At 38.9% G+C, this 144,179-nt stretch overlaps 2 protein-coding genes and 1 long non-coding RNA gene across 4 annotated transcripts; 2 read left to right on the forward strand and 1 right to left on the reverse strand.

Annotated features, from left to right (window-relative positions):
* The first annotated feature begins 4,466 nt into the window (after positions 1 to 4,466).
* Positions 4,467 to 111,410, forward strand: LOC5568106. Of its 2 annotated transcripts, none has more exons than XM_021840949.1 (4): positions 4,467 to 5,297; positions 88,658 to 89,239; positions 98,988 to 100,305; positions 110,383 to 111,410. In XM_021840949.1, the coding sequence occupies exons 3-4, from the start codon at positions 99,293 to 99,295 to the stop codon at positions 111,224 to 111,226; spliced, it is 1,857 nt and encodes a 618-aa protein (XP_021696641.1). In that variant the 5' UTR covers positions 4,467 to 5,297; positions 88,658 to 89,239; positions 98,988 to 99,292; the 3' UTR covers positions 111,227 to 111,410. The 2 variants fall into 2 exon arrangements, with proteins under 2 accessions (XP_021696641.1, XP_021696642.1); XM_021840950.1 differs by having other exon boundaries at positions 88,661 to 89,239.
* LOC110676892 (proline-rich receptor-like protein kinase PERK10) lies at positions 87,900 to 89,289 on the forward strand. The gene is made up of 2 exons (XM_021846478.1): positions 87,900 to 87,930; positions 88,658 to 89,289. The coding sequence occupies exons 1-2, from the start codon at positions 87,900 to 87,902 to the stop codon at positions 89,287 to 89,289; spliced, it is 663 nt and encodes a 220-aa protein (XP_021702170.1).
* On the reverse strand, positions 108,393 to 108,839 carry LOC110675583. Its single transcript, XR_002499627.1, has 2 exons — positions 108,568 to 108,839; positions 108,393 to 108,492 (listed from the first exon to the last, which is right to left on the reverse strand). It is a non-coding gene; the product is annotated as an uncharacterized LOC110675583 (long non-coding RNA).
* Positions 111,411 to 144,179: the final 32,769 nt, after the last annotated feature.

The raw sequence follows: 144,179 nt of genomic DNA on the forward strand, positions 1-144,179 counted from the left end.
CAGAAGATAACCGCTAAAGTTGGCTGATATAATTTGTAACTTTTTGGACCGATTCATTTCACAGATGCACTTGTGAACCGGTAAAATCATTTATTTTCAGTTAGACGATAATGATAAAATATATTTATAATGAAGAAAATCAAAGTATAATGTTAAATCTTGTTATTAGAAGAACCGTTTCAGGAGGTGAAATTTTTCGTTTTGAATCGGTTTACTTTTAAAGCGGAGCTGGTAGGTTAAGTGGATTAGCCAACTCATCCATGATGTTTTACGTTTTGGCTTTTGAGTTGCGTGAGCTACAATCCATTCGTGACAAATTTGGAGTAAAAGGTATGGGCATTTGAGCTGTTTAGACGATAATCGCTGTAAGTTGCTGATAAAATTTAGTATACGTTTTATCGTACAACTTAAATAAAATGTGTACTTTTAAAACCGGTATTTTTTTTCTCAGAAAAAACAAAACAGTAAAATTTACTGTTATGATTGGATATCAAATTAATCATACAACTGTAATGTTGTACTCTTTGTGTTAGTACATCACTTTTGATCCTGTACATTTTTCATTTTCAGTTTTTAAGATACTCAGTAAAGTTTGCTGCTTTATTGTGATGGAAGTTTGTAATTTATTTCAGAATAAAAGCGGTAAAGTTTACTGGCATTATTTGATGGATATTTAGTCGTACAACTGAACGTGCTACCTTTTTTATCGGTTCATCTTACCGATTTCCTTTAGATCCAGTAAAATCATTTTTATTTCAGAAGAAGACAGCTAAAGTTTGCTGTTATAATTTGAAAGCAGTTTAGTCGTACAACTGTAATATGTAACTTTTTGAACCGGTTCATTTTACCAATTCACTTTTGAACCAGTAAAATAACAATATTGCCATTTAAGGGAAGTTGTGCAGTTTGTGATTCTATATCGTTTAAATGTATTTTCATGATAGTAAACATCGTAGTGTAATAACATCTTATGCCGATTTAGTCTTGAATTGCTATTTTTTCTGTTTGTCAATAGAAATTTGATTGTACGACTGTAATACGTACTGAAATGCGTTACTGATTTTTTTATGGAATGGTTTGAACAAATACGCCATTATAAAATAAAACAAAACATGTTTATGATTCTACAGTCAAATCATAATATTGAACGGATCATCGAGCTAGGGAGATATAGTTATAGTTCAGAGCAATTGCGATTGAAGTGACCAGCGAGGTAGCCATGTAAACTTACTTCTACTGTTGTTCTTTACTTCGATATCAAGCTTAGAGTTAGGGAAAGTTGATTGTATTTCGATTGGAGGCATAATTATAAGATTCAAAACATTTTTTTTAGTAGGAGTGTAATGTTGATATTGTTACATATTTGTTTAACAGATCTATGGGCCTAGTACACTTTTGAACCTTCAATCAATATTGAACCATAACGAAACCATTCATAATATACAACAAATATATGTAAATTATTGAACCGGTTCATTTAATCGCTTTCACAAGCGTCATATATGAAATATATGTCCCTATATATGGCATATATGACTTGTAATAAAAAAAGATTGTATTATTTACTCTTTGTTTGTTTTTTTTTTGTATATTGATAATAATAAGAATTTAATAACATACATTGTTCTACGAAGAAATTGTAGTGAACTGTTTGGCCTACAAGAAAAAATACACACTGAAAAAGCCGTGAAAATCTCCCTAATACTGATAATAATAATACAAATTGAAAAAATATTTCATGTTTTTTCATGAAAAATTCCAAAATAAAACTTAAATTTCAAATTACACATAAACCCCATTTTTAATATATTTCAAATTTTCACCATAGAACTTTGATAGTAAACAGATGTTTGGTACAACGTTTCATGATTGAGAAGTTTTTCGTAAAAAAGTTTTTCCAAGAACAACTTTTGGTCGATTTTCAAAATCAAAATGTTTTGTCAAAATAAATACAATCTGATGATACAATAAGAATCTTGAAATGATTCAAAACCATAATGATTATGACGATAATTTCTCTAGAATTAGCCATTTTATGATATGAATTATATCAAGTTTAGTGCAAAAAATAATTATTAAAATATTAAAATAGATAATTTTCATTAGTCATTTGCGATTCTCCATAATTGATAATACGTTTTCGAGAGTAAAAATCATATTTCTTTCCATTTACCTATTTTGCTTGATGGAGAATCGCGAATAACTAATAAAAATGGCCTATTTTAATATTTAAACAATATTTTTTGCAAATTTCTCCATCATGAAACTTTGTCCCAAACATCTGTTTACTATCAACATTCTATGGTTAAAATTTAAAAAATATTTATAATGGAGTTTAGTGTAATATAAAATTAAGTTTTAGTTTTGGTTTTTTACGAAAATAAATGAATTATTTTCTCAGTGTATATTTTTTTCTTATAGTCCCAACGGTTCACTACAACTTCTTCATAGAACATTTTTCTCTAAAACCAACAGTTTCGGAGTTAGAGCTTTTCAAATAATTTGCTTGCAAAAATTTGTAGGCCATTTTCAAAAGTTATTCTTGAGTCAAAATGATCAATTTTTCTTTGGAAAACACTTATTCTACCAGAGCAAAAAAACGTGCAAAATCTAATTCGAATGGAAGGCTATCCAGTACGATTCTTATTTTTTTTTTCGACTCATTATGAATGGAAGTCGTCTTTTAGGACTCTGAGGTGCTTCCCAAAACAGGTTCTGGGTACCATAATAAAGACCGTGGTGGCCATTTCTGATTTTTCTCGGTATCTTACAACTATTATTCATCGCTTCTTACAGCTACTTTCTGAATATTATTGCAATCCATTGCCATGTTGAATGCATAGACGAAAATTTGTCAGAGATGAAAAATCGGAATAAAAAGAACATACTGTGTTCAAAAATGTATTACCTCTAATATATTTGAATCACAGTTGAAAACAATGCAAACCACGTTTGTTTTGAAATAAAATGTCGTTTTGATTTCCTGTAATAATAGAAAACAAAAAATGGACTTTTTCTTCTTGGAGTCGATTCCCGGTGGCCACTCCGGATTGATGTGGACCACTTTAAGCAAAAATCAAACTAGATAAGTATAGTTTTCATTTACAACTGATTTCACGGAAATCAAAGAAGAATTAGATTTTTGACAAGCAAAACAAAAAAGGTGTCACCTAGAGGTGACACTGGGCGTTGGGGGGTTGATTTGGTGCAAATTTTGTTAAAATTTTTGTTATTTTAACTACTAACGGTACATGTTTTATAACAACTGGTGATATAAAACAATCATATCAGTGGAACACATTCTGTTATAATCTTGTTTTTTCAGTCTGGTCGGGTTCGTCTAACGAAAAATTCATCACTGGTGTTTCGTGTTGTCTGTAGCCTAATGTTGGTGATAGTTAAGTCTGTACAGTGACTAAAGAAACAGTGTAAAAAGTTTTAAAAAATGCTCGAAAGCTCGCAGGTAGTACAACAAAATAATAAGCACGAACCTACTAACTGGCACAACTAATCAAGAAAAACATGAGATATTAACAAAGTTATATAAAAAAGTTATCCTTTTAAAAAGGCATATATGAGTTACATTAACATTAGATCCATCTCTAGAAAACAATTTTAGTTTTAGTGTGGTTTTTAAAGAAATATTTACGGTCATAAGTTATAAGACCATAACCGAACATATAATGTTAATAGTAACCATCAGAAAGCTGGCTGCCAATGCTCGCAAATTCCAATCTACTCACAGTATACCCATCATCGTCATCGTCACCAACCATCATCAACCTCCCGCGAGAAACTTCTCTCCAAACCTCGCTCACCAGTCCAAATGCTTCGCATCAAACCAAAACAAATCTCACCGAAGGAGAAGACCAACCATCTAAACCATGCTCACCTTCGGCTAATCTCTTTCCCCTGAGTAGCACCGGCGTGGATGCTGTGCACGTCGTCGATCCGATATACCTGGTCTAGAGAGAGCTGCTAATGTTTTGGTTCGGCTCAGTCATACGCATACGGTTAACCTTTGCGTACCCAATGTCTTATTTTTGGGATTTACAAATCTGCTTAACCCAATGCACAAACCCAAATTGATACACGTCTTAATCTTACTGAAGTTAGCTGAGATTTAGACCAGAGACTTCTTTTAGGACGCCAGTCAAGATAAGGCTGTGGACTTTAAAATCAAGCGCAATGATTTGACACAACGTATTTCAGAAGGTTTGACTTCAACAAAGTCCGGAATAACTTCGATACGAAATTGGTTCAAAATTAGTCTTCAACAACTGCTTGAAGATTTGAAAATCCTCAAAATCAGACGTTGGGTACGCAAAGGTTAATCGCATCCAGCAGCAGGACGAGGACAGGTCTCTCCGTTCATCGCAGCATCCACACGACCAGGCAGAACGGAGCGACGAAAAACGCGCGCGCCACAGCCACAGACCGGAGGACGGCTTGAGACACAACAAATCCAATCCACCCGCCAAGTCTCAGCTTCAGTCTGTCTCCAGCCGTTGTAGCGGGTGGATTAAGAAAATCGAAACTCGGCCCTTTTATTCGCAGTTCGGTACACTTTGCGTCTGTAGTTCGGCCCTTCGTAGTAGGCGGTTTGGCGGGCTTCAGTTAGAACTTTCATCCAAAAGGGTCACGCTGCCAATATCGGGTTTCGGTGTTTTTCGCGGTGTCATATTTCCACACTGTCGTCTGCCGTTGTGGTCCGAAGAAGACAATCTTCGAGGTCGATTCTAGGGGTCCTACACACAAATGCTCAAGGGGGGGACCTTCGATCGCAGCATGCCGATAAGCAAATCGAGTTTGATTTGAAGCATGAAATAACCGAAACCGTAAAGGAAGAGCAGGAGGCCGTTTCACGGTACAGTGCGCTTCGACCAGGGAAGGCGGCGACCAAGAATGTTGTTGTGATTCGAATACTGGAGGAATGGCATGTGCTTGGCACCCAAATATTTCGAAAAGGAAAAGGATGAAACGAAGCAAGGGGAAGTAAATTAAAACCGATCGCAGTAGACACCGTCTTCGTCGTCTTGGTTATTGTTGAAGAAGAATTCAAAATTGAGTGAAGTGATGCGCGACGAAAGTGTAACAAGTGTATCGAGTGTATGGAAAGATATCGAAACGCCCAACTCAGTGCCGGGTAAAATTTAGAAGAAACCTGTTGCGAAAGAACAAAATAAACAAATTTTCTGCGCTATTGATGGCGAAGTTGCTCGTGACGGAGTAATTCAAAGCGAGAATAGTGGACAGGTTACGAGCTGCCGGTGTTGAGTTTTGGAGTAGATTCAAAGGTAATTACGATTCTAGTTCAATATTTGCGAAAACTGTACGTAATGAAAAGGATAATTGCATTACATTTTTGAACAATTTAAATTCGAATGTTCGTTCTATGAATGGTGAAGTGGACGAACTGTTTAATTTTCCAATATATAATAGCATACATTTAGCAGTTATTACTTAAACTTATTCGAAACGTGCATCCAAACTTTTTTGTTTGTCGAAATAATCTCCTAGATGGAGTATGTTGGGGAGTAGCTATAATCATTCATAGAAGTATAAAACATCAACTTCTTTTCGTCATTCGAAACTAAAGTTTTTGAAACTTTGGTTGTGTCTGTTGAAACATAGCTTATTAAATATGGTAAATATACCTTCATTTTTGCCTATTTGTCTTTTCTATGCACTGGGCAGCAATTTAATTTGGTTCAAACTGATTTGCGAAAATTGACTCATATTAGTTTTTTTTTTGTCTTTGAAAACTCAAAGGAAAAGCATCGCTCGTGGAAAGCGATTCAAACGTTTGCTGGTGTTTGCTCTGCAGGATTTTTCTTAAGAGGAAAATATCCATAATCGTTTTTCAAATTTTCAAAACCAGTTTTTTCACTGAAAATTCAAGCAATGTTCATGACAATCTATTATTGCATTGCACTTACTATCTGTAATTCAATGATAGATTTGCATGAAGGTTTCTTTAAGTTTGAACTAAAAAACTGGTTTTTAGTTTTCGATGATTGCTGATGATTCAATGATGGATTCTTGAGCCTTAATACATTGATAGCCCTACATACATGTTTTTCGTCTTCTATAATCCATTCTACTATTGATTTATAGTCTTATCCAACTCTAGTCACCTTTGTACGCTGTCACGCTGATTTTGATTCTGATTATTCAAATACAGTCAACCCTCTGTAGTAAATTAATTAAGTACATTACTAAACTTCTCACAACATCACAGTAGTTCACTTAACATAGTAGTCATGGACATATTAGAAGAGTCAGACGTAGGAACCTGAGACGAGACTCGCGAAGACGGTCTTCTTTTTCTGTGATTGCTGAGTTTTTTTCTTATTCCACTTTGTGTTTATATCAATTATGCGCATGCTGTTCAAATCCTCACATGAACTCAGCAAAAAATGATTGAGTTTGCATCACATCGAATCATAGATAGCCGTTTGAGTGAAATTTCATGCCAGCAAACGTAGCAGACATTAGAAATAATTAATCTTCTGCTTAGATTTATCAGCAACTTTGTAAAAAACTGCTCCGCCGACTGAGGTTTTTAATAACAGTTTACTTTGAACACAATACTTTTCACTTTTTCAGCCATAAAAACGGTGGGCTGCATTTGACGTTTCGTGAGAGGGGAAACTGGGCTGCATATGACGTTGATATTTTTCCACTTCGCGAGTCTCTCTCAGGTAGAAACCAAACATCATTCTGTAATAAACCATGGAACTGATAATACGTGTTGTTACTAACGCACTATATATCGGAAGTGGGATACACGCTAAAAAAATCCTGCACGGTCGCAATCCTGAACAATATTGGACGTTCGTCAATGATCGGATCTCGAAATACCAGAGGATATCGGAAGAAGTCTTCCTTCTTTGGTTGGAGAAATTCAATTCGATTTGCTAAGTACGAAGTCAAGCAGTTTGAAGGAAATGTATTCAGGAGAAGCATCAGAAGCATCAATGTCGTTTGGTACTATCCACCATGCTGGGATACAGAACTCAAGTTGTTCCGTGAAATTGGACGAACTTCAAATTTTTCTTCCACACTTCGAGGGAAATGAAGGAGAAAATGTCGACGATTTTATGAGAAGTGTTGAACATACGCGAAAAACATTCCATGTTGGAGAAGAAATTATGAAATTACTAATTTTCAAGCAACTGAAAGGAAATGCCCAGAAATGGCTGAATTCTTATCAAAACCGTTTTTCAATGAGCTTATCTGAATTTTTCAACCTCCTCAAGACAACATTTTCGGTATCCGTTTGAATTGAGAAAAAAAACTTGAACTTAGAAGATGGAGAAGACATGAGTCGTTTCAAGATTATTACATTGAAAAAAGAATGCTGGCCTCACCACTGAACCTTGTAGAAATGGAGTTGATCGAGTATATCATTGAAGGGATTCCAGACAAAAATTTGAAGAACTTCGCACAAAACTCTGGATTCAAGTCGATGATTTCTTTATTGCGGTCATTTTCATCAATTCGCCTTCCATCATATGAAGCTTTCAAGCCAATCGTATGCTACAGATGTAACTTCCCTGGTCATGTCGCAGCTCAATGTCGTACAACAAAACCACATAACTTTAAGGACAGCATAGAGGGTAGTCGATCAACAACATCGTTCGGAGAAAACAATGAAGATTGTAGCTGTTAAAACGCAATTAGCTGATAAAGTTGTAGGATTCGAAAACAATGGACTGGTAGATATACACTTTCCACATTTTAACACTAAATTTGAAGCATTGTTCGACACAGGTAGCCCGGTTTGTCTGATACGCTTTGGTTTAGTAGAAAAGGGCAAAATACGCAAATATGATGAGAGAATTTCATATAAGGGTATCGGAGGAACCAGGCTTAATATTCTGGGATGTTTAGTAACTGATGTTTTAATTCAAAATTTATCTCTTAATATTGAGTTTTTAGTTGTTCCTGATTTGACGATGCAATCATACGATGTTATTATTGGTAGAAACGTTATAATGCAACCTGGGATGCGCACGGTTATAGAAAATGGCCAAATACAAATTTTCAAAACTCCGGTCTTCGAAAGTGAGCAAATTGAACCACCAAAAAAGGTAACAAAGACTGTAAGTTCTATTGATTTCCAAAAAAATTTTAGAGAATACTGGTGACATTGATAAAAATCATTTGGTAAATTTTGAGCATGTTCTTAAAAAATATTATTTTGAATTTTTACGACCTCTGAAACCAGAAATAGATTATGAGATGAAAATTATTCTAAAATCTGCAGCACTCTTTCATTTTAAACCAAGAAGACTTTCACAGACAGATAAAGTAAAAGTTGACCAGAAAGTTGATGAATTACTTAAATCTGGTGTCATAAAGGAAAGCGATTCTCCTTTCGCTAGTCCAATTGTAGTTATTCCTAAAAAAGATGGAGATATTAGACTCTGTGTAGATTATAGAAAGCTTAATAAAGATACTTTTAGAGATAATTATCCATTACCTTTATTAGAAGATATTTTTGATAAATTGAAAGGAAAAATAATATTTTCAATTTTAGATCTTAAATCAGGATTCCATCAGATTAAAATAGCTTCAGAATGTACGAAATTTACATCGTTTGTAACTCCGAGTGGTCGATATGAATATACTTGTGTTCCTTTTGGGCTTTGTAATGCCCCTGCTGTTTTTCAACGATTCGTTAACAAAATTTTTAAGAAATTAATTCAGGAAGGAAAAATTTGTGTTTACATTGATGATATTTTAATAGCTTCGGCAACTATGGAAGAACTCTGAGAAACTCTAAAAGAAGTATTAACAATTTTGAGTAACAATTTATTAGAGCTTAATTTTGACAAATGTAAATTTTGTTTTAATGAAATTGAATATTTAGGATATATAATCAATGAATTTGGGCGTAAACCTAGTAAATCACATATTGAATCCGTATTGGAGTTTCCAATACCAAAAAATGCCAAAGACGTTCAGAGATTTTTGGGTTTAACTAGTTATTTTCGGAAATTTGTTCAAAATTTTGCCCTGATAGCAAGACCACTTTATAATTTGCTTAAGAAAGACGCAGTTTTTGCATTTGGTGATGTAGAAATGAATTCGTTTTTGCAACTCAGAAATATGCTTGTATCTGCACCAATATTAGCTTTATACGACACAAAAGCTGAAACACAATTGCACTGCGATGCCAGCTCGTTTGGATTTGGAACTGTTTTGTTGCAAAAGCAAAGTGATGGAAAATTTCACCCAGTTAGTTTTTTCAGCAAGAAAACCGATGAATATGAATCGAAAATTACATAGTTTTGAATTGGAGACACTTGCAGTTGTACATGCAATAAAGAGATTTCATGTTTATTTATCAGGTACAAAAGTCAAAGTTTATACGGATTGCAATGCGTTGGCTCAAACTTTGACGAAAAAAGAAATTAATCCTTAAATTAGTCGTTGGGCTTTATTTTTAGAAAATTATAATTATATATTAGAATTTCGCGATGGAATAAAAATGCGTCATGTTGATGCTCTGAGCAGGTTAGCTATGAATGAAGGAAAAATATTTTCGAAAAACAATGAAGGCGAACAAGTGAGTTCCGTTGAAGCTGTTAGTGTGTTAAATACAGAAGATATAGAAAGAAATGTAATTCTTGCTCAAGAGCAAGACGAAAAGTTAAAAAATATCAAAACACACCTTGAATCACATACATTTCCAAACTTTGAATTGAAAAATGGAATTCTATTCAGAAATGATAACAATAAGTTATTGCTAGTTATTCCGAAAATTATGATAGACAATATAATAAAAAATTGTCATGATAATTTATTGGGATTGGGATAGAAAAGACTATTTTAGAAATCAAAAAATTTTACTGGTTTTCAATTGTAAAAAAATACATAAGTAACTGTTTAAGTTGTATATTTTACAGTCCAGCTGATACTAAAAAGGAAGGCTTCCTAAAGAATATTGATAAAGGTGAAAAACCATTCAACACCATACATATTGATCATTATGGTCCGATACAGTTACGATCATCGAAAGGATTGAAATTTATTTTGGTAGTAGTTGACGCCTTTACAAAATTTGTCAAATTCTATCCAACTAAAACCACTAATACTGAAGAAGTTATTAAAAACCTATCAATTTACATGAATCACTATAGTAGACCAAAGAGAATCATATCAGACAGAGGAAGTTGTTTTACCTCTGATATATTCGAAAAATTTTGTGTTGATCATTTAGTTGAGCACATAAAAACAGCTGCTTACACTCCAGAGGCCAATGGTCAAGTAGAGAGATTGAATAGGACACTCACACCAATGTTAGCAAAACTAATACACGATACTGAGAAAAGATGGGATATTTTGTTACCGAATGTAGAGTTTATTTATAATAACACTTTTAATAGATCCATAAAAACTATCCTAGTATATTATTATTTGGCCAACTTCAAAATACTTTCAATAAAGTTGAGTTTAATTTAGAGATACTTGTCAAAAAACCAGGAAAATATTGAATTTAGGAATCTTGTAGATAGGAAAGAAGCAAAGGACCAAATTGAAAAACTTCAAGCATATAATAAAACCAAAGTGGATAAAAAGCGAAAGGGTGTACAAGATTATAAAGAAGGAGATTTCGTTGTTATAAAAACAGTTGATACTCATAAATTATCTAATAAATTTAAAGGTCCTTACGTTATAAAACAAATTTTACCAAATGATCGTTATTTAGTTACTGACATAGATGGATTTCAAGTCTCTAGCCTTCCATATAGCTCAGTTTGCTCACCGGGAAATATGCGAAAATGGTTATCTTTTCCTCATATATTTACTGATGATGATAACGATGAGGATATCGTTGAATCAGGATGTCCGAATTGTAGTAAATTAATTAAGTACATTACTAAACTTCTCACAACATCACAGTAGTTCACTTAACATAGTAGTCATGGACATATTAGAAGAGTCAGACGTAGGAACCAAACATCATTCTGTAATAAACCATTGAACTGATAATACGTGTTGTTACTAACGCACTATACCCTCCATGAGTCGATATTGAAGGGACCATCGACTCATGGAAATATCGAGTCATGGAACAGCAATGCTATCGAAAGCCGTTTGAGGGGACCATCGTAGTAACCATGAAATTTGATTTGGTTCCATGAAATTTGATTTGAGTCGAAATCGAGTAATGGAGCATCGACTCTTGGAGGTTTAACTGTATACCATGAAGCGATACTAAATCCTACAAGTTCTACTTTCAATTATTTAAGAGGTAACTGCAATAAATATAAAACATACGATATTGAATATTTACTAAGCTCTCGAAACTTCACCAATTTCCATTGTTGAAGCATGGGGCATTCCAATTCAGAATATGTGAAGTAAAATTCAAATCTTTTATTAAAGACGACTATCATAAACTCTTGATCCGCTCTAAAAACCTGAGAAGGAGGAATCTAGAGACAAACATTTTGAAAACAAGATAACTCAATTGAATTTTTGATGTGTTCACTCGATATTTCTATTATTCGATGGCCCTTTGAAAATCGACTCATAGAAATTTCACTGTATGATTTATTTTGACTGTAAACTTACAAGGAATTATGGAATTTAACAAAAAAAATCAAAAGCTTTTTCGAGGTTTTCCTCAGAGTACTCCATTATTGATACCTTCACAAATTTCTAAAGATAAACTTCATGAAGATAGAATTAAATATATAAATCACAATCAAAATACCTTTAGAGATTATTCAGGAATTTAACTGAACGATTCTCTATGAACTGCAAAAATCAAATCGTCCATAGATTACATAGAATTCCTTCGAGAACCCTTCTAGTAATATCTTCAAAAAATTTTGCACCAGTATTTCTGGGGAAATTAGTGTGTGCATTCTTAAAAAAAAACTTTTGGACGAACTTAGGAAGGTAATTTTGGAGAAATCACTATAATAGTTCTAAAAATATTCGTTGTAGAATTGATTGTCTAAACTGTTGTAGCAGTATTCGAGTAATATTTGAAAAAAAAAAATCTCTGTACTTTGTTTTTGCAACTACAGTATGTATATGTTTCCATTGACAGCTAAGAATTTCTATAGAATTGTAAGAGGTTTTCTCCGACATCTTCAAAAACAATAGAATGGTTCTTCCGGGAATTCATATGCTCTGAAAGTTTTAAAATTTAGGTAAATTCTTAACCAATTGAAAGATATTTGATGCTTAAGATGCGACATAAATAAGCCGTTAAAAAGATCCCAATAGTGTTAAACACTACTTGGGAACTTCCGTGATTCATATTGGCAGAGAGGGTTATCTCATCCGAATTGTCTGAAACTTTTCAATAAGAAGCACTCAATACTTCTCAATTTACAAAAATCATGTTTTCACAGTTTTTGCGGCAAAAGTTTCCTATTGTATGGCCTTTCGAATGTCGCTTGGAGAAAAATTTTAATCATTCATTTGCATGAGTTATGGCTTCTAAAATTGTCAAAGGGTTTTCACTTAAGTTTACTTATAGCTTCAAAATTACAAGATTTACAAACTTGCGATGGTTAGCAAAATATGTATTTTTCATTACTACCTCTACGACTCTTATGAAGATCACATTTACATAAAACAGAAAATAAAAAAGTTAGACCAAAATGACTGATTTTTCGCGTCCACCCTAAGTTAAATCTTTCTAAATCAATTAACTTAGCTCAAATTAGATTTACATCAAAAGTGTCTTCGACAAAGTTGTTCAAAAAAATATTTTCCAAAAGTTTGCAGAAGAGCGCAGCCTCAAATTTCATCAAAGGAAAGAGTTTGAGTTAAAATTTAAAATTAAATAAGGGCCACCCTATATAACTTTTTTCTTAGAAGATGCAAAACTCAATTACGAATAACTTCTCTTAAGACATCGAACATCTCAAATCGACGAAAACAGAGAAAACACTTTTTTCCTGCTAAAATGTCGATTCGGACCATTGTGCAATCGATCAAATTTTCAACGCGAACGAATGTCAGGTTGCTTAGATTTGTGAACTTGAAAATTCTAAGTTTGGCTTCGTTTTATAATCACCTCAAAGCCTGATTCGCTGGTGAAAAGTAATTTCTTGGCCCTGATGCCTGGGAAATTCCTGCAAGGAATCGATCAAGAAAGCGCTTTTTCTGATCGCAGTACGCAGTTGAAAATGAAATGTCATTCCAAACGGGAGTCGCTGTAGAAAATTTCTGCTAGGAATCGGCGAGAAATTTCTTTAGCAATTTCTTTTTTACAGCAAATCGGGCTTAAACATATAATTCCAGACATATTGACAAAGCAATTTTGTATGTTTATAGGAAATGATTTTAAACGGGAGTGAGAGATGCAGGATAAATATCTGTACGCTGGGAATTATTCGATAAAATCCATCGAGTATATGTTAAAATACTGTCTATAGAAATTTTAGGAGAAGTGTTTGAAAGGATAATAAAGAAAATAAAAAAAGAAACATCTAGATTTATCACTCAATATTTTATGTGTATTTAAATAGTAGTTTTGCTTGCAAGAAATTGAGGAATTTTATAGAGATTTTTAGGCGTATTATTTGCGAAACCATTAGTTAATTTTCGATGCAATTTATACGGATATCTTTGACAGAAGCTTGGATTTTTAGGGACATCATGAATTATGGAAGAAGCTTCGCGTGATGCATTTTTCATAACCTAATTAACTAAATTGATAACTGATTAAAATTCCTCAACAAAGAAGTTTTTTCGTTGTCCAGGAAGGGCACTGCCCTCCATTCCTTTGCCCTCCGCTGATTACAAATATAGCAATTTCCTACTTTTTTTTCCTTTTAACCAGAAATCACCCAGAAGTTATTGAAAATTTTGAAAACATTTATATTTTTCAGTATACTATACCTACTAAACGTTTGTTCTATTTCCAAATGTTCCGCTAGAACTTCCAGCATCCCAAAATGGTTAATCCCTCCTCCTCGACAGTAAATCAATATCTTCGGATTCCCACGATTGATTTAAAAATGGCTTTTAAGTGGTTTGTTAACGTCACCGGCTTGAAAATTGGCAATCATTCCGACTAGCCCATGAAGATGAGGGATACATCATGAGTGGAAAGCAGTAAAATTGCAATAAACTAGGAGTTATGGCTGGATGATTTGACCATAACGATTGGATTCCAATCGAGCGGCATGATCTCTGAGAATCTTCGTAGGTTGGTGGTTAAGTTCGATTTATAGTTTGACTATATGTAATTTATGGCAGCGCTGGCCAAACTATGAGTCATGTGATATACGGAGATGTATCATGTTCTCGGCACTTTTGATTAACTTCAGCTGGGCTCAATTCTCGCACAACATATGATCTCGTCCTGATGGACTCCTGAATGCCATTTGTAACCAAGTATGTAGCCCGTTGGTTTTAGGCAAATGAATAAACCAAGATAAAAACTATCACCACTGGGAGATGATACTTACGCAACTGAGAGATGATATATTACCCAACTGTTTTGATTTGCGTAATTAGTCATTACACAATAACTTTTTGAAATTGCAAAATAATTGAACACATTTTATATGATATGATTTCTGACACTATCAAGTGACCTTTTAAAAAATTGTTAAAAATGCAACTCGTTGTTTACAGCACTCGTCGGCAAGCCTCGCTGGATAAATCTGCAATTCTGAATACTGCAACTTGTGCGTAAACTACTATTTCATTTGTCTTACATTTTCTGACAAATATTTGAGCAACTTTTTTCGGCATAACTCTGTACATTAGTCAACTGTGTTAACAGCTTATTCATTTGCATAGTTATGCATATCAAAAGACATACAAATTTATGCAACGGTAGATGAAGAAAGTTTTCAATCAACAACAACGAAGTTGCTCATAAGCGCACACTAAGTTGCCTCACGAAGAGACAAAAAGCCGCAGTTGCCGGTGGTTAAAGCCGCCAACAATACCAAAGATCATGTTCGCGTTGAGAAAGAATAGCTCGTTTGGATGTCGTGGCTCGTGACATGACCGCATGATAACCGTAACAACGCCACGGCCTACTGACTGCTCCATAAGTGCATTGATTTCACCCCCTATACACGGTCTACTAGATGGTGGTACGACATGATCGAGTTCAAATTAGACAACCAAAATGAAGAACAACACAATTCTCAATTGTATATAGCGTTGAGAGTCTGCTGAAGAGTCGTTTGCTTTGAGCACTCAATTTAGCGGTTGTTGTTGTTTTTAATTCTTTCCATTTTCGTGCGGCCATTGAGAGAGGGCTTACGACAACGCCGCCGCCCGGGCATGGCTTGCCGCGCAACACACTTGATATCGAGTTTGAGTTCAGCCGCGTAGTCGGCGCTGATCAGGTGAAAACAAAGGGTTTTGGTTTGGGGGATTAGGTTTAGGCCGCCGCCGGCGTGGCCGTTTCGGGTTGAGGTTTTCTTGCGAATCGCTTGTGGGCCATTTCATTAACTGGACGGAATTAAGCCGTGAAAAAGATCATTGAGTTCAGCGTGCCTGTGCCGTGCTCTGGCGGTCCGGTTGTGCGAAGCTTACGGTAGCGATGAACGTGCCCATGTCAAAATGTTTAGGTTAGTCCGGGGCTTGGCACTTGATTTGACGGATGACTGGGAAAGAGTAATCCGATCAAAGTGTGCTGGAACCGAATCAGGGTAGGGGAAATTAAACTTGAAGGTTACTTGATTTTTGAAGCGGTTAAAAAAATATCGTTGCTCAGTTGTGTACAGAATAATAGTAGTAAAAGCCGACAATCGTATCAGTTCCACTTTCAATTACTTAAGGTGAAAATGAATCGAAGCCAAACCTCAAATTTCCAAGAGCACGGATCTGGAGAACCAGACATCCGTTTAAGCTGAAAACTCAATCGATTGGTCACTCCCTGGTGGTGACCAATTGATTAAGCTTTCAGCTCAAACGGATGTTTGGTTCTCCAGAACCGTGCTCTTGAAAATTTGAGGTTTGGCTTCGATTCATCTTCACCTTAAGAGCTGACTGGAATACATTTGAAAAATACATCGATAATAACCTTGTTGGTAACTGACAGTAATCTTGAAACTTTAAATGTCATTGTTAAAACAAGGAGCATTCCAATACCCAATTGTAAACTGAAATTCAAATTATATTATACTGGACAAAAGTGCATTGAGTATGGGAAGAAATAAAAATTTCTAAAAATTACCGAGAACTCAAAAAATGAGGCCAATATTGTGCTAATATTTCATATTGGGTGAATAGTCAGAAAATACTTCTGATATAAACTCCATTGCAACTACATTGCATGGCACATGTTATCTCAATGTGACTATTATGCGGTTAAAATTTCCAATTTGACAAAACCGCTTGATATTTTTTTTTCGAATTTTCCAGAACAATCTCACAGGTTTCAGTAAGTTGATCGAAAGTGTTTATCATATGATGTCCCTCCACGGAATTAACTCAAAATTGTCATAAATGTCAAATGTGACAAACATGCAGTTATGGGCATTATATACAATTATCTTAAGGCTAAGTAGCCCGTCATTCGTTTTGGCAACAATGATGACTTTTCAGCTAGCACTTCAAAGTGATAAAACTCAGCCTTGATAGTTTATATTGACTTGAAAAAAGTATCACTGTACGTGCTAACATGCATAAAGTATGCTGATACATTTTCAGGTGTGTCAGTGCAATACCAACTGATTTTCTTTGATTCGAAATCGTGAGATGAATTAGCAACAATCATCAACGACGCGTACAAATTTCAATGACGGCCTACTTCGCCTTAAACTCTCGATCCGCCTTAAGTACTTGAGGAAAAGGTAATTTTAACGTACTTGCGATCCTGGTATGAAAATTATACGACAGGATCTGCTAAAATACATTAAAAACGTTTTTCTGATTCATGAGACTATACAGGTCGGACTCGATTATCCGGAGACTCGATTATCCGGGGACTCGATTATCCGGGATTCGATTATCCGGAATTTTAGACTCGATTATCCGGAATTTGTTTTTGATGTTCTTGTTTTTCAATTTTTATGCATAAATCTGAGATAATTTGATATTGCAATATACAATATGAATGGTTTTGCAGTTTAGAATGTATTTAAGAAAAGGGGGGGTTTGAAAAAGTGTTTTTTTTTTTGTATGCCGGTCATTTTTTTTCTCGTAAAGACTCCTATCATTCGTAGAGAAAATTTCTGGCTACGCCACCGCATAATATAAATAAAACAACGAAAAAAGATAATATTTAAGTTCTTTTGTCAAAGATTTTAATTTTTTTCTTAGTGATTCGATTATCCGGAGGATTCGATTATCCGGAGTGAAAAAAAAATTGATACTCCGGATAATCGAGTCCGACCTGTACTACACTATTTTCGAGTATACGGCTCATGTGCTACTAGTGCTAATTTCTGACAACTTAATATATTCCGTTGAATAGTGGTATTTGATGACACTCTAGCTCTTTTCAACATTTTGTTGAATGTTTTTCGCATCAGTGAGGTGTCATTGATGTCTCATATCCAAAAAATCATATGTTTTGTCAGTAAAAAAAAAGAATCTAAACAAAGAGTAGCTAATTTCACCCCCTGCTTTTCACAAGACGTTTCAAATCAGCTGATCGGCAAGCTCAGTTCTTCTATGACAGTCTCGTGTTATCACCGATCCACCACTGATATAAACAAGTACATAGACGGACCTGTCACATGAAAAGGCCTATTATGTGCCATAAATTTAGGCCAATGAGCCTGTGCATGCTATAAAACGTTTGACTTTTACTGTGCGCTCTGTTTTCAAGTTGCCCGTGAGAGAGAGCGAGACAGCACCAACATACGGCGCACAGTAAAAGTCATGAGAACAAAAGAATTAATGGCACGAACAGAGTCTCAATGCAAGGAACATGGAGGTCTTTATTTCATCTTTTCTTATGCCTTGTTCAGAATACGAAGTTGTATGATTCAAGCAATGTGATTGTAATTTTACACGATGTTACGTGTAAATTTGCGACAAATCCTTCGGGATGTTCCTTAAGTAGGTTCCTTCAGGAAGCGCCTTCGGGAAGTTCCCTCAAGAAGTTCCTTCGGGATGTTTCTGGAGGAAGTTCCTTCGTAATAGCATTATTAAGAATCCGTATCTCGATAACGAATTAGAGCATAGTAAAAGTTGGCTTTTACGGCTACCTCGATGGTCCCTTGGATCGCATTTGTACTGGTTGTGCTTGGAGTTCTGTTTGATCTTCCGACCTTGACGCTTGCTTCTGCGGGAGCGGGTGACGAGGGCAGGATCGAACATGTCGCGCGTCGGTCGAGTAAAGTGAAAAAGTGCCGCGATCGGTTAGTTCTGTTTGATCTTCGACCTTGACGATTGCTCCTTGGCAGTGCGTCAAGAAAGCCCGAGCAGTCGTCAGTTGTTTTCCCTCTCGGGTCGTGCGCCTATTTTCTCTGAGTGCTTTTATATAGCCGAGCAAACGAGTTAAGCTGAATGTGGATTGTTGCTGCTCAGTCAAGGATGACGGATCAATAGGGTCTTAAAGCCCTGTCCCAATTTTAGTGCCAAACGCTTAAGTTTAGGCCAAAAAAACATGTTTACTCAATTTTCTAATGTTTTCCGTTGGTTTAAACTTAAAAAACATTTTTTTAGATTTTGTCACAACCTTTAGCTTAAACTCAAATTTTGGGTGTATTTTGTTTTCCGTGTCCCTTACGAAATGTCAGATAGGAACAACCCCAGTGGTCGAACTAAAACCCCTGTGGTGTTTTTGTCGACTAAGCGAACGTCAAACATGATCAAAAGTGTCAAGGTTCATTTATGGACCAAATTTTGAAATTAAAGTTTAAACATGATATAGCCATTATTTGAGCGGGAAGAATTGCTTAAGTAGTTACAGTAACATGCTTTTTCGTGTTATTAAATAAAAACAAGATTTCATTAAAAATTTTAGGACCCAATTGGTGAGCTCGTTTCATGCTACTATTTCTAATCTATAAAATATGTATGACTGCACATTTAATCGATACAACGGTAGGACGTAAATATGATTTTTCAACAAACTATGAATGGTTCGTCACTGTGAGTGTCGACATAAACTCTAATTCATGAATTATTTATGTTTAACATTTTTTTGTTTTCAAAACATTCTTTTCTTTTTAACTTTATTTTTGTAATTATAAAAAAAGCTTTGAATGGTTCGACACTACAAGTGTAGACTTGCGAAAGGTTCACTTTATTCAACAAACTTTGGATGGTTCGCCACTGCAAGTGTCGGCATAAGAATAAGAGTGTTCTATGATGTTCCAGCCAATCGAGTTTTTGTTTCTTTTCAAATAAGTAAAATATAATAACACATGCTTTCGTCCTGACAGCTGTAGGAATGTTACATTTAGATATCTGTTCAACAAACTTTGAATGGTTCGTCACCTCAAGTGTCGGCATAATTTTCCTTTACATAGAAATTGTTCATATCAAATGAAAATATTATATTTTCATAAAAGCATATTTGGGCCTATTCACAAATTTCATAACGCTGAAGGGGGTGGGTGGGTGTCCTCGGCGTGTTACAGCTCATACAAAATTTGTAGAACACTCATATAAAAAGCGTTATGAGGGGGTGGGTGGGTGTCCAAAATGGTCATTTTTGGCGTTATGAAATTTGTGAATGAACCCTTTATATTTGACAAAAAAACTATTTATCATGGTCTAATCACTTATCAAAGTGAATCCTTTGACCCAACGATCCTCCCCATTAACAAACATCCTTCCCAGTAACCTTTGTGGAGATGCAGAGGCAAACACGGTCTCCAAATAGCAAAGGTTACACACTAACATTCCTTCCCCCAATCCCACCTGACTGCAAGGACGTGGCCGGCGCCGTTATTGACCCTGTATAAATAGAGGCACTGAATTATGCACACTGAAGAAGATTATGGCCAATCCCAGCCGAACTTCTAGTTGATTCTTTGTGCATTTTCACTGACTTCGGTCAATCACGGAATAGCAATCATTGATATGTGTAGTCAGTCTAAGCTAAGCTAAGCTAAGCTATAACTCGATACCTCCCTAGCTTGATGGTCCCTTAATATCAAGTTATGGAGAATTGACTTTAATTATTTTGTAATTTCTGAAAATTGTTGTGTAATGATTCATTACGCAACTTAAATGTGTTGGATAATAAAAAGCGTTGCGTAATGAGCTACGATACAACATGTTTTGTTTGTGCAGAAAAGTAGGCCGATTCATGACAAAGTCATTATTATGAGAAATTGTAAAACATATTATTATCAACTACGGACATGTTTAATGACTTGTACACTCAGGCAAATGGACTATCGATGAACAAAGGAACCCCTTATGAAAATTCGCCACAAGAAATCGGGTTGAAATTCATAAATTTGCCTTATGAAACCAGAATTTGAAAACAAAAAACGTTTACGCGGTAACCTGGATTCGAACCAAGAACCTTGCGAACCACGCGCCTATCGACGCCTTGATATGAAGTGATGCTAAAACGATACAAAAAGCGTTCGTATTGCAATAATCGTTCCACCTTTCATAAGGCAAAATGTATGAATTTCGATAGTCCAGTTCGCAGCGTGTATAAGAGAGCTTGAGTCGTGACGGACTTTGATTTCAGATTGGCGATTCAAATTTTCAGGCCTGCCATGTTGTATGGACTAGCTGTTATAGTAAGGAAAAAGCTCTGCATACGATTCAAAATAAATGATTCAGAAACATCCTCCGTGGTATTGTACTTATTAGTGATCCTTTGTATGAGAGATAAGCGGAAGTAAATTTTTTTTTACTTTTATTGTATTAATTCAACGGACTTTATGTTGTCTAATTGAATATAAACTTATTACTAAAACACAGCGATTCGACTACATATAACATTATAAATGAAAGTACAAAATCAACAAACAACATAGAATAAAAAGACAAAAACCCACAAGACTCATATACAGATGACTATAATTCACGATATCAAAATTAGAGCGTATTAGGTTTCCATGTGCATTGTCTTCTCCTAAACTCTCGGAATTTGATATTCCTTGGCCATGTAGACGATTCCATAGCAACAGACTTATATTTGCGGTTCAAAACAATTTTGAAAGATATGTAGTCCAAAGTACTGGTATCAGCCCACTGTGGAACGAGCTTTTTAACATATTGACATTCAGCATCACAGGCGCCCAAACATCGAGGAACCATCGTTTGTACTTCATGCTCTGAAACGCTGCTGTCGATATTCGATAACAACAAAGCGAAGTTCTCATCCCCGTTAGTTGTATCAGAAAACAGTTCCAATCGTTCCGATGCACCGGCTACGTATGAGGTTCCACTGCGAGGATTTGCTTCCCGTCTCACGTCATCAAGTTACCGTGAAGAACTTGGTGTTGAATGGTGTATTACGGTGTCCAAGGAGTAGCTCGAATTCGTAGTCAATAGAGTCGCACGGTGTGCCAGAAACCGTTATTTACCCAAAAAAATGTCCAACAATTTGGCACCTACACGCTAAGAAAATAAAATACTAGTTGGCATAAATACCATTCTAAACCCATATTCGGTCTATTCACCCCTTGGAATGCATATTTCTGGAATATGATCGTTTAATAATCGTAATGCTTATCACGCTCCTATTTCTATACCGCCGTTATTCTTTTGTTTACAAAAAAATCTGAATCAAATAGTTGTGAAGATGAACTGAAAATTCAATACGAATTGAATAAAACAAACTATATCCCATTTATTTATTTAATCATCATGTTCGTCATAAAAATAACATGTTATTCACTTTGGATAATACTGATTTGAAATGTACATACTTGGACACTTTGTTCTAGCGTATGGTTCATCTTGTTTGGTGTCCATTTTAAGATCCCCTGCCTCATGGGAATTTTGCCGAATGCTGGGTGGAAACTATCCTGTAATCGATTGAAAACTTTCAACCACAATTCATGAGTAAACATACAATCTAACTTACCATACGTCGGCCTTTTCATCGCTTCTAATCTCATCGTCCTCCTGGAGGAATCTTACTTTTTGGGTCGGTCAATTAATCTCCATTCCGAACGGCGAAAAATGTTTCCGGCGTTTCTAATACGTTTTGGTCACTACCGCAGGACTGTATTACTTCAATCACGGCTAATTTAATTTATTTCCAACTGCCCGATCAAGGAGAAAATCTTAAAATTCGCAACCACACAGGAAAATTGTTCCTCCGGCCATCTTGGTATACCGAACCTGAAGCAAAAAAAATCGAAGTCCCAAGTGCAGCAACAAGCAACACAAATGCATGACAACAAATAATTTCCAAATATGCATCGTCTAGTATAAAAAATATATTGGAAATGCATAATTAATATAATTTGTAAATAATAAACACCTTAAATGAAACACAAATAATAAATAGCAATCTAATTAGCATTTTGCATTTTCTCCGTGTACCATTCGAAAGATATAGTATTCAAGCATCTTCTCTGTGAATTTAAAAATATTTTAACGAGGGAATCGAAAATTTTCGTGATTTCAAGGTTTTGAGCTATTTTGGAAGGGATTTTTACATGCTTCACAATTTTCCCCACCAGTGCATCATTATTAATTCGTAAACTAGCCAAGCAACCATCAGCTTTGTATTAAGCAATCAAAACATATAATATCTAAGCATCTTCTCTGAAAGTTTGAGATAATTTCATCGAGAAACTCAGAAGTTACAGTGATTTGTATATTTACCATTATATATCTATGAAGTTTAGATAAGAGCTTATTTATATGGCTTCGTTATATTAAAGTACATTATTTACAAATAAAAATGTATATAGGACTGACATTTGGCATTAGATTTGAAAACACACACTGAATAGCGTTTTCGCAGTTAGTTTGAGAAAACTGTATCAAAAGACAACATAAATAGAGTACTTTATGTTTTGGAAAGGCTTATTTTGGATATTTTTAATTCGCACATTTTTTGTGTTAATAACGGTTTCTGGCACACCGTGAGTCAATATTGAATCAACTTTTGTCTTCAACTCATCGACATCACGTTGTAGTGTGGACTTCGGCTCAACGTCTTTTGGAGCGATCGATTCCTTTCCGTTTCGTTCTGTTCTCCAATGCACAAATTCAGTTAGGCAATCGTCACACAACCATAGGCTGTTTCTCTTGGGAGGTGAAACAGCAGCAAGCCCGAGTAACACACATGTTATAATTGATGCATATTAACTCTTATATGACAAAATCTAGTCATATAAGAGTTAATATGCATCAATTATAACATGTGTGTTCCTTGGGAGGTCAATTTTGTTCAATCCAACGCAATCAGCATGGAACAGCGCAGCACACAATCCGTTGCAGTAGATGAAAGGCTCCTCTTTTGTTACGACTCGTTCAAGGCACTTTCTGCACTCCATTTCGGTTTCGTTGATTCAAGAAATATAACACTTTCACGACAAAACTGCTATACTTTCGAACGTTGGTGACACAAAAACTGTAGCTTAGTCGGAACGGTGGTAATACATAAATTACATGAATTTATAGAAACGATTTCAACGAAAAACATAAACAATTCCGAAAGCGATACAGGAACCAACAATCAACCGATGGAACAACAACACAAAACTTTAAAATGGAATGATTTGGCAACAGACCAGCAGTGCTGAATTTGCTCGACGTCGAGAATAATATTGTAACACGGACATGACCTCCTCATTGCTAAAAAGTTCATTTGTTTCGTTATAGATCTTTGAGATACATTTCCAAACTAACAGCAGCAGCAAACAGCAGAAAAAATCAACAACAAAATATCGCATTGAAACAAGTTCAAAAAAGGAAAATATTTCATATATTTTGCTCTGTGCAAAACAACTTAATTTCATGCGGATTACTCCTCAAGAAAAGTTCAAAACAAACATAACGCATGTTCGTTTCGCTCAAGCTTTGACAGCTCTCGCTGGTTGATTGGCTCACACTTTGACAGAAATGTCAGCTTCCGCGTATCTCTCTTATAAGGGATCACTAGTACAAATGAGTTACATAGAAAATCCAAAGTACAGAAAATCAACAAGACAGAGCAAACACCTTTTTCCAGCTAAATTGTCGATTCCAACCATTGTGGAAAGTGGCAACATTGTAACAAATGTCGAGTCACAATTGTCCCGACAAAAGTTGTATTTAGCAGTAGGCTTTGCATTAGACTATGTCAAAACGCAATACAGAAAAGCAAATTTGTATTTCTCGTTGTTCTTAACTTTTGCCTGATTTCTACAAACACTATTCTTTACAAACACGTCGCATCTTTTGTCGAATGCAACAGTGAAAAAAATCGTCAATCCGTTAATTCTTTCTCTAGCCATTCTGTGACATGCAAACACCATTCCATTTTTATTTATATAGATTTTAGACAAAAATTGTTGCAATTCTTAATTGCCATCATAAATGACTATACATTTAGGTTAAGTTAGGATTAATTTATTGAAAAGCAATATTTTTTCTCTTATAATCAGGAGAATTCTTCACCTCTAAATTTATGAATTCCTACGGCAAATGAAATGGAATATATTGTTAACAGAATATTGATAAAAGCCTAATTTAGATTACCAAATTAGGATGATAGTGTTGATCAACACAGAACACATCGATATAAGAAATGAAAATGTTTTGAAATAATGCTAACAGAGGAATTGAAAAATGTTTGCTTTGCAAGGCAAAGTTTACTTCGAACATAACATTCATCATAAGACTTTTTACGATTCTTTTTCAAGTTAAGTAATATACAAACTTCCAAAAAGTTTTTACTTACGCAACTTTGTCATAACAATCGTCTTGTTATGAAACCCCATAAGGGCGCATTTTGCTCAAAATATGATTCAAACCAATCCAAACAAACGTAAAACAATTTTTTTATTTCCCATTCAAGATGATTTTGGACAATGTTTACATACCTCGTAAAGATAAGCTTTTTCGCATGCCGTCCCGACTAGAGGCTTGTAACAAAAATATAATAAAATTTTATCAGAATATGATATGCATATCATATTATGATATAATTTTGTTAGGCTCCGTTCTCCATAGAACATAATAAAACAGAAATATAACATAATGTGTTTTATTTCCCTTTAAGATATTTTTTTCATTCATTTTTAACAACTTTATAACAAAATAAATAGATAGTTATGCATTTCAATAATATACAATATTATCGTATATCGAACAGTATTATAATTTTGATACTTTGTATCAAACATTATAACTTGGTTTGATATGTTTTTGATAGAATTAAAACATATTTTGTTATGTTTATGTTACTATTCATACACTTTTTGTTATAATTTTAGTTATTTTAACAACATCCTGCATCAAGTTTGTAACAACCTATTTTCGAAAAAATCTTATAACATAATAACATATGCTGATATAATTTTGTTATGTACCCTTGGTCGGGGTGCCATAATTTGCTCTTGGAGCAAATCTTTCATCGCTCATCGGCGAGGTTTCTCTTCGGCGCAAAACTATCATAGCAATTAATTTACATGACAATAGGGGATTTTCGCTTAATTTGCCACGGAAAAATGCTCCGCGCGGAGTTAGGCTTCGACTCGCTCATGAATTTTTATTAGGAATGAATCGCGCTCAACGCAGTAACAATAAATAGGACCACCACAGCGCACTAATAAGTGCGAAAGTGCGCCACCGCATGAGAAAAAAAGTCGTTCGAATAGTCGTCGTGAGAGTGTAAACAATCAGCATGATTTACATCGCATCTGCGCACAATGGTCGTGCTTCATACAATGAGGAGGCCAAAATTATCAAAAATGATACTGACATTTTTATATTTCTATTGATTTTAAAATAAACCTTACATACATAACACAGCGTAACAAAAATGACACTTTCGCGTGTCTCAAGGATCAAATTATGTGTTTCTAGTAGATTTTGGGTCGCTGAATCTGATGTCGTTCTCAGAAATGTTCCAGCACGTCACAATTTTTAGCTACAGGTCGCCAAAGTTGTATAAAACACTGGTTTCATTGATGTTTACATGAAATTTAAAGTATGATTTATCAAACTTTTTTTGTGATATAATCTACCAAACATGTTAAATAGGACTTGAACTTTCAATTTAGATACAAATCAGTTGAAATTTTACGATAAAATTTAGGTTAAATCATTTTTTTCAACATGTTTGCAGTCTTCATATAAAATTCTTTGTTTCTCTTACATGGCATAATACAATACTTTTCTGAACCACCAAAAAATAACATTTTACCATCGAAAATATTATGAACTTCGTTGATAATTATTGTTCTATACATAAAGTTTGAATTCTGTGACAAAATGAGCAAACAAATTGCCGTACAAGTTGGAAAACTTGCATGCAAGTTGGCTGAAATAGTCAAATTTAGCATTTTCAACAGTCAATATCTCAAAAACTAGACGTGCCACGATATTTTTGAAAACGGCAATGGGCTCAGCAACCCTTAATTTAGTAAATAGCGGTATTTTGGTTCTTGAGACAAAACCGTGTTCCGCAGTGTAATTGCTAGAACCTATTTAAATATTCAATATATTACACGTATTTTAACGATATTTTTAAACTAAATTTATTTAAAATATAATTGTTTACTTCTCACACTTATTTTGATCGAATACAACAAAATTTTGTGTTTTCAATGAAATTTGATTGCATTAAAAAAAATCGCATAGATTTATATACGATTAAATAGGTAATATTTCCTTGTGACTCAATTAAAACATCACATATGTAGCATATTAGGATTAAATATTTTTGCTATTAAGTAGTTTTGACCGAACCTCAGTTTTTCCGACCATTGTGCTTCGCTTTATAGGTCCTATAAGGTCGAGTGGCGACAGCGACTAGGTACGTAGCGACAGGTAGACGTCGTATTTTCAATTTATGAAAGATATCACTTTCGCTGGGCTGTGGGACCCCAGTAGGCGGCGGCGTTGCCCAGAGCTCGTAGTAGGCGCCTCCTAATCTCATCGGATCGTTGACCCATGTCTTCCTGAGATTGCATTCTTCTTTTTTTATCGAGAGCATTTCGACTCGGGTGCAACAATGTTTCAATTTACCGACTGGTTCTGGCGCTGCGATGGATTTTTTTTTTTTTGGTAACGGTCTGACTCTATGAACTGGTCTGGAACGTTGTCTGCTAGGCTTTACTGGAGGAACTGTCCAAACAGGAACATCGTTGGTCTTGTTTTGAAATAAATTAGTGTCACTACCAATTAATGAAATTTAGATAGCATCGTTGGCGAGACAGGCTGCAGTGATTTGGGATAAGAGGAAGAGTTTGGGGGTTCGAGGCGTAATGGTACAAAGACAGATTGGTTTCTAATGTGCTCTGGTTGTTTCTGGAAGAGGAAAGAATTAAGGCTGGGATGGAGTTTTATACATCTTTGGTACAAGGTACTGTAGGCTACAAAATCATTCATATAATGATACTTCATGCATCCGGAAATGGAATATATGTGATAAAGTAGATGGCGTACCAGAATAAATGTAGTATAGCATTGTCATATTCATGTACGAATACCTCATTTTTCAAACAGCAATGATCAATTTTTCTTCATCGAATTTTTCTTTGGATTGTTACGCGAAATTCAATCGATTTTCGTTAAATTTTGTAAAACGGAACGAAGACGTACACACAGTGGACGATCTTTATTGAAAAATTGACCAAAAATACAAATCTAATTCAAACAGTTCATAATTCATTGACATTGACATTCATTGAAGAAATTTTTTATAGAAGTAATTGCTGAAACTACAAATCAATATTTCCTGTACATTTGGCAGAATCAGCCCAAAAATTTGTTTTTTCATGAGGGACGGGCCAAATATGACGTGCATCGTTTATCGGGATTACTAGAACCCCCCACCACCATGTGTCACGCCTTTTCCAATACCTAATACACGCACTGTCACACTTTCATAGACCCCCTCCCCCTCCCCCCAATGATGGACGTCATTTTTGGATGACCCCAAAACCATATCACCATCAAAATTTACTGAAACGTAGTTATTGCTATCGGTATTGAGGTAGAATATCGTGGGCAAACTTTTTGTGGTTTCTAAATTCGGAGGCTGCAAAAATATGCGATGTTTAAAACAAGTCTGTTGATCTGATGGATAAATTCACTGTGTATGAATTTATACCTTGACGAAAAAACACGCAAATAAAACCACGGGGTTACACGGGGTTTTCAACCGGACTATTTTTGTTAGATTCTACACTCATAAATAAAAATAGTCACAGAATTACTAAAGTTTATGCATTAATGACTAGTTTCTATCTGCCTCTCTTTCATTCTGCTGTGAACTTTCACACTAACTGTCATTTCGACTCGGTTGAAGCTTAGCGATGCTTCAACCCAGGTGAATTGACAAATAGGAATAAAATTCTTTGCATAATGGAAGAGAGGCAGATAGAAAAAAGTCATAAATTATTAAAATTTAGTCATTCTGTGACTACCCGTGTTTCTGAGTGTACATGTCAAAATATGAAAAACCCCAAAGCCTTTCGGGTGATGGACCAGTGGTGTAGCCAGGAGGGGCTCGGAAAGGGTCGATTTTGTACGAATATAATATTATTGAGTCAATTGAAAATTTGTGAAAAAGATTTTTCTCGGTTTTTATTACGATAATAATGAACAGAATTGACATTGATGTATGTTTGTCATGTATTTTTATGCCATTGGCGTAACTAACATGGAATATGGACACCAAAACAAATTTGGTTTTATTGAAATAGTATACCAAGAAGAAACCCATCCTGATTGGGCCTATGGCATGGAAAAATACATTTTAAACATACATCAATTTCAATTCTGTTCTCTACCATCACATTAATTTCTAAAAATATATTTTTGTCAAATTTCCAATTAGCTTAATAATATAGTATACGTACAAAATTGCCCCTTTAAAAGCCCCTCCTGGCTACACCACTGGTCCATCACCCGAAAGGCTTTAGGGGTTTTTCATATTTCGACATGTACAGTATTGGACAAAACATTTGCAACTTTTTCGATTTTTCAAACAAAATGACCAAATTTGGTAAGCTATATCTCAGTTATTTATAGACCGATTTAAATGAAATTTTGGCAAAACATCAGACATAACTTGAATTTTAACATATATTTTTGAGTAATTTTTCCAATCACAAGTTCAAAAGCAGTAACGGTTTGACTAAAGTCAAGTTTTTGACGATTTTTTATAAATGACATAACTAAAACATATTGAAGGAATAGCTTCATAATATCTTCAGCAAATTTGTAGATTTCAACGATGTGAACAAGTTTGCTGAAGACAGTTTTGTGTAGGGCTATCAGATTTTGAGATAAATAGTTTTGAATTTTTCGTCGAAAATTACACTTTAGATAAACCGTTATAATGTATAAACCCGTGATTGGAAAAATCACTCAAAAATATATGTTAAAATTCAAGTTATATCTGATGTTCTGTGAAAATTTCATTCAAATCGGACGATAAATAACTGAGATCTAGCTAACCAAAGTTGGTCATTTTGTATGGAAAATCGAAAAAGTTGCAAATGTTTTGTCGAATACTGTAGATTCTAACAAACATAGTCCGGCTAAAAACCCCGAGTAACACCATCGTGACCTTCCCTTGTGAGAAGCAGGCTCTGTTCCAGTAAGGACGTTAATGGCAAGAAGAAGTAGAACATTTTCTCAAAAGCGGTTTAACTTACTTTCTAATTTGTAGAAATTATAGAATACATGCTCCAGCAAAGTTGTAGACTATTCAATTTTAAACAACTTTGCCAAAAAACGAAGCTCATAATTAACCGATTTAGATCTTTTTTCCTATGGTGACATGAGGTGGTCGAAAGAAAACTAATTTTCTGGCTACAGCGTTTTGAAATATAATATCTCATCAGAGTAATCTATGAAGCACTTTGAATTTAGAGTTTTTATATAGCATTTTTGAAGTGTCTGCCGTAAACACCAATAATACACAAATTTTTGCTGTCGGAAATAAAAAGGGTTTGTTTTTGGAGGTTTGACCTTTTTCAATTTTGAATTTGTAATTCATACTAAAGCTAAAATAACCCTATATAAAGTTTCAGGCACAGCAATTCGAGATGTACAAATCGGTTTGAATTGATGATTCAAATGATCGCTTCCACCAGGCAATTTATTCTGTGATAATATAGCAAAACATGTACCTCTCACTTTCGGTTGTAGCTCATGAGGCTTGAAGTAAAAACGAGTCCGTCTTACTGTGATTTAAAAAAAGCCTGTGTTTATTCTGCCCAAAATTGTGTAAAGCTGTGAAGATTAAAACAATAGTTCCACATCCTAATACAAGATGCTCCCTTTTTAATGGAAGCATGTTATTTGGGATCATGATATGACAATGATCACCGTCGCTTCTTCAATCATTTCATCTATCTGCGTATTTCTACGTAGGTTGAATCTCATCATAAATGGAACCAGCGTAGATTGAGAACGTCTCCAATTAGCCGTTAGGTACTTGTATATGTTGTCTTAGGCTTATGTTATATTTAATATTCGAAATTCACATGTTATTTTTTTTTCTCACCACACTCTAATTCACTTGTTTATTTGCTATCTTGACAGACAGACACTTTAAGCAATTACATGAAATATTTGAGATACTCAAATATCGCAGTAATTTATGCTTATTATTATTATTATTATTATTATTATTATTGTTTATTAACTCAATAATTTTGAAAGAGGGAAAAGCCCCTTTGAGTGATTTCCTTTCGAAATCTTTCTCAAAAGGGCACAAAACCTCTTTATCTTTTCTAATAGAACGTTATAAAATATATATTAAAACTACAGGCTCATTCGGAATGGATCCATCACAGAGCCGAATCATCCGGAAAAATCGTCATATAGGTCCTCCCACGCGTATCCACGATGCCTATCGACAACACAAATGGAGGCCAAACTTGTTATATCTGAAAATAAAAAAAGAAAAACAAAGCAGCAAGTATCAAACAAAACAAGAAATTCCACACAAATATTGATATAACAATTTCAATATTGGTAGGTTATGATTTCCCAAAATGTCTCGGACAGATACAGGAATATCATAACCCAAACTACTGATTCTGTCAAAGAATTGCTCTCTAGGTAAATTGAACCCAGAACATCGAATTACAATATGATCTATATCTTCATATGTTTCATTACATTCACAAATATTTGAATCTATAATATTCATACGGTATAAATAACATTTACAAATGTAATGGTTGGACATTAATCTAGAGAAGGTACATATAAAATTACGTCCAACCGACAAGTATCTAAACCAGGGATATACCTTTACCTTTGGACAAATGGAATAGCAATATCTCCCTTGGTCACTTGTATTCCATGAAATTTGCCAATTATTTAGAGTATATTTTTTTAAATTAGAAAAATATTCAAAGTGTTGTATATCACGATTGAATATTATACCACGCGAAACACCCAATTTCGCTAATAAATCAGCTTGTTCATTGCCATAAATATTACAATGAGCTGGAACCCAAACAAATTTAATCATATATCCTTTAGAATATAAATTATGCAATAACCCTTTTATTGACAAGAGAATATGATGGGTTTTAAAATGAAATTTACTAGAATTTAAAGTTTGCAGACAACTAAAACTATCTGAACACACCACGAATATGTTAGGTGCATAATTTTTAATTAAACTGCATGCAAAATATATAGCAGTCAATTCAGCTGTGAAAATTGAACAGGGAGAATCTAATTTATAAAAATGGGCCAAATGAAAATTATACACTCCAAACCCTGCTACATTTCCAATCAGAGAACCATCTGTAAAAAATATTTGATAATTATCCACCCCAATCAATTTGCGTTTAAATAACATATTAGCATAATTTGAATGAACGTGATAAGGAATTTGTTTTAATTCTTCGTATAAAGAAAAATCAATGTAAGGACAAAAGGAATGAATATCTATACTATATTCATGAAAACCAGGTGAAGAATTTGGAATAATGTTTTCTGAAGAGCAATAAATGAACGATTTCAACATTCTATTACTAGAATTTATTTCAAATAAGGATTTTAATATATCAATTAGCGGATGATTAATTGAAAAACAATGTATTAAAAATTTACAGTTCAATTCAAAAATACGATTTTTCAGTGGAATAATACCAGCAAGTATTTCAACAGATTTGGTATGAGTAGAATTCATTAATTTTAAACTAATTCTCAAACAACGAAGTTGAATTTTTTCAAGTTTGGAAAAATGTGTTTGTACAGCACTTCCAAAAGCAAAACAACCATATTCCATTACTGAACGAATAGTTGTTTTATAAAGTGTTATCAAATCATTTGGATGAGCACCCCACCATGTACCAGTAATCATACGAAGAAAATTAATTCTTTTAGAACAAATTTTTTGGACATATTGAATATGATTATTCCACGTCAATTTCGAATCAAACCATATACCAAGATATTTATAATCAAAAACTTGTTCAATTTGATGATTATCAAGAAACAAATCAATATGAACTGGAGAATGTTTACGAGAAAATAATATAAATTTTGTTTTTTGAGCTGAAAATGTAAAACCATTATTATGTGCCCAAGTGTAAATATTATCTAAAGAATTTTGCATATAGTGACGAATAATTTCTCTATTCTTGCCATTGATAAAAATGACATTATCATCCGCAAATTGAACAAAATAGCATCCATTAGGAATAATGGAAATGATGTCTCTGGTGAATATGTTATATAAAAACGGGCTTAAACAAGAACCCTGAGGTAAACCGAAATAGCTATAACGAACCATTCTTGAAGATCCGTTATGGAAAAAATGCATTATTTTGAAAGAAAATAAATTACATATAAAATTGGAAATGATGATAGGAATTTTACAATCGTTCATTTTATTAAACAATAAATCAATCAATACAGAATCATATGCACCAGAAACATCCAGAAATGTTGAAACTACATCCTGTTTTTTATTGAACGATAGTTCAATTTGTGAAGCAAGTAAAGCAATACAATCTCGAGTTCCACGACCTTTTCTAAATCCGTATTGAGATGATGAAAATATATTATGTTTCTCAGCCCACAATTCAAGACGATTTAAAATCATTCTTTCCATCAGTTTACGGAGGCACGATAATAAACTAATAGGTCTTCTACTTTCTACTAATGAAGGATTTTTATCAGGTTTAAGTAAACTAACTACTTTAATAGAACGCCGTTCCATAGGAAAAATATTCTGAAACAAAAATGAAATATATAAAGAAAGTAAATGTAATTTACCATCAATCGGTAAATTTTTTAAAACAATAAATTTAATGTTATCAATGCCAGGAGCAGTGTTGTTAGTAATAGTTAATGCCAATTCCATCTCCTCAATTGAAAATTTATTGCAGAGATCAGGATAATAATTGTAACATTGACGTTTTTTGAATGTGATGGGGGTAGGAACGAAATCTGGACAAATTTTAGAAGCAAATTGATCAATCCAATCTTCTGAATATTCCAAAATAGATGTAGAAGGAATATTATAATTCCTTAAATTTCGAGCAACTGCCCATAATTTAGTTAATGATGTTTCAGAATCAAGATTTTCAATAAAAGTTTTCCAATAATTTCTTTTTTTTTTAAATTTTATAACTCGAGTAAACTGAGCTTCAGTTTTACAATAGAACATATAGTGATCCCTAGATCCAGATTTTCGAAATTTTTTGAATGCATTTGATTTATTTTTAAGTGCTAAAGTACAATCATGATCCCACCAAAAACAAGGAGGTCTTTTTATAGAAGGACCTAAAAATATTTTTTTGCTCTGAGATTTATGTAAACATTGAATTAACATTTTTGAAAAACTGTTATAATTTTGAAGAGGTGGAAGCGAATTATCAAAATTGATAAGAGCTGAAGAAACTAAGTCTGAAAATTTATTCCAATCAACATTTTTAGTGAAATCATGAACAAAAGGTTCATCAGTTTCAGCATGGATCATGAATTGATATTTTAATAGGTAAATGATCACTACCATTTGGATCATTAATGATGGACCAAGAAGATTTTATGGACAAATTATTTGAACAAAGCGACAAATCTATACAAGAATGATTAGCAGGAGGGACCGCAACTCTAGTGAAAGATCCATCATTCAGAATATTTAAATTTAATTCATCAATTAAATTCATAACTAGTTCACCTCTACCATCAGTTATGTCACTACCCCAAGCTAAATTATGAGCATTTAGGTCACCAAGTACATAAAATGGCGAAGGAACATTATTCAATATTGTTCTGAGGTTTTGTAAGCTAAATTTTGCTTGGGGAGGAATATACAAACATACAATTGAAAATTCCAAACCTTTATGTTTGACTAAAATAGCCACATATTCAATTGGCGAATCAACAATAAAATTCAAAAATTTAAATTCAATGTTTTCACGAATCCCGATCATAACACCCCCATAAGCTATGTTACGATCTTTACGAATTATATTGAATGAAGGAATTCGAAAAAATGTAGTATCAATCAACCATGTTTCATTTAAACACAATATATCAAAATTTGCTATTAAAGCTTTAAGTCTATCAATTTTTGGAATGACACTACGACAATTCCATTGTAAAATATTCAAGTTACTATTTTTGAATGAAGCCATTAGGAACAAAACAAGGAACTAATGAGGGGTCCAAATGAATTCAATTTTTCAAGAATTTTTGCTAAAAAGGGTAAACATTTTTCAATGATTTTTTTCCAAAAATCATTCAATCCCAAAAAATTCACAATATCTAGCAAAATATTCAAAATACTACCCTCATCACCATCATGCTCATAATTATGAGATTTATTATTGTTCTTGTTAAAGTCATTATGATTACCAGAAAAACCAGGAGTAGTTTTCTGAAAACCAGGAATATTTTGAGTTGAGCTTTAACATTTGATTGGAGGAAAATTCTGATCATAAGAAGTTGAAGGTTGTGGATTTAAATTATGGTTATGGTTATTTGATTTATTTATTCTTTTTCTTTTAATAGGTGGTTTATATACAAAATTATTAGGTTCCTCATTCAAATTAAGGTCATTGTTTTGAGATAAAGGTTCAAACATATTTTTAGTTGAAAACACATCAGAAGTTTTAATAACTTCCGAATAAGATGATTTATTTTTATTTTTTATTTTTAGATTGAATTGTTTCTGATGTGCTATATAAACCGAACATTCTTTTCAAAAATTCATGCTTTTTGCCACAATAAATGCAACTATCAGATTGTTTTTTACATTCAGATGGAGAATGTACCCCACCACATTTTAAACATTTTGGTTTATTGGAGCAAAAATGTGATGTATGGCCAAAAAGAAGGCAACGATCACAATGCATGATTTTTGGGTAAAAGAGCCTAACGCGAAATTTAACATTATCAATGTCCACATAATCAGGAAGGACAGATCCTGAAAATGTTAATTTTATACAATTCGAATGAGTATATATTTACTTACTTATTTGGCTTTACATCAATTATCTTGATAAAGCCTCGCCAACATAGGCTGACCATAAGCCAACCAGATAAAAACGGGACAATTAAAAACAGAAACGGGACAATTTTGAAAGACATAGATTATGCGATTGTACTACTTTTTCCCGAATTTCAGTTCCACGAATGGCCCGTTTCTCCGAAGCCATTTCCCCGAATGATCCGTTCCCTTCTAAACCAATGCAGCTCAAAAAAGTGCAATAATAGTCTTTACCCGAGCAGGCGAAAAAAGCTAAGTAATAGCAAATTTTGATATGGACATAAAAAAGTGATATTAACTTGAGAGATATAAGAGATAAAAGATCCAAAAATAATATCTAAAATTTACTCCTGGAATACTATTAGCATATCATATTTAGCTTTTATAAGATCTCACCAATATCAGCGAGCTATTCCTTAGATCTTCCAACATCAAATTTAGCTATGGCTCTGAAGTTCCAGGAATAAAATTTTGATATTATCTTCAGATCTTTTATCTCTTATGTCAATCAAATCAATATTTCGATTTAATGGTCTTTGCTCTTGCTCAGGTAGTGAGATAGTGTTGAATTAGAAAGATCGATAAGCTTCCAAAGAAGGAAAAATTTGATCATTCTCGACTAAATACATATTGCCAAAAATACATATTGTTCACCACCTTGAAATGCAAAAGGTTATGACAATTATGAGTGTTAGAACTTTTCGGAGAACTGAGCTATTCAGGGAAACGGGGTTCTCGGGGAACTAGCATTCTGAAAACTGGCGTTGGGAGAACGACATTCGGGAAACCGTCATTCGAGGGAAAGTAGCAGAACCAGATTATACAATCCCAAACTACATGTCTGGATTAGAGTGCCTGTAAATAAGAGTGACGTCATGTTCCAGTTTTGACAGGTCTCCTGCTCGATTGGAACGCGGATTTGTATGGAAATGACAGTTCGTCGCTGTTCCAATTTTGACATTGACGCCACTCTTATCTAGATCCACTCTGGTCTGGATGATTCGATAAAAATCACTTAAGAACCTTGAAGCTCATTCTTTGATTTCCGAGAAACAGCGTTTCCTAAAAAAATCTTTACACTTTTCAATTTTTCTAATATTTCATTACTTTATTGAAATATCCACTTTTAAAACAGTTGACCCAATCAATTGCGTATCATATGTATTATATGAATAATTATCTTATGAAGATCCGTGTTTTGGAAATCCACCAAAATTTGGCATAAATATGAGTAAAGAAACGCAAAAAGTTAAGCAGAAGCATGTACGGACCAAGTTAAACTTTGTTTGAGAAACTAATAATTGTTTGGAGTAAGATGAGTAAAGTCAATAATCTCTGGAATATTTCTGAAAACTGTTTGTTATGATATTATTTTTATTTTTTTGCTGGTGTTGAAAATTATGTGCGAATTCTACATTTCCTCAAATACGGGACAATTCGAGCATTTTCCATAAAACGACGGGACAGTCCGTCGAGGGGATGAAAACGGTACTGTCCCGTTAAATACGGTACGTATGGTCAGCCTACGCCAACAATATTTCGCCAATTCCCTCGGTTCATGGCCGCTTCTCTCCATCCTCGCCTGTGACCCACGCTCTCCAGGTCCTGGTGTACCTGATCAATCCACCTAGCTCGCTGCGCCCCACGCCTTCTTGTTCCGACCGGATTCGTGGCGAACACCATCTTTACAGGGTTGTTGTCCGGCATTCTTGCAACATGCCCTGCCCAGCGTATCCTTCCAGCTTTAGCTACCTTCACGATACTGGGTTCGCCGTAGAGTTGAGCGAGCTCGTGGTTCATCCTTCGCCGCCACACGCCGTTCTCCTGCACGCCGCCGAAGATCGTCCTTAGCACTCGGCGTTCGAAAACCCCAAGAGCTTGCAAGTCCTCCTCGAGCATAGTCCACGCCTCATGCCCATAGAGGACTACCGGTCTTATGAGCGTTTTGTACATCGTACATTTGGTGCGGGGGTGAATCTTTCTTGACCGCAGTTTCTTCTGGAGCCCATAGTAGGCACGACTTCCGCTGATGATGCGCCTTCGTATTTCCCGACTAACATTGTTGTCAGCCGTCAACAAGGATCCGAGGTAGACGAACTCGTCCACCACCTCGAAGGTATCCCCGTCAATCGTAACACTGCTTCCAAGGCGGGTCCTGTCGCGCTCAGTTCCGCCAACCAGCATGTACTTTGTTTTCGACGCATTCACCATTAGCCCGACTCTTGTTGATTCGCGTTTCAGGCGGGTGAACAAATCTGCCACCGTTTCAAATTTTCTCCCAATAATATCCATGTCGTCCGCGAAGCAAACAAATTGTCCGGATCTCGTGAAAATCGTGCCTCGACTGTTAAGTCCGGCTCTCCGCATGACACCTTCAAGCGCAATATTGAACAACAGGCACGAAAGTCCATCGCCCTGTCGTAGTCCCCGCCGAGACTCGAACGAACTGGAGTGTTCGCCCGAGATCTTCACGCAGTTTTGCACACCGTCCATCGTTGCTCTGATCAATCTTGTGAGCTTCCCGGGAAAGCTGTTCTCGTCCATGATTTTCCATAGCTCTATGCGGTCGATACTATCGTATGCCGCCTTGAAATCGATGAACAAATGGTGCGTAGGGACCTGGTACTCACGGCATTTCTGGAGGATTTGCCGCACGGAAAAGATCTGGTCCGTTGTCGAGCGGCCGTCGATGAAACCTGCCTGATAACTTCCCACGAACTCGTTTGCTATAGGTGATAGACGACGGAAGAGAATCTGGGATAGCACTTTATAGGCGGCGTTTAGGATGGTGATTGCACGATAATTTTCACACTCCACACTCGAATGAGTATATGAGGAACCTTTATCGGAAAAAAGTAATTTAGATAACCGAACACATTCTAAAATTTTTACAGGGGAAATCGTTTTATTTTTGAATACACCAGAGCCATAATTTAAAACATCCTCACAATCTAATGACTCGTCATAAATTATACCATTTATTTCACATGAGTCGCATGGAGCATAGACTCGATATGAATTATAAAACAATTTGGACTCTAATAACGCATTAGTGTCCTCACGAGATCCAAAAACGACCCGCAATTTGTCAAGAGAAATCTTTTTGATTTCTTTGACAGATTTATATAATTTATAAACTTCTGACGAAATTAAAAGAACGTTAATAGGTTTTTCTTTTTTACGGAAAAACACAACAAAAGGACCAAGATATGTAGAAGGATAGGTTTTAATGCGAATGGGTTTAACCGTAGATGAAGATTTGTCAGAATCTGTATCTACTACAGAAACTATATCCCCGTCAGTTTCCATAATGGAAAAATGACGGGGACGAAATTCAACTAAGCAAACACCGAAAAAATAATAAAATGAAACACTAATCTAACTAAAAATGAAAACAAATACTTAACAAACGCCAATAAACTTCAGTGACACCAGCAACAGCACTCAAAAACGACAAACGGCTTGTATCACCAACAATAACCAGAAGTCTTGCGATTTGAAGTTTTGCAGCACACTTATTCCTCTGTTTACGCAATTCTAATCAGCAACCAACACGCAAAAGCAATCACCTTCAAAGGACAATACTTCGGGGTAGAAATTCACCTGAAACGAAAAAAAATGACAAGCGCAGAAAAAAGACCTGTAACCCGGTCACGGCCTACTTATCGAAGATCAGTAATTTATGCTGTTAAGTGAAGTTTGTTTTTCATGCGTAACCAGCTCGGTGTTCATTTTTCCATTACTTCCGTTATGTTATCCTGATATGTTAGAATCTAATGGGGCATATATCATAATAGGCAAAAAAGGTCAGTGTGATAAAAATATCGGACAGCTTATGAAAAAGTATGAAAATAAACCGGTTCTTAGGTATAAGGTAGTTTTTAGTGTTAATTTTATTTGTAAATGATCCATAACACACAAAAAGTGCAAAGTCAGTTGAGTCAATGACTATTGAAATAAAAATCGAAAGTCGGTTCACTGGACACGGGAAATCAGCTGCACATTTAATTCACTTTTTTCTTTGTAGTACGATATTCCGCGGAAAGTTTTGTACTTACGAAGATTGACGATATTTTTGAAGCATTTTTCTTTACTATTCAAAATTTAATAATTGATACATTATTTTCCTTCTTCTCTCTTTCATTTCAGGTTGGTTCTATGGAGTATATGCTTACTTCCTACAATTGGAGTACAGGGAGTACAACAATAAAGCTTCGTGGAAACTACTCAATTTTGAATTGCTTCATCGTAATACCGTCGTTGCTGAGCCAAATAATCCAAATTTGGCTTAATTTTCCTTTGGTAATTTGCTTTTGATTTCAATGACAAAATACTCTATTTTGAATTGATTCTACGTAAAATTGAGTTTTTTTTTTTTAAATGATAATTATTTCACGTACTATTTCGTGGAGTATCTGTAAGTAAATAAAATATCGAATGAAGTAGATACTATACCATTATGGTATAGAACTAGAATTTGTGTCGACAGTAATTTTCAACCTTTCCATGCAACTCTTCCGATATTTTACAAGACCCATCACCCCTGGAGAAGAAAAGTTAGAAGTTTCATATGTTTTATGTCTGACTAGGTCGAACCACTTTTGGTCATTGCTATCTGAAAGCGGTTTATGGACAAAAGATCGAAATACAAAAGGTCGTAGTTTCAGATACGAGTGGCATAATTCAGAAATCAGTGCTAAACCAAGATCTGAACATTGGAAACATCTTCTCAAGATTCTTCATTTTGTTGCGAAAACAAAATAACGCAGTTCTAATACAAAAAGATTCCAGATATAAAGTCAGTGACAAAAGATAGTAATTATGTAAGTGCTGGTTTCCCATACAAAATGCCCAAGGTTGGAGATCTGTATCTCGGCTTCTGGCGCTTATTAGTCCCAAGCAATCGTCTGATTGATTCCTTGGATAAGTGCAGTTGATCTGACGATACTGGAGTACCAAGCATGGCCATTCAGTTTCAGAGGGTAGCGCAAAGACAAAAGTAAGTAATCGAGAGATTTTTCAAATCAATCAAAATCTGTAAGTTGCGGATGGCGTTTGTGCTCTGCAAATTTACGAAACTTCTGAAAGTGAAGAACATTGCTGAACAAACCAACTACCTATAACTTCTTGTTCTTCTTCTTGACATTACGTCCTTACTGGGACAGAGCCTGCTTCTCAGCTTAGTGTTCAATTAGCACATCCACAGCTATTAACTGAGAGCTTTCTTTGCCAAATTTGCCATTTTCGCATTCGTACATCGTGTGGCAGGGAAGTCAAGTAAATTTCCATTACGAAAAGATCCTGGACCAACCGGGAATCGAACCCAGACACCTTCAGCTTGGCTTTGCTTTGTAGCCGAGTACTCTAACCACTCACTCGGCTAAGGAAGGCTCCTCACCTATAACTTATGTACTGTTTTTGAATTAAATTAAATTAAATTGTACTCTACACGAATTGAAGAACTTCACCTGGTTTCATCTAATACTCGGTAAATGGCACCGTAGTGAGATCGTTGAGATAACGAAGGTTTAGATGCAGCGTTTCAAGATGAACTTCATCCAGTGATCCCTAACTGGGTCCGCGTTTCAAAACTTGCTATTTGTGCACTTTTTCATTAATTTGCGGTGATTTATGCAACAAGGACCGTGGCCACCTAGTTTTGAACCATAAGATTTTGCTCCAGTGCTCTACACGTGGTCATACTTTATGGAAGCTTGATTTGAAAAAAAACTATTTTAATCGCCTTACAGTTTCACTTCTCGCATGGCCCATTTCCGGGTTCCGGAACCTCTGGTATTACTTTGTTTTGCAAAATACTTTAACGAGAAAAATGAACTCAATTATGCTTTCTATGTTTCACGAGAACATAAGTAGGATGATCACGTCGCGACCTGAACTCTGATCGTGTAAAACTTCAGAAAAACCAGAACCACAGCCACAGTCGCCTGAGACCGCAAGTAGAAATCAGATACACGGTAATTGGGTGAACTACCGAACTTGTACTATCGGGGGCATCGCAACTGTCCATCGGCACTCCGCAATGCTATTACGGCTAACGGTTACCGATGTAGGAAAGTTACCAAATGGTGAACGATTGATTGCTCTTCCCGTAAGGCAACACCGTAGAGGAAAGGACATTGTTGCAATAATGTACTCGATGTTATTGAAACGGAGGTTGACTTTTTCCAGAATGTCTGCTTCATAAAGAGGTTCGATTCCATTAGTGTGGATTGTCTTTTTTTCTCATTAGCTATTATAGTTTCTTTGTGGCCACCCGCGTCGCTTTGTGTTTGACAATTTGTAATCGATTTTATTATGGCTTGATCCGACGCTAGAAAACAGTTGTTCCGGTGGAAAACAGACCATCTTCGTCGTCGTTGGAGACTGCTATTAAAAAGTTGCCGCCATGGTGGGATTGCAAATGAGCAGTAAAGTAGCCGATAAAACTATCCTGAACAGCAGAAAGTCGTAAAGTAGGATAATTTACGCTAGCGCGAATATCTATCGATGACAAAATCTTTTAGTGGTTCATAAGGTAGGAAAGCGTTTGATGTTGAAACAAAGAAATGGGAAGAAGCCACAGTTTTACACTATTCTTTTTTAAATTTGATAATCTGTTCGTTATCTATGTTGTTTAATCAAAAAGCATCGCAGTCCCTACTTTGAGTGTAAGTAAGGTTTCATTTTGTTCAGGCAAAGATAAGAATTAAGTAGGAGAGAATGGATAATAAATGTCAATGTACATCTAGATAATTTCCAGCTCAAGTCACAAATCGCGTAAACGTTCTTTTTCTAATCTAAATGAAAGATTGTGTAACTATTAAGGCCCTCAAGATTTTCTTTTTTTCATACACAATTTTTCGAGTTTGCAGAGGCCGTTGTCTTGGTCAGACCCTTTTCTCTCCTATTGAACCTTGTGAAGAGTTATTTCTAAAATAACTAATGATTTGTGCTAGTAATAGAATAGTATTTTTTTACACGACTATCTTCAAAGATTCCACAAGGAATGAATCCAGGGATTCCTTTAGGACTTTCTCCAGAGATTCAACTAGTTATTCTATTCTGCTATGAGTTGTTTTCGTTTTTAACATGTTCTTCAGAAAAAAGTAAAGAAAAAGTAGGCTGATATACAACGGAATTGCAAAAAAAAATAGTTTTCAGAACTTTCGTAAAATATGCCGCATCCTTCTCTGCAATCACCCCTGCCCAAAAGCAAACCCATCAAGGCGTTTGCATTTCAAATTTTCGCGAAAAAAAAAGAATTCCGCGCACGCGGTTCCGTACACTCAATTGCATTCCTGTTCGTGCGCGGGCGCTGTTCTCTGTTTCCTTTTGAGGAAGCAAATTTTCCCTTTTTGTACACAAAAAGTAACGCTTTGTTGCAAGGCGCGGGCGTGTGCATCGAACCAGCTGCAGATGCATGATCGCGATCTTTTTTTTTTTTTTGCTTTTTGCCCGGTGGGTTCACATCGCTCATCTGGACCTGCCCGGGCTCAAGTGATCGTGTTCGACATCTCTCCTCCAGATATACAGTACTGGACAATACATTTGCAACTTTTTTCGATTTCCAATACATAATACACAAAGGTTAAATTTGGACTTCTAGAGTTAGTCCTAAGTTTTTTCTTTATTAGTATTAGATGTTTTTTTTTTTCATATAAAATGTCTTTGGCGTCCATTTTGTTTTTGGTCAATTTATCAAAAAAAATAAAATGTAGACTGTACAATGCAAAGTAATAATGAGCTACTCTGAAAAAATCATACAAATCGGTTGAGTATGCTTCATCTTCAAGATATCTGAAAATTACGATAAGATGTTTTTTGAAGTTTTCATGATCTTTATTAGGCCAGCGCACTGTGGAGCTGCGAATAGTTGGTAGAAATTGTAAAATGGCAAATTAAAAGAGAGTTTTCTTTAAGTAGTGGTCTTTCTTTTTCCGTTGGTAAATATGTATTGAAAATATAAACATGCTACTTAGTTGAAAAAGCCAGTTCTGACCTGCTATAAAACTTTTATCAAAATCGGTCCATAAATAACTTAACGGTCCATAAATAAGTAAACTAGATTCACCAAAGTTGACCATTTTGTGCGAAAATATCCAGATGTTGCAAACATATTGTCCAACACTGTACTGTAGATGTTGGCGGCGACTTGTTTCAAACCAACCAAACGATGACGGTGGATTAGATAATGGAGGGTCCCTTCTTGCAGAAACCTTCGGAGACTTGATGATTGCAGACTCGGACTGCGGCACGAATTCCAAGGAAGGCTTCATTATCCATCATTTCGAACTTAGTTTAAAACGCGACCCTACCGCTGCCGCAACATTGCAATTCGTTGTCGACTTTGGAGTCGTGGTCATTCGAATGGGACGGATTTCTCACCTCTGTCGGCTCAAGCTCTGGAAAATGATGATCCTTCCCTATGCTGCAAGGCAAACCGCAAGAAAACCGCAAACCAACGAAGCCCACGAAGCTGCAGTGGCGCGCCATCAAACAAAATTTGGGCAAAACTTCGAAAGTGCTTCAAATCGATTGAAAACGACAATGGTTTAGCTATAATTTCAGCTGACTTGTAGTACAGTGCACATCGTACCCTCGTGCTGTGCGTACACAAACTCTTTCTGCTCTCGGAAGTTTTTAAAACTACCTAAGGCTATAAAACAGTACTTCTCAGTGCTACAGAAGCAGTACTTTTCAGTACTATTTTTTCTACTTTTGATCCAAAGGGGACGTTAGCCACAAGGAAGGACGTTTCATGTAATACTGTTTCATATGGTAAGCCCTCTTCAACATCAAATCCAATTTATCTAGCCGTTCCCTTACGGTACCTACCCAAGTAACCGTACAGCTGTATATAGTTGCATCAATATCACTTTATATGCTACTATGAAATATTGCATATAAAGTCATACTGCATTACATGCCTCTTTAATGCACTATTGGAGTGGAAAAGGGCACTATTAAAGTGTAAATACGGCTAAATTTCCTAGCTCTATGTTGGCAATTGCTAAAGTATAGTTACTGTCTGTACCGTATAAAGGCTTTAGCCAAAGTGTATTTAATGCATGGAGGAAACCATTATTTTAAGATCAAAAATAGAAACACAAAAATATTATTGTATTTTTTTTTTGTTCGTTGGATGACAGGTCAGCGTTGCTTACGATCTTATTTGTATGTTTATTTATTTTTTGTACGATTGGTGGGATTCGAACCTAAATTAAGTGAGATGTTTTCGATGACTCGCCGCGCCTATCCTCCGGACCATGGATGCTGCATGTCTTGGCCGGGAAATTGTGCAACTTCAAGCAGCGCTCTTTCGTTACCGATGGCAAATACTGATTTAACTCCAAGTTGGACCATCACAAGTGTGTAAGCTCCCTCAAAGTGTGATAGCAGGGATGCGTCGAATCATGATAATGTTTTTAGTGCACTTATTCCTTGTGGTTCAAGGAACAAGTGCACGGAATACGTTGAGATAATCCGTTGTCAGCGTGCACTCTTATCACACTTTTTCTGCAGTCAAATTTCGTGATAGTTCAATTTGGGGTGAAGTGCGCAATAAGTTGGTGAACACGACTGTTGCACTCCCAAGTTTACCGCGGCTGACGCTCTTTTGCTGTTGAGATTTTATTTTGTTTTCATTGTGTGGGGCTAAAACGGTTGCTCATCTTCACGCTTTATGTATCGTTTTAGCATCTTTTAACATTGAATCGGCGATAGGTGTATGGTGTACGCACAGGCCTATCAATCCTAAGGTTTTTGGTTCAATTCCAGATTCATTCAACTTTTTTTGTTTGTTTTCAAATTCTGGTTTCTCATAAGACAAATCTACGAATTTCAACCAGATTTCTTGTGGCGAATTTTCATAAGGGATATTTAAGTATTTCTATAGTCTATTTGCCTGAGTGAATGAAGGATCGACGATAAATACTGCATTGAAGTCTTGTCGTTTTCCTTGCGATGAAGCATTGGGTAAGATGATGCAATGAAGCATTGAGCGGTGACCGTATATCACCCATTAATGCACATTTCATTGCTACAATAAAGCAATGCTACATTGCATTCATAAAATGGAATTAAAGCATTATTGCACGCATATTGCAGAATAAAAGCAATGATGCATTGCACTCGTTGAATTAAAGTTAAAATACGGTAATACCTTAATGCTTGCGGTTACTTGGGTATCCATCTAGTATTCATTGCTTTCTTCTCCATGCTCCCTCTTACTTCGAGCAAAATAGCCGATATGCCGTTGAACAAATCAAATATAATTATCACGGTCGATATCTTTGTATGTATGATTTGCGGAGATTCTTCGCGCGCAAAGGACGTCCGTCATTTGAAAATAGATATTAAAATTTTTGTATGCGCAAATTACGGGGGCAACAATAAGTCTAACTTTTGGGATTGCCCTTCGCGTAAACGCATCGTCGAGGCTCGTACCAGGCAGATGAACGGTAACGTTTCCCGTTCCCGAAATTTCCCAGGCAGAATCTCCAACAATGCTCATTTTTCAGTTAACGATCGCTTGCTTAAGAATCATGCCCACTAAGTAAATTATAATCATGCTCATTCACAAGTCAATTTTCTTCCGTCGGGTAATCTTTCAATTTCGAATGGATTTACCCAAGGAAACTCATATGCCGATATTGTAGCAGGCATTTTTAGCTCCTTCCCTTCAAATTGTCTTTCTATGGATATTTAAATCATATGGGAAAACCCCCGGCCGCTGCAGGCCGCAGGTCCTGTGTTTCTCGACAGATTTTGATCGTTGACCTTTCAAAAGAACCGCTCACGTCTCTAATTTTAACATCTTGGCTGAAAATTGCCATTGGCCACATGGTTCCGGATTTATTCCTGGATGTAGTGGGGTAGGTTTTTGCCAGAAGGAAATTTATGTATTGGTAATGAAACTCAGCTTGCGGCACGTTAAACTTCAAGCTTTAAATAAAAAGATCAATGAAGCACATTTTGATGACTTTTGGCCACATTAGATACATCGCGGATTGTTTCGGAAATCAAGGTGAAAATCTCCACATTTATGTCCCTTCCAGAATAGCTTGCGGCATGTCAAACTTTATGATTTTTCAAAACAAGATCAATGCAGCACAGTTTGATGATTTTTGGTCACTTTGGGCACGTTCCGGTTAGCTCCGGAAACCAGAGTCTCCCGTGAAAATGGCCACATTTGTTTGCGTTCCGGCCAGAGGGGCCTGGCCCCCTCCAGAATCATCCAGACCCCCCTCCCCCCCAGAATTTTTGATGATAATAAATATTAAAACAAAAAACAATTTACCATGAAGCAAAACTTACTGAAACAATGTCCATGACTCTTGTTTTTGACAAAAATCTCTTCAGGAATTACGTTATTTTACGTTGTGCAACTATAGTGAGAAAACCTCGATTAGCATACACAGCATCAGCGTGGTGGTGCTGACTTCGGTGGAACACGACCAAAACCTTAATCATCCGGCTGTCGATCGATTAGTTACTGTTGAGACTAGCTTCTTGGTGTAGGCGATATACGCAATTTTTCAACATCTTCGTTGCAATAAATACCGTGGTACAAAACAGCGTCAATATCCTAATTTCATAGCAGGAATTTTTGTGGAAAAATCAGACTCGAATTTCAAGGTATTTCGGCATGACCTACACACTTAAAATAAATCGCAGTATCCTGTGAAATAAATCACCGAATTTGAACTGTAAACAACAAAAATTACAGATTTTCCTGTGAAATCTACTATTTTACCGAAAAAATCTGTGAAATGGACTGTTTTACCGGAGAAAATCCGTGAAACAAACAATTTTACTGTAACCCTGTGAAATACTAACGAACAGTTCGGTAACACCATTATTTTCACCGAACTTTTGTGAAATCGTATGACAGCCACTCTGGCAGGCATGAGCTTCCCTTTGTTTCAGTTTTTGCACACCACTATCAAGCAGTGAAAGCTGGCTTAGTGGTACCGAGCCTGGTTCCTGATTGGTAGGTCGGAAGTTCGATTCCCAGTCGAACCATGTTCTTGTTTATCTTTATTATTTTGTTCAATGATTTTACGGATTGTTCGGTGATTTTTCACTGAACCTCGAGCTGTTGAGATTACGGTTAAATTTCACCGTAATTTTTTTTAAGTGTGTAGTTGTCTTCAGATAAATGATAGAACTAAAACCTGGTCTGAAACAACGTAACAAAATCAATCAGAGTGTTTATTCCAGCAAAAAAATCTCTCTTTGATTTTGATTCAATTTTTTTACAGATTTGTGGCAACATTTTTCAAAAAAAACTTTTCGGTATACTTTATAGAATTTTAGTATAATCAAATTCCTCAAGGAACATTAAAGGTTGGCTTCAAAACTTTTGCAAATCTCTTGGAAATTAGTCAAATAAAATTGTGGGACTTGTTCATACTTTCAAAGCGAATTCTTCCTGGAGGACATCCATTCCTTCTATGTCTACTTTTTAATTGGTTCCGGACAATGTTCCCGGATTTACCTGAAAATGTTACTTAATCTTTTAAAAGTTCAGTTTTTCCTCGCCATTCCTCAATAAATCATTGATTCTGTCAAATCTAATACTAAGATATTTCGCTGAAATTGTGTGGGCTTTGTGGCCTTGCGGTTAGCGGTATCAGTCGTCTAGGCGTATTGTGCCACGGGGTGTGGGTTCGATTCCCGCTCCAGTCGGTGAAAACTTTTCGTCAAACGAAAAATTCATCGCTGGGCTACTGGGTGTTTCGTGTTGTCCGTTGCCTTTTGTTAGTGTTCGTTCAGTCTGTGCAGCCTATGTGCTGAAGACGGTGTAAATTGTTTTTTTTTTTAATAATTTCTATTAGCCATTTCTTTAAATAGTTTTTCCAAAGAAAAAATATTACATTTTTTTTACGAAGTTCTTGAGTCCTTAAAAAATATTAAGAAATAAAATACAAAACAAATTGCGTAAAAAAACCCTACATTGTTTTTTTTTTTTCAAGGAACTTTGATTCCGGATTGTTAAAAAATCAGAAGAAATTTGTTGAAAACCTCCAGGAAAACTTTTGCTTTCAAAATTGGCATAGGGGTAAAGTAATCTATAGAAAAATATGTAGCAAAATAACTGGAAAGGAGGAAAAGATTTATTAAGATATTCATAAACAAATGTACTGGTCTTCCTTAATACACTTCTTAGAAACAATTTTATCAATTTTTGGCAGAATCCATATTCTTGGTTTGAATTTTGTGCGATACGAGGGCGGAAATTTAGAGGCTTTCTGGCAGAATTCTAGAAAACCAGAAGTCAAAGAAGGATAAATTTCAAAGATAATTTCTAAAGAAAATTCTGATGAACCTTTCTGAGAAATTTGTTTTACCGTGAAATGGGATAACTTTAATAGTTTTTTTTTTTTGAAAAAAAATTTGAATATTTATGCATTAGTTTTGAAATATATTTATCAAATATTTTGCAAACAAGTATTGGTATTTCAGTTATCAGCTGTTAAAAGATTGCATGACGATTCATGTTGAACCGATCAATAATTTTTCATATAATTGAAAGTTTATTTTCGGTTTTGCGGTCACCTTGATAATGGGTTTGACTGATTAACATAAATTATATTATTTCGTTTAGTATGTTGTGAGTTCCTCACTATCAATGTTAACCGCATTATCAAAAATACACCGTTTTACGGTATTTGGAAATTTATTAGAGAGGTTTTAATTATCCTGTAATTTACCTATAAAGAAATGATTATAAATTGTTTTTCATTGTACCAATTCCCATGTATTGTTCTACCGACTTCAACATTTTGTTGTTTCACCTTCCTTCGGATGGAACACTTTCCATACCCCAAAAAGTACTACAGTACTACAAAATAATCGAAATTAGACTTTTCACAAAGTTTGTTGGGAATTTATGAAGGTGGGAAAAATGGGATCTTCATCAATATGTTAATCATAGTATCATGAAACTTCAGAGTTCATACTATATATTACCTAATATTTTAATCTTCTATATAAATAAAAATGGAATGGTGTTTGTATGTCACGAAATGACTTACGAGCGGGTCAACGGATTTGAATGATTTATTCTCCGTTTTGTTCGTTAAGGGTTTCGACGTGTTTGTGTGTATAGAAAGCCCAGGATATTCACCGGGAAAGTCGGAAAAAACGAGAGTGAACGTAACTGTCATTTTGTATGGGACGATCCTTGGCGATTTTCAACAGCCTACTTGATGGCAAGACGAAGTTTGCCGGGACCACTAGTTACAAATATTTTCAGTAAAAAAATTATCGGTTTTAACACCAATTATTTTATATTGATAAAAGACGAAGAAAAAGAACAAAAATATTTGTATTATATCCTACAAGTCCCACTTAAGGTGAAGATGAATCGAACCAAAGTTCAAATTTTCAAGAGCACGGATCTGGAGAACTAAAAGCTGAAAACTTTTAGCTGGAGGTGACCAATCGATTAGGTTTTCAGCTCAAACAGAAGTTTGGTTCTCCAGATCCGTGCTCTTGAAAATTTGAACTTTGGCTTCGATTTATCTTCACCTTAAGCTTTTCTGTAAGGTACATTGTTAACAAGTTCCAGTAATTCTATGGTTTAATGCTTGAATATTAAGACAGGAAAAAAGTATTTGTTTTCTGAATTATATAAGCTGCAATCACACAAAAAAAAATACCAACAGACTTCTTCCAACACGTTTCATGTGTTTCTCTAGAAATCTGATATGCAGCGATTGATAAAGGAATTTGTAAATCAATTACTAAAAATATTGAAATATTTCTCGAGTAGTTTTTGAACTAAAAATGGAGAGTGGATAAATTTTTAATATTTTTTTATGGAAGAATCAGGAGATTACCATTCGTAAAAAAATGAAGTTATTTTTAGAACCTGAAAGAATATTTTTTGGAACTTATAGAGAAATTTTTTGAGAAGTTCAAGAATTAATTGCAAAATCTTAGTTCCCAAGTAACATTTTTAGTTTTTTCATTTACTACAAGCTGTTGTTACCACCATATCGTTAAAACTCATTTTAGAACTTATTAGTCTTTATAACCTTAATAAACCTTTGATAAAACTCCGTTAAGCTCGAAAAGGCCCACACTACAGGAGGTTGTTAAGACTATACCTTAAAACTGTTTCTAAACTTCTTAGTTTTGTATCGTATGAATACATCTACCCTTGTAGTATGCTATAAAACATTCATAAGAGCAATTGTATAGCCTTATTGAGCTCAACTAGCGGTATTAAATCTTTTACGATATCCTAATACACGGAATAAAACCAATGTTAAGAGCTTATGATTGAACAAACATCAACCCATAAGTTGTTTATAAACCATAACCTTTTTTTGAAACCGTCATGATGTCTGCCGACTCATAATAATCAATTAAAATAATCATTTTTTGCGTGGCAGAAAATTTCCTTACGATCGCGTGAAATTTCTGCCAATAAAAATTTACTGGTGGAATGAAATAAAATTTTTCGATTTACAGCAACGCGCCGCAGTTACGACATCATTATTGGCTATCTAATATTTTACTCCATTCCATTTTCAGAATGATTTCATGCTATCTCAATCATAAATTGATTGCATATTGTAATTATCAATCCGAAACGGCGACAATAAAAATGGATTCCATCCAGTTAAATCTTGCTGGTCTTGTCTGGGATAGTTTAAGATCAATTGGTGATTATTGTGAACAATATGATCATTCATAAACGCTTTTGATCTTAAGAACCCGTGCGCAAAACCCTCACTGGCTAAAATATTCCTAAATCAGAATATTTGTTCCGCACTAAGACAAATAGGTTTTTTGGGAGCCTTGACTTAAACTTAATGCACTCAGGAAAGCTAGTGCTGTCAAAAAGGTAAACAAATTGGAAGATTCAGTTTTGTGATGCAATTCATTTTATTAAATTTGTGCCGTTATGCATCTAACTGTTTTATTGGACTAGATTGTTATAATGAAGCCCACCGTGCTTGATTCGTTCTACTGATGCAGAAAACGGTAAGTGATAAGTGCCTGAAAAATAAAAGCTTTTTTTCGTGTAGCTCAGCTGTTGTGTGCAGCATAGTTGTCCCACTAGAACGGGAAGTTCAGGCAAGCATGGAGAAAATATGCTTTATACGGTAATCTGTTAATTCTTCGAGAGGAATATTAATCCATAATTCACTACATGATTATCATTATCAACATAATGATATTGATAACCACACGCAGACTGCATTCCAATAACATGCATCAGACAGTTGAGATTTAAGAAGGCTTTAACATAACTTAGTGTAGTCTTAGAAGTTTTACCCATGCCTTGACGAGACAAGCAAGATGAGGTTTTATGTTTAGGTTTTAATAGACACTACACAGCTCCTTCAAAATACAATTTATTATCAACAAATGTGGCCAGCAAATAAGTTTTAACAGTAGCTCTTGTAGATATCTACAAAGCATTTAAAAGTGGGTTTACCCGAAAAGAACGTTTGGCACTTTGCAATGCTTTATTAAGTCTGTTAGGAATGAATACATCTCTAATAAAACCTCCATAAATAACATCTAAGATCAAAAAGCACTGAAATTGTTACTTGGGTTAATCTTGTGAAAAAAATATTTGAACAAGTCCCAAAAGAATCGTGAGTGCGGTTTAAAGAAAAAAAATCTCTGGAGAATACTTAGATGATACTCTGCTTAATTTTTTGGAAGAATCTTAGGGAAACAATACAAATTATACATTCTCTAAGAAATCCCTGAACAAATCGCTCGAGGAATCTTTGAGTAATTTCGCGGAAGAGTTTTTTTAAATAACGGTTGAGCGTTAGGAACTTTTTTAGGAATATTCGATTTCTTTAACCATTTCTGAGTTAGGTATTTTTAAACAAATAAAAAATATTTTTGAAAGCGTTTTCAAGGAATACGAGATGTTACTCCTTTATTTTGAAGGAATCTAAAACATAATATTTTGTGAAAAAATACAGATATATCTGCGGAGAGCTTCTATGAGAAATCATGATTTGCATTTTTACAATTGAATTATTTTTAATTTCTTGTGAGATATTACTATGAGGCCTGGATAAGTCATTTAGGTTTTTTGCAAGAAGTTTGGATAATTTTTCTAACATTTTTTCCAACAATCTTGCAGAGGAGCTTTAGGATGAACTTCAAAAGCAAAGTTGAAAAAACTGTTTGTGAACTTTCTTAGGAATCCGTGGAATTAATTCTTGCTGGTGATCTTAAAGACATATTTGTTGAAACTCCTAGAGCTTTTTGTGCTGTTTTTTTTTGGAGAAATCCTAAATAATTCGTAAAAATCATAATCAAATTATTAATGAACAACTGGAGGATACTTTAAACTAATTCTTGGAATTGATGTAATAAGATCATAGAGACTTTCCAGGAGAAATAATTAAAATAATTGGTAGTGCATTATCTGGCAGAATTCTTCAAGATATTTTTTAATGAATGATTTTCCGTGGAAATCCCAGGACAAAATCAGTGAAAACTTGTAAACGAGTTCTTGGAGAAAGCACTGAAAAGTACGAAAATAACTCCTGAAGAAAAGCCCGTAGGAATTTTCAGAGGAACCTCTTCAAAACACATGGATGAATACCAAAAATTTCATGGAAGAATAACAAAGGACATTCCTTGTGATTTTTTGTTAAACTATGAGACAGAATAACAAATAATTAAATCCAATACAAATCTGTTAAAACTTTGAAATTTTGCTATGGATGCTATAAATCCGTGGTCACCAAAGTGCGGTCCGCGGGCCGCACGTGATGTCTGTATCTCTTAAATAGGAAAAGCAAAATTTTTCTTCGGGAAATTGTTCTACTCTCAACGTTATGAAGAACATCAAACAAAACTGTTACGAAAACAATCCACCATCAGGAATTAAAATGGTTGAAAAAACAGGGCTGAGGGTCACTGCTATAAAACTATGAAACTAAAAAATCTATAAAACTGTGAAATTTTCTAGGCCCCCCCTAGGCCCCCTCCAGAAAAAATTCCTAGCTACGCCAATGGCATTGCAATACCAAAATTTGAATCCGTGATTATAGAAGATGATCACTCCTGATCCGTCTTGAAAACGTGAGGAGAAGGCAATTTCAACGCACTCGCGGTCCAGCTATGAAAATTATATGGCAGGATTTGCAGAAAGAAATCATGCAACGTTTTTCACAATTAAGAAACAAAAATTTTGAAAATAAAATATCTCAATTGGACCCTGGCTCTAAGCCCTTTTTGAAATTATCTAAAATTATGAAAAAAAAACTCAGAAGCTAGTACCGAATTTTCGAAATTTTGTCCGGTTATGCGTCACTGTGCAACGTTGACGGTGAATTACCGGAACGGAACGGTTCGGAACGGCCTCGCGGTACAGTGCACATTGCGGTCAGCCAACGTCTTAGCAGAGGTCAGCCAACGTCTTAGCAGAAGTCAGCTTGGAAGAGAATGAGAGGTCGCCTGCTTGCAAGCGCGGACCTTTCTTTCCTTTGGAAGGTCGCATTTTTTAAGGCCACGACATGCGTGCCTTTGGAACTTGGCGTTCGGTTGGGTGTAAGAGATGGCGTTGCAGGCAGAGATTGTTGCGCAAAGACAAACAGCTCAGCTGATGCGTGTTGTTTCTTGTTTCGCATTGCGTGTCATGTCTAAATATTTCTTGATTTCTTTCTCCCCTCGGATGTTTTGAGTTGGATTCAGGAAAAATAGGCGGCGCACGCCGATAATATCCATCTGATGCGCGCAAAGTATGGCTGTTGAAGGTGTTTGCAGCATTGCGAAAAACAAATTTTAAATCATTCGTTAACCTGTGCCAACGATTATTGTTCTTCGATACATGTTATGCAACTTGGATGATGAGAAAAAGTTGTATAACAGCAAGGGACAGACACCTGCAAACAAAATTTAGTAATCTTTTTAACGGCTTAGCATTCCAATCACAATGCAAATGCAGCAAAAAAGACCGCACTATTTATTTTTTTGAAAAAAAAAAAAATAAAAATAGTTAAGCCCCATTAAAATAATACAATAATTAAAAGTTGTCTTTGACTTTTAAACAAATTTTCAGGCCGGCTATTGTGTATGGTATACTAATATGGACTAGCTGTAGTAATATCATACCAGTTGTAATAATAGAGAGACCATCTAAACAAATTTTGCAGTTCTCATCCTAAAATTCAATAAATATGTCAAAAGTATGGCTTTTCCAATTTCTTGTTCTGGCTTTTCAAGACAAAATCTGTAGATTGAATTCCAGTGATGGTGTGTGTAAAGTTGGATTAAGCAGGGTACATTGTACTCTACATCTAAAATACAGTTGATAATGCCTGTCCATTGAAACGTGAAACAATTTTGCCAATTTTAGAACTAGTCTTATTTTTTGTAAGAAAAATTCAAAATAATTTGGTTGGAACATAAGGAATCTCTCCTCCCTTACACTTTTACAACATTAATAGGCACATTAAAACCCTAAATGAGTATGGAAAGCAGTTCCGTTCGAATACTTGTTGGAATTTTAGACATAATCCCTGCAGGAATTCATGGTGCAAAGTCTCGTGCATTTCCGAGAGAAATTCCAAGCGAATATATTTATGAAATCATCTTACGATTTCCTGTATAGATTCCAAACGGAATTCTTGAAAACAGAAAGAAATCCTGGGAATAATTTATGGAGGTGTTCCTAGAGTAATCTCTGTAAACACTACTGCAAATATTTTGGGAGCAATTCCTGGCTTGAAAAATCTTGGGAGAACCTGACTTCTTCCAATATACTTGGATAAATTTTCGCAGAATTCCCTGAAGGTATTTTGTGAGAACTTTTAACGTGAATTCGAAGAAGAATTGATGGATAAATTCGAGAAACAGTCATTCAAATTGCTTTTGAAGAAATTTCAGATAAAAATTTCTGGAGGATTCTTGGATGAATTTCTGGAGAATACTAGGTTGTAAGAATCCTGCAGGGAAAACCTGTGGAAGTATCCTAATAGAATCCTAAAAAAAATCAAAGAAAGCATCTTAGTGAAAATGTTGAGATAGTACGCATGATAGTTTTCCTGGCTTGTAGTGTAGTCTTGTGACTTAATTTCAGAAATTGTTGCCAGTAACAAGGACTTTGTACCGTGAATCTTTGTATCACCACAACAAATTGCCCTAGCCGGTCAAACGGTGGTAGGTCATTTGGCATAAAGTCGTTTGGCATAAAGCCGTTTGGCATAAAGTCGTTTGGCATAATGGTCAATTGGCATAAAGTCGTTTGGCATAATGGTCGTTTGGCATAATAGTCGTTTGGCATAATAGTCGTTTGGCATAATGAGTCTGAAACCAAGAAATTCTTAAGATGACATTCGTTTTTACGTTTCTATTGAATCTATCTGATGACATCAGGCTTGTTCTGAATTCTGAAGAAATTACCCTTCTTTCAAATATTAGTTCTACTCTTGAGTTTCATTATTGGAATAAATTTTTTCACTGAAGATTTTGATATATTTAACACAAATTTACCCATCTTTTAACGTTCTATTTATTTTCCTCATATGATGTAACCATAATTAATAATAGGTATAAAAACTGTTTATTTAAATTTAAATAAATTTTACCTTCTTTCATACATAGGCTGTTCTTTGGAGCTATATTTTTAAAATATTTTATTGTTTTCACGTGACAAAAAAGCGGCATTGATCTACTCAAGTTATCAACGAAAAGAGAAATCGATTACTGCAGTAACTTCGATGGGTTGTGCTACTTTTCCCTGAATGTCGGTTCCCCGAATGTCGTTTCCCCGAACGCTAGTTCCCCGAATGCCAGTTCCCCTAATATCCCGTTTTCCCGATTATCCCATTTCCCCGAAAAGTTGTTAGCACTGTAATTGTAGTAACTTTATACATTTTCAAGTGGTGATCGAACTGGCCATCTGATATGCACCCTTATTTATTTAATTGGTCGTTCTTTCGAGGTTTACCGTCCTCAGCATTTTTGCCAACATGTGTATAGCCGAGAGTGACAGAATACCTTCTTCTTTTGATTGCTTATCGTTCTGGCATTCAGGGGACAAACATTCGGAAAAATTACATTTGAGAAAAAGGAGCACAATCACTTTGATGATTCTGAACGCGAGTGTTGATGTCTTTTCGTTTTATTATGCCGCAATATTTTTTGGCGACCAATCTTATATTGAATTAATCATAAATTTTGCCTTCTTTTAAAAATAGGCTGTTCTTTATATTAATTCTGTTTTAAATTTTATTTTTTGGTAAACCTTAATGTCATCTACTTTTATATTTAACTGTTTTATCAATTTTTGCAAGACGTGCTGTTCTTCTTCTTTCTGGCGTTACGTCCTCACTGGGACAGAGCCTGCTACTCAGCTTAGTGAGTACTTTCACAGTTATTAACTGAGAGCTTACTATGTATGCATATGTATATCGTGTGGCAGGTACGAAGATACTCTATGCCCTGGGATGTCGAGAAAATTTCCAACCCGAAAAGATCCTCGACCGGTGGGATTCGAACCCACGACCCTCAGCTTGGTCTTGCTGATTAGCTGCGCGTTTACCGCTACGGCTATCTGAGCTCCTAACGTGCTGTTATGATGATAATTACTTTAGAACCTGTCAATATTCAACATATTTTTTTTGCAATCGCATAATCTGTTTTCGAGATATGCTGGAAAAAATATTATCCTAATCAAAAAATTATCCCAACTTTCGATAATAGACGGTGTTTTGATGCACACTTCCAAATTCAAAATATATATTGAATCGTTGAAAAACTTTGCCATAAGTATTTTCTTTTTAAAATGTGTTGTTCATTTAAGTTGTGCTGTGAGAAGATTTTTTTGCGTTAAAGCCTTAAACAATTTAAACTAAAAATTATGTGCTCTCGTATATAGGCTATTTTTGCAATATTCTGCAGTAATAGATCTTTGGATAAGAGCTTGTAATATTTTGCAAATAAATTTTCCCTTCTTTTATCAAGTAATTTTCATCAAGTTTTACGTCCAAACTGGGACAGAGCTTGATCTGCAGCAAAATATTCTATGAGCGTTCCCTTTATTAATAACTGCGAACTTTAATTGCTAATGTACTTTTTTCAAATGTGTATATCACAACAAGCTCAAAAATACTCTATGTTCTGGGGTATAGTGGAAATTATTATTTTGAAAAGATCTTTCACCAGTAGTTTAGTAATGCTCTCTAATGTCACAACATATTTTGACTTCCATAGTTTGGAGAATCTCTGAACAAACACCAAGCTTGTTAAGAAGCTACCAAAAAAGTTTGCTATGTGCTCGTTGATGTTGATATCGGTAAAAGCTTAAAAAATGCCGATATTCATTCCAAGTCAATCATTATGCCAAACGGCCATTATGCCAAATGACCATTATGCCAAACGACTTTATGCCAAACGGCTTTATGCCAAACGACCTTATGCCAAACGACCTTATGCCAAACGACTTTATGCCTATCGGGGTACAATGGTTCAAATAATATAAGACTAGGGTACATATTGGTAGTTAGTTATGGGGCCCAGATAGCCGTAGCGGTAAACGCGCAGCTATTAAGCATGACCAAGATGAGGGTCGTGGGTTCGAATCCCACCGGTCGAGAATTTTTGCGGGTTGGAAATTGTTTCGACTTCCCAGGGCATAGAGTATCTTCGTACCTGCCACACGATATACACATGCAAAAATGGTCATTGGCATACTAAGCTCTCAGTTAATAACTATGGAAGTGCTCATAAGAACACTAAGCTGAGAAGCAGGTTCTGTCCCAGTGAGGACGTAACGCCAGAAAGAAGAAGAACATATTGGTAGATCTTACCCTATAACGCACCTAGAAAAGGTGATCTATCCGCATTGCAAGTATGGATTTTATGGATAGCCATTATATTTGAGTCAAAAATCTGTTGAACAGACATGTTGATTTTTGAACCATTAAAAAGCTATGAAATATGTCGGAGCGTCTTTCTTATTGTATCACCATCTCTGGGCGTTCTTCCCAAACTCGTTTGAAATGTCCTCCTGTCCACTCAATGTATCCCGCGCCAAAGCTCACAACATCTAATTGACCTAAAATCGCATCCGAAATCCACTTATCGCACCCAGCTGTCCAACTGAACCGACCCGACCAATGACCCATTGCCAACCGGACGGTTCGTTTGCTCCAATCCAAAAACCGAGGTTCCACCATACATGTGCTGTCTCGTTTGGTATCCTCCGACAATAAACACCTGACCCGTCTGGCAGCAGCCTTTGAGGGGAAAAGACCTGCTCACCACTAGTACTGTAGTGTCCCGGTCCCTCGGTCGGTGTCTTTATTGGTCCCGGCAGCCGGCCATCACACTGCAAGACGTTTAATTGAATTCCATTAAAGATTTGCTGGCTAGGATGAGCTGCCGGTTGTCTGGCTCTCGAGCCAATATGGGTCTGCCATGAGGACACTACACAGTGTTCGATGCTCATCATCATATCGGATGGAAATTCACAAATTCGAATTTAATCTCGGTCCATCTGGGAGAGGGGCGGTAAAAGTGGTGGACGTCGTTCAAAAACGTCAGATTTATGCTTTTTACATTAGATGCACAGGTGCGCTTCGATCCCACCGTATTGTAGAATATACGTGTGGCAAGTGCGAGTACTTTTCCATACGACAATGAGTTGAGGCCCACAGCAACTGCGTAAAGAGGATGAAAATAAACGTGATTTCAAATCATATTGTCTAGCGGCATCAGCATCCATGGCTAAGCGTTTTTCTCAAGTTTATATCGGTTGGTATGCAAAATCAGCCAGGTTGGATAAACGCATCCCGTAGATCCCGAGTAACGAGTTAAAACAAATTACACTTAACCAGAGAGAGTCGACTTTGATCGACTATTTCTTTACGAAAAAAAAATGTTTTTATAAAAAATACTTGAACAATGTTGCAAAAAGTCTAAATTTTTCGAAACCAGTTTAAGAAATTTGATTGTTTATCAATAGTGTGAAGAAATGAAACAGTTGCATCATTCACAAGAAACACGAAAGATCCACAAGAAGTTCAACGCATCCCGGGAAGATTTCTCGCAGCTTGCTGAAATGTGCAGGGAAACCGATGGAAGCAAACTGGTGTACAGATGTGAGGTGATCGAAAGGTGGAAGCAGCATTACAACAAACCCCTAAATAGCACGGAGAACACGGTCTTAATCTCACTTTTCGTGGAAACGGGTTATTAGGGGAACTGGCGTTCGGGAAAAGGACATTCAGTGAAACGACATTCGAGGAAAAGTAACACCATCAATTACGGCAGCGGAAAAAATGATTAGGACAGTACTGTAACAGTGGATAATGCAAATCAACTCTATGACATGTACAAAAAGGGTGACACACTGGAATGTGAAAACCATCATGCGATCACTATTTCAGATTATCTTTCGTTGTCTATCATGCATATCAAACGATTATGTAAAAATTTATAGAGTTAAATTCATCAACGGCCGCTCGGCGATGGACCAAATCAACGATTCGTTCATTGGGGATTATCCATGAAATCCTATAAAATCTACAAAAAATTAACAAAGAGTTCGTCTCAAAACACCTGCACCAGAACATTCTTCATAACCAACATTAATTTGATATGTAACTTTGATGAATTCTTCTTCGTCTTCTTCTTTCTGGCGTTACTTTTCAAATGGGACAAAGGAGCAACAATCATTGACTGAAAAGTTTTCAGCCATTTCAGGCAGCTACGAATGCCCTGGAAAGTCGGGACAATTACCAACCCGAAAAGATAAATTCATGATGCCTGTCCGATTCTTGTGAGAAGAACCCTATTTGAGGGCTGGATTGAAAATTCTGGAGATAATCCTGGATTAAATGCTGGTGAAATCTTTCTTGAGAAATTTCTGGAGGAACTGTATAAAATCATTATATCCTGTGTCAGAAGCAGGCAAGGCCGGTCAATCGGATTTCGATCAATCTAATCTTGAAAATTAAATCTATCCGCAATTTTCCGAGCTTTAATAATGAATCATTACACAGTATTTTTCAGAAATTGCAAATCTATGATGAACGTTTCTTGATCTATGATCCCGATCAGGAAGGCATAACAAAGTCGAAACACAATTATATCAATCACTGTTGGTAATTATATCAACGCTTGTTTTATTCAAATACAGTGCCCGAAATTCCTATAAGCGCATGACCATTTTTCACCGGCACATGTAGTATGAAAGTCCAATACTTCAATAAATCATCTCTGCTTTTAGGTATTCGGATAATATGATATTTATACCAACTACTAAGACTTTTCTTTCAAACAGTTTGGAATGAAGAGGAAAAAACGGGATTTGAGTATGGAAATTCTTATAAGCGCACCTTTATTTTCAGATCATAAAAAATCATATCACAAGAACACAACAACTTTAGTACTTGGTTTGTTTACCATTTTTCAGAATTGTTTCATAAATTCGTTTCGGCATTGAATCGACGAGGTTCTGCAGCATTGTCAAAAGAATTTTACGCCACTCCTCTCTAACAGCTGCTTCCAGCTCTCGAATTGATCCGAACTGCCGTCCTCCACTGTAAACCCGTCTTGCGAGGATTCCCCAAAGATTTTCGATTGGGTTTAGGTCCGGACTCCGCGCTGGCCAATCCATAACTGGGATGTCCCGCTCCAAAAACCATTGTTTGGAGGCCTTGCTGACATGAATCGCAGCGTTATCTTGTTGAAAAACAAATTCGTTTTCCATCACATCCTCCGTAAATGGGATCAAAACACTGTCCAGAAGCTCAACATAGTTTTCGGACTTCATTCTGGTAGTAATTGTTGCAATCGGGGTTTTACCTCTACGTGAAAATGCAGCCCAGACCATCAAACTTCCTCCACCGAAATTTCTGCTCAGCTTCACTTGCGGATCCTTCCGAAGATCGTGCCAATAATACGCGCAGCAGTCAGGACCATCAAGATTAAACTTCTTCTCGTCGGAAAAAATCACGTTGTTCCATTCCCGCTTCCAAGACATATGGTTTCTGGCAAAATCCAGTCTTGCCTGAACATGCCTCGGAGTAAGGTTGGGTTTTTTGGCCTTTTTCGTGTACACCATGTGTCCAGATCCACGTAGTATTTGAGATACTCGCCTTGTTGTGATGGAAAGACCCAATTCCTTCTTAATACCGGATGAATCCAGCTCCCCGGCTTCACCAAGCTGGATAATTCGGTTCCTCTCACGGTTGGTGATCTTGGAGTTGCCCTTGTTTTTCTTCCGGATGCCGTAATTCTCACCTTTCTTCAGGAAATTTCGCACGACCGTCTCTCCTCTACCGATCCTCTTGGCGATTGCACGGTTACTTTGGCCAACATCCTTCAATTCAAGGATTAATCTTCGCTCCGTTTCGTCCAAGAACTTTCCTTTCGGCATCTTGAAAACTGTCAACAAACAACACTGTGCACGAATCGCAAAACTTTCCGCACGCATCCGTTTACATCGGCAGCAAAAGAAAATGACAAGTTTTTGTAGTGTGAGTGAAGCAAACACAAATGGCGTTAGCTTGGACACTGTGCGCTTATAGGAATTTCCTGGCCAAAAAATGATATTTTTATTTCACAAAATCGAAAAATTATTAATTTTGACTGTCTTTCATACAACCAAGTGGAAATATAGTAAATATCATTTTAGTAACAGATCGTCAATGTTTTATGTAATAACTAGTCGCAAATGTTGAAAAATGCGTGTGCGCTTATAGGAATTTCGGCCACTGTAGGCTTATGAAACGTGTTCTGCACGTATCAACACAATAAACAGTAGGACTTATGTAATTACCAGCTACAGTCGACATATAATGGATTTAACTCGATATCGACCCTAATACAGTTGTTGTGGAATCAATGTAGGTATTATAGGCAAACAGTTTCAACACTACACAAATCGCACAAGCTCTTCGCGCGTGTGTTGTAACATGAGACGTGGTCTGTATGGATTTGAATTCTGAACTTGTAACCAACTCAGTTATTTGGGTCACCAAGTGGCTTGGTAGCTTAGTTGGTAAAGCGCTTGTCTAGCATACAAGAGTCCTGGTTCCAAATCCCAGCCGAGCACGTGGATTTTTTTCATAATTTCACCCATAATATGTCCATCTTTACCACGCGTAATGAGTTAATTAATTTAATAACCATGCGGATTGAATTACCGAACAGCTCAATATAATCGTCAATTTACAGTTTGATCACCGATGCGACACTGACCCGACTTTAACACGATGACAATCTGTCGTTGCACAGTGGTTCGATCTAGAACAAATGTCGGCCAAAACCTCAAACTCTCTTTAAAATAGCTGAAATAATATATTTCACATATTTTATGCCATATTTCATATTTTGGGTTTTGCGACCTATTCGATTACACTAACACATAAAAGCCCAGGAAAAATACAGTAGTGAAAGAATTGTATAAACCAATTAACTCATATTCAAGCTTACTCGTGAAGAGGAAGCCTCAGTACTTGAATTACGCTTAATAAAAGTAAAGAACATGCGTTATTATTTAGTTTCATTGATTTTATAATCATAACACTTGTAGAGCTTAATGTTATATGCCTCTCTTAAGGTGAAGATGAATAGAAGCCAAACTTCAAATTTTCAAGAGCACGGATCTGGAGAACCAAACATCCGTTTAAGCTAAAAACTTAATCGATTGGTCACTAGCTGGTGGTGACCAATCGATTAGGTTTTCAGCACAAACGGATGATTGGTTCTCCAGATCCGTGCTTTTGAAAATTTGAATTTTGGCTTCGATTCATCTTTACCTTAAGTATCTAAACTCACTTGAGAAGATTCTAAACCTAAGCCTCGAATTTCATTTCCCCGAATTTCATTAACCCAAGTGTCGTTACACTAAACGCACTGTTACGCTGAATGCTATTGTCCCGAATATATTACTACCTTGAATGACATTTTCCCGTGATAACGGAATTCGAAGTAATGCCATTCTAGGAACTAGAGCTCACGGTGATGGTATTCGTGTATTCAGGGCAAAGGAATTTAATTTTAAACAAACATACATACTATAAAAAAAAATTCAAACTGACAAAAACAAACACTTAAAATTGAGCTTCATAAATGGTACGATTTTGAATTCCATTGAACAAAATAATAACGGATTTTCTTAACTTTGCACGTCGTTCATTTTATTATCTTCCATACACTGCTACCCATAACCAAAAACTCAACTCGTAAAGTATTCCTTTTCCTTCGCTTCGATATATAACAGGTAGCAATCAGTAGCATGTAAAACAATCTGATAGCGTGCCACAAGAACTAATTTGGTTACATGATGAAATTAGCTCCATAATGCCTTAAAGCACATGAGCCTATGAAGAATCAGTTGATAGTGAAAAACTTTTGTGGCATGTATGTGCAATGTGTAATTGAAAACATTTGAATATGTTCAACGTTATTATAATGCCTAATTATTATATTTAAAACTAGTGTTTTCAATGGTTACATTTCAAAAAAGGCGTAACTCCAAATTTCGTCCATTTTCTCATTCAAAACTTCACCAAGAGGTTACAAATAACTTAACAAACCAAATTTTGATAGTCAGGGCCAATGAAAATCCGTTTAAATATCTCAGATTTCCTTGAACTAGTAGACGTATACAACCAAAAGGTCGTAAATTCAAAACGGGCCCTACGATTTTTTATTTTAATTTTGCCCAAACATGCAACTTAGCTATACAAAACGACTGGTGAGCACAGATTTCATGGAGATTTTTTTCTGATAATAACGGTCAGTGGAGCACCGTGGCAATATTAATTCAGCAAAGTTTCAAAGAACTGTATGCGATAAGAAGCCGAGACTAGCTTTAAAATCATCAACTATTTTTATGCCAATAGTTATTAGACCAGTGATATAAGGGAAGAACCACCTATGTTCTAAAGAAGGAATATTTATGAAATTGAAAACAAGCCTTTTTTCGTTATCAATTATAGTTCAAAAATGATTAATTTTTATAACCATATGCTAATGTTTAAAGAAACAATTACTACTAACGCGGAAGTAATGATAAGCCTGGACACGGTGTGTTGAACTGTCAAATGCATCCCAAATCAACTGACTCATTTATTCTTTCTAAGTTGTCATGATGTGAAGATCTAATTTGGGTTATCTGATTTGTTCATTTTTTAACATTGACTATTCTGAATATTCTTTCAAAACCTACCTTCCACATTTTATGTATTTTTATTACGATTCCTAGGATAATAAAACTTGTTTACTGACCTTTTTAACATAGTTCCAAAAGAAGACCTACCAGTAAAAACTGTCATCGATTTCCAATCCAAATATCTCATCCTTCGTTTTTCGATTCAAACCATTCATGAGAGAAATATTTGTTTGAAGTGATTATAAAATTTCCTGAATATAGTCTATTTACAAAATAATAAAAAAGTGTATTTGGCAAAATAATTGGGACGTAACGCCAGAAAGGAAAGGAAACATTTGAATCACATTTCCAAAGCTTTGAAGATGCCCTTAGAGATACTGCGATTTCGGATGTCGAAAACAAGTGAGAAACAGTACCAGTAGATCCAGTAGATATTGTAAATATTGTCATCAGAGTAATTTAAAATTCATTGTACCACCAATAAGGTTGGAAACAACTATTTTTATCTATAACGGAGATTTGTGATCCAGTATGGATATGTTAAAAACATTTTATTTGAATAATAAGTTAAGTTGCGTATAGAAGTTGATACCCACAACTTCAGTATGTTCTGAAGACCTTGAGATTATCAATATTCATAGGAGTACACTCTTTGAACCATATGAAGCTTTATGGATAGGAACGCGAAAGTTTCAAGAGAATTGGGTTAGTATAGACTGTAGTAGATTTGGTAGATCATAAGGACCTGAATTCCAGGATGATTCGGATGACTTCGAATATCCCATTTCTTGTCAAAATTTGTGGACACGTCTGTTATGGCTCAGTGAGTGCCGTAAGCTAACAAACGTAGACATCAATCGCTAAAAAAATACTTATGAACCTGTGTTGATTATGGGAAAATTCCAGAATGTTCTGGAGGCCTTAGTCTTACTTTAGGTTAATTATAAATTTTAAAAATATCCTGGGCCTTCGTAACTTATTACAAATAACGGGTCTATTCACATTTTGAATGAAAACATTTCGTTTCCAAACTATTAATGAATTCTAAAAGGAAGTTTATGTGATTTTTACCCTCTCTGACCCAGAGATGTTCTGGAATAACTTTGTCCACAATACTCCGGAGCTATACTTTCCCATCACTTATGAAACTACAACTAATAGTGAAGCCATCCTCAAAATTTCATTAAAAAATATGGAGTTATGCCCAAATACGAGCAATTTGAATTTTGTATGTCAGCCCCGTAGCCTACGGGTTAAAATTCGACACAAATTTACCGTCATTCGGCTCGCTTATTTTATGTGTATCCCAAAAAACGTAAATCACATGATTTTTTGCGAGTGTGTACATCATGTGCCAGTCATAGTGTGAATCACGCCCAAAGTAATTTTCATTATTTTAAGAGTGTAGTTGATACAACAAAAAAGAACAAAAATCCCTCTAAATTACATAAATAGAAATACAAGTTTATTTTTTATATTAAACACAAAGTCAACACAATATGTTGTTATTTCTCATAAATGGATTATAAGAAAATTTCTTATTTTCGTAACATAAAATATAATAACAATTTTTCTTAGATTATTTATAACAACAAAACAAAATTTCAATCGAAAATAAAAAATAAACGGCCTAAAATATTAAAACTGCTTTTTTATTATTGTATTATAGTTTCCTACATTAACCCAGAGTGTTTCTTACAAAATAGAACACAATTTGCTATTTGTAACAAATTTGGATAAAATTAGGATATTTGTTGTATGTTAAGTCCGCGGATAGCAACCATCTACTGAATACAGACGATACCAAAACTCCACAGATCCTTCGAATATGTCACTTTCCCGAAGCTGTACAATAAATCACATATGGCAATTCGCAAGGGCTCCGTCATGTGCGTGGTCGTCATCAGTATTGAAACCGAATCCCATCATCAGACTTGCAGAGATCACCGCCAGTAATGCGTTATCCGCCTGTTCTTGCTCTTTTTATGTTCGAGAGGAAAAATTTATACGACAGTTGGCAGCCGACGCCAGTTTCCACCTGGGATTGAACAAAAAAAACAAAGCAACCTGTATACGAAACGATGTACAAAAGCAACGTCTTTTGAGTAGGGAACTCACGTTTTGCGTGGCACGGGGTTTGCGTAGGTTCCAAGAATCAACTAGGTGGACGGCCATGCAGCATACTCCACACGTTCGAACTTGGATGAGGCTCTGTCTTGGAAAAATAACTATGCTATTATCTAAATTATTTTCCAGGAACACAAGGGTGCAGGTCCGCAAGTCTAAAGTCGCCAATCAGCGGTCAAAGCTATAAACTAAATTTTCGTTGTCTGATGCGTGGACAGGATGGTTGAAATTAGAGTGGAACGAGGCATGAGGATGATTAGTTTTTGGTTTTTTTTAAGAATAACTGTCCCAGTGATGGTTGTACAAATATGGGAACATTTGCACAGTAGTTAGATAGAATATGATAGAATTCGAACAATCTGGGTTTTAACTTTTTTCATATCTTAACGGAACGTCAACTATCGTGGAATAATTGTTGAAATTGAGTATCCATTTTCCAAAGTAGAATTTTTTGATTTCATTTCACGACGAGTTCGAGAGGAAATAGCCGAAAATATAATGAAAAATATATAGAAAAATTCCTGGAGGCACCACCAGCGGTATCCTTGAACAAAGACTTGAAGGAATCATTGAAAAATGCAGAATTGGAAAATTGCCCTAAACGAAATTTGCGGGAACAAAAGTTGTTCAAACTTCAATAATTAAAAAAAAAATCCTGGCCGTGTTCATCATAGAGCAGAAAAATATGATATTTTTCATAGATTCCAACATCTTAGAAACCTAGGCTTTGTTCGGGCTCCTACTCGTTTGCGATCCAGTATCTCGCAAGAATCGCCGATCTTCGATTGATATCTGATCCGTCATTTTTTCTGCCATAATAGCCGCGAATGCCAACCCGTTACATTCAGCCCATTGAATTCAGCCGTGGAACGTGAAATTCACACAAGTCAGCATAAATAACCACTCTGATGCTGCCGTTGCGCATAAGGTCGGTTTTGCATAACTTTTCCATATGTTTAACGGACGGACAGCCACAGCAAGCACCAATATGCTCGTTGGTTGATTTGTACGTGCGCGGTTCACATTAGATGCAGTTTTTATTGGGCTACACTGCTGCATGCCGCAGAGAGAAAGAGCTAACCGATCATTGCGGTGGGCACGAATGTGCATTACTGGGGCGTGCCGTTAGCATTATCGAATCCCAGTTCCACAGATTGGCAATCTGTGCGGTTTGCTACCAAACTACCTTCACCGTATCAACCTATGAACTTTAAACGGAGGCCCGTTCGTTGCATTGACTAACTGCTACCTACAACACACGGGTTATGCGGAGGTAGATTAGGGTACGGTCTAGTTTTGAAAAGTTGTCAAAACAAATGTTATGCCAAGAAGAAGAAGAACACTAAGCTGATAAGCAGGTTCTGTTCCAGTTGAGACGTAATTCCCGAAAACCTGCGATTGAAATTTGGTAAAAAAGAACAAAGATATGTGAATTTCACATTAACATCAATAGTACGCTACATTAATGTAAATTGACTTCCAATTTATAACTTTATAACATAGAAATTTACCTACAAAACGCTTGCCACTTCTAAATCATATTAGTTTGGCTCAAACACAAACTTTTAGTTTTGCGAGCTTCCGAAAAGTAAGCCACACCCTAACCTGGATGAATTGGTCAATGTTTCTGGCAAACCAATGCAGCCATTCTTCGCAAATCATGTTTTACGATTTACCTCAAACTTTTTTCCGCGGTCATCAGTCGTAAGTAATCAAACGTGTACCCGCCGCTAGCTCCATCCTCGGACCGTGGGAAATCGATCCCCTGCAACGTCTCCATGACCAGAGATTGGCTGGCTGGTGGCAGTGGGAAAATCGAATATGATCTCACCACCACACGCTGGGCAAGCTTCGAGCTCGACGTTGTTGCGATGTGATAATGATGATGCCATCCATGCTTCCTGCCTACCTATGATGCTGCGCCAGCATAAGCGCGAAAAACGGAAAATGATTTCCTCCCATGCTGACTGTGCTGAGAGGGTCATCTCCAGAAGGGCAGCCTATTCAATGCGCCAATAAAAAAAAAATAAAAATGCTCCATTATTTTATTTTATTTAGTTGGTGTTACATCAATTAATTTGATAAAACCTCGTTAACGATGTTACGCCAATTTACTCGGTCCATGGCTGTTTCTCTCCAACTTCGATTTTGGCCCACGTTCTCCAGATCTTGTTGCACCTGATCCAGCCACCTCGCTCGCTGTGCTCCCCGCCTTCTTGTGCCAACCGGATTCGACGCGAACACTATCTTTGCAGGATTGTTGTCCGGTAGTCTTGCAACATGCCCTGCCCAGCGTACCCTTCCAGCTTTCGCAACCTTCTGGATACTGGGTTCGCCGTAGAGCCTAGCGAGCTCGTGGTTCATTCTCCGCCACCACACACCGTTCTCCTGCACTCCGCCTAAGCACCCGTCGTTCGAACACTCCAAGTGCTTGCAGGTTCTCTTCCAGCATGGTCCATGCTTCATGTCCATAGAGGACAACCTGTCTTATAAGCGTTTTGTACATGGTACATTTGGTGCGGGGGTGAATCTTTCTCGAACGCAGCTCTTTCTGGAGCCTATAGTAGGCGAGACTTCCACTGATGCTGCGTCTCGGTATTTCACGACTAACGTTGTTATCAGCTGTTAACAAGGATCCGTGGTAGACAAAATCATCAACCACCTCAAAAGTATCCCCGTCTACCGCAACACTGCTTCCCAGGCGGGCTCTGTCGCGCTCGGTTCCGCCTATCAGCATGTACTTTGTTTTTGACGCATTCACCACCAGGCCGACTTTTGTCGCTTCACGTTTCAGGCGGGTGTACAGGTCTGCCACCGTTCCAAATGTTCTGCCGACAATATCCATATCATCCGCGAAGCAAACAAATTGACTGGATCTTGTGAAAATCGTACCTCGGTTATTGAACCCGGCTCTCCGCATGACACCTTCTAGCGCGATGTTGAACAGCAGGCACTGGAACTGGAATGTTCACCCGAAATCTTCATGCTATCCCGCACACCGTCCATCGTTGCTCTTATTAGTCTTGTGAGCTTCCCGGGAAAGCTGTACTCGTCCATGATTTTTCATAGCTCTTCGCGGTCGATGCTATCATAAGCCGCTATGAAATCGATGAACAGGTGATGCGTTGGGACTTGGTATTCACGGCATTTCTGGAGGATTTGCCGTACAGTGAAGATTTGGTCCGTTGTCGAGCGGCCGTTGATGAAACCAGCTTGATAACTTCCCACAAACTCATTTGTTATTGGTGATAGACGACGGAAGATAATCTGGGATAGCACTTTGTAGGCGGCATTCAGGATAGTGATCGCACGATAGTTTTCACATTCCAGTTTGTCGCCCTTCTTGTAGATGGGGCATACGACCCCTTGCTTCCACTCCTCCGGCAGCTGTTCCGTTTCCCAGATTCTGACAATCAGCCGGTGCAGACAGGCGGCCAACCTCTCCGGGCCCATTTTGATGAGTTCAGCTCCAATACCATCCTTACCAGCGGCCTTGTTATTCTTGCTGTCAAGATGCTTCCGTCCTTATCCCTACACATTTCGGCTCGCGGCACGAAGCCTTTTCGGGATGCATTAAGCTTCTCGTAGAACTTTCGCGTTTCTTGTGAACGATGCAGCTGCTCCATTTCTTCACATTCCGCTTCTTCCAGGCGGCGCTTTTTGTCCCGAAATAGTCGGGTTTGCTGCTTTCGACGATGCTCTCGGCTGCCTTGGTGATGGCTGCTTTTATGTTGCTCCAGCAGTCCTCAAGAGGGGCTTCGTCAAGCTCGCCCTCTTCCGGCAACGCTACCTCGAGATGCTGCGCGTATGCGGCAGCGACGTTCGGTTGGACCATTCGCGCTAGGTTTTACCGAGGCGGGCGTCGATACCGTACATTGTTGGTGACGGATAGTTTTTGGCACAGTTTCACCATCACTACACAACTAAAAAACTGTTTTAAATTTATGTTTATTTTCATGCACATATTTGGAGAATCAAAATAAACCTATATTTCAACGACCAATCCATTATTTTTCAATCGAATTCACTTTAAATTTACACGATCATGTAATATTCAACCATTATTAGTTGAAAATTAAATGTTTATTTATTTAAATTTACATGATGCTGTAACAACACACGAATTTGATTTATTTTTACAGTAGACTTCAGTTTCATCACATTGAAAATTAAAAACAAAAAAAATTCTGTGTATATAGTGATCAGAGTCAATGTTAGCGCCACGATAGGTTCTCACGTCGGTAATATCGGAGAAGTGCCGTCCATCGATCAAAACGTGGTCGATTTGGGATTCCGTCTGCAGTGGTGATCTCCAGGTGTATCGATACGGGAGGCTGTGCTGAAAGTAGGTGCTGCGAATGGCCATGTTCTTGGAGGCGGCAAAATCTATCAGTCGTAGGCCGTTCTCGTATGATGATCTTGACGTCGTGGCTTGGGCAGCGGTCGTACTCGCGTTCAAGCTGCTCGTAAAATGCGTCCTTGTCATCATCAGTGCTTCCGGAGTGAGGGCTATGCACGTTTATAATGCTGAAGTTGAAGAACCGGTCTTTGAGCCTCAACTTGCACATTCTTTCGTTGATCGGCCACCACCCGATCACGCGCCTCTGCATATCACCCATCACTATGAAGGCTGTTCCCAGCTCACGTGTGTTGCCGCAGCTCTGATAGATGGTATGATTACCTCTAAACGTTCGCACCTTCGAACTTGTCCAGCACACCTCCTGCAGCGCTACGATGTCGAAACCGCGGATCTTCAGTACATCGGAGAGTATGCGTGTGCTTCCGATGAAGTTGACAGATTCGCAGTTCCACGTACCGAGTTTCCAATCGCTAGTCCATTTTCGTCGCTGTGGTCTTTGCCGATTGTTCCGGTCCGTATTCTCTCGTTGACGTTCCTGTGCTGATATGTTTTTACGGTTGGCTTGCAGGGCCTGCAGGCTCTGTTCCAGTGGGGACGTATCGCCAGAAAGAAGAAGAAGCTACGCGAGGTACCAATGGTACGCCATGCCCAGCCATTTACCGTGTACATCTCAATGAGTTCTTAATTTGCTTTCCATGATAGCAGAAACAGTTTTCAATTTGCTGTAACTGATGACAAAAAATGGTTTCAATTTGATTTCCTGGGAATATTTTTCTGCTCTATAAAGCAGTTTTGATATTTTAACCGTTAAAACGACCAAAATGACAGCAAACTGAGTTATCAAAATTCGCGACATCACAACATAGAAATTAGTTGTCAATGTGATCTCAAGCTTTGCTCGGGTATGCTGTGGATAGAAGGGCGGTTCAAATCGCAAAAAAAATGGAAATTTCATCTTCATTACAATGCTTCTGATGAAAATAGTGTTCTGTTAAGATGAGGATGAATCAAAGCCTCAGCTCAAATATTCAAACTGAAATCTTGATCGCTGATAACGATCAACCGATCAAATTTTCAGTGTGAACGGTTACGTGGTTCTTCAGATTTCTCGCTTAATTTATGATCTCGCCCTAAAAGCCATTAGTAATCAAGTGTGTAGATTGTTGTTACTGAGCCAACGAATGGATTTACACGTTATTTAACAATGCTAATATAGTTTTCATCATTATCACTTATTTTTTAAAACACAATGAGCTACAACTTGGTTACCAATGGCTTTTAGGGCGAGATCATAGGTTATGCAAGTTTTGTGCATTTGAAAAAAAATTGATGCTTCGGTGCATTTTTACCTAAAACTTTCAGCTATTCTGGCGAGGATTAAAAAGTGGCTCAAGGACGCTAAAAGTTTATATAGAAATTTATATGAAGAAACTACAATACTACCTCTAATACGGTATACCGGTAATTATCATATCCCTGTTAATACAAGTATGAATTATAGAATCTCATTACTCAAACAATGATAAAGAAAGTTACTGAAGAAACAGAATCATTTTAAGCTAATTTAGTTAGGGGTCTTAGCAGAAGTTTACTGGATTATAATCCCACAAGCATCCAAATAATAGCAAACAAATTGATGGATATACCATCTGTCGGATTGAGTTGCTCTCTTCAACAACATGCTCTTTTATGGGTTGAAGAATGAGTACCGTAAAACTGAGTAACATTGATCGGAATGTTCTTCCTAGTAAGAGTTATAATTCATGCGTTAATGATTAAGCTCATAAATTATAGCGAACAAAAAACAAGGTTTTTGTGAAATTTTAGTTTTGTTCATGGGTCAATTTTTCAACTTGATTATGAATGACAACGATTTCCTTGATTATGAATGACACTACCTAAGATTCATGTCTCACATAAGTTCTGCAAATTAGCCAGCTTTTTACGTTAGCTATAAATAATTAAATAAACAAGGGATGATTCAATGTTGACATGTCTTGTCTACAAATTTTATAGTATAGTCTGGGCAATGATTTTATTCTGTTGAAGGAACTGTCAACAATTTTCACTTCATTTGTGTAGCAGCTACACAATTTTTGTATTTAACTTTTTATATTTACATATCCCATTTTCTTATAATCTTAAATAATTTTGTATGGTTTTAGGAAATCAATGATTAGGATCCATTGCAACTTATCTGGTATAAACGAATTTCCAGACAATTTTTGGATAATCGTGTTAATTGGTGAATGTGGATATTGAGCGCTTTTCTATGGAAGCAACACACTCTGATCTGGTAACCAAATTGTCCGCCGATCTTTGTTTTTATTGATTGCATATCGAGAAAATATATTCAGAGGTAACCCTGAAGAAAATAAAAACTTTTTATGAAACCAGCTGCTTTCACTAACAAAGGTTCTTAGCAAAGAAAGCAATATTTTTAAACGCATTATCAATTTCGATTTCTAGCAAGGAAAATGCGCTGCTTATTTAAAATTGCATCGCGGAAAACGATTCCATAGTGAAAATTTCAAGTATTTCAATTATTTTTCAATTCAGCCAAATTGACGAATTATAATGAAGGATGTATAATTTCCTTTGTAAATTGCCTATTTGGGAGCGTATTCCGCGGTTTAAGGCGTCTTTAATTTTAAAATAACTCCAAAAGTAAATTACTTGTAAGAGTTTGGCAATCATATTCGGCTTCAGTGACCGTGATTTAAGTAAGTAATGACAATTTAATTACTACCGATTATTGTTTGCATGGGTGATCGATGTAAGCCCAGATCTGCTAAATAAAGAAATATGAAACATTTTTTTTAAACAGGCTTAAAACTTTCAGTAAAGTAAATATGATATAAAGCCACAAGCGATGGGTGCCACTACTTGTGTTAAAAATATAAAACTAGCACCATTTGCACTTTAAATTGAAAATTTCAATAAATATAGAAAAAACTGATCAATGTTACCTTGGATTACGGTAATCACTGTGAGATGATAAATTTAACCTAATATTACAGTACTAACGTGTTTGGAACTTTTTTTTTAATTTTTCACAGGGTAGAAACACCGGTTTTGGCCATTTGCCAATCGTGGCCATAGTGGATTACATACCGTTTACACAGCTAATTAGCATGGAACATTTTGTGTTAATAAGAATATATTCACACGTTGGAGCAACATTCATTTATTCGTCCAAATTGATCCGAAACATAGATGAAAAATATTATTTTCCTAATAATAATTTTACTTTCCATACACCTAATTTTTACGGGGTACTCTTTATTTGGTCACTCTGAGGGCAATGTGATGGGCCAAGTTAGGAATCTTATATATAAATTATATATGGCTGAAACTGGTTATGGAAGCCTATTTTGACCAACGTGATTTCTAATGCGAACATAAGGTTTCGACTAAGTTCCGATGTGTTTTATGCATAATGGATTGAGAGCTTTATTTTTACGTATTTGCAGTACATGCAGGGCTTTTCGTTTATTTTTTATAAATAATCTCTCTTATGCTGGCCAAAACCAGTGCTTCTACCCTAGTTATTCTCATATTTAAATTTGCAATAGTAATCCACGTCAATGAGCCACTTTTTAATTACCACCTACATTTACGGAACACTATTTTCAGTAAAACACACTATTAACGCTAAAAATTGTAAAGAAAATATGAAACATTGGTTTCTCAAAACTTTTTGTTATTTAAAACCGGCCTAATGGGATAGTTTATGGTAAAAAAATGATATTATTTGTGTGTTATTTTCGATGTGTATGATGTGATTTGATGTAATTTATGTGATTTATGTAATATTGTGTAATAGGTTGCATTTTTGTGCATAAAGATGGTATTTGTTATGAAAAATTATTTCATAAACTATGGGTTCATTATGATTGGTTGCAAATCCAGTATCACCAGGTCAGCTGCACTTACACAAGAAACCAGAATAGTCGACTGGGACTAACAGGCGTCCTCAATAGTGGTCTTCTATTTTTAGCCAACAATGCAATAGCGTCTGCCACGTCAGGTTGCAGACTAATGTGGGGAAGATGGGGGAATTGATGTTAAATTTATTACTAGTCTGCTGTAAACCGTGAAGTCCACTGCATCTACGCCAGTTCGAAAGCGTAGGGAAGCGGTTTCTTGTCCGTCTCTGGTTCTAGCGATTGCTATGAACAAATAGATTACGTGTGATATATCAAGAGTTGAAGATAGAAGCAAGTAGAATATACAAATACAAAGAACGAGGAAAGGGACAGGCCTAAGATTTAACCCAGAGAATATGATTATACTAGAGAAACGCGGAGAGGATTTTGACTTTGTTTATAAACAACATTTGCAATGACTATCAATAATTGAGGTCATTCAAACAATATTTTAATGTGCGTGTCATCTTGTCAGTCGGCATAAGAAACCAAGCTTATCAATGACGTCACTTACGTATCGCTTTTCACTAACACACATCCATCGTCTCTTATGCATAACATCTTTTTGAGTCTCATTGGTTTTGCTCGATTGGAACCACGTTTGACGGTTCAATTGGAACCTTTGGTTTCAGAATTACTATAGAATTCTCTATAATAAACAAATTCTCTGATTTAACCCATGACCATATGCATTAGGGCGATTCAAATTTTATAAAAGTTTGGAAATCCAATCTCCCATATGTTCCTTACCATCCTTACCATAAAAACAGTGTTCTGTGAAATTTTCAGCTTTCTAGGTGGTGATTTGAAGGTGGCCCAAAGACAATGTAGGTTTATATGGAAATTACTATGGAGAAATTTTGAAAAATGTTCCATACACGCTAGTACTGTAATGTAAGTAGAAACTTATCATTCCATATTGAAAACTCATTCTTTAAACCTTGATGAAGGATGTTGCTGAAGAAACAAATCTCTTTTGAGCTAATTTTGTTTGGGATTTTTGTACATGTTTGCAGGGCTATAAACCCATAATAAGCTAAATAATAGCAAACAAACTCATGAATATCACTTCTGCCACCCGTGGGATTGAATTTCTCTCTTCAGAAAAAATCTTTATTATGGTTTGAAGAATAAGTTTTTACTATGGGATTATAAGTTTGTACTTACATTACAGTACTAGCGTGTTTGGAACATATCACAAATTTTCTCCATAGGAATTTCCGTATAAAGCTACATCGTCTTAGGGCCACCTTTAAATCACTACCTTGAAAGCTGAAAATGTCACAGAACACTATTTCTATGGTAAGGAATACATGGGAAATAGGATTCTCAAACATTGTTAAAATTTGAACCGCCCTAATATGCATATAAACCAGAAGCGATAGTCATTAGACCACGAACCCCATCATTCTGTGTTTTCTATGGAGCATACTTCTATATTCATGGTGTATTTTAAAGTTATTCAGTGGCACAAATTTTCATTTTAGATTCTAAACATGTATCAGGTATCAGAAGGCCGGCTCCAGAGGCACTTTCCATGCCATTTGGGAAATTTGTGCCATCGTCATATTTTAGCCTATTTCATCATCAACCCGATGGGAGAGGAAAAGGAAGGGAAAGATGGAAGGAAATAGGGAAGGGGGTCCCTTGAAGAGGAAATATCGCATAAGCGAAATGAGAGCATGTACCATAATAGGTTCAAACAGCGCTCTAAAAAGGGCACTGCAAAACGCATGAGCGTAAATAGAGCCTATAGCACATTACCACAGCGGGTTAAGAATAACAGAAGGTCCTAAAGGGTCAGGTTTCTGAATTCAGTTTCACTCAATAAGTGACTACCAAGCAAGCGGAATCGCAATTGCAATTGCGGGAAAACTGTACACAGTTAAAAATTATGAAAATTACACGTCATGTAAACTTCATTTATGCGATGTAAACATGACGTCATGTAAATTTAAGTCTGAAATCATGTAAAAATGTGTTATATGTCATGTAACCACAGAGGATCCTGCTGTATTACATCACATATAATTGAAGTTTACATGACATATCATGTAAATATCCATGATACTCCACGCTTCAATTATGTGCATTATATGTCTCAGAAATTTACACGTTTCGTGCGAACTGTGTATAGTTACATATTAGGTGATACGAAGTTCCATAATCGGAATTACAGCTATCACACACAAATCAGTCAGCACGCTGAATATTTGCCATGCGATAGTTTAGTCGGCAATGGCCAGTCAAGGCTTTGCCCAAAAGATTGCAATTCTGCTTTGACAGATTTGTTAAATACTTTGCCACCTTTGGGGATGGTTCAGTAATGTACAATTTTGTTTGATGACATGACTCCAAATAACAGTAATTTTTTGATTATATCACGGACCCAAAATTTGGCGTGATATACCGAAGCGTGATATAATGAAATTGTATTTTCTGCCATATAATTTTCATTAAACTTTGAGCTTTGTATTGCTGAAATATAGGTAATAAAATGAAAAGCATGTAAGACATGGGCCAAATGGATACATGTTGCTTGTTTGGGGTTGTTTTTCAATGTAAAATGTATGATTTTCCAATGATTATTGTGTCGTGATAAAATCGAACAAAAAACCGTGCTAAAATCGAGAGTGATTTAATAAAGCGTTATTAAAACGAGCAGTGATAAAATCAAGAAACTACTGTATTTTAATATTGCTTGTACTGAGTTGTCGCTCAAAAATTTCTGAAGCTTCACACAGCACAGCGAAATTGGAATAGCTGGTTTAGGGTCAATAAAATTTTGCGATGCTTCATTACGAGCTAGCTCATCAGCTAATTCATTTCCAGCGATAGAAGAATGGCCAGGTACCCATAAAAGGTTTCAGAGTTGACTGAATTCAGTTCCTCAATTTGAGTTCGACATGCGATAACAAGCTTCGATCTTGAGTTGGCCGAAGCAAGAGCTTTCATAGCAGCCTGACTTTCGGACATACTTCTTTGCAAACAGTCATGTGTCCACTTTTCCCGTGAAGGAAGTGTTAAGCCAAGCGTGACAAGCCTTACAAAATTTTCGGAGGACCCATACAAAAAACGTGACAAGGGGGGGGGGGTCACAAAAGTTGATATTTAGCGTGACATAATTTGTGTACCATCCCTAAGGAAAGTGACAAACAATTGTAAGATCAAAGATAGCAAGGTCAATTGTATCCCAATTCACCAGAAATGGAAACATCTAAATCACTAGGATTTCCAATGGACGGAGAGAATCCATGAAATTTGGTCACAACCAATTCCCATTTTGTGGAGTATAAAAAATGCAGTCTGTAAATTTATATTCAAATGTTAAAAGAAGATGTAGCGATGGTAAGATAATAATTCATTATCTGAAACATGCCAATTCGTCAACTCGTGCCTGATTCTGTTCGAGCAGAGCATTATGTCTAACACTTCTTCTCTAGCAGATACCATGAAGGTTGGGCGATTGCCTATAATAAGTAATCCAAGATCTGTACTACTTAAGTATTTAATCAGACTGGAGCTTCTCAAATTGATACCGGAGCTGCTCCAGATTATGTGATGAGTATTAGCATCTCTGCGCACAATCAGCAGAAGGCCTTTCGTTAGGCAATGTACAATAACTCGTTTGAAAACATCCGTAGGGGATGGTTCATTATGTGGTAATACACTGAACGTTAGACGTGTCTCCTGTTGAAGTCACCAACAGAAATATCAATTGTGACACCAGTTACATTTCTGATTTTTAGCTCAAAAATGAGTGTAGCAATGATTGGTCATGAGGCATGACACGCGAGTTCGTCATTTCATGTTTACTGAAAGTAGCAAAAACTGTGGCCACAAGGTTACCAAGGTAGAAATTCCCCTACTAAAGTAAGGTTCTTGAAAAAACACCACTTCGGCTGTAGCATTTTGCATGGGTATGCAAAGATTGATCACTGCTGTTCTTAAGGGCTACAAAATGATCTGAGCTATCCTAACGGTAGCCACTACCCAAACTAGGCAGGATTAAGCTTCGATTAGGTTTCATTTACACCCCCCTAACCATTCATTCCTAGGCACGGTAATCTCGAAGCCGCATGAATTAGAGGTCACCTCACCTGTGAGGTGAACTTGTTTCCAGCGGAACAGGCAGTCCGTAATGTTAATTCTTAGCCAATTGAAACAATCGCTACCGACATTACACGGCTATGTAGGCTGCTCGGGAAAAAGCAAGCTAATATTGCTGATTAACTCCTAACGTGCCCAAGCAGTCGTTAAAATGGAGTATTCTTTTATATTCATGGTTTATTTTAAAATCATTCAGTGGCACAATTCATTTGAAATTCGAACATGTGTAGTTATACCAGTGCTACGAAGTTATTTATCGAGCAATTTCGTTTAATTATAGAACAAGATAGTGATAAATAGATCATTATAGTCGCAAAAACCTTTTGCCCTCCAGAAGTGGTAATTTTTCCTCAGCCATATGACGCCGCCATCTACCGCAACCCATTTGTTTGCTCACGCGCCTCATTCGTGTCTCGTGGTCTCCTGCCGGGCCAAGGGAATTCCCCAGCACATAAATTTTTAGGCGGGCACACGACTCGCGAATTAAAGATGATCGCGGCGCTGCAGATTTAGTGATCGCCCACCGAAGGGGATTCGATTAATAGGCATGGAGGAGGTGGGGATTGCGAATTGCATTCCATTAGTCATATAGGCAAACGTGTAACGTTATGGATGCTTCCATCTTACGCCCTTTGGGAGGAACTGGGGGTCTCAGCGGGCGTTCCTAAACGGAAGGACGAGCGCTGGTAATTACACTGTTTGCATTAATGTCTTGCGGTATCGAAGGTTTTGAAGGCTGCAAAACGGCAGTCCCAGTGTGGTATGGATTTCAACTTGTAAGCACATCTTTTTCTTCTTTCTGGTGCTACGTGCCAACTGGGACAGCGCCTGATGCGCAGCTGGGACAGCGTCTCATTCGATACTTAACATAGCAAAGCTGTAGCCACAGTGGTATGACAATACAATTGTAAATCCGTCCAAAATTCCATTTACATTCGAACAATTGATCTGAAAATCACATTTTTATTTGCTAGTTGAACTAGAACTGTTTGGCAAGATATGGATGCTTTCTCCAATAATTTTCAATTAATTATCACCTAGTTCGCTCCAAACTACAACTAACTTTCAAAAACAATGTGCTTGAACAACTTCAACCACATTGAACTAACCTACCAAACTCGAGCCATTTCACCTAGATCAACTCAATCTTATCTCGTGCGGCGTGTGTGGCCTCTGGCTCCAGTTAGCCACCTAAGAGCCAGAGCTAGGACCACCAGCCGGCACAATCTTCACCCACTTGGATACGCAATTAGCAATCGAACACTGAGGCAAAAATCTCGCATGATTTTCATAAGATCACACTAATGAAAGCATTTTTTATTATTTTTTTGTCGGTTCATAAGACACTTGTGTATTTCATACGACGAGATTGAGATTTATAAGACTAGTGTAATTATTTCATAACTTCAATTGTCAATGTCATAAGAACGCTTATGAATCCCATTGATCATCATTGTGAAAAACCACGTGAGACAAATTTTCTCGGTACAGGCATTTCACTATCAGAAATTCAATATGGCTTCCGAACTTGACGTGTATGACTTGTCGCTGTCTGTCTCCGTTTTAAATGCATCAAAGGGTAAATATTTCCTATTTATCATAATTTACGCTGTAACTGACACTTTCTTTTAATCAGGTTGTGAAATTGGATCCGAACAAAGATTTTTGTATGAAAATTTCAAACAATTTGTATGACGCTTAAGAAATCATAAGCCCCCCTCATCCCTTTATGGATGCCCCTAACGTAAACCTCCACCAATTGAAGCGTTCTTCACAATTTTTCTCAATATTTTTTCTCTGCTATGATATACTGCTTCGCGTTAAAATAGGTTAGCCAACTCAAGAAATTCGAATTGTCATCCACTTTGTCGTATCGCAACTCGATTCTTATGCTTACAGTTGAAAGCTTTAATCGAATTGCGGTGTGACAAAATGGACGAAAATTTGATTTTTGCATGTTGGTTAACCTATTTATCAACGCGAATTAGTATAATTCATTCATTGAAATTTAAAATCTAAAGCTCAAATTACTCAAGACAGTCTTATGGAATCAAGAATGGATTAGAACGTAATTCATAAGACTATCTATGGATTTTGTTATCATGTCAATGCTGGTACATAAGATCATCTTACGAAATTCCTACGAGGTGTATTATGGAAACAGCATCTGCCGAAAATCATACGATGGTCTTATGAATTTCAAAGATTTTTCTTGTGTCGTAATTCCATAAGCAAATCTTATGACAGTCTTACGTCCGGTTTCCTCAGTGAAAAAATTACCACTTGAACCTAGCTGACAAAACACGTACTGAGCAAACACCACTACTGCATCCGCCATCTCCTCCGGGTGACACTTTTCAACGCCAGGCCCCATGGAGGGGGAGCTCTCTGTGGCGTCGTCGATTATCGTAACGTTCGATAAGTTATGACCACTCGGGTTGCACTTTTGTGTGTTCGCTTCTTCAGCTACAACGCAGGGGTGGTAGCGAAAAGTACGGTAATTCCTATTATTGAACGATGTAAAATCTCGTCTATTGTTGAACAGTCCATGTATTTCTTATGGTACACTACCCACCATAAATATGGAATCGCATATTGCAACACTCATAGTGAATATTGCAGCACCTTAAAAAGTTTAGCATCACCTAAAATGAATTTTTTTCGGGATTCCGAAGAGCAATTTCAATTTGATTTTTGGGAACATATTTTGAAATGTTGCCTTAAGCCAATAAGATTTTATATTTCAGTTGAATAAGCTTTTTTCACTTGGTTTAGGGTGATGCTAAACTTAAAAGTGCTGCAATATTCAGTATTGCAACGATTCCACACTTTCGGTGGGTAGTGTATGTTCAACAATTAGGACCAGGGATGGGAAAAGTATTATCTTGCTACATTTTTCTGTGACATTATACTGCTTTTCGCACTGACTATGAAGAAGAATGAAAAAATAAACCATCAAGAAAAAAAGGTCACGAACATTTTTTCTGACAGTTTATTTAGCTTCCAAAACGATTTTATGTTGTGAATTCTAAATTCATCTGCGGTAAGACAGCGAAGAAAATACTTACAGTCTGTTTTCTTCTCTCCTCTACTGCATAATTTCAAACCGTCAAGTAACCACCATTCACACTGATTCATTGAAAGCATCAGAAGCTGTCCTAATTTAGGACAAATAGCAAACATTTTTGCCGTTTCTACAGAAATTCTAATTTAGAAGAACTTCTGGTTTTCATTACTGTTCTACATATCAGACATCTAAAAGATCCCTTCACTTTTACTTTGGAGGCGAAAAAGATCCATAAGAATGAATAACAGGTCTCAAATAAATCTTGGCCCAAAAAGCAGGTATACCATTGCAGTTGACAGCAATGCTGGCAGATTTTTAAAGCTTGTAATAATTCGTTAAACGAAAGATTTCATACAAAGTAGGGTAGAAAAGCGAAGTAAATGAAATAAAATTTAGTCAGTCAAATCCGAACCATATCCGAGTTAAGTTCGAACATTCAAACAAAACTTAAGTGGTCGTGAAGTGCTTAAAGATTGAGTGATCATATGGTGCCCAGTTCCGACAACCGTACCAAGTCCGGTAGTGCCAGAAACGTCCGTGTGTGACATAGTTACCCGCCGAAAGCCACGATCCTGCCCTAACAATGCATTATTATCGTAAATCATTCAACCAATTATATTATTCCCATGAGGATTAGGAAGAATTTCTATTTAACGTTCAACGCTTCGTCATCGTAATAACAGTGAATCAATTGTCACTCAACACGCAATAACAAAGACATTGTCACCTCCTATTCTTGTTGCAACAATTTTATTCCACAACATGAGTTTATCATCACTTGAACAGAATATGACAAAGATCGATCACCACGTGGGCAGTGATTTACTGGGCTTCACATTGCATTTTTCAAGAACTTTCTCCATGTTGGTAAACATTGACACACTACCAAACAACACCCATAAAATAAATTTGGTTTTGTGCTTCAACTAACTGATTAATCGCGAGTTGAAAAGTATGCAACAATGTTGCGCTCTTTGATTGTCATGACAATTTTGCTTTTGATTGTGTCCTTATCCGCGACAGTTGCGACAAAAGGTTGTGAGCGAGCTTGCTTTGTTGTTTGTTTTTTGTCTATTTTGATGATAATTTGATTCACTGAGCACCAGTTTTTCTGTTCAAAACTGATTTTTTTCGACGATATTGTGTTCACTGTGTTTTGGTTAGAGAATAGAATACAGTGAACATATTTTCACGGAAACTTTTATGATTTTGAACGAAATAGCTGCTTTTGAAAATTCTTGACTTGATGACGGATTCTACCCCCTTAAGAGAAAGGTTTCTCCCAGAAGCTTGAAAGGCTTTCCTCAAGATCTTGAAAAACTTATCGTATAAGCTTAAAACGCTTCACCTAGAAGCTTGAACGGCTTCTCCAGAAGCTTCAAAGCCTTCTCTCATAAACTTAAAAGGCTGCTCCCAGAAGCTTTAAAGGCTTTTCCCAGGAGCTTGAAAGGCTGCTCCCAGAAGCTTCAAAGGCTTTCCCCAGGAGCTTGAAATACTTCTCCAATAAGCTTGAAAGGCTTCACCTAGAAGCTTAAAAGGCTGCTCCCAGAAGCTTAAAGGCTTCTCCTTGAAGCTTGAAAGGCTTCTTCGAGAAGCTTGAACCCAGTTAACCCAAACTCGTAGAAAGATAGCGCATAAAAGTACAAAAGTGGAGGCGATATACGTACATACGCCATTAGACTGAATGCAAAACGTCCGTATATCGCCTCCACGTTTGTACTCTTATATGCTAACATATACGATCATGTTGAGCTTGAAAGGCTTCTCCGAAAAACTTGAAAGACTCCCTCATAAACTTAAAAGGGGAAGGTTTCTCTCAGAAGCTTGAAAGGCTTCTCCGAGAAGCTTCAAAGGCTTCTCCGAGGAGCTTGAAAGGCTTCTCCGAGAAGCTTAAAACGAATCACCTAGAAGCTTGAAAGGCTTCTTCCAGAAGCTTCAAATCCTTCTCCCAGTAGCTTGGAAGGCTTCTCTCATAAACTTAAAAGGCTGCTCCCAGAAGCTTCGAAGGCTTTTCCCAGGAGCTTGAAAGGCTTCTCCTAGAAGCTTGAAAAGCTTCTCCTACAAGCTTGAAAGGCTTCACCTAGAAGCTTAAAAGGCTTCTCCTAGAAGCTTGAAAGGCTTCTCCTAGAAGCTTGAAAGGCTTCTCCTAGAAGCTTGAAAGGCTTCTCCTAGAAGCTTAAAAAGCTTCTCCTAGAATCTTGAAAGGCTTCTACGAGAAGCTTGAACCCAGTTAACACTAACTCGAATAAGATAGCGCATAAAAGTACAAAAGTGGAGGCGATATACGTACATACTCCATTAGACTGTATGCAAAACGTCCGTATATCGCCTCCACATGTGTACTCATATATGGTATTATATACGATCATGTTGAGCTTGAAAGGCTTCTCCGAGAAGCTTGAAAGACTCCTCTCATAAACTTAAAAGGGAAAGGCTTCTCTCAGAAGCTTGAAAGGCTTCTGCCAAAAGCTTGAAAGGCTTCTGCCAATAGCTTGAACGGCTTCTCCGAGAAGCTTAAAATGCTTCACCTAGAACCTTGAAAGGCTTCTCCCAGAAGCTTCAAAGCCTTCTCCCAGAAGCTTGGAAGGCTTCTCTCATAAACCTAAAAGGCTGCTCCCAGAAGCTTCGAAGGCTTTTCCCAGGAGCTTGAAAGGCTTTTTCTAGAAGCTTCAAAGGCTTCTCCTAGAAGCTTAAAAGGCTTCTCCTAGAAGCTTCAAAGGCTTCTCCTAGAAGCTTCAAAGGCTTCTCCTAGAAGCTTGAAAGGCTTCTCCTAGAAGCTTGAAAGGCTTCTCCTAGAAGCTTGAAAGGCTTCTCCTAGAAGCTTGAAAGGCTTCTCCTAGAAGCTTGAAAGGCTTCTCCTAGAAGCTTGAAAGGCTTCTCCTAGAAGCTTGAGAGTCTTCTCCTAGAAGCTTGAAAGGCTTCACGTAGAAGCTTGAAAGGCTTCACCTAGAAGCTTGAACCCAGTTAACACAAACTCGTATAAGAGAGCGCATAAAAGTACAAAAGTGGAGGCGATATACGTACATACGCCATTACCCAAGTAACACAATTGGTCATAAATGAGCTCAAAATACATCTTTCGTACATCATCGTTGTTTTGGTTCGAATATACAATACTGAATATCATACACCTTTATAACCGAAAAAGCGCAAGAACGGCAGGCTTTTAAAACATCTGCTTAGTTCAACTGGATGTTTTACAATACCTATTTCATACTTCTCATAGCATTTGAATTTGTTATACCAAAGTTATATCATACGTCATTATAACCATTAAGTTATAATCAAGTTATCGAGATGTAATTTGGCATGCAAAAATTCAAGTGCACATTGTGTATTGCTTGAAATGTTTTGACAGCTGGAAAAATATAAACAAAAATAAAAAAGATTCGTCAATGAATTCAAGTGAAAGTACCGTGATCAAAAAAGAAATGTCTTGCTGCATAAAATTTGGTTGGGTTTTTTTTAATTATGTTCAGAATTGGAAAATATAAAGTGAGCTTTGTGCATAAAGTGTATGTGTTTTTATGTGCGGTTTCAGATTTCTGGTGAAACAGAGTGCTGCACTTGTTGATTATTTACGCGCCGCTCATAGATGTGCAGTTGCTACTTATTTTTTCGTGAAATTTATACAATTGTATCAACTTTTCGTCAGATCGAACAACTAAGAAACATGGTGGAATTGACCACCAGCGCACAGTACGGGTCAAAAGGTTTTGTAGTGGTTACTAGTTTATGAATCTATGATAATTTAATTGATTTGTATGTTTTGAGGATGTGATACTAGAAACATTAAACAATGACTGGGTCGAACTTATTCTTGACTCGTCGTGCTTAAAATCGCTAATATTTAATTTAATTCATGTGTCATAATTGTTCTGAGCGGCAATGTTACATGGCATTGCTTTGATTGTAGCCATAGAAAAAACAGGTATTGGAATGAAGTTTTAAATAAGTATCGAATACGTGTTTAAAACAACTGAAATAAAAACATTAAACATGCTATTTCACTCATTGAAAATGTGAGCATCGTCTTTGAGACAAAATAATCCTTTTCATCGAAAAAATCACAGCATCAGACAAGTTTTTCATTCCATGCACTATTAATTAAAACATTCACTTTCATTCATTTACCCTATTCCGCTTGCATTGATTACCATTCGCATAATGTTTCTTCGTATATTTTGTTTTGCTTCAAAATATAAATCTCTGCATCAATCTTCGAAGAGAAACTGAGATGCTAAGTTTGTTTTTCGATTGACAGAAAAAAGCATTATTATAACATCATAATCATAACCATCTAAACAGAGATGTATGCAATGTGTTTTCGTATGCAGCTTTATAATTAAATTGCCTCAGCTGAATTTTGGTCATGGGTAGTGTTTTAGCTAAGTTATACATACACTAATCGAACAGAAATATAACGTGAATATGATTTCTACGCTTTTCTAATAGATATGTTTCTCTAAAACATCATCAGAACGGTATTAAAGCAGAAGATGTATTGGATTTTATCTTTAACACCTGAATATAACATAATTTTAAAAGAGCTGACCGAGAAGATGTTTTCGGTGTTACTTGGGTAGACTGTATGCAAAACGTCCGTATATCGCCTCCACATTTGTACTCATATATGGTATTATATACGATCATGTTGAGCTTGAAAGACTTCTCTCATAAACTTAAAAGGGAAAGGCTTCTCTCAGAAGTTTGAAAGGCTTCTCTCAGAAGCTTGAAAGGCTTCTGCCAAAAGCTTGAAAGGCTTCTGCCAATAGCTTGAACGGCTTCTCCGAGAAGCTTCTCTCATAAACTTAAAAGGCTGCTCCCAGAAACTTCGAAGGCTTTTCCCAGGAGCTTGAAAGGCTTTTCCTAGAAGCTTGAAAGGCTTCACCTAGAAGCTTCAAAGGCTTCTCCTAGAAGCTTGAAAGGCTTCTCCTAGAAGCTTGAAAGGCTTCTCCTAGAAGCTTGAAAGGCTTCTCCTAGAAGCTTGAAAGACTTCTCCTAGAAGCTTGAAAGGCTTCTCCTAGAAGCTTGAAAGGCTTCTCCTAGAAGCTTGAAAGGCTTCTCCTAGAAGCTTGAAAGGCTTCTCCTAGAAGCTTGAAAGGCTTCTCCTAGAAGCTTGAAAGGCTTCTCCTAGAAGCTTGAAAGGCTTCTCCTAGAAGCTTGAAAGGCTTCTCCTAGAAGCTTGAAAGGCTTCTGCCAATAGTTTGAAAGGCTTCTCCGAGAAGCTTGAAAGGCTTCTCCGAGGAGCTTGAAAGGCTTCTCCGAAAAGCTTAAAACGCCTCACCTAGAAGCTTGAAAGGCTTCTCCCAGAAGCTTCAAAGCCTTCTCCCAGAAGCTTGGAAGGCTTCTCTCATAAACTTAAAAGGCTGCTCCCAGAAGCTTCGAAGGCTTTTCCCAGGAGCTTGAAAGGCTTCTCCTAGAAGCTTGAAAGACTTCTCCTAGAAACTTGAAAGACTTCTCCTAGAAACTTGAAAGGCTTCTCCTAGAAGCTTGAAAGGCTTCTCCTAGAAGCTTAAAAGGCTTCTCCCAGAAGCTTGAAAAGCTGTGGGTTATCGGTTCGCATCGGTCCCCCAAGGAATTAAAAATATCCCCGGATCCAGATGGCCAATGATCAAAAACGACACAGATCCTAAAAGTAGAAGAGTTTTCCGAGAACTTGTGCAGACATGGAGAAAAAATATAGGAAAAGTTCAATGAGTAGTTTTGCTTTCTTTATTTAATACGCTGTTCTTCCGAGTCATATCGTTCCAATAATTTTTGCCATTCTAGCTTAAGAAATGTCACCAATGATTTCCCTTCTTTAAGTCAATCCTATAGAGATACTGTATATTTTGTTCGTCGACTGTTATTATTCACACCGCAAACAAATAATTCTATTCACTCATAATTACTTCTTAAATTTTGCAGTATCTTTTTCATTTTAAGAATTTAAGAATTTTTTTTTTTTGCTCTAGTCCGTTGTGCCACGTCTACTTTTACGCATTTCTTTACTGAATGAACCTTCAGAATAATGCAGCAATCAATACTTGAGCGGATCATCATGAATATTTTTTGAAAGCAACTTTGCATGAGTTTTATCCGCATTCTGATTTGCCAGCTAAAATGGAAGATTATATTAATTATTTGAACACACAATTCCTTTTCAAAAAGAAGCAAAACAAACTCTGTTCTAACATTCTGTTTGCCATTGTCGAAAAAAGTGACTTCAGTAGGAATTGCAGTAAAAAAATGTCTATCGACTGACTTAACAAATTTTACCGAGTCACCAAAAAGTGCATCGCTTCCAGCCCTGCTAACTGTTTGGAGCAGCAATTTCTGCACTTCTTCCTTCCTTCTATGCGACGTCGACGATGGTTATCTTAATGAAAAGAGAATTCAATTACTTATGACTATTTCTTTTTCCCTCTGTCTGTGTCTTCCCCAGCAGAAGCAGCGCCGTCGACAAGAACCACATCTTCGAATGGCCCATCCACGGTGGCCGCAGTAGAGGTGGGCCCATCAGCCATCAGTTCCTCAACACAGCCTTCGTCATCATCTTCCTCATCGCGTCGTCATCTGAACCTTCCACTGCTTCCAGTTCTGCCTCCGCGATCTACGGTCCAGATAAGACCTGAACCTCCCCCGCCATACTGGGCGCACTACCAGCATCGACCGGTACTTCCTTCGGCAGGGGCAGCTCCCCATCAACGGCGCAGTAGCCGTAGCAGCAACAGTAGCCCCAGAAGTTCCGATAGCGAGAATTCGCCACACGTTACCCCACCGCCTCCGCTGCCACCGGTTCCACTGCCCAGAGCCAATAATGCGCAGCGAGCTGTTGTTCAACAACAGGTGGTGGTACAACATCGAACCCAGCGGCGGAATTTTGTCGGCGGTGGCATTTCGGAACACAGGAATCCGGGAGGACCAGCTAGGCTCCAGCGCTACAACATTACGAACCACCATCAGCAGCAACAGCGACAGCAGCAGCATCCCCAGCGGCGTCCACGGATTAAAGAGCACTTGTTGAGTGAGTATGGCTTTTCATGGGTTTGCGATATCGATTGCGACGTCAAATGATTGGGCCGAGGATAACGTGTTATCTAACGTTAGCTACTGAAATTACATGTGATCATCTATGTACAGTAGTCTGGGACACGGTTATATGAAAAAATTAGATTCTCGCTCCAGTCCACTTTTTGGATTGCATTTAGGTCCCATACCAACTGTGCAAAATTTCAGCTCGATCGGAGAAACTATATTTACGCACCAGCCGTTCAAAGTTTGTATGGGATTTACTATGGGAAAACTTACTTTTGCAAAGAAAAATCGCCAGAGGTCGCCCATTGACCTCTATAAAAATTCTGAACACAGATCTCGATAGGTATTTCTACGATGAACAACATTGCCGTAGACCGCAAAGCAATCCGATGCTTGTGAAAAAAGTTATTAAGCATGAGCTATTCTGAAATTTTGCACGATTTTGTTATTATTGTTATTCCTTTACGTGCTAATCAACGTCGCCTTGCCAATAGGTTTTCATTGAATAACTTTTTTCAAAAGTATCGGATTGTTTCGCGGTCTTCGGCAATATTTTTCATCGTAAAAATACCTATCGATATCTGTATTCAGAATTTTTATAGATGTCAATGGGCGACCTCTGGCGATTTTTTTTGCAAAAGTAAGTTTTCCTATAGTAAATCCCATACAAACTTTGAACGGCTTACGCGTAAATATAGTTTCTCCGATCGAGCTGAAATTTTGCACAGCTGGTATGGGACCTAAATGCAATCGAAAAAGTGGACTAGGGCGAGAATCTAAATTTTGTCCCAGTCTAATGTACAGGCCCATAAAAACATGTCTATGAAACTGTTGCAGCAATTTCGTTTGCAACCGACGAGGTTTAGAGATCTATGAATTAATATGTTTGGAAATTGAACAAAACTGCGCAAAGCAAAGTTTGCAACTAAATTCAACTCTCCTTTACTCGATATTCGGTATCTTGACTTTGCCCTTAACTCGATGCAATACGCGTTCCCTTTAATTTAGCATATTTTGGTCCCTCTGTAAGACTATACCTCTATAACTTGACATTCCCTAACTCAATGATACCTGTTTCAGTTGTCATCTCACCGCTGGTTCATCTCCATTAGGGAGATTTGACTGTATAATTTGGAATCGATAGAATCTATGTATCAGATGTTTCGGGGCAAAATAAGACAATAAATGAGACTACAACATAAGTCTGATGAATGTTTAAATTGAAGATCTTCCCAGAGGAAAAAGTCTTCGAATCCAGATTCGCTGATGAAAACCGCCGAATTTCACAAAAGGTAATCTTCGGCCGGAATATTATGATTTATCTGGGTGAAATAATCAGAATAATCTGGGAAAAATCTTCGGATTATCCTAGAGGGAATCTGTGAATATCTTTAGATCAATTCTTCGAATTTATCTAAGGATAGTCTACACCCTACGCTCATTTTATCGGAATCCGTGAATTTCACTGTAATCTCAACTGCTGAACAGTTCGGTAAAATAAAATACCGTAATTCTGTACAAATTGTACAGATTTCGCTTTTTTTAAGAATACTGTTGAAAATACCGTAACTCTGTTAATTTACATTACAGAACTGTTCAGATATTTCATCGATATTCGTAAAATAATTTAGTTGTGTTTCGATTTCCACGAGTGAAAACATTGGATTTGGAGTTCTTCGAAGAAAACCTTTGAATTTTATCAAAAAGAACCTCTGAAGGAAATTTCCGGATTTCTCCGATGAAAGTCTTTGGATTTTCCAATAGAACTCTTCGAACTTCTCCGTAGGCTGTCACCGGATTTACAAGGAGAAAATCGCCATACTACGCCTGAACTAGATTTATCAGTAGAAAAGTCGTCTTGATTTCCTGGGATTTTTTTTTTCTACGGACTTCCCTGGGAAACTTTCTACAGATTACCATGGAAAATTTTCTGTGAATGTTCCTAGGAGATTTTCTACAGATTTTTTAGCAGATTTTGTATGAATTTTCCTGGGAAATTTCCTACGGATTTTTCTGGTGGATTTTGTGAGAGCTTTTGTAAGGATTTCTCTGTGAGATTTTTGAACGAATTCCCCTGGAAAGGAGTTCTTCTGGGGGATTTTCAATATTTTTTGTGGAAACTCGACGAATTTTCCTGGGAGTTTTTTAAGAATTTTACTGGGATATATCTATGGGTTTCTATAATCGATTTTCGCTTGCGAAATCAACTGTTTTTATAGAGTTTTTATGAATTTCCACGGGGGAAATGTACTGCTTTCGCTGTGGATTTTCAGATGAAAGTACTCGGATTTCCCAAAAGGAAATCTTCGGATTTCCTCAGAAAGAAATCTTCGGATTTCCTCAGAAGGAAATTTTTGGATTTCCTCAGAATAAAATCTTCGGACTTCCCAGAAGGAAATCTTCGGATTTTCCAGAAGAAAATCTTCGGATTTCCCAGAAGGAAATCTTCGGATTTCCCAGAAGGAAATCTTCGGATTTCCCAGGAGGAAATCTTCGGATTTCCCAGGAGGAAATCTTCGGATTTCCCAGGGGGAAATCTTCGGATTTCCCAGGGGAAATCTTCGGATTTCCCAGGGGGAAATCTTCGGATTTCCCAGGGGGAAATCTTCGGATTTCCCAGGGGGAAATCTTCGGATTTCCCAGGGGGAAATCTTCGGATTTCCCAGGGGGAAATCTTCCGGATTTCCCAGGGGGAAATCTTTCGGATTTCCCAGGGGGAAATCTTCGGATTTCCCAGGGGGAAATCTTCGGATTTCCCAGGGGGAAATCTTCGGATTTCCCAGGGGGAAATCTTCGGATTTCCCAGGGGGAAATCTTCGGATTTCCCAGGGGGAAATCTTCGATTTCCCAGGGAATTTCGATTTCCCAGGGGGAAATCTTCGGATTTCCCAGGGGGAAATCTTCGGATTTCCCAGGGGGAAATCTTCGGATTTCCCAGGGGGAAATCTTCGGATTTCCCAGGGGGAATCTTCGGATTTCCGGGGGAAATCTTCGGATTTCCCAGGGGGAAATCTTCGATTTCCCAGGGGGAAATCTTCGGATTTCCCAGGGGGAAATCTTCGGATTTCCCAGGGGGAAATCTTTCCAGGGGAATTCGGATTCCCAGGGGAAATCTTTCGGATTTCCCAGGGGGAAATCTTCGGATTTCCAGGGGGAAATCTTCGGATTTCCCAGGGGGAAATCTTCGGATTTCCCAGGGGGAAATCTTCGGATTTCCCAGGGGGAAATCTTCGGATTTCCCAGGGGGAAATCTTCGGATTTCCCAGGGGGAAATCTTCGGATTTCCCAGGGGGAAATCTTCGGATTTCCCAGGGGGAAATCTTCGGATTTCCCAGGGGGAAATCTTCGGATTTTCCCAGGGGGAAATCTTCGGAATTTCCCAGGGGGAAATCTTCGGATTTCCCAGGGGGAAATCTTCGGATTTCCCAGGGGGAAATCTCGGATTTCCCAGGGGAAATCTTCGGATTTCCCAGGGGGAAATCTTCGGATTTCCCAGGGGGAAATCTTCGGATTTCCCAGGGGGAAATTCTTCGGATTCCCCAGGGGGAAATCTTCGGATTCCCAGGGGGAAATCTTCGGATTTCCCAGGGGGAAATCTTCGGATTTCCCAGGGGGAAATCTTCGGATTTCCCAGGGGGAAAATCTTCGGATTTCCCAGGGGGAAATCTTCGGATTTCCCAGGGGGAAATCTTCGGATTTCCCAGGGGAAATCTTTCGGATTTCCCAGGGGGAAATCTTCGGATTTCCCAGGGGGAAATCTTCGGATTTCCCAGGGGGAAATCTTCGGATTTCCCAGGGGGAAAATCTTCGGATTTCCAGGGAATCTTGATTTCCCAGGGGGAAATCTTCGGATTTCCCAGGGGGAAATCTTCGGATTTCCCAGGGGGAAATCTTCGGATTTCCCAGGGGGAAATCTTCGGATTTCCCAGGGGAAATCTTTCGGATTTCCCAGGGGGAAATCTTCGGATTTCCCAGGGGGAAATCTTCGGATTTCCCAGGGGGAAATCTTCCGATTTCCCAGGGGGAAATCTTCCGATTTCCCAGGGGGAAATCTTCCGATTTTCCCAGGGGGAAATCTTCCGATTTCCCAGGGGAAATCTTCCGATTTCCCAGGGGGAAATCTTCCGATTTCCCAGGGGGAAATCTTCCGATTTCCCAGGGGGAAATCTTCCGATTTCCCAGGGGGAAATCTTCCGATTTCCCAGGGGGAAATCTTCCGATTTCCCAGGGGAAATCTTCCGATTTCCCAGGGGGAAATCTTCCGATTTCCCAGGGGGAAATCTTCCGATTTCCCAGGGGGAAATCTTCCGATTTCCCAGGGGGAAATCTTCGGATTTCCCAGGGGGAAATCTTCGGATTCCCAGGGGGAAATCTTCGGATTTCCCAGGGGGAAATCTTTCGGATTTCCCCAGGGGGAAATCTTCGGATTTCCCAGGGGAAATCTTCGGATTTCCCAGGGGGAAATCTTCGGATTTCCCAGGGGGAAATCTTCGGATTCCCAGGGGGAAATCTTCGGATTTCCCAGGGGGAAATCTTCGGATTTCCCAGGGGGAAATCTTCGGATTTCCCAGGGGGAAATCTTCGGATTTCCCAGGGGGAAATCTTCGGATTTCCCAGGGGGAAATCTTCGGATTTCCCAGGGGGAAATCTTCGGATTTCCCAGGGGGAAATCTTCGGATTTCCCAGGGGGAAATCTTCGGATTTCCCAGGGGGAAATCTTCGGATTTCCCAGGGGGAAATCTTCGGATTTCCCAGGGGGAAATCTTCGGATTTCCCAGGGGGAAATCTTCGGATTTCCCAGGGGGAAATCTTCGGATTTCCCAGGGGGAAATCTTCGGATTTCCCAGGGGGAAATCTTCGGATTTCCCAGGGGGAAATCTTCGGATTTCCCAGGGGGAAATCTTTCGGATTTCCCAGGGGAAATCTTCGGATTTCCCAGGGGGAAATCTTCGGATTTCCCAGGGGGAAATCTTCGGATTTCCCAGGGGGAAATCAAATCTTCGGATTTCCCAGGGGAAATCTTCGGATTTCCCAGGGGGAAATCTTCGGATTTCCCAGGGGGAAATCTTCGGATTTTCCCAGGGGGAAATCTTCGGATTTCCCAGGGGGAAATCTTCGGATTTTCCCAGGGGGAAATCTTCGGATTTCCCAGGAGGAAATCTTCGGATTTCCCAGGAGGAAATCTTCGGAATTTCCCAGGAGGAAATCTTCGGATTTCCCAGAAGGAAATCTTCGGATTTCCCAGCAGGAAATCTTCGGATTTCCAGCAGGAAATCTTCGGATTTCCCAGCAGGAAATCTTCGGATTTCCCAGCAGGAAATCTTCGGATTTCCCAGCAGGAAATCTTCGGATTTCCCAGCAGGAAATCTTCGGATTTCCCAGCAGGGAAATCTTCGGATTTCCCAGCAGGAAATCTTCGGATTTCCAGCAGGAAATCTCGGATTTCCCAGCAGGAAATCTTCGGAATTCCCAGGAGGAAATCTTCGGAATTCCCAGGAGGAAATCTTCGGATTTCCCAGGAGGAAATCTTCGGATTTCCCAGGAGGAAATCTTCGGATTTCCCAGGAGGAAATCTTCGGATTTCTCAGGAGGAAATCATCGGATTTCCCAGGAGGAAATCTTCGGAATTCCCAGGAGGAAATCTTCGGAATTCCCAGGAGGAAATCTTCGGATTTCCCAGCAGGAAATCTTCGGATTTCCCAGCAGGAAATCTTCGGATTTCCCAGGGGGAAATCTTCGGATTTCCCAGGGGGAAATCTTCGGATTTCCCAGGGGGAAATCTTCGGATTTCCCAGGGGGAAATCTTCGGATTTCCCAGGGGGAAATCTTCGGATTTCCCAGGGGGAAATCTTCGGATTTCCCAGGGGGAAATCTTCGGATTTCCCAGGGGGAAATCTTCGGATTTCCCAGGGGGAAATCTTCGGATTTCCCAGGGGGAAATCTTCGGATTTCCCAGGGGGAAATCTTCGGATTTCCCAGGAGGAAATCTTCGGATTTCCCAGGAGGAAATCTTCGGAATTCCCAGGAGGAAATCTTCGGAATTCCCAGAAGGAAATCTTCGGATTTCCCAGGAGGAAATCTTCGGATTTCCCAGGAGGAAATCTTCGGAATTCCCAGGAGGAAATCTTCGGAATTCCCAGGAGGAAATCTTCGGAATTCCCAGCAGGAAATCTTCGGATTTCCCAGCAGGAAATCTTCGGATTTCCCAGGGGGAAATCTTCGGATTTCCCAGGGGGAAATCTTCGGATTTCCCAGGGGGAAATCTTCGGATTTCCCAGGGGGAAATCTTCGGATTTCCCAGGGGGAAATCTTCGGATTTCCCAGGAGGAAATCTTCGGATTTCCCAGGAGGAAATCTTCGGAATTCCCAGGAGGAAATCTTCGGGGAATTTCCCAGGGGGAAATCTTCGGATTTCCCAGGGGGAAATCTTCGGATTTCCCAGGGGGAAATCTTCGGATTTCCCAGGGGGAAATCTTCGGATTTCCCAGGGGGAAATCTTCGGATTTCCCAGGGGGAAATCTTCGGATTTCCCAGGGGGAAATCTTCGGATTTCCCAGGGGGAAATCTTCGGATTTCCCAGGGGGAAATCTTCGGATTTCCCAGGGGGAAATCTTCGGATTTCCCAGGGGGAAATCTTCGGATTTCCAGGGGGAAATCTTCGGATTTCCCAGGGGGAAATCTTCGGATTTCCCAGGGGGAAATCTTCGGATTTCCCAGGGGGAAATCTTCGGATTTCCCAGGGGGAAATCTTCGGATTTCCCAGGGGGAAATCTTCGGATTTCCCAGGGGGAAATCTTCGGATTTCCCAGGGGGAAATCTTCGGATTTCCCAGGGGGAAATCTTCGGATTTCCCAGGGGGAAATCTTCGGATTTCCCAGGGGGAAATCTTCGGATTTCCCAGGGGGAAATCTTCGGATTTCCCAGGGGGAAATCTTCGGATTTCCCAGGGGGAAATCTTCGGATTTCCCAGGAGGAAATCTTCGGATTTCCCAGGAGGAAATCTTCGGAATTCCCAGGAGGAAATCTTCGGATTTCCCAGAAGGAAATCTTCGGATTCCCAGCAGGAAATCTTCGGATTTCCCAGCAGGAAATCTTCGGATTTCCCAGCAGGAAATCTTCGGATTTCCCAGCAGGAAATCTTCGGATTTCCCAGCAGGAAATCTTCGGATTTCCCAGCAGGAAATCTTCGGATTTCCCAGCAGGAAATCTTCGGATTTCCCAGCAGGAAATCTTCGGATTTCCCAGCAGGAAATCTTCGGATTTCCCAGCAGGAAATCTTCGGATTTCCCAGCAGGAAATCTTCGGATTTCCCAGCAGGAAATCTTCGGAATTCCCAGGAGGAAATCTTCGGAATTCCCAGGAGGAAATCTTCGGATTTCCCAGGAGGAAATCTTCGGATTTCCCAGGAGGAAATCTTCGGATTTCCCAGGAGGAAATCTTCGGATTTCTCAGGAGGAAATCATCGGATTTCCCAGGAGGAAATCTTCGGAATTCCCAGGAGGAAATCTTCGGAATTCCCAGGAGGAAATCTTCGGATTTCCCAGCAGGAAATCTTCGGATTTCCCAGCAGGAAATCTTCGGATTTCCCAGCAGGAAATCTTCGGATTTCCCAGGGGGAAATCTTCGGATTTCCCAGGGGGAAATCTTCGGATTTCCCAGGGGGAAATCTTCGGATTTCCCAGGGGGAAATCTTCGGATTTCCCAGGGGGAAATCTTCGGATTTCCCAGGGGGAAATCTTCGGATTTCCCAGGGGGAAATCTTCGGATTTCCCAGGGGGAAATCTTCGGATTTCCCAGGGGGAAATCTTCGGATTTCCCAGGGGGAAATCTTCGGATTTCCCAGGGGGAAATCTTCGGATTTCCCAGGGGGAAATCTTCGGATTTCCCAGGAGGAAATCTTCGGATTTCCCAGGAGGAAATCTTCGGAATTCCCAGGAGGAAATCTTCGGAATTCCCAGAAGGAAATCTTCGGATTTCTCAGCAGGAAATCTTCGGATTTCCCAGCAGGAAATCTTCGGATTTCCCAGCAGGAAATCTTCGGATTTCCCAGCAGGAAATCTTCGGATTTCCCAGCAGGAAATCTTCGGATTTCCCAGCAGGAAATCTTCGGATTTCCCAGCAGGAAATCTTCGGATTTCCCAGCAGGAAATCTTCGGATTTCCCAGCAGGAAATCTTCGGATTTCCCAGCAGGAAATCTTCGGATTTCCCAGCAGGAAATCTTCGGATTTCCCAGGAGGAAATCTTCGGATTTCCCAGGAGGAAATCTTCGGAATTCCCAGGAGGAAATCTTCGGAATTCCCAGGAGGAAATCTTCGGAATTCCCAGGAGGAAATCTTCGGAATTCCCAGGAGGAAATCTTCGGAATTCCCAGGAGGAAATCTTCGGATTTTCCAGGAGGAAATCTTCGGATTTTCCAGGAGGAAATCTTCGGATTTCCCAGGAGGAAATCTTCGGATTTCCCAGGAGGAAATCTTCGGATTTCTCAGGAGGAAATCATCGGATTTCCCAGGAGGAAATCTTTGGATTTCCCAGAAGGTAATCTTCGGATTTCCCAGGAGGAAATCTTCGGATTTTCCAGGAGGAAATCTTCGGATTTCCCAGGAGGAAATCTTCGGATTTCGCAGGCGGAAATCTTCGGATTTTCCAGGAGGAAATCTTCAGATTTCCCAGGAGGAAATCTTCAGATTTCCCAGGAGGAAATCTTCGAATTTTCCAGAAGGGAATCATCGGATTTCCCAGAAGGGAATCATCGGATTTCCTCAGAAGGAAATCTCCGGTTTCCTCAAAAGAAAATATTCAGACTACCTCAGAAGGAAATCTCGAGGTTTCGTCAGAAGGAAATCCTCGGATTGTTCAAAATTGTTCGCAGGAATTCGTCCACTAGCTCATCAAAATTGAACCGAAAAAATTTCTAAATGATTTTACTGTTTCATTCCGAATCATTCAACAGGAAATCTCCGGATATTCCAAGCAAGAAGAAATTCTCAGCATTGGTAACTGAATGTTCTTAGATTTTCCATCAGGAAATCATCAGATTTTTCCAACGGGAATTTTTAGTAAATTTTCCGTATTTCCCTACACAAAATCTATGGGTGTTCCCAGCCAAAAAATCCCCATATTTTCCACCAGGAAATCTCTGAATTTCCTAAAAGGATATCTCAAAAAAATCAACAGGAAAATTTTGGATTTCCTCACATTATAGCTCCAATTTTCTTAACGGGGAATCTCAGGATTTTGTATATGAAAATATCCAAATTTATCAGAAGGAAGTTTCTGGGTTTCCCAAAAGGAACCCACCGTAATTCCCAACTTAATACTGGATACCCATCCACAAATTTCCAGGATATCTCCTGATTTGTGAACATGAAATGCCCGGCTTTCCTAAAAGGATATGTCTCAAAATATCCCAAAAGGTTGACTCCTAATATCCGAACAGGAAACCTGCAGTTTTTCTATCAGAAAATATCCGAAGTTTCCAAAAAACAGGAAATCTTAAGAGGATATCAGATCAGATTTAAAAAAAAAAATGACAGAGTTCTTAAAAGCAAATCTTCAGATTTCTCAAAAGCAAAAGTCTGGATGTTTCGAAAGGAGTTCTCTGATTTTCCAAACAAAAACTCCTCAAACTTTCGAACAAGAAATCTCTAAATTTTTCGAAAAGAAATCAGTGGGTATATCTTTTAAATTTTTTACCGCTATGATTAGAGCTGACCTTTTATTTCTATTCCATCAACAGGTCAAGATGCATTTTGCCCGGATTTGGTACGTAATTGCAAGATTACCGCAGAGCCAGAATCCGGCCGAAACTCCCCCGTCGAGTCACGTGAGCCTACGCCGAGCAATCGTAACAGCAGACCATCCACATCTCACAGCCACAACCCAGCAGCGGACGTTGATCAAGACGTCTACGTAGAGATTGAAGAACTGAACCAAAGCGTTCCCTCGGCACCCGTCAATGCGCCAAGCACAACGTCAAGTGGCCGCGACGAAACGAAACTTGAGGATAGCACCAAGACCACGACTACCGGGACCGTTTGTGATATGGGTCAGAATCTGAGCATTCGAAGGCCGAAGATTTCACTCACATGGGTCCTACGTGAACAAGCGCAGCAGCAACAGCAACATCAGCAGCAAGTTCCAACTCTGAGTCATCAACAACTGTCGGGAAGTCAGTCGAGTGCTGGCAGCTACCAGAAGCAGCAACCGAATCAGAAGCATCAACAGACGGCCCAATCCCGAAGATCACCGGTTAGAACAATCCTTGTGAACGGGTCGGTGCCTAATACAACTACAGCAGCTACCAATGGACACTTACCAGCAAGAAAGAAGTCGCGTACTCGAAGTAAAGAGAGATTGTTCAGTGAAAAGTATGTCAGCGATAACAACCTGACAGAGTATCATACCGAAAAGCAGCATAAGGCCTTTCAGGTCTTAAATGGTTCATCAGCTCCGCCTTCGACGGAACACCACGCAACCGGGATCTACCGCAAAAGTAATAGAAGCTACAGAAAAAGCAGTGATCGACTGAAGAAGAAGGAAAGAGCATTGATCTATCCCAATCTAGTTCAAAGCGAGACCGTAGATATCTTGCTGAACAACAACAACAATAACAGTATTATAATAAATTTGAACCAGGAAGACCAATTGCTCAAAGACAAGACCGCAACGATCTGCCTGAAGAACACCTATTCGGAGCCTTCGCTCTACACCACCGTTTCGGAGCCATCTTCCTCAAAAAAGCATCGTCATCGCCGGCGCCGGGAACGATACCGTTCGCAACGATTCGGCTATGAAATCCAGAACGTCGATGAGTTCCTTTCCAAGTGTTCCCTCTCGTCACCGGGAAATATCCCGGTGGTGCTCTCTTCGGCGGCCACGCTCTACCAGACGCGACCGGGCAGCTATCAGATCGAGATCCCGCTACCGCTGGGGATGGTCGTCAATGCCGTGTTCAAAAACCAGAACTGGCTGTACGTGCAGACGCCGCACGCCGAGGAGGGATACGTTGCGTACGAAACGTGCCTGCCGCTGGGCATCCTGCCACCAAACCAAAGGTAGGTCTCGGATTTTATTTGCGCTACCCCGTTATGAGTGCGGACTCGCTTGAAGAAGCAATGCAACACTCAGTTGAATATTAAATCACCCCACAAAATGTTTATCATCATCTCAAACCAGGTAAATTCACATTGTTATATATGTCAAGGATATTGGGAAAACTAATGTCTCCATGCAACTTAGAAGGTTTCTGTTACTGGCATTGTGAGAGGATTCATTAGTTATATTCGAATAAATCTATAACGAATTAATTCAGATAATTCGTCAAGAATCCTTTCAATAGAAAGCTCCACGTGTTTCCCCAGGAATTCCATGTTATATTACTCTGAATATTTTCCCTGAGGATTATTCCATAAATTCTCCCTAGGAGTTTTTGCCAGAATTGCTCCAGCTAGTTCTGGCAAAAACTTTGTTCGAGTATGCCGCAAATAAATTAATCCCAAAATTTATCCAAATTACGAAAATCATTTTTTTTTCTGTTTTTCGTTTTGTACATAATTTTTATCTGTTACTTTCTTCTTTCCAGAGAGGAATTGAGAGTATCATTCAGTCAATGAATTCAATATCTTTGTGATGAAAGCTTTTAAAACTTCAATGATGGTGTGAGATTCTTTACAAGACTTGTCTCGGATATTCGCCCATGTCAAATGATAAGAGGCATTTATACTTGGAGCGCTGGAGACTTAAACATATCATATATAAAATCCCAGAGTTGTCTGTCTGTCAGTAACGCTTTGAAATGTTTCATCGAAATGTTTCATTGAGCGCTACAACAGCAAATATAGAGCACTGCAACAGTTAATTTTATTATCAGAACATTACAATTGCAAATTGTTGAGCACCGCAACAGCTTTTTGACAGAATTTTCTTGTAGTTCGGTCCAACTTGAATAGGTTTGGGGTTGAAAATGTTATTCAGAACGGGTTTCGCCAGTTCCAACTCAGGCTCAAAAACGAATTCCACAAATTCAAAAGCAAGATAAACATGAATGAGGTGAATATACGCCAAATATTTGAGTTTAATGGTTTTTAACTGGATTTTATCGAGTTTTATTAAATTACAGCAAAACCACCATTAGTCGATTTTCCATGACTCGATATCGACTTATGGATGCATATTCAAAACTAAATTTTATGCTTGACATGCTGGTCCCCTATACAGAATTCCGAAGCATTCCTGTTCCACGACTCGATATTTTCATGAGTCGTTCCTTTCATCACAACTGTGATTTTGAAAGACGACACTAAATTTTAATACACTGCAACAGCTATCCAGCAGAATGTTCTAGACTTTTCGATATGATTCTACTCGCTAATTCATAGAATAGATTCGCTTTTCGCTAATTCGTAGAATCGTCTGGATCTTTTGAAATGTTTCACAATATAAGAAACACTACAACAATTATTTCAGATTAGAACATTACAACAGCATTAAGGTCACGTACTTGAAGGAGTATGGTCAGAACAAAAATTTAGGCGATTTTGCGGTCATCGGTATCTTACTTACTTATTTGGCTTTACATCAATTATCTTGATAAAGCCTCGCCAACAATAATTCGCCAATTCACTCGGTTCATGGCCGCTTCTCTCCATCCTCGACCCACGCTCTCCAGGTCCTGGTGCACCTGGTCAATCCACCTAGCTCGCTGCGCCCCGCGCCTTCTTGTTCCGACCGGATTCGTAGCGAACACCATCTTTACAGGGTTGTTGTCCGGCATTCTTGCAACATGCCCTGCCCAGCGTATCCTTCCAGCTTTAGCTACCTTATGGATACTGGGTTCGCCGTAGAGTTGAGCGAGCTCGTGGTTCATCCTTCGCCGCCACACGCCGTTCTCCTGTACGCCGCCGAAGATCGTCCTTAGCACTCGGCGTTCGAAAACCCCAAGAGCTTGCAAGTCCTCCTCGAGCATAGTCCACGCCTCATGCCCGTAGAGGACTACCGGTCTTATGAGCGTTTTGTACATCGTACATTTGGTGCGGGGGTGAATTTTTCTTGACCGCAGTTTCTTCTGGAGCCCATAGTAGGCACGACTTCCGCTGATGATGCGCCTTCGTATTTCCCGACTAACATTGTTGTCAGCCGTCAACAAGGATCCGAGGTAGACGAACTCGTCCACCACCTCGAAGGTATCTCCGTCTATCGTAACACTGCTTCCTAGGCGGGTCCTGTCGCGCTCAGTTCCGCCAACCAGCATGTACTTTGTTTTCGACGCATTCACCATTAGCCCGACTCTTGTTGCTTCGCGTTTTAGGCGGGTGAACAAATCTGCCACCGTTTCAAATTTTCTCCCAATAATATCCATGTCGTCCGCGAAGCAAACAAATTGTCCGGATCTCGTGAAAATCGTGCCTCGACTGTTAAGTCCGGCTCTCCGCATAACACCTTCAAGCGCAATATTGAACAACAGGCACGAAAGTCCATCGCCCTGTCGTAGTCCCCGCCGAGACTCGAACGAACTGGAGTGTTCGCCCGAGATCTTCACGCAGTTTTGCACACCGTTCATCGTTGCTCTGATCAATCTTGTGAGCTTCCCGGGAAAGCTGTTCACGTCCATGATTTTCCATAGCTCCACGCGGTAGATACTATCGTATGCAGGCTTTATTCTGCTCATCTTGATCTGATAGATGAAGCGACCTCGTACGCTCACAACAATTATGAACCAGCATTCGCTGTTGGTTGAATAATCCGTGGCTGAGAGAGTGGAGAGAAACGTTGGCTCTATCCAAACGCACATCTTCCATTTGACAGCTCTAGCTTACTGCGAGGCTCTGCAAACACATCATCATTGCTTTTGGGATGAATTGAGGTTGGTTTCTCCGTCAACGCAAGAGCATGATTTCTCTTTCCTCTTTGCTCTTTTGGGCAAAGAGCTACAAAGAGACAACGAAGAGCTGTCTGGAAATGCTCTTCCCCGACCTGAGAAATGGGAAAACATGCTCTACCCCTAACTGAGAAAGGGAGAAAATAATCTCCTTCTCTTTTAAGCACTGAGGTTGTCAAAACAAACTCTTCACCACTGTGGGAATGAAAATAACAAAACACAAAAGTGCGAACTCTTGATCCCGCAGAGCTCGTACGCTCAGTTAGTGTGTGGGTAAAATCGCTTCTCTTTTGTAGTTGGTCATTAGAAGGGGGAGAAAGAGGATAAGTCAAGAGCAAGGAAGAAGCCTGATCGTATGCCGCCTTGAAATCGATGAACAAATGGTGCGTAGGGACCTGGTACTCATGGCATTTCTGGACGATTTGCCGCACGGAAAAGATCTGGTCCGTTGTCGAGCGGCCGTCGATGAAACCTGCTTGATAACTTCCCACGATCTCGTTTGTTATAGGTGATAGACGACGGAAGAGAATCTGGGATAGCACTTTGTAGGCGGCGTTTAGGATGGTGATTGCACAATAATTTTCACACTCCAGTTTGTCGCTCTTTTTGTAGATAGGGCATATAACGCCTTGTTTCCACTCCTCCGGTAGTTGTTCCGTTTCCCAGATTCTGACTATCAGCCGATGCAGACAAGCGGCCAACCTGTCCGGGCCCATCTTGATGAGTTCGGCTCCGATACCATCCTTAGCAGCGGCCTTGTTGTTCTTGAGCTATTGAATGGCATCCTTAACTTCCCCCATCGTGGGAGCTGGTTGGTTTCCGCTGTCCGCTGTGCTGACGTAGCCATCGCCTTCGTTGTCCTGACCTTCTATGCCTGTGTTCTCTGCGCCATTCAGGTGTTCATCGTAGTGCTGCTTCCACCTTTCGATCACCTCGCGTCCGTCCATCAAGATGCTCCCATCCTTATCCCGGCACATCTCAGCTCGCGGCACGAAGCCTTTGCGGGATGTGTGGAGCTTCTGATAGAACTTCCGCGTTTCTAGAGAACGGTACAGCAACTCCATCTCTTGGCATTCCACCTCTTCCAGGCGGCGCTTTTTGTCCCGGAATAGGCGGGTTTGCTGTTTCCGCTTCAGTCTGTATCGTTCCACGTTTTGCCGCGTACCATGTTGCAGCATTGCAGCCCGCGCTGCATTCTTCTCTTCTAAAACCTCATGGCACTCCTCGTCGAACCAATCGTTTCTTGAGCTCCGTTCCACATATCCGACTATGCTTTCGGCAGCGTCGTTAATGGCTGCTTTGACTGTCCTCCAGCAGTCCTCAAGAGGGGCCCTATCGAGCTCGCCCTCATCCGGCAACGCTGCCTCAAGATGCTGCGCGTACGCATTGGCGACATCCGGTTGTTTCAGCCGCTCGAGATTGTACCGGGGCGGGCGTCGGTACCGTACATCATTGATGACGGATAGTTTTGGGCGCAGTTTCACATCGGTATCATGTGCTTTGAAAGAGTATACACAGCTTTTCGCTTTAAAATTTCGTTGGATCGTGGCTAGCCACGTAGGGTTAGCTAGTTTTAGAAAAAACTGCTCATTCTGGAAAGCCGTATTTGATCATTTATAAAAGTATGATAAGCGGCTCTTTTTTACTTTAAATCTATGAGCTAGTATTCGTCTAACTTGTCTCTGACCAATATAAAAAAAAACTTCTTTCTCAAACAACCTTTATAGACCTCTGTATTTATTTTTAATCATTGCTCCCGGAAAACTTCATTTTGCCATCCAGTAGGCTGTTTACAAATGGCATACACACTCAAACAGACTTTCAGAGTTCGGTAAAGCAATTTACCAACAGAAATATTACAGTTGTCTCGGTAATTACCAGCTAGATTACCGAAATTTGTAAATCATGTCTTCTCGTCAAGAATGGGAAGAAGGTGGACCCAACATCCCTCCAGGGTCTATTAAATTCTACACAGATGGTTCCAAAATGAATAATCTGGCAGGTTCTGGAGTCTACGGACCCCGAACAAAAACCTCAATTCACTTAGGACAGTGGTCTACAGTATTTCAGGCAGAAATATATGCTATCTTAGAATGTGCGTTACTATGCCTGAAGAGGAAATACAGACACGCAAGTATATGTATTCTCTCCGACAGCCAAGCGGCTCTTCAGGCGCTTAACACTTACACGTGTAACTCAAAACTAGTGTGGGAATGCATTCTAGCTTTGAAAAAACTAGCTCTCTGCAATCGAGTTAACTTATATTGGATCCCAGGGCATGCGGGTCTAGAGGGAAACGAAATTGCTGATGAGCTGGCCAGAAACGGATCTGCTAATAGGTTCACTGGCCCCGAGCCATTCTTCGGAATATCAGACAGTTTCTTAAAAATGGAACTGAACAACTGGCTGGTTAGCCAGACCTCATCAAACTGGGATGCATCTCCTAATACGAGTCAGTCAAAAAGGCTTGTAAATATAAACCCAAAGAAAACCCAACAACTATTAGGTCTCAGCAAAACGGATCTCAGTTTATACACTGGTCTAGTAACAGGACACTGCCCCAGCAGATACCATTTACAAAAGATCGGTGTTGTTCAAAACTCCAACTGTCGCTTCTGTGACGATGAGCGAGAAACATCAGAACACCTCATCTGCTATTGCAGTGCACAAATCCATTGTAGGTCCAGGATATTTGGTAAGCCCTTCTTAGAGCCTGCCGATATAAGGATCGCAACCCCCAGCAATGTTATAGGCTTTATTAAGCTAATTGCACCAGACTGGGGGAATCCTCACACTGCAGCTTAGGACCATTATTTCTCAATAATAAGGTGTTCATGAGCTCAGAAGTACATAGATCATTTAGTGACATACATGTCACTGGATGATGTATGTACTATACATACAGTAAAAGGGTATATCACAATAGTTCAAGTTAATTGGACGCAGTGATTCAACACCCGACAAAGAAGAAGAAGAGAAAAAAAAATCAATCTACAGTATATCGGTGATTTCGTCCCATTTTAACGAGTACGGTAATTTCATTCACCGAAAATATCTGTAAAACGGATCCAATACCGAGTTCGGTAAATTATTACTGAACCATCAGTAAATTTGAACTGTCAACTCCGGCCTCCGACAGAAAAAGTCAAATACGTAGTGCAATTCTCCTGAAAGGCGCAACGAAGGCGATGGGTTACGAAATTAGCGTAATAATTCATCATAATCCATCAGAAACTGTTGGTACGTATTCTTTAGTTCTGTGATTAGCAAATGGAGACAGATGTTTCAACAAATTCGTCGTAGTGGCAGGCTTGATAATTCTCCTCAACATCATCAGAGTTCGGTGACATACTCTAGAGCAGCGTGCTGCCAGTGCCTCTTTGCGAGGGAGCCAAAAAATGCTATGCAGCGAGGCAACGATAAATGAGCGAGGAAGATGCAGCACAAAAAAAAAAACCGAGTTAAATTCCATCAAAAAAGGGTGCTCTCACAACTACCCGAGGACTGTCTGTTCGGGCGGCAGACTCGAGAGTTCGTTTGAAGTGTGAGTGATGGTGAGCATCGCAACGAGAGAGAGAGAGTGTCTGAAAACTCGAATCGCTTGAGGATCTGTGTTGAAAATTTTGAGTTTATTTTTTTCTCCTCAGAAAAACGGCAAAATCACCTCCTCTTTGCCTCGTAGAGGAGTTTCTATCAAGCCTGCGTAGTGGTAACGTGCCCCAACTAGAGATCGGGGAGTCGTGAGTTCGATTCTCACTGAGAAGACGTTTTACTTTTTCGCAAATCTTCACATCAATTTGTCCATCTAATCCAATTGCAAATTATATGTAATGTTTAGCTTTTCGGTAGTTGTTAAACTTCCACTCGGCTGGTTGGCCGTAAACCACGATTTATAATTAAAAACAAGTATAACATGAACGTGTTATTAATTTTGTGCATCAAAACAAGACCTTCAACGAAATTCCAGTATCTATAGATCCAGCGCTTAAAAATAAAATTGTGAGAATAAAAAATATATTAAGAAGCAACAATTTAATCAAATGATAAATATTTCAAGTATTTATTTGGTATATACATCTCCGGCATTTAGAAAAGTGTTCAATAGCTTTTTATATCCACATACTAAAAAGTAGGCTTTTTAGTATGTGGATATACCGACGTCGGTAATTTATTTACCGAAATCTCAACAGCTGAACAGTCGGTAATGCGTTCGGTAAACGAAAAAAGTACCGAATGGTCGGTAAACTGTGATTTGCCATGAAACGTCAAAAATTGCTGACCGCTTCGGTAAATTTTAGGTCCACCTACACGGAGAAAACGAATTACTCAAAAATAAGTTTTTTTAAACTCAAAATTAAGTAAAGGCAGTCGAACTGAGGAAATGGGTGATTTTAATTCTGTCAAATACGTATATTCAACCAACTTTTGAGTTGTTCAATGAAAACCCAAATTTGAGTAAAAGAAGACTTGTTCAACTTTTAGCGCTCTTTGCCACAAAGTTTTAAGATTTGAACTTGCGTACTTTCTGAGACGAAACTAGTTGAGGAATCTAAGATAATTTCATTCAAACATATTACTGCTGGTGTTAATTGTAAACAACATTGGTTAAACGGTCTTTTTCTCTTTCAGGAATTCAGTTATTAATAGATTGTTGTTGATGCACGATTTTTGGAATCAAGGACAGTCGGTTCCCGATAAATTTACTACACTGCAGATAGCTGTCGAGTTTCTTTTCGCCGTTCCTGCCACCCACCGTACACGATTTTCGGCACCAGGAGCGGGTTGTATGTTGTAATGTATCCTTACAATATAGCACTGATACCGTGTTTAATTAAAATAAAAGGTTTTATCTGCTTTATCGTTCAAATTGAGTTCTATTTATTTTCATTTATCGCAAAAAAAATGACATCGTTGTTTTATTTACATTTCACATCGATAAAAAATACCTATTTTTGAGTATTTACACTCAAGGCAGCATTAGGTAAAAATTACTCACTGGTAGAATTCGGTGCGGTAACCCAAATTTGAGTACTAGGCTATTTACTCAAATTTGGGGTAACGCACAAAGTCGCCGGGTTGGGTAGGAATAACTCAAATTTGAGTACTTTGCTCTCCGTGTACCGATCTAAGTATACGGTAATTTATTTTTTTTTTTTTTTCCCGCTTCGTGCCCCAGCTATTGGATCCATGAAAAACAAAAAACATTATCCATTTGATGCAATTTGTATTACAATATTCGTTTATTCCTGTATCCATTTTACACGATTAAGTATAATATTTCCACCAGTGCCGCACTTTTTGCCAGTCCTCTCATTCCGATTTCGACCTCCATGGTGCTCGATGAAAGAGGAGTGAACGTTAGCTTCTGGAAAGGAAACACCGACGAAATTGTAGAAACATCTGTCTCCATTTGCTAATCACGGAACTAAAGAATACGTACCAACAGTTTCTGATGGATTATGATGAATTATTACGCTAATTTCGTAACCCATCGCCTTCGTTGCGCCTTTCAGGAGAATTGCGTTGCACTACGTATTTGACTTTTTCTGTCGGAGGCCGGAGTTGACAGTTCAAATTTACTGATGGTTCAGTAATAATTTACCGAACTCGGTATTGGATCCGTTTTACAGATATTTTCGGTGAATGAAATTACTGTACTCGTTAAAATGGGACGAAATCACCGATATATTACGGTTGTTAAGAAAAATTTCCGGTTTGCGGTAGCCGCAGAGTTCTACCGCAGCTGTCAAAGTTCTACCGCAGGCTTCGAAATCATTCCATCATTGAAGCAAACAATTCAATCATAGTATGCTTGAAAGAGAAAACGTTATGAAAAATAGCAACAAATAACAATCATCAAGACGGTATCCAAGGTATCATTGAAGCCTACTGATGATTTACCAGTGCAAATCAGTGATGTGACAGCTGCGGTAGCTTTTCGTTGAACCGTAAAACGGAAAGTTTTTCCTAAAATTGCAATACTGTAGATTGATTAACAAATTTCGGTAATCTAGCTGGTAATTACCGAGACAACTGTAATATTTAAAATTACCAGTCTGTTTCGGTAAATTGCTTTACCGAACTCTGAAAGTCTGTTTGAGTGTGTATGTCTAGTGATCCAGAAGCTTGAGCTTGAGCTTGATTGGTCGCCCGTGGTTGCTACTCCAGTATCGCCAGATCAGCTGCACTTACACAAGGAATCAACCAGATGACTGCTTGGGATTAACAGGCACCCTCAGTGTATAAATGCCGGTGATCTTCTATTTTTAGGCAACACGTCAGAATGCAGACCAATGAGGGAAGGGGAAGAAATTAATTATGCTTCCACGGTTGACGGTATATACCACTGCGTCAACGCCAGTTCATGTGGGAAGGGTGAAATGGTGGGGTAATTTTTATGGCAGAGAGGCTTGCTGGTTTGGTTAGCAGACTGCCTATGTATCAGGCGTAAAGGAAGGCATGCTATAATGATGACGAATGGAAGCGTAGGGAAACGGTTTATTTCTGTCCGTATCGAGTTCTAGCAAATGCTATGAACTGTGATAGATACATCAACTGTGATATATTAAGAGTTGTAGATAGAAACAAGTGATAGATACAACTACAAATTACGAGGAAAGGGACGGGCCTGGAATTGAACCCATGAGCTTCTGCTAATGAAGCAGAAGCAGTAGCCTTTAGACCACCAACCCCGTCTTAGATATGTCTAGTGATCCAGAAGGGATAGAAAGATCGAGTGAATCAGTCCAAAATACTCGAATACTGAATTACTGCAATATGGAGTGAATCAGTCCTGAATCTATCATGCCTATATGAAGTGTATCAAACCTGAATCCGTTGAATATGAAGCGAATAATGGACCAAAATCTGAATCACTTGAAAACTAAGTACATAAGCCCATCCGTACTGATTTAGCAAGACATGTACCCATTATGTTCAATTCTGAACCACCTGAAAATGAAGTGAACCTTAGAGTATACCGACCTGAATAACTTGAATATGACACAAGTTAGCCCTGAATCACTTGCACACGAATCAGTACTCAAGACTCGACCTTTCTACCACAAGATAGAATTAGGAAGTCCGGTATCCTTAAGCTGCTGAACAACTTTGTTGTACACCACATATTTATAGTATCAAGAATGTTCCTGTTTTGAGGTGATGCTAAACTTGCATTTTTTTAATTCAAGCTAGTCCTTATTTTGTAGTGTAGATAACAGCAAATTTCCATGACTGATCATTTCCTTCTCCGCAGATCAAGCTCAACGTCCAAGCCGACGCCGTGCTGGGAGTCGAACAAGGACGTCTTTCCCCGCCCAAGCGGTAACCTGACCGACAGCGAGAAGGAAATCCAACAGCTTCGCGGAGGAACCCGCTCGGAAGGTCGTCGAACCCCACGCCTCAAACGAGGAAGCACCAACAGTCGAAGTGTTACCTCGATCACCTGCAACAGTGAGAAGAACCTGGACTCACTGTACCTCCGGGTGGCGAACCAACCGAAGTCCATCGACTCCCAAACCCAATTTGCTCAACTCAAACTGACGACCAAGGTGCTTCAGGGTAGTACTCAACAGCCTCAAATAGAGAAGAAGCTATCGGGAAACGGCAGTGAATACGGCCATCTGCCGTCGAAACAACCGCTTTCGCAGCAAAATCCGTTCCACCACCATCACCACCACAAGATCTTGGTTAAGAGCGGAAGTGGCGGAAGCGGGGGCAGTGGAGGATCAGGCGGAAGCAGTGTCATCAATGGTGGACACTACCATAAGACTGTTAACAGTGCTAGCTATAACAATGGGAATAACAGTAACGGAAGCAACGGTAGCTGTAGTAAGGTAATAAACGGAATTGGTAACGGTAATGTAAGGTCGACGACGACAGCAACAACGGCAGCAGTTCGGCAAACTTTGCTTGCTATCACCGATAACTATTGTTCGGAATCGGTGGCCGTACAGAAGGGAGACGTCGTAACGCTGCTAGCCTGCAAGGAGTACCAGGAGAAGGGGTTGAAGAATTTCAAGCAGTGGTTCTTTGTGCGAACCCGCGACGGCCACGAGGGATATATTCCTGCCGAGGCTGCCGGACATGGTTTTCTTTAGAGGTTATAAGCTATAGGTAGTTAGTAGGAGAGTACTATTAGGGTATACAGTTGACTGGTAGATGAAGCGTTGTATAAATTATTAGTTGATGTTCGCGTGTGCTCGTATAGCTTTGTAGAATGTTGGGCTTAAACGTTATCTGTTCGCAACCAAATGATATCTAAATTATGCATGGAAAATAAAAGAAGAAAATATCGAGGAGTGGTTGAACGATATTTTATAGATGACAAATCCCTTCAAAATGCCCAGAGAAACTATGAGATAAGGTTTTACCTTAATGTAAGTATTGATGCCAAGCCTTATAAAAAAAGCATGAAATGTCGAGAGATCTGGTGTACTCTCGTGCTGTCGGATGTTTTGCATTACGTAAAGCGTAGCACTGCTTGCATATTTTTAATCTTTTTTCATAACATATTAATCTTTTTTTATCCTTGTTAGGATCCATGTTTTCGATAATGTTGAAAATTTCTTTAAAATGATCTTTTATTTCGATGCTTGTCTAATAATTTTTCGTGCAACAAAATGACCCTGACGCTCTTTTACGCGAGGAAGCAAAGGCTGCTGCCAATCGTGGTCAGTATTTTCGAATTTGGTGCATTTAGGAATATGGAGATTTATGGTTTCTTCGATCCACGATCCGCGACACTGTGTTATCGTGCTACGCAAGCGACGCATAACACGATTGATTCTGCATACATCACCCGCCTCGCAAGAGCAAGTGACGCGAGCAAAGGATCAAACACTACTCTGGGGATTTATGGATTCCTTCCAAATCGAAATAAAAGGAGACTGCCGCTGTTTGCTTGAAACCCTAAAAGATCGCGAACTAATTTTCAATCATTTTGGAGAGAGCACAATTGTTTCACTTACTACTACAAAGGGGCTGTCGATTAATTACGTAAGGGGTTATGGGGGGAGGAAAGGATTGAGATTTATTACGTGTCATACAATTTATTTTGGATTTTCATACAAAAAACCTTAACATGGAGGGAGGGGGGTGGTTGAAAAATCCCGAAAATTGTCTTACGTAATTAATGGACCGCCCCAAAGCTGAACCTTTGTTCATGGTCGTATGGAAATGTCTCCCAAATGACTATAAAACACTTGAAGACAGTAGGGGAAGTGGTGGTAAAATGAACAGGGATGGTAAAATGAACACCGTGCCTTTTATCGAGAGATAACAAATTTCAATGAATTTTTATCACGCACGGACGATTAAGAGCCTGAATCGGAGTTGTTCTAAGATTTTAGAAAACCACGTTTGAAAATTGAAACTGACGTAACTTTTGACTCGGAGGTCTTTAGGTTTTACATTGACGATAGTCACCGTTATGATATGATGTAAAATCTGATGCCTTTGGATTTCTTTTTAAATGGGTTACAATCCTTAACGGATATATTTTCGAGAATGCAATGAAAATTTTCCAAAATTTTTGTTTTGCTCGCGTTTTTTGCATGATGTTCATTTTACCACCAGCAGCTGTTCATTTCACCCACATAGTGCAAGTAAAATAAACATTTGCATCGATTTTTGCTAGCAATGGACCGATGCACGCGTTCACTAATTTGACGTTTGAGCGGTGCCGAATTCACTCGTTGCCATGGTCACGTAAAAAACACGGTACCGCTCAAACGTCAACGGGTGAACTCGTGCACTGGTCCATAGAAATATATGAAAATTTAGTTGCTTTAGTCTGAATTCATTTCGTTGCCATAAATAACATTCCATGGGGTAGGACACTCATTAATATTGATATTAATATCGATTAATATATATTAATATCCGTAATATAATTAATTTACATCAAGGTGGCTGTGACTTTTTCGTACACAAAAAACTGACATATTTTAAGTTTACGCTGGAATACAAGATTTTTTCAAAGTGGCACACATGGTGAGAATTTTGTTACGGTATGATCCTGATTACCTCAGCAGAAAAGTGAACAGAGTTTTAACCAGATGTCGATGTTAAGACACCGAGGATTAAGAACAACGATGACTAGTCAGATAACTCAGAAACGATGGATGATAACACTCGGCCGCATTTTAGCTATTTGAAATAAAAACTTAACCTTGAATGAGCTGAAACATGTATGGTGGGGAGAAAAACTTATTTTGACGTCTTGTAGACAGATTTTGATAATTCCCTGTCCTTCGGTTCAGAAAGGGGAATGGGCGCGTTCTGCCAACTCGGTCGAGGCAGATTTCTTGTGTGAGCAAGTAACAACATGGACGTTCTAAAGTGCCAGAATAAAGTGTTGTGCTTGTGGGGAGCACTTGAAGATGGGATGGAAGGTCATTACTTCGCGTTCGTGCTTTACTTCTGCTTCTATAAAAAGTTATATACGATAATCGACCCTTTGCTTAACTGTCTAAATTAACCTTCGGGCTGTCGCGCTGTTGTACTTTGTACAACAGTTGTGATTTATATGCTATCATTTTGCAACAAAGATATCTATCGACACCAAATCAAAATGTATTCCTCAAAAATCTTCTTAAGAACAATACTTGACAGTTTTTATTTACAGTATGACCCTTTATAATACGGTAAAATCATCAAATGTACGTGGAAGTCGCATAATAATGAACGCACTATGTACGGTTCGAGGAAACCACAGTTTGAAATCGTCATATCTCGAAATTCAGATAATACAGAAACTTGGGGTCTTTAGTAAAGTTGTTCTGGAGGTGAAGCGCTATCTGATGGTATCTCATTTAATTCGGAATTTAACCGCTAGGTGGCACTACTGAGCATGGAAGTCCTGACCATTTAGAAGAATGTCGTTTTCGGCAAAGTTGTTTAGTAAGTTAAGGACTATCTAGTTGATTCAAAATTTTGCCACTAGGTGGCGCTAGTGAGCATGAAACTTTTGTTTGCTGATATCTCAGGAGCCTGACCACTTAGAAAGATGGTGTCTTCGGCAAAGTAGTTTGGTAGCTCAAGGGCTATCATTGTTTGAGCCAAGAAATACGATATTTTGCCATCAGGCGGCGCTAGTGAGTATGATTTTTTTGTTTTGCCGATACTGTAGAATCTTGACTTTTTAGACAGGCACCTTTGGCAAAGTTGTTCAGAAGCTCAGCGACTATCATTATTTTAATAAATCTCTAACTTGAAGGATTAAACAAAGAAAGAATTTGAGCTACTGAACAACTCTGCCGAAGACACAATCTTTCTAAGTGATCAGACTCCTGAGATATTTGCGAAACAAATGTTTTATGCTCACTAACGCCGCCTAGTGGCAACATTTTGAATCAACTAGCTCAAACAATGATTGTCCTTGAGTTACCGAACCACTTTGCCGAAGACGCCATCTTTCTAAGTGGTCAGGATCATGAGATCTGGGAAACAAAAGCTCAATGCTCACTAGCGCCGCCTAGTGGCAAAATCCTGAATTTCTTGGCTATAATAATGATAGCCCATAAGCTACTGATCAATTTTGCCGAAGACGTCATCTATCTAAGTGGTCAGACTCCTGAGATATTCGCAAAACCAAGGGTGTTGTACAAAATACAACGCGCGACTACTCGCGTTACAAAAATTCGCGCGACGACCGAAAGGTTAACAGTTACAAATATAATAATCGTTTTGAGCTTACTAACATGTCGTCGCGTTAAGTCTATCATAATGATCTTTTATCTACGTCCGTCGAACCATTCTGAATGGCCGTTGTGAGAATATCACCAAGTACTTCTCACATGCAATAAAGCTGAATTGTTCTACTTTGAAACATTAAGGTTTTCGCTCTTTTGGATTCAGTTTTTGTTGTTTATATAAGTTTTGTTAAGATGCTCTGAATACCGCGCATGGCGTACAGTGATCATTGCCATGGAGTTTCTCGGAAGCTGCATGGGGATTTTTATCGCTGGAATCCAAAAAGCGAATTTTGTATGTTTTCATTGTAGGCCAATAAAGCATGTAACAATCACTAACATTTCTTCTTTCCTTATCCTTGTTTTCATATCTAACCCGCCATTACAACGTGAAAAAATGCATCGGAGAGGAAAGACATGGCAGCGTATTGTCCGACAAAAGATAAGTATTATATGCCTGTAAATATTCTTATTGGCTCCATCCCATTACCCCGAACGCCATTACCCCGAACGCCACTACCCCGAACGCCACTACCCCGATTGGGCCACTACCCCGAAAGCCATTACCCCGAATAGTATGAGATATAGTGCAGTATCTTATTTTGCGGGCAAAAATGCATCTCTAACGAAAACTGGTAATCATTCATCTGTAAAATGTGTATCATATATTTTCCCATATTTTTAATGTCAGCTATTCTTCCGAAATATCTTGTTGGAAACTATCTTCTTCTCATTCTTTCTGAGACAGTGCCTGTTTATCAGCTCAGTGGGCACTTTCGCAGTTCAAGGGTTTATTTACTGATTCAACGGACTTCTATGGTCTAATTGAACGATGAAACTTAATCCTAATATTACATACAACGGAAAGCAATTAGCTAAACAGTAAGAGAACAAACATTCTTATATTATCACAATCTTCACGGAGAACGCATACGACGCATTAAAGCCAATTCCAATCAATCACAGTGGTTCCCAAACATAATCACGGAATTCTCTAAAACTTAATCCAGCCGGCCAAGTACTCGACAGAAGTGCGGTCGATTTAAGGCGAACGTTGACTCCGACTTTAAACGAGATGTAAGGCAACGATGTCGAATCTTTCCAAGCGGGTACAAGCTTCTTGATCATGGCATCCTCCGTGCCTAGCGAATCGTTGACTAGCTTCATGATTTGTTGCTCAGTAACGCAGTTTTTCACTCTAGTTATGAATAACCAAAATCGATCATTTGGCGACCTCTCTTCCTCTATACTGCCCAGACAGTCTACGGGGTTTGTACTTTGTTGAGTTTCAGGTACACTGAGAACAGCGTTGCGGTTGAAAATACTATATCAGAGGGTTAAATTAAATACACAACGCCACTTGATTTGTGCAGACTAAATTCGCATTTATTTAGAATATTTTGTGCATTCAATTTTACCATGGCACCATTTGTATAGTAAAAATTACTATTTCATGGTTAAAAACTTGCAGCAGACCAGAATCGAACCGAGGATCTGGCGATTGTCAAGCGCGAGCGCTAGCCGCTCGGCTATCGACGCGGTTGGATTGAGAGGGAACAAAACGCAAATAAAAAGCGTTCATGATAGCTCAATCGTGGTTGGAGTAGTAAATTTAAAAACACGTTCATGGTTCTCATTACTGCAACGCTTGTTTCAGTGTAGAGACAATAGGGATGACTCTGCAAGCGGACGATTAGCTTTTGATTCCTCATCGACATCAGTGGATTCGGCACGGGTTGCAGTAACATACAAAAGTGATTGATGTAGGGCTACTATTTGCTCCTTCAGTTCGGCAATTTCACCATCGATGCGTGCAATCTCGGTTGGTTTCGGTGTAGTAGATTTTACTGTCACACTGTTGAGATCATTGCGATCATTTCTCATTTTGCGTATCGTACTGATACACAGATCACACATCCACCAGAAATTTGAAACTTGACGGTACTGTATGAGATCTTCGCGACTCAATTTCACACAAGCAGCGTGGAATACATTGTTGCAGAAACCTTCACAACCAATACAACCAGCACCATGGGCGATAGCTTCTGAGCACTTTTTGCATGTCGATGTAGTTGCATTTGAAGACATCTTCAGTTTTCGGTACCGAACAACAGTAACTTAAGTCCCCAGATTAAGTGGATAGCAAGCGTTCACGTGAAATTACCGTATCGACGTCTCAACAAAGATCGATTAAACTAACTATTCACGCACTTATTGTGATTATTGTCGGTAAGAAACACGCGATAATAAGAAATTAAGGCGGCGAAAAAGATCCACTTCGCGATCGGAAGACGCACACACACTTTAATGCACAGGGTTAATGCACAGGGTTAATGCACAAATTTCATTACGCCAAATTGACATTTTTGACATCTATACACCACCTCGCACCATTTTTGTATGAAAATTCTACATATTGTGTATGGGCTGTAACATTTTGAGGACAACCACCCACAACTTTTTCTGCCACCTTTAGTGTTACGAAATTTGTGAATGGGCTTTTAATAAAAATAAGCCTTTCATTGGCTGAGAGCTTTCCTTGTCAATTTACCATTTTTGTACATGTGCCTGTATGCCCAGAGACGTCAAAGATATGTTCAATGCATAAGATCCGCCACCGGAGGAATTCGAACCCTTAATCCTAAATATGGTCTTTCTGAACAGCTGCGTGATCACCGGTATTTGGACTTCTTGTGGTGTTCATAATGCAATTTATTTTTTAAACAAAAATGTTCCATTCTTATGAATATAGGTTGTGCCACAGCATCACATTGCTACAGTGATCATTAGCGTCATGGCTGCAAACATTTCACCAGAAATTTGCCCTTCTTTCTTAAATAGGCTGTTCTTTCAATTTTTTTGGATAAGCTAGTCAACAATATTTCCATATAGAATAGCTTTTTCAAAGGAATATATGGTTATCTCCGAAATTAAAATTATTGATACCAAAAACCAACGAAAGTTTTTACTGTAGCAGCAATCAGAAGCCTCCGTTTTTCTAACATGTACAAGTGTACAAGTGCTATAGCATGCTATAGATTGTCTATCAGGTTGGTCTTTAGGCGGGTTCCATAGAACAAGACTTGCAGCGACTATCTCATTACCATCGTTTACGAAACAAAATCTTTAAGAAGATCTTAATGCTAGTAGCCCGACACCTACAAAAATGAGTAAAGAAAGTGGGTACCGACGTCCAATAAGAGACTTTACAACATCTTAATGTTGTGCATATTATAGCTGCCCTATTCATACTAAATTCACCCTTCTTTTTGAAATAGGCTGTTCTTCAGAACATTGCAATGTGGCTGTGTGAATCTCACCCAAATTAGAGCTTTTTAGCTGCTTTTTTATCTCCTAATATTTGAAAAACACATTGTTGAGCCAAACTCGTTAAATACTCATAAGGAATCGTACAATTATCTCCCCACTCTCTAACTAGAATAAGACTCAAAACGTTATGCATTCGGGGTAATGGCGTTCGTGGTAGTGACCCATTCGGGGTAGTGGCGTTCGGGGTAATGACCCATTCGGGATAATGGCTTTCGGGGTAATGGCGTTCGGGGTAGTGGCGTTCGGGGTAGTGTCATAGAATCATTCTTATTACTGATTGAAAAGTAAATCAGATTAACTAAATTTTTAACTAATAACAAACTTGTTCCACAGAGCTATTTACAAAACACCACACATAATACCTTCTTTCCCAAATCCTTAGGCAAAACACTTCACTACCGCTATATGTATGACTGATTCATGTTCTTTCGACCTTGCATCATTCATACGTATATTGGAAGTCTAGAGTAGAAGCTAAACTTAAAGAACCTCCTGGTCAAAGATGTTGCGTTGCCTACTTCCCAAACTCCAAAATCCTCGGTGTATTATGGAAGGTATGAGTTTTTGAACTTATGCTGGAGACTTGGCCCCTGACCCCCTTGTACATCAATAAAATAAAATAAAATAAAATTGTAGACAGATTTTGATAATTAAATTGCATGGTCCTTCAGCATTTACTCTTCTGGTTTTACTTTTTTTCGCCTACACCGCAAAAGCAAATTTGATTCACCACATCCATTACTTGAACAGGAGCCATTTCCTCAACAGACTAATACTCCTCTTTTCAGACTAATACCTGGTCAGTACGTTCATTGTTTTCTGGATTTTAAAACACAACCAACCTGCCCCCTTACCTGTCGCGTATGTTCGAATACTGTTCGAATACCTATTATACACTTTCGTAGGCTCAACTTCATCTGAATGATGGACGCAATCGATTACATCTTTAATCCTCTTTCGTAAAAGCAATAATGATGATATTTTTAATTAAAGATAATAATAATAATAATGATAATATTTTTAATTCATATTTGTATTAATATCATTAACGTATTTTAATATTTTGATTCCAGACCAAGTAAACCGATACGAAATTTATGTACGTCAAGGTGAGCCGAGATTTTGCTGTCACGAACTGTCACTGTGAGCCCAGATCTTAAACAATGGACAAACATGATAAAAGCGCGTAATTCATCAAAACATATTTTTGCATTTTATCAAATGTGACAAATAATCGATTGAAAAGCTATTCATGCTGATTCAAAAGTAATGTCACGATAGCACCTTTTATTCTGATTGAATATAAAGTATTGAAATACCGTTTTGACTCATATTCCGAACACTTAAGGCCAACCGTGACTTTAAATGCATCTGATAGGCATAAATTAGCTGATATTTGTGAATATTTTAATTTCTTCACAAAGCCTAACTGCTAGCTGTTGGGTTTGCTGATAAAATTGTTTATTTAAACTTGTTCAGTATTGTTTTTACGTAAAAGTGTGGAACAACATTTTGATTCAAATGCCGAACACCTTACTCATTCTGTCTCATATTCCGAACACCTTGATTCAAATTCCGAACAGCGCGAATAAATCATATTTAAATGAATAATTTCGGAAATAAATTTATCTGAGCTAGTTCTACTGGTCTCGAACTTGAGAATCATCACTACTCCCGAGGTATAAAATTGATTGGTAGACGTTAAAATTTAATTGCAATTGACTGCCATATCCGGGTTATTTGATGACATATTTCAGTGAAACATTTCAAACAAATCGCCATACAAAAACCGAGTGTTCGGAATATGAGTCTGTTCGGAATTTGAGACAAAACGGTACTCATAATTTTACTTTTTCCAATTAAAACCGAAAATTAACTGCATAGAAAATTTTGGCCCTTTTTCAATGTTTGTCCAGAAAGATCGAAGGTACACAACAAAAGAAAGCTAGCGATTTTCATCTAGTCTCCCTTGATTGTCGTTGGCAAGTTGTAGTTTCCTTGCAGTTTGAAATAACTTTGTGTCATGTTTCGTGTGTAGTATTCGTGATCAAACGTCAACATCCCACCGCAAAATCGCTAGTGTGTGGAGGTGATTTTAACCTCCAACTTGCCAAATAACCTCCAAATCATCACCTCCAAGTTAGTTCTAATACCCTCCGTTATATGAAATATGGTGGCGCGTCGATCGTCGCAAGTTTATCGTTAAACAGTCAATCGGTGCCTCCCTCCTAGGTTTTGACACATTTCACGGCATCTGAACGTGCCAAAGTAGTTTTGAAGGTGAGGAAAGCTAGAAATGCTAAATGTATTATAATTGAATTGACTTATCATCAATTTAAGAAATATTTTCCGGGTATAAACCTAGGTGTGTGCATTGTACTCTGTAGCCAACCCGTCTTGGTTGTCTCTGTGCTTTTTTTTTCTGTTCGAAACATAAACCACTGCGACCATTTCTTGAACTATTGTAGTATATTCCGTGTCCTTCATTTAGTGCATGTCGTGTTATCTTATCACTTGCTTACAGTTGTAATTCCTAACTTGTTCGCAGGAAAGGATTCTAACTGAAAGGTTCCGCTATTGAGACCCTTGTACACTCTCCACAGGCGCGCTGCTTTATCAGTCAAAATCGGATGCCTTGATGAAGTCAAGAAATGACACCGATATTGTCCATTTCTCGACCATTTTACTCGTTCCGGGATTTGGGACAAAAATCTAAGCTTATTCAGGGAAATCCCGGGATTTCTCAAATTTTCAATAAAACAGGTATTTGGTTTGAAATTTAAGTAGAAATTCAACAATACAATGAAAAAAAAAAAAGGTTAATGTGACTTTCCTAGATATCATCAAAATTGATGAAGTAACTTAACAAAAATCAAAACTGTCTAGCTTTACTAATTACGAGTTTTCTAAGGTTTTTTTTCCATTTTCTACCCTTCTTACAACCATAAGCAGGGTATAAAGATCGCTTGAAAAACCGACTTTTGATCCGAGGCCCGGAGGGCCAAGTCTCATATACCAATCAATAGAGCTCGACGAACTGAGCACATGTCCGTGTGTGTATGTGTGTGTTACAAAAATGTCACTCAATTATCTCAGCCGTTTGTCAACCGATTTAAACACTTTTAGCTCTAAATGAATGAGTTACAACATTCCCATAGAACGCTATTGAATTTCATTGCGATCGGACATTTCGTTACAGAGTTATGATTCGAACAGTATCGTGAAGTACTAGAAAAAGCATATTCTAAAATTTTCAACTGTCTGTATTTTGATCAATTTCATTGCCATTTTTGAACTGATTCGAGTTTTTTATCGGCTCTAACATTTATTCATAACCCTTCAAATTTTCATTGAAATCGGATTACTAGTTACAGAGATATCAATAGAAGAATTTTGTAAAGTACTGGAAAAAAATAATAAGTTTATTCTATAATATTCAATTTTTTACATTTTGATCAATTTCTCAGCTATTTTCAATCCGATTTAAGCTCTTTTTTCGTCGATTGAATGCTCTGCATCATTCACAATCATATTGCAATCGAAATATAAATTACAGAGATAAAAATATTTTTTTAAATTTTTTCATTTTAAAAATCTATAAATTCCCCTTTTTACCCTTCTTACAACCATAAGAAGGGTATAAAGATCGCTTGAAAAACCGACTTTTGATCCGAGGCTCGGAGGGCCAAGTCTCATATACCAATCGATAGAGCTCGACGAACTGAGCACATGTCCGTGTGTGTGTCCGTTTTTTTTTTTTTTTTTTTTTTAAAAGGTGGTAAATTACATTTACGAACTAACCCAGCGTTTCACGTTCGATATGGAGGCTAGTCATATCGAATTCGTCCATCGTGCGCCAGAGTGTCGGACTCCTTTATACCGACTAAAGTCCACCTTCGCCCACGAGCCATTCCCCCCGGCAGTGCCGTAGCGTGTGGTTGGCCAGGTTGGCGACCGCCAAGGGCGCCAGCCTTCAGGGGGCGCCGAAATGCGTTACCCATTTGGTAAAACTTTTAGAGATGCATATTTAGTAAGTCCACCTCTTAAGTAGAAGTTTCGAGAAAAATATCGTTGACAGAAACATGAACAGTCAAAACATTTTCTAAATCGATTTAAGCAAAATGTTTTGAAAGCAACCTACAAGATGTTAAAGGATTCGTTTATTGAAAACTCTTTGAAGAAAGTAATAATAATGTTTCATTATTATTATTATTATTATTATTACCTTTATCAACGAGATTTGTAGCCTAAGGGTGGTTCATCTTGGTAAATTTAATAAAGATTTTTAAAAGAGTTCTTAGATAATTTTCAATCCTCTTGTGGTAGAAAACATGTAGGTATCATGAAATCAAACTATCAAATGAATGTTCATACTCTGATCGAAAGTAAAAAAGCGGAATACTTTTAATTATTGACGAACGAGATTCTCAGATAATTATAAAATTAGAACATGAAATTCGGTATACTTCGTAACAACAGCAATATTTTTTATTTTGCAAGTTAAGAAAGAATTCCTTTAAAACCCCTGCAGAGCTCTCCAACATTTCAAGAAAAGTATTACTGATTAGCAACAGAATGTTCTATTTCATTTCATACTGTCTTTTTAATACAGGCATGATTCCCAACCGGAAGACCGCGTATTTCTGATCGTATAACAGTCTCGTTGAAAACAGTGAACTGTTTCCCCGTGATCACAAAGGTTCTAGAAGATAACTTGGAAAATTTCTTCGGGTAGCATAATATTTTGATCTCTTTGAGTATTTAAAATTTCTTCTATTTTACACAATGTAAATATCGCAAAGATTCTTGAAGTAAATTTATGATTCAATGCAAAAACATTTGAATTTTTTTGTTAACTGAAGAGTTGTTGAATAAATTAATAAATCCTAAAGTTTTCTCGTGATTTTTAGGTCATCAATATATGGCTAATAGAGCACTAAGAGATTTCCTGAAAATTTCGTTTGCAATATGGATCAAATGAATTAGAAAACTATGCAAAAAATGGTTAGGAAATAATGATTCAGAAATGTTATCAATAGATCATTTAAGAATAGAAATTATACTGAGATTTCATTGAAAGTTTAAATCAATAAATCTAGTATTTTTTGCGAGTTCATCTCTAAACATTATGATTCTGTAGATTTTTGCTTTTGTAGAGGTGAGGTGTTGCTTCGATTAATCTTCACATTGATACATCTTCTAGATAACCTCCGGACTAAGAGATATTTCAGCTGTAGATAAATCGAAGCCATTGCTCAAATCTACTAGAGGGAAATCTAGGGAATCAGAGTGCAATTCGAGCTTGAACTTGATCGATCAGTAACCCGCTGGTGGTGACCGAAAGATCAAGTCTTCAGTTGGAACCTCTGTTTGGTTGTCAAGATTTGTGCTGCTAAAGATCTGAGGAATGGTTTCGATTCATCTCCACCTTAAAATAATGTTGAAACATTTTTATGCCTTCTTGCAAAGCCTTACAAATAATTTATTGATTTCTATTGTTTAATTATTTATTAAGCTTTATCATGAAGTTATCATATGCTTTTGAAAATTATCGTTGATGTTTTTTTTTTCGAATCTAAACATGTACAATGTTCAAAAAAAGTTAAACTTTGAGTGAGGGGCGCTCGAATGGCAGTTCGCCAAGGGCGCCATAAAACCACGCTACGGCTCTGCCCCCCGGAACTGCCTCTTGGCATTACTTCATGGGGGAGGCTATTGTGCTAAGCACTGCACTGCTCCTTCTTACGCTCCTGTACTTCCCTTGCTCTCTTCGTACTGCTGGCATCGCGCCAGGGCCATGTTTCTACTACCGCTTCTGTCATTGCTACGCTTCGTTGCTCTGCTGCGACGTGTTTGGGGCTGACATCTCGCCAGAGCCCTGCGCAACTGTTGCGCCTGCTGTTAATCCGCCGATTCTCGAGTTCTCCAGGTTGGACCAGTTGGATGCCGAGGTCGGTCCAGCGATTCCGGTTGGAGGGTAGCTTCCGGTTCACTGGCGCCCCGACGACCCAAAACTGGTGGTTGTCACGATCGCTACTCGGCATAGTCCCCGACGGTGGAGCTAGCCTACTCCAGCGGAGAGTTCCTAACGTAGGAATGTCTCCCGAAACCGATAACGTTACGCGTTTGTTCCCGCATCACTGCTGCTGACCGGTGAAGTGCCGAGGTCGATCCAGCGATTCCGGTTGGAGGATGGCTTCCGGTTCACTGGTGCCCCGACGACTTAAGCCGGTGACTCGCTACGGACTACTCAGAATAGTCCCCGACGGTGGATCTATCCTACTCCGACGAAGATTTCCCCGACGGCGGAAGATCTCCCGAACCGATGCTTTCCGGGCTGATGCCGAGGTCGGTTCTGCGATTCCGGTGGAGGGAAACTTCCGGTTCACAGGCGCCCCGACGACCATTTGCCGGTGCAACTACGCGTTCTACTCAGTTAGTCCCCGACGGTGAACTTAACCTACTCCGAAGCTGACCGGGCTGATGCCGAGGTCGGTCCTGCGATTCCGGTGGTGGGAAACTTCCGGTTCACAGGCGCCCCGACTACCATTTGCCGGAGCTGTTTCGCGATCTACTCGGCTAGTCCCCGGCGGAAGGACATAGCCTACTCCGACGCGATGTTGGTCGGTAAGTGCCGAGGTCGGTCCTGCAATTCCGGTTGGAGGATGACTTCCGGTTTGCAGGCGCCTTGACGACTTATTACCGATATTACGCTACGCCCGCTCTACTCGGTCTAGTCCCCGGCGGAGGATCTAGCCTACTCCGGTCGCGCCCGTTGGTCTCCTTCATATGCTCTCTTCAACAGGCTGACTTGTCAAGCGCCAAGGTCGGTCCGACGATTCCGGCTGCCCCAACGATTCAGAGCCATGTGCTGTCCGCTGTGTAGAGTGCCGCTGCTCCTCTCGCCATCTTCGTTGTAAAAGAGACATCATCTGAACGATAGTTCTGTTTACCGCGTCCCATTTCTCTTCGTCGGCACACATTCGTTGGACGATATTGTGCACATTAACGTCATTGCCGACGACGGATGTCATCTCGGCTCGCTCATGCTCGAAGCGCGGACATTCGAAGACCACGTGCTCAGGGGTTTCGTCAACATCGCCGCACCCGGTGCATAACGGCGATCTTGCGTGTCCAAACCTATTGAGGTATTTCTTGAAACAGCCATGGCCAGACAAAAACTGCGTCAAGTGGAAATTCACTTCTCCGTGTTTTCTGTTTACCCACGTCGACAGGCACGGAATTAGACGGTGGGTCCATCTACCGTTCTCAGCGCTATCCCATTGCTGTTGCCATTTCCTCATGGTTTCATCCCGGGCTCTTTTCCGAATTCCCCGCGTGCGTCGGTCCCTGTAGCACTCGCTGTCCTCTTCGAGTTGAAGGCTTATAGGGATCAATCCTGCAATCACACAGGCTGCCTCAGATGATATCGTACGATACGCGCTCGCCACACGCATGGCCATCAGTCTGAACGTACTGTTCAGCCGGGAGCGGTTCCTCTTCGTCTGCAGTGCTGTCACCCACACGGGACCAGCGTATCTGAGTACCGACGTCGACACGCTCGCCAGTAGTCGCTTCTTGCTGCTGCTGATCGCTGAGTTGTTGGGCATGATCCGGGATAGAGCTGATATCACCTTCACGGCCCTCTCACATGCATAATCGACATGGCTGTTGAAGCTCAGCCGATCATCGATCATCACTCCCAGGTGTCTGACTTCCCGCTTTGAGTCGATGGTACACTGTCCAACCGAGATTCTCGCCTTCTGCACTGCCTTTCGGTTGCTTATCATCACAACTTCGGTTTTGTGATGGGCTAACACAAGCTTCTTCCCTCGCATCCATTCTTCCACGGCGTCTACTGCTTCGGTAGCAAGTATCTCTACTTCCTCTAGTGATTCGCCGATGACTACGAGCACCACGTCATCCGCGAAGCCGACGATCTTCACACCCCGGGGGAAGCTCAGCTTCAACACTCCATCATACATAGCGTTCCAGAGAGTCGGGCCAAGAATAGAACCCTGTGGGACGCCCGCTGTGACTGTCGTGCACCTTTTCCCAGCGTCTGTTTCGTAGATCAGTGTACGATTTTGAAAGTAGCTCCTCAAAATCTTACAAAGATACTCGGGGACTTCCAATCTGTGCAGCGATTCGGCGATCGCAGCCCAACTGGCACTGTTGAAGGCATTTTTTACGTCTAGAGTGACCACACCGCAGTACCGATTTCCTCTCCTCTTTTGCTTCCGCGCCGTATCCATAGCTTCCACGACCGTTCGGATGGCATCAACGGTTGATCTACCTTTCCGAAAGCCGAACTGCATGTCACACAGGCCGTTTTCTCCCTCCGTGTATTTCGTAAGCCTGTTTAGGATTACTCGCTCCAGCACTTTGCCAACTGTGTCCAGCAGACATATCGGTCTATATGCTGAAGGATCTCCAGGAGGCTTGCCTGGTTTAGGCAGCAGCACCAGCTTTTGTCGCTTCCAAATGTCGGGGAAGTTACCCTCCTCGATACATTTTTGCAGTACGATCCTGAACATATCTGGGTTTTCTTGGATTGCTGCTTGCAGAGCTACGTTGGGGATACCGTCTGGTCCCGGAGCCTTCCTGGTTTTAAAGGCTTTCGCCACCGCGATCAGCTCATCATTCGTTACCTGGGCTTCTTCTTCGTCGTTATCCTGAGCTCCGTAAGGTGTGGACGGCCAGCTCGTCGGTTCGTGCCGGGGGAATAGCGCTTCAATGATGGTCTTCATCTTCTCCGGACACCTATCGGGTGGTACAGCTGGGCCCTTCAACTTCGCCATTGCAACTCTGTAGGCGTCACCCCACGGGTTTGAATTGGCGTTGCGACAGAGCTCCTCCAGACAGGCTTTCTTGCTGAGCCGAATTTCCTTGTTGAGAGCGGTTTTCGCCGCCTTGTACGCTGGTCTTCGATCTGCTCTTTCAGCGTCGTTGCGGGCTCTCTGCATCATTCTCCTAGCCCGAAAGCAGCTTGTACGCAGGTCGGCAATCGTCGAGTTCCACCAGTAAGCTGGGCGGCGACCATGTCGCGGTTTACCTTCCCTCTGCATGGTTGCATCGCACGCTCGTGCTAATGCCGCTGTCAACTCATTCGCAGTAGCGTGTTGAACATTGCGCTCCAGTCTCAACGCCTCAACAAACACCTCCTTGTCAAACTGCGACGTTTTCCACCTCCGCTCTTTCGAAGGGATCGCACGTGCTTCCAACTGCCGTCCGCTACCAATATTGTACCGAAGCGCTTGGTGGTCACTGTGCGTATACTCCTCACTCACTCGCCAGTTCAAACTTCCTGACAGCCCAGGGCTACAGAAAGTTACGTCAATAATTGACTCTCGACCATCCCGACGGTATGTGCTGGTGGTACCAAGGCCTCCAGTAGACTGCTCCCTCTTGAGTTGGTGAAGCGACTGCCCCATTCTATGGCCCACGCGTTGAAATCGCCGGCTATGACGACTGGTCTGCGGTCTGTGAGCTCTTCAGTCAGCTTGTCGAGCATCTCGTTGAACTGGTCAATAGACCATCGCGGGGGGTGCGTAGCAGCTACAGAAGAAGACTCCGTTAATTTTGGCTATAACAAAGCCTTCATCTGCACGATGTACCACTTCCTGGAAAGGATATCTTCCCACCGTCCATATCGCCACTGATTTTGCGTTGTCTGCTATCCAGTTCCCATCGCCGGCCGGGACACGGTATGGCCACATCGCACTTGTACTCCGCCACAGATTGCCTCAGCAAGTGTTGTGCTGTGTCACAGTGGTTGAGGTTAATTTGAATTACCTCCACTGTGGTTTGGTAGCAGTCGCCTTCATGAAGGCCGGGCATCGCAGGCCTCCTGTAACGTGGTTGTTATTATCTCCGTTAGCGCAGATCATGCACTTTGGAGGCTTCCGGCAGGCTTGCGCCTTGTGGCCTTCTTCTCCGCACCTTCTGCATAAATTACCTCTGTCCGGCCCCTTGCAGAATCTAGCCAGATGGCCGTACTCGTGGCATCTATAGCATGCTTCCGGTTTCTGAGAGACGCTCAGTGGACATACCGACCAGCCTACTTTAATCTTCTCCGTTTTAAGTGCCTTGACGGCCGCTTCAATCGGAAGCCTAATTGATGCTATTAGCATTCCGGATGGCCCCTTCCTTATGCGGATCTGCATCTGCACTTCTCCTAGCATGCACTGCTCTTTCATGGCAACCCTTACATCGTCGTCCGTAGAGATTGCGTCCAAGTTCTTGCATTCAAGGACTGCCTCCGGACACACGGCTCTCACTTCTACCGTATTACCCATGGCTTTCTCGGCGAGCTCTTTGTAGGAAGAGCTGCTGGCCATCGGGTCTCGTTTTAGCTCCAGGATCATATCTCCGGTGCGGGTGCGCCTGACTTTCCGCACGTCTGCACCCAGCTGTTCGAGCTCCGGGTTTGTCCGCATTGCACGGAGAACCTTCTCGTACGAGTCATCGCTTGCCTTGACTATAAGCGCCTCACCTCTCTTCCGGCCCTTGAAGAGGCTTTGTTTTTCGGACCTGCTCTTGGTTTTCGTCTTCCGATTTTTTGCCTTGACGATTTTCCATGGGGTATCGTTGCCTTCCTTGGTGGTTGCTGCGTTCGCTGGGCCTGACTCGTTGACGCGGGTGTCCTTGTGTTTCTTGGAACCACCCGGTCTTGCATCTCCTGGTGATGCTCTTGGCCTCTTCGGTGTGAAGGGAACGCTCTCCGTCCTCTGGGATTTGTCCCTCTTTGCGTTGGTTTCCCTCGCAAAAGTAATTGGCATCGCCGTTTGTTGAATCGGCACTTGCCTTATTTCTAAGGCAGTCTTGGCCGCCGACAACTCCTTCTCAGTCGATTCCACTTTCTGTGCAACGGCCGCCCATTCCTTGACGGCTAGTCCAAGGGTTCCTTGGATCTTCAACACCAAAGTCTTGATGTCTTTGTGCACATTACTTCTTTTATCGACGAACTCGTGCAATTCGTCCACCAGTTTCTTGGCTGCTACAACTCTCGGTAGCTTTGGCACCTTCGACCATGCACTGACCTGAGCCTGTTGCTGCTGCTGAAGCTGTTGCTGCTGCTCTCGAGGCTGCTGCTGCTGCTGCTGTTGAAGCTGTCGCTGTACCTGCTGCTCCTCCTGATTGCGCTGCTGTTGCCCTAGCTGCGATGGTGGTGACCGTACTAAGCCACCTTTAGCGAAAGGGTTCGCCGCGCCTTCTTCGATCTCAATAATACTCTCTTCCATTCTTCAGGGTCCCCCCTCTGGGCCGCTATCATTTCCCGCCGTACGTAGTCGCCTTTCATGATCCCATGGTTATCTTTGCAAGCAGGGAGGCCATGCAAGGGTTGACACGATCCCTTATGAGAATCGTGTTCAGAGCCGGATCGGCGTAGATCGGGGTTTAGTCATCCGAGCCTAGTACTCATCACTTAAGATGGACGGGATCCGAACGTATCCAGAGGCCTGCCAAGGTTTTACCGGGACGGGGGCAATCGCACCATTAGCCTACTCGCCGTTTCAAGTTGGTATCACCCATCCTTACTCGGGGAATAGAATAACACGACTGTCAGCTCTGTGTCGCAATGTGGTGTGTAATCCGTAATCCGTGTCCTGTCCGTTGTTCTGCGCCGTGACCAGAATACCATAATCAGGATTTTACTGGCATCCATCCTGATGTGCCGGTTGGCACTCCAGAGGGCTAAGATACTTTGAAAGCGGTACCAGGTCGCTTGTTCAGGGCTACTTGCAGATCTGTGGTTTTTTGTAGAGATTCACCAGAGCCCACTGATGAACCCCCGCCACATCCTAGGTAGACCATGCTTGAGCCCCTGGTCAGATGGACCAGACGCTCGGCCACCTCCCGAAGGAAGTACCAAAGGTGGTATTCCATACGGCTGTATGTATGAGTTTCGCTTGGAAAGGGTAAAAATCCCAAGCTCCCACCTGGCACCCCCTCACTCTAGCTGATGTCAGAAGGACAACAGTGCCCAGGTTGCACTACCAGCTAAGTACGCAACCCTTAGCTGGCGGTCTTTGTCATCGTTAGACCCGTGGAAGCGTGAGGTAGGGGCTTGTGAGGACCAGAGCTATGTTGGACGCTCCTTCCTGGTTGTCGACTCACCATTTTGCAACCCGTGTGTGTATGTGTGTGTGTATGTGTGTGTGTGTATGTGTGTGCGTATGTGTGTGTGTATGTGTGTGTGTATGTGTGTGTGTGTGTTACAAAAAATGTCACTCAATTATCTCAGCCGTTTGTCAACCGATTTAAACACTTTTAGCTCTTAAAGAAAGCTACAACATTCCCATAGAACGCTATTGAATTTCATTGCGATCGGACATTTCGTTACAGAGTTATGATTCAAACAGTATCGTGAAGTACTAGAAAAAGCATATTCTAATATTTTCAACTGTCTGCATTTTGATCGATATCTCAGCCATTTTTGAACTGATTTAAGTTCTTTTATCGGCTAATGAAAGCTCTGACATTCAATCATAAGCCTTCAAATTTTCATTGAAATCGGATTACTAGTTTCAGAGATATCATTGGAAGAATTTTCTAAAGTACTGGAAAAAAAATTTCTCTGAAATATTCATTTTTACCCTTCTTACAACCATAAGAAGGGTATAAAGATCGCTTGAAAAACCGACTTTTGATCCGAGGCCCGGAGGGCCAAGTCTCATATACCAATCGATAGAGATCGACGAACTGAGCACATGTCCGTGTGTGTGTATGTGTGTGTGTATGTGTGCGCGTATGTGTGTGTGTATGTGTGTGTGTGTGTGTGTGTGTGTGTGTGTGTGTTACAAAAAATGTCACTCAATTATCTCAGCCGTTTGTCAACCGATTTAAACACTTTTATCTCTAAAAGAAAGCTACAACATTCCCATAGAACGCTATTGAATTTCATTGCGATCGGACATTTCGTTACAGAGTTATGATTCAAACAGTATCGTGAAGTACTAGAAAAAGCATATTCTAATATTTTCAACTGTCTGCATTTTGATCGATATCTCAGCCATTTTTGAACCGATTTAAGTTCTTTTATCGGCTAATGAAAGCTCTGACATTCAATCATAAGCCTTCAAATTTTCATTGAAATCGGATTACTAGTTTCAGAGATATCATTGGAAGAATTTTCTAAGGTACTGGAAAAAAAATTCTCTGAAATATTCATTTTTTTACATTTTGATCAATTTCTCAGCTATTTTTAATCCAATTTAAGCTCTTTTTTCGTCGATTGAAAGCTCGGATATCATTCACAACCATATTGCAATCGAATTATAAATTACAGAGATAAAAATCATTATTTTCAAAAATCTCTAAAATTCACCTTTTTTTAATTTAAACTTGCACATTTATCTTAAAAAAATCGCTGGCAAAATCATTTTAGGACATCGATTTTTCATTTTTCGATATTATTTTACAGATGGCAACATGGGTTTATATACCCTCTTAAACTATGATAATAAGCGTATTAAAACTAATAAAGTTCGATATCCGCCTTTTGACGTGCAGTTTCCTGGACTTTTTCGCAAACCATTAAACTATTAGGGCAGATAGAACATAGTCACAACATCCTAAAGTTTAGTTATACACCGGGGATTCGCTGGTTGGAACACGACTGCCTTCCATCTAGCGAATCCGACCCGTTAGTAGGAAAGACTGACAGCTGGTGAAAATGCTCCACACGAACGCATCTGGACAGCAAATCGCCACAAAACGCAGATATACATACGCATTTGTTCTATATATGGACACTTCAAAGCGACGATACTCAGACGTCAAAGTCAGTTTGACATTTTCTGTTGACATTTGAGTGCTTTTAGTTGGAATATTTTCCAATCAGCGAACATCCAACCATCGAGTCATTCCATGTAGCGGAACCCCAACGAGCGAATCCCCACTGTACTGGTACAAGGTTCCAAATGAATGATGAATAATAATTATCTCATACCTGTATGGAAATGTAAGAAGGGTTCAGTCTCACCATCGGTGGATTAAGTCAGGTTTTTAATTTAAACCTACACATAGATCTTAAAAAAATCGCTGGCAAAATCATTTTAGGACATGAATTTTTCATTTTTTGATATTATTTTACAGGATGGCAACATGGGTTTATAGACCCTCTTAAACTATGATAAAAAGCGTATGAAAAGTAATAAAGTTTGATATCCGCCTTTTGACGTGCAGTTTTCAGGACTTTCACGCAAACCTTTAAAAGTATTATAAAAAGGCAGATAGATTATAGCCACAACATACTAAAGTTTAGTAATTCTGATACAAGGTTCCAAATGAATGAATAATAATAATTACTTCACAAACCTGTTTGGAAATGTAAGAAGGGTTCAGTCTCACCATTGGTGGATTAAGTCAGGATTTTATAACACTTACTAATGGAAGTATGATAAAAAATAAGTCATAATATTAAAAGAATTTTGCTTCAGACATATGAAAAGTTATTAACACTTTGAATTTAGCAGGTATTATAGAATGCTAAAGCTAATTACTGACGTACTTTCAAATTTGCTTTCTCAGCCTTGGCTTATAAAAACGGCTAATGTTGAAGAAAAAAGCATTGAAACTTTGCAATAATAATATGTGTTTCTTACTTGGTAAATTGGCCTTTTTTAAACTTGTTTATTCTATTTTCATGATGTTTTTTTATTTTGTCAAATAAGGCGAGGAAAAATGTAATAGTCTTCCATTGAAATTCAGTGGTTTTCATCAAATTTTACGTAAATTTCGGGAATCCCGGGATTCCCGGGATGGTAGAACTAATACCCCGGGAAACGGGAAATCCCGAAATTAGTCAAATCCCGGGATTTTTTACCCCAGTATGTCCCGGAATGGACACTCTATTGTCCATGCATCAGAATCCTAGTCCTCACTTCTTCAAACTAGAGAACAAAATTAATTAAAGAATAGTAAACGAATTGTTGTATTCGACTCTTTTTTTTGCCTTGTTTCAAAATCATTCTCGGCAACTTAGAAAACTGAGACTTGTCACTTTCAACAAGGTTTAATGTCACAAGGACTTAATTTTTCTTTGATTACTAGTAACTACTCTGTGCCTAGGGGATGCGAAATGGAAATCAACAAGCAGCCAGGCTGCTGTCAATCTTAAATTTTGAAAAATGATCTGAGTGTGCCCTAAGACAAGACGTGACAGTTCAAAGTACAAAAACGAAACCAAAAAAGACCATTTCTCATTGGTCGTAGCAAACGCCTACTTTCAAATCGTTGAGTTGGATTGCAACAGGGCACTTTGTTGCTAGCTTGGCCGTGTTGCTAATTCGTACTTTAGGGTTTTTATCAAAATTTTGAAAAAAATTCATGAAATCTTTTTGTTTCAAATCTTTTTATATTCGTTAAGTTTACCCCATGTGCTTCCAGAATGCTAAAATAAATAAAAATTACTCTATTATGTGCAATATAATGGAAATTGTTAAAACTTTCTTGAAGAAACATCTTGGTTTTGAATATTAATCTAATATTTAAAAATATAGCACTCTCTATTGCACTAAATGAATGAAGCATGTAAGAATCAACCAAAATGTGAGCTTTGAAACTTGAATTTGTTCCCAAGATTTGCTCAAAAAAGATAATGGTAACACTGGCTTCTGTATCGTCAAGGTTATCGACTGAAAAACAACGGGGATGTCTCAGTTGAGCTGTCACGTCCTGTCCTAGAGTGTGCCTAGAAATGTATGGTCATGATTTCGTCACGCTTAAAAATGGTATATATTGTATATTGTAAATTTTGCATCTTATCGGACGCGACGATTTGTAATCGTCGCCGGTGAAACCGTCGCCAAAATCGTCGCCAGCCAACCAGCCGATGCGTTTCCCCAATCTTACCAACACAACGGCAAATCAGCTCCTTTGATTAGTTTGCTGGCGACGATTTTCTCGACCTGTTTAAAAGTTGGCGGCGCGTTTTGTTGTCAATGAAACAGACAATATTACTCAAAGACCATCAACTGTTAAGAAAAGTTGTAATTGGTCTAAATTATGCATGAGAATTTTGCAACTATTCTGAAATATGTTTCTAACTAACATACCGCTAGCAACTTTCTGATTTAGTATATTTATTGGGTTAATTGCCTACACCGAAATTATGGAGATTTGTGTGAAGCATTTTAAGGGTGAACTTTTACTGTGGTTTCCTACGAGACAATCAAACAAACAACGGTTAGCACTCGTGGAAAAGTTTCTGTTCAATTTGAACAACCGAAATGTTCGAGTCCGCACCCCCTAGCTCTGTGCTAGTAAGTAATGGAACCCTTACTAAAGCTGAAATTCATTCTCGACGCTTTTCCGCAATGATACTTAGACGGTTATACAAAGCAACCTAACATCAAGTTGCATGTCTTTGTTTCATAACGCGCCTTTAAAACATACAAAATCATTCGTCTCTGTCCATAATAGGAATGTTTACAAATTTGACGTTTCTTATTATGGATCTTCCATTTGATTCCCATGTTATCCGGCTCGCTACCGACGTGCCTATTATGGACCCACCTGGAATTGCTAATTATGCATTTTTACAGGCATATTCAACGTGGCTAGCGAAGCTGAGCTTGTCATCGATCATAACCCAAGATGCCTAAGGGATCGCTTGGACTCTATTGTTCAATCACCTACCAAAATAGGCGCTCGTTGCTCGGACTTGCGGTTGTTGACGACCACCACCTCAATCTTGTGACGGGCCAGTCCTAGTTTTCTAGACTTCATCCATTCCTCAACTATGGAAATAGAGTGCGCTGCTGTCAACTCTACTTCCTCCATCGATTCACCATAGACCACTAGGGTGATATCGTCGGCGAAGCCAACAATCTTAACACCCGTCGGAGGGGGCAGCCTCAGTACGTCATCGTACATCGCATTCCATAACAGTGGGCCCAGGATTGAACCTTGAGGTAGTCCCGCGGTAATTCGAACGCTTTTCTGCCCCTCCTCTGGGCCATATAGTAGAATCCTACCATCAATATAGCTTTCTAGAAGCTTACACAACTGCACCGGTGCCTTGAGGCGGTAAAGTGCGTGGGCTATGGCTTCCCAGCTTTGCGCTGTTGAATGAATTCTTCACATCCAGAGTGACAACCGTGCAGTAACGGATACCGCTCTTTTTATGTTCGATTGCCACCTCAGCTGTCTGGACGACCGTCTGGATAGCGTCCAGAGTAGATTTACCTTTCCTGAATCCAAACTGGTTGTTGGACAGGCCGTCCGCACCTTCCATATACGGTACTAGCCTGTTGAGGATTAACCTCTCCAATAACTTGCCCGTCGTATCTGGTAAACAGATAGGTCTATACGCCGGCGGGTCACATGGTGGATTCCCCACCTTTGGTAGTAGCACCAACTTCTGCCGCTTCAATACATCCGGGAAGATTCCTTGATCTATGAATCGTTGCATCGTGGTACTGAACATGTCCGGATCCGCATGCGCTGCCGCTTTTAAGGCAACATTCGGGATACCACGGGTCCCTGTGCCTTGTTTGACGCGAATAATTTCACGACCTCTTCCAGCTTTTCGTTCGTCACCATCGCCACTTCTTCTCGTTCATCTACCACATACGGCGCTGGGGGGCCATGAGCCTCTGGGATTTTGCGGGAAGAGTACATCGATTATCGACCGCAGCAACTCGGGCGACTTCTCTTGAGGCGCTATGCCACCTTTGGTCCTTGCCATTACCACTAGACTGGCCCACCTTAGTATGGGAGAAAAATAAAGTTGTATAATTCCACGGGGCACCCGCCAGGATTATTCTTTAGGGTTAGAGGAAGACTTCCTGAAAGTTTCAGCTCATTTGGTCGTTCCATGAGCTGGCGCAATTGAATTGAAGTTGATATGGGATTTTCAGCTCCAACATATAGAAAACAGCACATCATCTCCTGTTGGAGTCAGGAAAATTGTCGATCGCGTTCAATTGAACCCAGAATGTCAAAAACACTACTTGATACTATAGCAAACAATATTGTAGAAGGTTGTATGATGATTAAAATAGGGTAACGACTGTTTATTCCGTTCTTAACCGCTAACAGTTGGCGCCAGCGGCAAAAAGTACAGACAACAACCTTTCGAACATTCGACACTGATGTTTGTATTCCTCTCACTGATCGAGCTACTCTGGATTCTCAAATTTCTCAAACTTTCAACACAAGCGCATGGAAGAATGGTAGTCGGAGAACTGTCAAAACGTATGGAAAATAATGAAAATCGTAAATTGCTTGCAATTAGGAAACTGACTCAAAAAAGAAGTGATTAGAAATCAAGTGTAAAGTGAATACATAACCTTTTGTGTTTAGTTCATCTTCCGTGGTGCTTTCTTTGCTTCAGGATTTCGTTTTTACTACCACTGGAAAAGAGCCATCTATTGGCTTTTCAGTTTTGAATATCGCCCTATTGATACAGTTGGTGTTTTAACTATCTGAAGTAGATTTGCAATATTGCTTAGTATTCCTTCAACTTAGCTGGGTGGTAGCCACTAAGCGCATCATAGCCACCAACGACGCTGGGCGAGCTGCGGCACAAGGTGCATGCACATGTGTGATTGTACGGGATTGCTGATCTAAGCCTAACTTTCAACAACTGAAAGTTTAATGAAAATGAGCTTAAATTCAGATACAACCTTCGGCAACTATGTTCATTAGCGTATCAACTAGTGAATTTGTCATTCTGGGCTCAATTGAACGCGATTAACTAGTGTACGAGACGAAACAGTTACATTGGGTCAATTTTCAATATATTTGAGACGAATATTCCATACAAACTTTGAATTGAATGCGCCAGCTGGGGGAGCAACCAAATGAGTTGAAATTTTGAGTGAGCTTTTTCTTACCCTAAGGCACATATCTAGGGGGTGCCCCGTTGAATTTTACAACTTTTTTGTTTAAGGGCCAGTCTAATTACCACTCTGTAGGCGTCACCCCCATGGACTCGTATTGGCACTCTCACATAGACTATCAAAGCATGCCCGTTGTCGACTCTTGATTTCCTTTTTGAGAGCCAACTTTGCCTCTCTGAATGCTGCACCGCGTTCTTCAGAGTAGTGTTTGATCCTTTGCTCGCGTCGCTTGCTCCTGCGGGGGCGGGTGATGTGAGCAGGATCAATCGTGTCGCGCCTCGCTCGCGTGGCATGATAAAATAGTGTCGCGGATCGCGAAGCAGGTTAGTAGTGTTTGATCCTTTGATCGCGTCACTTGCTCCTGCGGGGGCGGGTGAGGTGAGCAGGATCAATCGTGTCGCGCGTCGCTCGCGTGGCATGATTTATTAGTGGCGCGGTTCGCGAAGCAGGTTAGTAGTGTTTGATCCTTTGCTCGCGTCACTTGCTCCTGCGGGGGCGGGTGATGTGAGCAGGATCAATCGTGTCGCGCGTCGCTCGCGTGGCATGATAAAATAGTGGCGAGGATCGCGAAGCAGGTTAGTAGTGTTTGATCCTTTGATCGCGTCACTTGCTCCTGCGGGGGCGAGTGATGTGAGCAGGATCAATCGTGTCGCGCGTCGCTCGCGTGGCATGATTTATTAGTGGCGCGGTTCGCGAAGCAGGTTAGTAGTGTTCGATCCTTAGCTCGCGTCAAATAATTTATCATGGTCTAATCGCTTATCAAAGTGAATCCTGTGACCCAACGATCCTCCCCATTAACAAACATCCCTCCCAGTAACCTTTGTGGAGATGCAGAGGTAAACACGGTCTCCATATAGCAAAGGTTACACACTAGCATTCCTTCCTCCAATCCCACCTGACTGCAAGGACGTGGCCGGCGCCGTTATTGACCCTGTATAAATAGAGGCACTGAATTATGCACACTGAAGAAGATTATGGCCAATCCCAGCCGAACTTCTAGTTGATTCTTTGTGCATTTTCACTGACTTCGGTCAATCACGGAATAGCAACCATTGATATGTGTAGTCAGTCTAAGCTAAGCTAAGCTAAGCTGAATGCTGCACCGCGTTCTTCTCTTTGTGCTTCTGTGCGAGCGCGTTGCATCCTTCGTCTAGCCCGAAGGCAGATTGCTCGAAGATTTGCAATTGATTCGTACCACCAGTACACCGGCGGCCTGTTCTCTCTAGGAGGGGCTTTTCTCGGCATGGAAGCATCACACGCTCGTGATATCACAGCAAGTAGCTCTTCAACGTTTAGGTCCAGAGTGTTCCGTTCGCGCCTCAGGGCTTCGGTGAATACTTCGCCGTCGAAGCGCGCTGTTTTCCAAGCACTGCCCTCCGCTCGCCTGGTATTCTACTATAACGAATGGTTTGGTGATTGCTAAGAGTATAACCGTCATCAACGCGCCGGATCATGGTACCTAAAAGGTTAGGACTACGAAACGTCACATCGATAATCGTTTCTCCACCATTTCTGCGGAAGATACTCACTGTACCCACATTTGCTAGCTACACATTTAACGATAGCTGGCTAAAAAGTGACTCGCTACCAACCTTGCCTATCCGCACCCAGTTCCCGTTGTTGGCTGGTTCAGATGGAAACACCACATCAATCTTGGTTTCCGAGACTGACTGCCAAAGCAGCTGCTGCGTATTGGAAGTACACAAAGCCAATTCCAAGATAGCTTATTTTAAGCACAAAGAAAACAAGCTAGTCCATTCCTCTGCAGACAGCTACTGCTGATAACTCAACAAGCAACTGCTGTTCCTTTTATTTCATCCAGGTATTTACAATACAAACATTTCCACTAAGCATACCTCTAAACACTACCACCGACGGTTCCCGTATATTCTACCTACGGGCGACACTACAATCCCAACACTCCTCCTTAGTGTCGTCATCCGTATTGCTCCTCCTTTCGCCAAACTCCTCGTCCAGGTCCACAAAGCTCTTCCAGGTTATACCATCTCGTCCATCACAAAGGTCGTCCAGGCTCTACCTTCCGAAGATCACAAAGGTCGTCCAGGTTCTACCTTCCGAAGATCACGAAGCTCCTTCTACTTATCCACCACAAAGTTCAGGTTCTATCTCCTAACGCATCACGAAGCTCGTCGAGGTTCTACCTTCCGAGGATCACGAAGCTCCTCCTCAACTCGAGCCCTGTACAAGTGGCCCGACTCCGAAGCTTGTACATGCTCCGACCAATCAGCAGCTCCTCCTACGCATCCCGTGCGGCGTTACACGGCTTATGCGGCCGATCCTCCTGTACACAGCTAAAAATATGTTGTAAATTTAAGTTTATTTTCATGCACATATTTGGAGCATCAAAATAAACCTAAATTTCAACGACTAGGGAAAGTGTACCAGTTATGGCCATAGTGGTTCCCTATTTGGCCATATGTAAAATTTCGATAACTTTTACATTTTTTATACTTTTGAATGTTTTAACACCTAGATACATCCTTTATCTTACTGCTAAAACACACAAAACTTTTCAAAATTTGAAGAAATTTAAGTTAACACGTATGGCGAAATAGGGAACCACTATGGCCATAACTGGTACACTTACCCTAATCCATTATTTTTCAGTCGAATTCACTTTAAATTTACACGATCATGTAATATTCAACCATTTATAGTTGAAAATTGAATGTTTATTCATTTAAATTTACATTGCATCGCTAAGCTTCAACCCAGTCGAAATGACAGTTAGTGTGAAAATTCACAGCAGAATGAAAGAGAGGCAGATAGAAAGTAGTCATTAATGCATAAACTTAAGTAATTCTGTGACTATTTTTATTTCTGAGTGTAGACTTGTATTCAAGTCTTTGCTGATATTGCATTTGCTCTTAACAAACTCGATGACGACATCGAGTTGCTCGGTAGCTACCTGCATTTTCGGGAGATACTCCCTATACGATCCATGGCCTCGATTAGTCCCGGGCCATCGGTCACCTCACATGTTGCACTGGAGCGGCCAGTGCCTGCCGTCGTCACAGTATCTAGGCTTTTGCCCAGCCTGATCTCACTTAAGTTGGTGTTGGTTGCCTCTTTCCTTGGGGGGAACCATAGCAGGTTACTGATGGGTCCAGAAGCCTCTCCTTCACATTCCGCTAGTTGATGGATCATCTCTTATCTCTTATGTCTCCGCTGGAATAGTCAGCCTTTGTAAGCCCATGGTTATCTATGCCAGCAGGGAGGACATGCTAGGGTTGACGCAGTCCTTTATGGGGTACTATGTTCAGAGCCGGATCGGCGCAGGTCAGGTAATGGCATCTGAGCCTACCCCCGCCCAGTTGGAACAACTAGGTGACGGATTTGAAACGTACTCTAAGGCCTGCCACGGTTTTACGGGGACAGCCTTCGCCATTAACCCTCTCGCCGTGTCACCCTACCCTACTAAGGGAGTAGAACGCGCCGCTGTCAGCCTCAAAGCATATTATCCAGTACATATACCATTACTTGTCCGTAGTCGTGCGCTGCCAGTATACATAATTGGGCCGCACTGGCGTTGGTCCCAATGTGCTCAAAGCACTCTTACTCGTAGTTCCATGCCTTGTCCGTTTGTATCGCGACCAGTATACCACAATCAGGATCTTACTGGCATCAATCCGCTTGGCACTCCTGTTAGTTTGGGCTGGGGTGCTTTGGTACTTTAAGCGCCACCGGTCGCTTTGACAGAGTTGCATTCGGATTTTTGTGGTATTTATGAAGGTTCATCAGAGCCCACTGTCAACTACACACATCCTGGGCAACACTCCAACTCGCAGAGATCCTGGGGGGGGGTCCGTTAAGTTCCTGGACTTTCGTCCCTGCTGCCCCGAATAGATGGCGATCTCAAACTCTTAATCTGTCTTAAAAACGTGAGTAGCAATGTTTTCGTCATAAAAAAATATATGACAGGATCAGCAAAAAGAAATTTGAATACCTAAGGTACAAGCATCGGTTTTCGCCAGTCTAAGAAAAAAATGCATTTAAAAATGATATGGAAAGCCCCATTTGTACTACAAATATGTCAAACGCAAGCTTTCTAACCATATTACATATGTATGAAAAATATCGAAACTAACCTGAAACCATTTTTGGCTTTGAAAACCTCGTTGGTTAATATAGGCCACCAGAACTAGTTTAGGCCAAAGATTTAGCTTCAGTTCCTAAATTCGCCAATCACATTTATTTCTTATGAGAGTGGACAAATTAGGAGTACCCTGGCCAGATTAAGTGAATGAGAGTTGAAATTATAAGGAATATGAATTATTTTCTAATGTGTTTTTGTTTCAATCAATTCGGATGAGCAAATTAATGGAGCTCTATCTTGTGAATGTGATCTACTAACACAAAAGGTTCCATGATGATTGGCTCTGTAAAACGGTGTATAATAAACTATGGATACGACTGACGTATGGCCAAAACCGGTGCTGCTACTATTTTGACAATGAAATTTTACAAATAAACCATGGCATCGAAAGTTTTGAACAGCCGATTCCGGGTTTGAGGAAGCAATATGACATACACTGAGGCAAAAAAACGTAATAATTTCTTAAGGAACAATTATGATTTGGCGCCACAACAATTATTGTTGAATTTTTTAAATTTTACTTATGATTTTGGTGAAGATTTTCATGACTAAATTTCATAAGTCAATCAATGAAAAACAGTAATACAGTGCCTTCCCGATTTTGTCTACCCCCGATTTTGTCTACCCCCGATTTTGGCAACACCCGTTTTTGGCAACAATTTCTTCCAGATTTTGGCAACTAGTCCAAAAATCAATTTTAAGAGTTCTCAACCTAATGGATGCTCATAAATAACACAAGGTCCATAAAAATCAAAATTAAATCGTGTATTTCTATTACAAAAGTTAATAAAAATTGCAACCTTTGTAATTGAAGTTGCATTTTGAATTGTGCTTTCAATCGTGATAAATTAAATTCATATTGTGTCTCAAATAATATTTGTGGAAGTGCGGTTAGTGTGACCAAGCATTTATCCGCATCGAGTCAAGGGGTGTGGGTTCGATTTCCGTTTCAGTTCGGAAAACTTTTCGTCAGAAATGTATTTCGATTGTGCCACTGGGAGTTGCATGCTAGTCTGTTGTCTAGTGTGGTGCTTTCTTCAAAGGGCAAATCGTCCACTGGAAGCTTAACGTGTCGTTGTCTTTAAAAAAAACTGAGAAGCAAGCTTTGTCCCAGTGAAGACGTAATGCCCAGAAGAATAAGAAGAAGAAGATTGTGCCTCATATTCTAAGGTTTTGCACCTTGCAAAACTGAAGCCAAAATTATTTAGACAATCAAAAATACTTCAATCAAATCATGAAATTTGATCCCACATTTTAGCAGCTCCAGAAAGCAGCAACGAATCAGTAAAATAGATATTCCAAACATATTTGTTACTGGCAAGCACTTCTGAAGCTACACTAAGGCAAAATTCTTTAGGAATAATTATGATTTAGCGTCTCAACATTTATTATTGAAATTTTTTAACTTTTTCTTTTGGTTTTGGTGAAGAATTTCATTACTAAATTTCATCAGTCAATTAATTGAAATTGGAAACAAACGCAATGATAAATGCCTCATTAAAATTATCAATCGATAATAATGTTTGCCTTTTATTTCAGGCGTGCTCAAAAATGGACATTTGATAACATGTGATCTTGTACTCACATTCCTTCTAGTGATTGCTATGAAAATGATTTCAAGTAATGGTTTTTAAATAATTCAAAGCTCTTACTTATGAAACTTTAGACCCCATTGTTGAAATGGTTAAGCGTTAAATGAAACCCTAATTTGGCTGGTTCATAAGTCATGATCCTAGAAGCTCGATTAATTTAATTTACAAATTATCGAAAACGTTGCTGAACGATTTATTACACTGCGGAACACGTTTTTGTCTCTAGCACCAAAATACCGCTATTCACTTAATTAAGGGTTGCTGAATCCATTGCCGTTTTCAGAAATATCATAGCACGTCCAGTTTTTGAGATATTGACTGTTGAAAATGCAAAAAATGACTATTTCAGCCAACTTGCATGCAAGTTTCCCAGCTTGTAAGGTAATATATTGGCTTAATTTGCCACTGAATTCAAACTTTATGTGTATAACAATACTTATCATTAAAGTTTGTATTATTTTCGATACGGAAAAGTTATTTTTTGATGGTTTAGAGAATTGTTGTATTTTGCCGTATAGAAGAAACGAAGAACTTTGTATGGAGACTGCAAGCATGTTGAAGAAATCGGTTTAATCGAAATTTAATCGCGCAATTTCAATCAAATTATGTCTGAAATGAAAGTTCAAGTTCTATTTTGCATGTTTGGTGGATTAGATTACAAAAAAGTATGATAAATTGTACTTTAAATTTCATGTAAACATTAATAAAAGCAGTGTTTTGTACAACTTTGGCAACCAGTAGCTAAAAATTGTGACGTGCTGGAACATTTCTGAGAACGGCATCAGATTCAGCAGCCCCAAATCTACTAGAGACACATAATTTGGTTCTTGAGACACGCAAACGTGTCATTTTTGTTACGCTGTGTTAGCGATTGCGTATTTTCCGATTCCAGGCACCCATTTCGAGCGCCCGGTTTTTCCAAAAATAACATGTTATTTAACATGTCAGGCGTGAATGGCAAGTGTGAGTCCTTGTCATGATAGGCAAACTAGTTCTACTAGTGATGGATATTGCCATTGTAAAACACGTTCAAATCTTGTGAAAAATTGTTGCTGTCGAACCAAAATCAATCTTTAACATAATCATAGATTTTACACGTTATTTTACTTTGCCAATCGACACGACAGATGCACGTTGAAAAGAATATGGATCGAACGTGTGGATTTTTTTTTTTGATCCTGAGAATGTTTAATTGGTTATTGGAGATTATGTCCACATCATACTAAACGAAAACAAAAAAAAACTCTTAAGATTTCTAGAGTGTCCTGTAAATTCTTAGCGAGGTAATTTGAATTTCTAGTAGTGTTTTGATCCTGTCAATTTCCGTTGATTTAATAAGGTAGGTGAACAACATGATTGTGCTACTTTTCTCCGAATGACCTTTCCTCGAAAGATCCGTTTCCCCTTAAAGTGATGCAGTTCACAGAGGTACAAGAATAGTTTTTAGTGACAGGGTGCTGAACTAGACA

This window comes from Aedes aegypti, chromosome 2, assembly GCF_002204515.2.
Source record: "Aedes aegypti strain LVP_AGWG chromosome 2, AaegL5.0 Primary Assembly, whole genome shotgun sequence".
NCBI lineage: Eukaryota > Metazoa > Arthropoda > Insecta > Diptera > Culicidae > Aedes > Aedes aegypti.

Coding starts and splice junctions, on each gene's coding strand:
- LOC110676892 (XM_021846478.1), top strand. CDS start 87,900: ATGGAGAAAAAATATAGGAAAAGTTCAATGA. Junction 87,931..88,657: donor ATATAGGAAAAGTTCAATGA/GTAGTTTTGCTT, acceptor TGTCTTCCCCAG/CAGAAGCAGCGCCGTCGACA.
- LOC5568106 (XM_021840949.1), top strand. CDS start 99,293: ATGGGTCAGAATCTGAGCATTCGAAGGCCGAAGATTTCACTCACATGG. Junction 100,306..110,382: donor ATCCTGCCACCAAACCAAAG/GTAGGTCTCGGA, acceptor CCTTCTCCGCAG/ATCAAGCTCAACGTCCAAGC.